The 105,551-nt window shown below is 48.1% G+C and overlaps 3 protein-coding genes across 3 annotated transcripts; all 3 read left to right on the top strand.

The window, feature by feature from the left end:
- Positions 1–13,236: 13,236 nt before the first annotated feature.
- Positions 13,237–36,804, top strand: LOC125940860 (uncharacterized). Its single transcript, XM_049657485.1, has 10 exons — positions 13,237–13,334; positions 19,749–19,896; positions 26,353–26,450; positions 27,486–27,575; positions 29,081–29,176; positions 29,716–29,975; positions 33,936–34,159; positions 35,162–35,301; positions 35,425–35,547; positions 36,700–36,804. Exons 2-10 carry the CDS (start codon positions 19,755–19,757, stop codon positions 36,802–36,804), a joined length of 1,278 nt encoding a protein of 425 aa, XP_049513442.1. The 5' UTR covers positions 13,237–13,334; positions 19,749–19,754.
- Positions 36,805–37,504: 700 nt separating this feature from the next.
- LOC119430900 (coiled-coil and C2 domain-containing protein 2A-like) lies at positions 37,505–75,841 on the top strand. Its single transcript, XM_049657105.1, has 24 exons — positions 37,505–37,592; positions 38,424–38,564; positions 39,150–39,312; positions 39,809–39,932; positions 40,367–40,421; positions 41,589–41,681; positions 41,747–41,831; positions 43,070–43,224; positions 44,225–44,360; positions 44,814–44,897; positions 47,271–47,444; positions 54,260–54,355; positions 57,524–57,615; positions 58,668–58,867; positions 60,346–60,487; positions 60,778–60,949; positions 61,880–62,044; positions 64,788–65,018; positions 67,459–67,548; positions 68,383–68,652; positions 71,397–71,519; positions 71,694–71,854; positions 73,131–73,206; positions 75,573–75,841. Exons 2-24 carry the CDS (start codon positions 38,452–38,454, stop codon positions 75,759–75,761), a joined length of 3,189 nt encoding a protein of 1,062 aa, XP_049513062.1. The 5' UTR covers positions 37,505–37,592; positions 38,424–38,451; the 3' UTR covers positions 75,762–75,841.
- A 12,378-nt stretch (positions 75,842–88,219) lies between these two features.
- Positions 88,220–103,770, top strand: LOC119430899 (putative uncharacterized protein DDB_G0290521). The gene is made up of 4 exons (XM_037698363.2): positions 88,220–88,612; positions 91,827–92,115; positions 97,761–97,967; positions 103,429–103,770. Exons 1-4 carry the CDS (start codon positions 88,241–88,243, stop codon positions 103,683–103,685), a joined length of 1,125 nt encoding a protein of 374 aa, XP_037554291.2. The 5' UTR covers positions 88,220–88,240; the 3' UTR covers positions 103,686–103,770.
- Positions 103,771–105,551: the final 1,781 nt, after the last annotated feature.

Here is a 105,551-nt window from a genome sequence, read left to right as displayed (position 1 = left end):
GCGTTGACGCCGCTATCACTTGCAATGCCATGCAACTCTTGGAATGCGTGGAAAGGGGCACTCGTAAAGGTCACCTGTTACAATACGCCCCCGTCACATGTGTTGTGTTGCATGTCGACGTTTGTCTGAATTAGGTGACGCGGGTAGTTTTATTGTTTCTTAACCTGTGCAGTCAAAAGTAGTGAGTTGCGACCGTCAGATACTTGTTTACTTTAGTTGTTTTCGTGCAACAGCGCTGGCCGACGGGCTTGGCGTCCGACGAAAGGACGAGCACTCTACGCAATCTACGCCCAAAGTGTTCGTCGGCCTCCAAAGAAAGTATGTTCTGTGCAGCGATGCGATTTCGACACCCGTACGGCTGATCTTTTCCGGCATCGCTTTTCGCGCTGAAAACTCGGAACGCCCATGAAGTCGATTGACGGGTCATTTGAATATACAGCTCTAATGGCAGGCCTCCGAAAACAAATTTTGCGCCTATAAGAACAAAATGACGTCACTTCTGTTTTTGACGGATATGACGTCAAATTATTTTTTCTTCCGCCGGAAGTGTTCCCTCCTCACACAGATGGCGCTAAGCCCCATGAACCGCCGGTAAGCAACCATGTTTTGAACGTATGGGCTTCTATGGAAGCTTCGCTACCAGGTATATCTACCTTGACGCATGTAGGAAGGCATTCTCGAGCGATCATTTTCGGAGATACCTTCCCTTTCGCGACATTTCGCGTGACTAGCGCTGGACGCGTGGGCGCCTACGAGCGACAGCGCTCCTGGCATGCCACAAACGCTGGCAGGCCAAGTTTGGTACAGTGCCAAGAATGCTGTCGCTCATAGGCGCCGACGCGTCCAGCGCTAGTCCTGGCATGCCAAGGTTGGCACAGAGCCAAGAACGCTGCTGCTTGCCGACGCCGAATGCGTTGGAGGCTAGCCGCTCGATATCAATCGGCCAGCTTCGCTGTGTCTCGAGCTTTGCGCGGCCTAGTGCAAGTGTTTGCCTTTATTTAGATGCGAAGCAGCTTATGGCGGGGGCTTTGTCCGTCCCGCGGCGTCCCACAGCGCATGCGCGTCCCCTCTCCCTTTTCTCTCTAGGAATCCTCTAGTGTACGGAGCGGCGCCCGCGTGCCACACCCCCACAGCGCATGCGCGTCCCCTCTCCTCTCCTACGCTCCCCCTTTCTCTCCTCTAGGAATCCGGAGCGGCGCGCACGACAGGGGGTGCGACAGCTGCATACTCCGCTGTGGGCGCCACGGTAGTTCCGCGGTATGAAAAGGACGGAGCGCGCGCGCCTCATTCTCCTGTGCAGCGCCGCGATGAGCGCTCGGGCCGCTGCCGCGAAACCATCTCCCCGCTGCTTCGCATCCACACGTGCTTCCCTTTAGCGGTAGATGGAGTAATTTTTTTTCTTCTGGCTCGGCGCGCCGCGGAGAGAAGAGAGGCAGGGAGCTAGCGAGGAGGAGTTCCTCCGGGTTGCCATGGCTACCACGGCTACGCACCACAAATTACGGCTGGTTTAAACAGCTTCGCTGTTAAAAACGCGCGTAATAAACTCGTGTTATGGTAACAAATCAACCCAATAATTTTTGTTTAGGCTCTCCAATATTTAAAAAAATCACCAGCCCTTCCCCTGCTCCCCCAGGAACGACATGGGAGACCCTAATACGGTCCCCGGAAGAAAAGCTACAAAAAGGAATTATTGCCTGGGCAGAAGAGGTCGCCGGAGACAAGCGGCTGTCCTACAAAGCCCTGAAATTTCTCATAATAAAGTTGTTTCCTCCTCCTGTCGAAAAAATGGGGGTTAGCGAAGCTTGTCGTGTGACCTGACCTACCCTATTCCTTCCCTTCTACTTTTCCTTCCGTTGCGTTGTACGATTCTCTGCTCGTCGCTGTTGTAGCTTGCGTTCGATGTCTCGAGTTTGCTTCGCGGCGTGGTTAGCAGCCTTCGCGTGCCATTGCCGCGTTGTCCGTCACGTAAGACAATGAATGGCTCATACTCGGGCCCGTAAACGCGGTCTCCCCGTTACGACGACAGAAGAGAAGCGAAATCCTACGGTGAAGTGAGTACGAACTTTATTGAGGTCCTGAGGAGAACGAATTAAAGCGGGGCCGGAGGCCCCGCCAATCAATCCGGTGGCTCCACCCAGGTCGGGGCCGCAGTAGCGCACCCAGGATCTCTGCCAGGGGGGGTATGACAGTTTGCCAATACCATCTAAACAGCACTAATTTCGATTTCTTCACGGGAAATTGTTAAAAGAAAAATTCGCTTTTTGCGATTGTGCACACGATTGCGCGTCTTACATCTTAGTTGCAGTACTCAAATGCGTAAGGGGTTAAACAAAGGGGGGAGGGGGGGGGTTAAGTCGGCCCCGCAGGGGGGGGGGGTTCCAACCCCCGAATCCCCCCCCCCCCCCCCCCCCTGTTGGTGCGCCACTGCGGGGCCGGTAGACAGAGTCCTTCGGCGACGGCCCGGGCCCTCTGGACAGCCTTGAGCTGAGTCATGAGCTCTGTGCTTCTGAGCGCTGAGTTCCAGGAGGACTGGTCAGGAAAGTCCGTGCCCGCGTTGGCAGGGCACAGCCAGAGCATGTGTTCGAAGTTGTATTCGTGGCCGCAGTGTGGGCATGCAGTAGGAAGGTCAGGATTGATACTGCTTAGTGTTGTTGATGTGATGTATGTCCTAGCCTGCAACTGTCTGTAAGTGACGGCCTGTGCATTTTTGAGGTTTTGGTGAGGAGGAGGAAAAATTCTTCGTGCTAACCTATGATTTGAAGTGATTGCGTGGTATGACACGAGTGGGTCTTTGTAGTCTAGATCCCTCCAGGCTGGGTTGAAGCGAGGGCGCGGACCGCAGACGCGGAATGTGAGTTCTCGCGCCAGTTGGTGTGCCCGCTCGTTCGGATTACAGTCAGGAGGTCCGGAAATGTTGCCCGTGTGGGCCGGGAACCATGTGATGTGTGGGGATGTGAGGTTGTCTCCTCCTGTTTCTTGGAAGATTTTGTTGACAACCGTAGCTGCTTTCCTAGAGACAAGGGCCGCCGAGAAGCTTCTGATGGCTGTTCTTGAGTCCGAGTAAATGATGGAGGCTTCTTTGCAGTTTCGAAGGGCCACCGCGATGGCCATTTCTTCTGCTTCGTGAGTGAAGTTGGTAACCACCGTGGCTGCGTTTACGAGTGAGCCATGGGCGCCCACCACAGAGACCGCGTATGCGCCTCGATTCCAATATCTGGCCGCGTCAACGAAGAGGACTTGCGTTTCGTTACGATTAATGTTGTCAAGGATTGCCTTCGCTCTCGCTTTCTCCGCCCTTCGTTGTGGGTCGGGTGTATGTTTCTTGGGGATTGGATCAACGGTTATTGACCTCTTGGCATTTGTGCGTAGTTGCGACCTCTCTGGTGGCATGAAGAGGGGCTGTATGTCTGCTTTGAAATGATGAGCGGCAACGGAGCCAGCTGTGGAAGAAGAAGACGAACGCGGGAGCAGTGGCACGAGCGCGTACCCGAGGGGCGCCAATCAGCCAGCTGCGAAAGAACACGACGCCGCTCGAGCCAATGTTGATGACGATAGTTTTCCGCCTACACCGACCCCGACAGAAATGAGCCAATAAAGCTTCCCTTAAAATGACAAGCATCTAAGAAACAAACCCTTTTGATTCTGCGGATAGTACCAGTAAATGGCACGAGAAATGGGACCCATCTTACTGTTTTCATAACCTGCTCAAGAAGATCATTGCTTCGGTAACTACGCATACAAAGCATGCAAAATTAGTCCGCAAGCATTCTCCGCTTAGATTTTAAGGTGCTCTATTCACAGAACTACTACTACTAAGTGGTTCATTTGAGAAAGGAAAGGTTGGCGCTATCTTCTGCAGCCCTTGAGGGAGCACGGCTCAGCGCCAATTCGCAGAACTGCAATGACTGGGGGGGTAAGTGGTTCTTGAGGGAAGGGAAAGGTTGGCGCTATCTTCTGCAGCCCTTGAGGGAGCACGGCTCAGTGCAATTACTGGTGTTTACCACTCTCTCTCTCTCTCTCGAGTCTGTTGGAAGCGTGGTATCCGAGATCTTCGGTGCGCCAGTCTCGGATTGCATGGTTCAACTCTTCGGTGTTTTGCCCGGCGTCCACTGGGCGCCGCGGCTGCAGCGCTCGTGCTGTTGCCATGGTTGCAAACGGCAGCGTCCCTCAACACGCCTTCGATTATGTGTCAGTCCCGGTTTCATGCCCAGAAATACTTCGAAAGGCGTTCATGAATGTAAGTACTAACTTTTTATTTCTGCTTGAAAGCAGCAGTAAACCGCGGATATTTTCGAACGGGCTTTTATCCCGATATATTAATTTGGTAAGGCTGCGGACACAGCAGTATGCGCTTTTAGGTGAGAAGACCTCGGTGGAATGGTTTGTATGTTTATAGTACGTGATTCCATGTACTCTACATGCTCGTAATTTATTGATAACTCTGTGGCTTAAGCTGCAATTCTGCTTACTTAAAAAAAAAAAGAAAAGAAGATGTGTCTGAAATGCTCTGTGGAAGTCGATTGCATATTTGGATGGAGTTGTGTTCCATTTTAACAGACAAATTGTAGTGCTTGATAATCACGGATATGTGGCTTGTATGTACCCTTAAATATTTGATAAGATAAGTCTAAATCCGATTGTACTATTAAGAAAAGACGCACAGTATTATCGTATGCGATATAATAACGTACGACTTGTACCAACAATCACATGAAAACAAATTTTGAACCGCTTCCAACGTCGTATTTAATTATGTATCCTGCTACGACTTCCGACATGGCATGCGAATATGGTGGCTAGTGCGAATATGAATATAAATGCGAATGGCTGTACCGCCTATTAGATCGTGTTGGAACCTGTCGGAAACTATAGTGGGTGGGATTGTTAGCACGATTCGTACGTCAGATATCTTCGAGAGAATATAACGGGTGTTTTATTTTTTATTCGAAACTATACACAAATATAAAAAATCGCCCGTGGCAAATAGAACAATTCTACTACTTGAGCCGGATTAATCGAAGAGGCAGACATTACTTACGCGAGATATCGAAATGTATACTCGACTAATTAAGACATCTTTATTAAGCTTCTAATGAATTAATTTACGCCACACATTGCGATTTACGAATTGTAGCCGGTGTGTTCGCAGTATCCACGTGGAAAGAATTCTCAGGATTACACCAGCTTCGAAATTTACGTTCCTGAAGTGTGCGTTGGATTGTATTCGCGTTCCAGAATTGTTGTTGCGCTTCAATGCGAAAAAACGTTATTTTCAATTAAATAAAGTATGTATTTATATTTTTGTTTATTTATTTTTAAAGTGAAACAGTGCAGCTTTTACCGCAATTTTGACTGCATATTTCGACACCGCGGTGCCTTCCTCAGAATTAATTCGAAGCGTATAGGCTTTGCAAGCTCACCGGCTATAACAATTCGTAAATTGTGTGTGCCGTAAAGTAAATTTATGAAAAACGTAATTAGTGATTTTTAGTTAGTCGTTTATGCATTTCCATTGATCGTGTAAGTTACGTCCACTTCTTCGAGCAATCCAGTTCACGGAATAGACTTGTACTATACAGTGCTTTTTTTAATTTTTTTAGACCATACAAATTTTTTAGAAAAAAGTAATGAGCGCATCGAACGTCGCGTTTTCGCAGACGATAAAATTGCAGAGCAATATGAAAAACTTCCGATACAGCTTTCTGTGTCATTAATACGTGCTACATAAAATAGTTTTTCCGAGCGACTGGCCGTTCGGGGCACTTTGCGTGTATTCGCGGGCAACTTTATCGCTCGGAAAAACACTTTTATGTAGCACGTATTGAGCAACAGAAAGCTGTATCGGGAGTTTCTCATGTTGCTGTAAATTTTATCATTGACACTTTCATCTAATTATATAGAGAAGTTGATTACTTAGCTAAGACTAACTATCTAAATAGGCGGAATGCAAGAAAAAAATATCTGAGAATCTCCGAGCGACGGCAAACTACGTTATCTTGGTTCTGTCTAGCTACATATAGCATTTGCATATTTTTAACGTTTGGCCCATGTTAAGTGAAACACCCTGTATAAGCAACAAGAATTCTTAAGTGGTTTGCACATCCTACATTGTAGAACTTCATCTTACGGAGGGAAATAATCGCTAAAGCTTAAAAGGCACAAAGCAAGGCAAAGTCAGAACAAGAAATGGAAGCATGGTAGCCATGGCCTCCGAGAGTTGCGCGCCAGCAGGCGCGCTCTCATCTCTGAGGCCATGGCCAAGCACTGAACGTTGCGCTCGAGCTCCCCCAAACGGAGTTCTAAAACATTACGTGGAAGTGACGTGTGTGACGTAGCCCTCGATACAACTGCTTCCGGAACTCTTGAACAGCAGGAAGAGGCGTGCGACAGCGACAGCGCGATAAGGAACGCCGGCAATGGCGTTGCCGTCCTCGCACCCCGAAGGTACACGAAATGAAACTGACGGAAAACCGACGGCGTCTGTCAGTGAAATGATTGTACAGACTGAGCTTGACGCTTACTGTGCGGTCCAAGTAGTTGTACAATCGGCAAGATGGCAGAAGTCAGCCGCCAGCAACCGCAAGAAAGCTTCACGTTCAGATGTGTGAAACGCTCCTCAACACGACAGATACAACTTGTGCTAAATATTTCTGCGCTATAACCTGCTATCAAACGATTCACATAAGGTTATACGCTCCTTTTTGAAAGTAGTCTTGTGGCTTTAATGAAGAGATAAATATTTGCAGTTTGCACAAATAATTTAGAAAAAGCTAAAGCGAAACCCTGCGCCACATGTGTGGCTCAAGACGAAAGAGTCCTGCATCTAGACCCCGCGTCAGACTGGCTCCATCTACACTGCGCGGCCACGGCCGTTGTGCTGACATTCCCTAAACATATCCATTAAAACAAACAGCATGCATTCGAAGTGATTGCAAGGTTTAGAACTGCACTGAAGGCGTCTCTCAACGCTGGCGTGGTATAGTCGATATAGCATGGCAGAGGCGTTTCGGGTGTCCCACCGTGAATGTGTACGACATGTGACCGAACGAAAGCCGTCGGCGTTGGTTAGAGTCCAACGAAAGGACTACACGAATTTAGCTCGTCGTTCAAGACGGCGTGGACTGCGCACGCTGTACGTGCTCAGCAGGAAGGCTTGTGTGGGCGCACAACACTGATGTGTCATCGTCGCTGTTGCAGCCGGGCGCACTGCGCGATACAGTGGTCTTCGCGTGCCTCCCGGTGCCTAATTTTAAGAAAACCGTAAAGCTAAATTTTGAACACCCGGTGTAGTACTGGGCTTATTAAAAAGTGCTGTTATCTGATTTTATTGCGTTGGTATTCGTTGGGTATTTCATGCAATTTTTGTGGGCTATGTTTGTATCTATGTTTTTTTTAACAATTTACCGCCTTACCTGTGTCACTGGGGAGTGCGTGGACGAGTGTGTAGTGTATCGGTCTGCTGTGCTGAGGAACAGGTATCGAAACCAACAGTCGGACCAACTTGGGTCACTGAGTGTATGTGGCAATGTGTACATATTGTCGCGAGAGGAGGAGAAGGAGGAAAAAACTTTATTAAAAATGTCACAGTTTCGCCCTAAGGGCGAAGCAATGAATGCGATAGCAACACAGCAATGACATACGAAGTAAGGTGAGCGGCTTTGGTAGCAATATGAATTGTAGTAAACATGAGCTGATTAAGTAAGCAGGCGTGCTGCGGCGTAAGTAGACCGACATGAAGAGAGACTCGATGACCACGAGAAGGCGAGTGTGAAACGGTGGTGTTGATGAGAAGCGCTTCCCGTGGGCAGCGCGTGCGAAGGGACACACCTGTAGCGCTGCACTGCCGATCCGGGCAGCATTGCATGTGTAGCGTGCGTTGGAAAATGTGGCCCGACTATTACTAACTGAATGAACAAGCGTGGTGTGAGCGCGCACAAACAAACATGAATAGATCACACTGAATGACTGCAGACAACGACCGTCAAAACTCTGGCAGCAAGCGCGTACGCCGCAGCGGCGAAGGTACGTGCGGTCTATCGCTTCAACGGAAACTGAGCGGCGAATACACGGCGCAAAAGGTCAGAGCCGTGTGGAGATAAGAGACGGTGCGAGCGAGCGACGAGCGCGGTCGTTGGCAAAGTGGAAGTGCGCCCCCCCCCCCCCCCCCCCCGCTCCCTCCGGCGCTGGCTTCCCACTTCCTTGCTTGCGCGTGGGAGATTGAGTGCGTTCGCTCTCCGTGATAGCGCGCGTCCCCGCGCGCTTCCGCCCGGGCATACGGCACGCGGCGAAGATTTTACCTATAGGGAACCTCACGGCGACGGCGACGCCGACGGCAGAAATCCGGTTGAAGTGTCCATATAATTGCTATCGCAATAAAAATTTCAGACGGTAGATCTGAAGGCCTTGGCCTCTAGGTGGCCTCGGTTGAGGCGACCTGCAGAGCCCAGGTGGTGAGATTTTCTTGGACGGTCTTCTGACCTTAAGAGGGCCTCCCAGGCTTCCTCCGAGGGAGCTGGCAGTAGTTTTTTCGGAGGGGGCTTGGCAGAGCATCCCCATAAGATATGATTTTGGGTGGCCAGCTGGTTCCGGCCACAATTTAGGCAAATTGGGTCCACCTGTCCGCACGTAATATATGCCGAGGAAAGGCGAGGTAAGTCCACTGGCAGCGAATGGCGCACCTTGTTTTGTCTCCCAAACTTTGGCTCATACCCACTCAGGGGCGGATCCAGGTTTTTTCTGAGGGGGGGGGGGGGGGGGTCAGCTTCTGTCAATAATGATGATGATGATTATGATAGTAGCCTTTCTTATTTACCGAAATTTACCGTTTTTCCTCACGATAAACCCGCGTTTTATACGGCTAAAGCAACACCTGTAGCCCTCCGTGGTGGCTCAGTCAGCTCAGGCGTTGAGCACGAGATCGCGGGATCAAACCCGGCCGCGGCGCGGCCGCATTTCGATGGAGGCGAAATGCAAAAACGCCCGTGTTCTTGCGTTGTAGTGCAGGTTAGAGAACCCCAGGTGGTCAAAATTAATCCGGAGCCTTCCACTACGGCGTGCCTCATAATCAGAACTGGTTTTGGCACGTAAAACCCCAGAAAGAGGGAGAAGACCTGCAGCGAAGCCAGGTATCGGTTTCTCCGAGCTTATAGGAAAAGGACGTTACCCAATACAGTCATGTGCTTGGCGGCTGCGCCTGATAATACAGGGTGTTCAAAAGTAAGCTTTATTGTTTTGTTAAAGTTAGGCATTGGGAGGCACGCAAAGACCACCTGTGCAAATAAGTTATGTGGCTAGGGGGACACAAAGTGAGATTATAATTATCGCTGTGAGCAGCCCAATTAACTAAAATTGAACAATTATTTTTGTTGACTGCAGTAAGTGGGTATGTTTGTATTGAAAACTTAGAGACAGTTGAGTTTCTACACAGTATCAGTTGGAAGAATTATTCTAGCGTGTCCGTGCTCCGAGATATCAGACTCCAAATTTCAATTGTCGTACTGCGCAGAATAATCAAGAATAAAGATGCGACAATTCTGATGAATTCCCGTGAATGATCATGAAGCTTACTGACAACTTCTGTGGAGGGATGGCGGTGCCATCTTCTCTCTTGAGTCGTGGGGGTGTGTTGACTAGAGGAACGTTCTTGAATACGGGCGTAACGCTCCGCTCCAACGCAGCAACCACTACGCTGGTTGTTTACGATATGCGAATCACCGCGTATGAAGACTCACGACGCCACCTACAAGAATAACGATGTGGCGTAGTAGGCGAGAGCGTGAGCCAGCGTCTTCATGTTTTGTTTCCCACGCGACGTCATCCTTTTACACAAGGCGCGCATCTGCTCCCGTTTCTCTAACCACGCGACGCCATCCTAGGCCCGCGCGCTGGCGTTGGCCGCTGACGTCACGCTCCCCCACTTCGCAGCCGCGGCTCGAGGCTTCGCCCCGCTCCGCGAGAACGACCACTCAGATAAACGGATCCGGCGGGCTTGAGCCTCCTATGCTTAATATACGACAATAAAGCTGCGAAGTTACAATGAAAAACTTGTAGCGTACGAACGGTACTGTGCTCGTACTGGATATTGTCAACGTGTAACAGTGATCACAATGAGTGCTACAGTTAAAAAAAGTTGCCTATGCGTAGTTCTTAGTTTAGCTGTTAGTTGTTATTATTTATATATGAACACTTCAGCAAGAGATCTCTTTCATTAAGCAGGTTGGTCGCGGAACCCATGACAGCCAATGAGGCAACCGTTGACACCCCAAGGGGAAACTAAGTTAATCAGGCGCGAAGGCGCTCGAGGAGACCTCGGCGTGTTTGGCAAAAGGGACGTCCCCTCGTTCATTCGACGCCACCGACGGGACGAGTAAGGCACGGCAGGCACCAGGAGGTCCAAGGTGTTCATGAGAAAAAGTAACTACGGCAACTTTGCGACACCACACTCCTACGGAATACAACTAAGCTTGTGAACGAGCTAGCTTTACTTCTACATGGCTGATACCACTGGTAGTCGCGAAAAATACTTTTGAAGAATGCTGGTGGCCACATTTTTTTTGTTTTTTTGCTACAGGGCCATCCCCCTGTCAGCGAGGGGGCGATGCAGAAATCTGAGGGGGGGGGGGGGGGGGGTCAGGACATCCGGACATCCCCCCTGGATCCGCGCCTGTACCCACTACGGGGGATTGGCCAAGAAGCAGGCGGTTTCAACTAGCAGTCGTTAGAAAAATACTATTGAGACTTTTGAGATAAACAATTTTGTCATAAAGAAGAGAAATAATAGGAATAATTCATTATTCTAGAAATTCAGCAAGGTACTCCTTTTGCATCTCTAATGTAATTGTAAACTTCAAGAAAAGCATCCCTGCGGCTGTGTCCCAGTGAAGTCGCCCCAAAGGAAAGAAGAATGCTTGGCGAGGTTAATAATAGGCCAAGTTTTCTGAAGCGCCAACAACCACCGACGTCGTTCACCTCGTCTAGCTTCTACATCCAACCAGTGCGAAAATGGGCGCCCGATCTAATGATTATGATTATGGGAAGGATATGTAAAAGACGCGTGGCAATATTCCTTCCCCTGAAAATGCTAAAACACGATTGAGTCAGGTCACAAAAACGACAAGTGGAGAAGAAAAAAAGTTACAGTGACGTTACATGCAAGCGTATGGAGGCCGCGAACACGCACAGCGAGTACCGCGGCATCGAAGCAAGCCTCCTTGCGTCGAAGCACAAACGGAAAGGGCGCGAAGGCTGCGATTCTCTTCTCCACCTCCAGGCGCTTTCCTCCTCCGGCGCTCGCTTCCCTCGAGGCGACGAACATAATTTCTCCGATTTGATGGACGGGGCGGGGCATCTTCGCGTAAAAAATAAAGCAAAAGAAGCACATAGGTAGCGTCAACACGGGAGTACAGAGAAGGCAAGTCATCGTCAGTAATACCTAGGGGGCTTCACCATCTGAATTACGTGCACGATTTCGGGCACAGGCTTACGGCAGGAGCGCCGTGAAGAGTCTGCTGGGATCATTCTGTAGTTGACATTGTTTAGGCGTCGCGAAACTACGTAAGGACCAAAGTAGCTGCGTAGGAGTTTTCCGGAGCGGCCGCGTTGATGTATGGGTCTCCACACCCAGACAGGATCACAAGGGATGTATACACGACCACTCTGTGAAAGGTTGTAACGGTGGTCATCATAGTTTTGCTTACACGGATATACGCAGTCGCGCAATCTGACGAGATTCTTCTGCATGTTTGGCAAAGTATCCCGCATCTGGAAGGGCAGTTGTGTCTAGCAATAACATTGCGCCCAACGTGGTGGTTACTTCGCATCCGCACAGTAAGCGAAAAGGGCTGAATCCGGTGGTTTCCCGAAGCGCAGTATTATAAGCGAATGCTGTGTATGGAAGCACATTGTCCCAGTTCTTGTGGTCATCGGCGACGTATACATGGACAGCATGTCAACAGCAATTGTCTTGTTTTAGCGCTCGGTTTGGCCATTGGTTTGCGGATGGTACGCAGTAGCTTTTCACTGTGCTGCTTAGCTGTGCTACTTAGCTGCATGACTTCGTGCAGAAGCTGTGCCGTAAAGGCTGTGCCGCGATCCGTGATGACTATATACGGCTGGAGCATGCCATGACCGAGAATGATGTTATGAATGAATAATAGCGCAATATCGGAGGCGGTGGCTCGCTGAACTGGCTTGGTTTCGCAGTGCCGGGTAAGATAGTCGATGGCGGCCACAATCTATCGGTCCGCAGCAGATGACGTTGGAAATGAACCGAGTAAGTATATACCGACCTGCTAAAAAGGAACCTTTGGGGAATTCACAGGCGTGTGAAAACCGGCTGGTCGCATAGGCGGGATATTGCAGCGTTGGCAATCACGGCACGTCTTCACATAGTGCTTTACAGTCTTCGGTAATTTAGTCCACTTGTACTTCCGGCGAATTCTGCTTAATGTGCGTGTAAAGCCCAAGTGTCCAGAAGAAGGTCTGTCGTTACAGGCGCGTTGGATATCCTCACCTCCCCTGAGGGGACAACAAGGAGGTAGCTGGTGTCATTTGGCTCGAAATTGTAATTATTATTATTATTATTATTATTATTATTATTATTATTATTATTATTATTATTATTATTATTATTATTATTATTATTATTATTATTATTATTATTATTGCCGCAGGGTCTATACGCAACCTTGATATTTCACGTGTCGTTTAGAAATTGGAAGTATTTGGTATTTGATGCGATATTCTTTCTTTTTTCTCGAATAATCTATCCGATCAAAAAATTCAACTATTAAAACACCTCTAGTTTACAGGTGTTTAAAGAGAATATCTCCTCGCCAGTAGCGCACCCAGGATCTCTGCCAGGGGGGGGTTGACAGTTTGCCAATACCATCTAAACAGCACTAATTTCGATTTCTTCACGGGAAATTGTTAAAAAATGCGCTTTTTGAGACTGTGCAGGCGATTGCGCGTTTTACATCTTAGTTGCAGTACTCAAATGCGTAAGGAAAGAAAAGGGGTTAAACAAAAGCGGGGGTTAAGTCGGCCTCAGGGGGGGGTTCCAACCCCTGAATCCCCCCCCGTCGGTGCGCCACTGCTCCTCGCTCAGCATACGCCCCCCCCCCCCCCCCCCCCCCTTTCCTCACCTTCCCCTCCACTTCTGGTGGACTTGTCATTTTGCTATCCTAGAACTGGTACCTGTTTTACACTATGACCGTTCAGCCCTTCTGACGGGTTGCTTTTGCCAATTTCTTTTGGGCAGGGCGTTGCAGGAGAGACTGAGGAGGCGCAGAAGGGCGTTCGCGTCCAGGGACATCGGAAATGACGAACCCAGAGAGGTACGTTATAAGGAAGGGAGCGGCCATTCAATGCCCCGCTAAAACGAAGCCATGCTCACGTGCCCTTTATACTCGGGTCTTTTTGCGTAGTAAAAAAAAAAAAAAGTAGTAAAAGTTGGATGGTTGAGCTGTTTGAATATGTGTATTTCTGGCTACCCCTGCTTACAAGTGCAACGCGCGCAGTGGCCCCGTAACTTTAGACAGAAACTGTCCGCCTTCATGGAGGAAGGAAGGAAACTATAAAAGGAAACATGACATCACGCAGACGATTTCGTAAGCTAACTCTCCATGAAGCCGCGTGCTTTCTTTGTCTTTATCGTGCCTCCAAAAGTGGGACCAACACGTTACCTCTGAGTCTCGGAGGCGCTCGGCGGACCCATGACCTCAGAGACTGCTAGCGGTGGCAGGTATCGTTCCGGCGATAGAGCTAACATAACCAACTCTGGAGGAAAAGATCCCCATAGCGCCCACATATTGAAATCGGGCACCGCAATGGCGCTGTGATGGTGCTACCCTATGCAGGCGCGCAGGCGCAGACGACGAGATGCGATTCAGACGAGGCACGCTATCAACGAGATCCCTATAGTAGGGTGTACTAGAACTATTATTCCACTACACTCTACCTATAGCATCCGTCAGTATGGTAGCGCCATCTACTTAAGACGCCTGCAAACGCAGCCTTTTAGAAACCGTAAATTTTGCATCGAAATGTTCTAAATAGCCATTTGATCTTTCTGAATATATATATATATATATATATATATATATATATATATATATATATATATATATATATACGGAATGAATTTCAAACGTTGTCCGTGCCTACGTGCTTCGTGTAAGTGCTTGCTTTTGCGTAGTATTTTGAATATTTTTAGGGCTACAAAATTGAGTCGTAGCAACCTGGCGGCGCCTTCGCGGTTCCCGCTTTTTTTCGCCCAGCTTTTCCTCTAGAGTTAGTGTACTAACTCTATGGCTCCGGCCGTCCCATTCGCACGGAGAGAGCGCAAGCAACGTAAGTTCAGTGGTGGGCGTGGCCAGCTTCTTCTCCGAACCGCGGCGCTCGCAACCGACGCTTTTTCGTACGTCGAGGAGGCTTTCGGGCATAGAGTTTCATACAATTACTAGAGGGAGCTGTGGGGCGCTAGTGTCCACGGAAGCTGCAAGCGGGGCAGTTCATGGATTTGTCTAAACTTCGTCCTTCTGGCTTTAAAATGGCTTCGTGACTTTGCAAAGCGATCATTTTTTAAAGAAATCACCGCGTTACAAATAATTAAGTACACATTACTAAAATTGTCCGACGGCAGGATTCGAGCTAACACGGGACCTCTAGCCCGGAAGCCCGATATTGAAACCATTACGCCATGGAAGCATGGACAAGAGGAAATACTGCAATTAGCAGCGATTATGCGTGCTTGCAGAGTTTTATAACCTTCTGTATATAAAAAAAAGTAAATTGCTTTGATATCTAGGTAAATTTAGGCCCAGATAAAGCGTATGATAAACAAAACCACAGGAGTGTCTGAATCCACAAGCACGAAGATAAGACAAATCCATGTACTGCCCAACATCACCATGGCGACTGAACCATCGAAGCGCCAGATTACCCTCTAGCGATTATTGTAGGAAACTCTGTGCTTTCGGGTGCTCCGGCACAGTTGCTGCGGCTTGGATGAGGCGACAAAAAAAAAAAAAATAAAAAAATGTTTTGCGCTGGTAAATAAGAGTTCTTACTGATTTGGAAATGACGGCTGAAGGTACGCAAAACAAAGTGCGTGCCGGCGCCTATTTATTCTCAAATTCCCGTTTATTCTTTTATTTCTGCACACACACTACCACTAGCTACGTTCATGTGGGCATGCAGAAGTGGAATATGTCTGCAAAAGAGTTCGTCGTGTGCCGGAAACGCACCATACGTCAAATTTTGAGGTTATTTGTATGTTGATCATTTTCTGAGCTGGTTTTAAAAGCAGTGAACGAGTCATCTGCTTGTGTCGTCCCTTGCTTTCGTCTGTGCATTTCGCCGTCGTGATAGGGCGTGAAGTAAGCGAGACGTAACATGATCCGCCCAAAGAGACATGTCGCAATCGTTCGAGTGCTTAGATGTTAAAAAAACAAGAACTTCATAATGGGGTTTTAGGTGCCAAAACCACGATCTGATTATGAGGCACGCCGTAGTGGAGGACTCCGGAATAATTTGGAGCACCTGGGGTTCTTTAACGTGCACCTAAATCTAAGTACAGCGGTGAGCACTGTTAGGGTGAACACGCGAGCGCGTGGCCGACGGCACTGTCAGCGCCCCGTTACGGTCATCACTGGAAACATTGCGCATGCGCATCACGCCTTCCGCGAAATAATTGTTCCACCGCGCGCATGACGTCATGAATGCACTTGTTCGTCGTCTGCTAGTCGCATTTTTGTTTTCTAAGCCCATGCATCCTGCATTTTAAGATTTCTTTAAACATCTGTGCTTGAACAGAACAAGACAAAAAAACTTGTATATCTATGGGGGCGTGTCTATTCGTTCCCTTCAAAGTTGTTGTGCATGCAACGCCGTATATAAAACAACCAAACATCTTTCGCAGCCGTTCATTCTGTCGCCAGATCGTATTATGGCTAGGGTTCCCGATGATGAACGGCGCTCAATTGTCGATCTTTCCCTGAAAGGTTATTCCCAGCGGTATATTGGCGCTTTAGATAATAGGCCCCTGAAGACTGTGAACAGGATAATTCAAGCCTACAAGTATGAAGGTCGCATTCAGGATGCACCCCGCGCGCCCCGCCCTAAAGCTACCACAGACGATGAAGACGCCCTCATAGTTGCAGCTGCTGTTCGTAACCCTTTCTTGCCAGCCCCAGCAATACGCGAGGACTTGGACGTTTCGGACACCACTGTTCGACGTCGCCTGCGTACTGCGGGCCTTCGCAGTCGCGTCGCAGCGCAGAAGCCACTACTAACGGCGGCAAACAAGGACGCACGACGGCAGTTCGCTGAGCTGCACGAAGCATGGACATCAGAAGAGTGGGGTCGCGTCATCTTTTCGGATGAGTCGACGTTTTCGACGCGACAAGACCAAAGATTGCGTGTTTGGAGACTACCAGGCACACGGTGAGGCAAACTTCCTGCTTTGAAAAGCAATTGTTTTAGTTACCGTCACAATGCCACGCAGGAACGACCCGGACAACGTGCAAGGTGTTTCTGCCAGTGGGAGATCGAGTGTGAACGTGTGGGGTGCTGTTTCAAGATATTGTTTAGGGCCCCTGCAACGTATACGTGGACACTTATCGTCGGAACAATACTGCAACATTTTGAACAATGTGCTGTTGCCATATGCGAGCAGTTTATTCCCAGACGGTGATTACCTGTTCCAACAGGACCGGTCACCGATACACACGGCGCGGGCTGTCAAGGAGTTCCAGGCGGAGCAGCACATGCAGCTACTGGAATTGCCTCCGAAAGGAGCGGACCTGAATGTGATAGAAAACGTGTGGGGCCGTCTGAAAGCTTCTTTGGCAAGGAAGCCCCTTTATTCCGCGACTTCGGACCAGTTGTGGGCGCAAGCCAGCAACGAGTGGGAAAGGCTGAAAGCCGATCGGGAATATGTTCGATCACTTTACGACTCGTTACCGTCCAGAATAGCTGCAGTCGTGGCTGTAAGTGGTCACATGACTCGCTATTAGATTTGCTCATGTTTTTATATTTGTTTTCATGGTCTTGTTTAACTTGAATTGCAAAAGTGCAATTTTCTTGAATAAAAAGTTTAATAATTATCCCTCTTACACTCACTTTTTTCCTTCACGCGCCAATCTTCAGTCCAGATGGACCTTGAAATGCAGAAGGTATCAGCTCAGCGAACAAAAAATGCGGCTAGCAGACGACGAACAAGCGTATCGATGACGTGATGCGCGCGGTGGAAAGAGTGTTTCGCAAAGCACATGCTGCGCATGTGCAATGTTTCCAACGATGGCTGTTACGCGGCGCTGATAGTGCCGTCGGCCACGCGCTCGCGTGTTCACCCTAACAGTGCTCACCGCTGTACATGGGTGTTTTCGCATTTCGCCCCCATTGAAATGCGGCCGCCGTGGCCGGGATTCGATCCCGCGACCTCGTGCTTAGCAGCCCAACACTATTGCCGCTAAGCAACCACGGCGGGTATGCTTAGATTTAGGTGCTTGATAGAGGACCACAGGTGGTTAAAACTAATCCGGAGTCCTGCACTACGGCGTGCCTCACAATCATATCGTCTTTCTGGCACGTACACCACAGAATTTATTTATTTAAGTTTTGTGAGCCGGGATTCGATCGCCACAGTAATGCTTCGTCGTGCTAAGTAGACAACTGTAATGGCTTTGACATTTGATTATGAAATGTTGAACCATGTTTACTGATAAGAACCAGTGTTGTGTGTATTGACATGCATCAGCTAACAAGCGAAAGCATTCAAAAATAATCTAGGAAACATATTGTGCTTATCTATGTACTTAGTGTTGGCTTTGTTTGCAAATGGAAAAAGAAAAGCTTACTCGACAGATTAAGTATGCCAGTCCAAAGGCAAATAATTATTCAAGGTGTAGTGTCACTGAAATGTGCAAACACACAAGGAACCTTTCATCTAAGACGCGGCAAACTTTAAAATTCTTTTGCGGATTAAAGGAAACATGCGTGTTATGCTGCGTGCCGCAGTCGCAAGGTTCGCGAGAAATTGTGCGCGGAGCGTGAAATGATAAATCATGTAATTATTTACTCGTTATTAGTGCATGTACCTGTCACCCAAGCAGGCATTACCATAGCTATAAACAGTAATGACTAAAATGTTAATAGCACTGAACAGAAAAATACTAGTCGCTTTTCCGCTTACGTGTCTGCTTACGGCACGTGTATATTATTAATTTTTTTTTCAAAATATATTTATTGATGAATACCTTAAAAGCAGCCAGGAACGCATTGGCTAAAGGGGCAACTTCGGTCACTTCGGTTACATCAACGTGAAACAAGCGTTATCAAAAAAATTAAAAGAATCAACGCAACAAAATTATTATTCGCGCATGTGCACCGCAAAAGCACGCAACGTCAATACAACCAATGCAGGAAAGTACAATGGCAGTGAAAACTAAAGACATAAATAATTACGCTGAGGAAGACGCTATGGTAATCAGTGCACGAAGATCATTGCACTGCAGAGTTGGCGTACAGAAGCGCAAATACCCATAGCAGTTGCTGATTTACTGTAATGCAAAGTGCAAAAAAAAAAAATCACGCGCCATTTCACTGCTGTGAATGTGGATTATCAGTGAGGCAGTTTAGCCCATGACATAGAGGTGACACAGAATTTAGATCAAAAGTGTGAGCAAATTTTATTTCTCTTGAGCGGTGACGGCGGTCATCCCGAAGGAAGACACACGCACACACTTTTATTTTGATCGGCGGTCTTGATCGGCGGCATACATTGGATGGATGGATGGATGGATGCTATGAGCGTCTCCTCTGAAACGGGGTGGTGGGTTGTGCCACCAAACTCTTGTTATCATTTTGCCTAATGTCCTATCTATATTAAAAAAAATACAGATACAAAGAATTACCAGCTTAAAACATTTTGAACCATTACTGGGAACTCAAGTTTTTGTACGTCTGCGTTGTTTGTAGTCTCCCTACTTTTCTGCCACCAAACCTCCAATCGCCAGTTACTAATCTCTATTGCGGACACGTTTACTTTCCCCGTGCTATCCCTAAACCCAAGGGCTTCAAGGAGGCCAGAGGAGCCTAAACTAGTAGCTGGGTAGATATCTTCATCATCATCATCAGCCTATATTTATGTCCACTGTAGGACGACTGCAGTGGAGATAAAGCGCTAGATGCATGACAGAAGACGAACAGGGGGGGGGCTAGGGGAGAAGTGAGGAAGAGGAAGAAGTGAGATTAAATGGCGGACGACACCCGTCCCACTGAGATTGTCTTTTCTATAGCCGTTCTAGTTAGGAACGCTACATTTTGGCGCAGTCGACAGGATATGCTTTTGTAACTTGGGTGGTTTCTGTAACGTAGGCTTTTGTCTTCGTTGCAACGTACGAATGCGGCAGCCACACAACTTCATAGGTCTAACGTCTATAGATCTAACGTTTATAGACAGAAAGTATCTATAAACACTGACGGCCGCACGTTGCTGTCGCATTCGTTGCCTTTCCGGAAGGGCACGAGCTGAGTGCGGCGGCGGAAAACACTAAAACCTAACGTCAGATGATCACTTGCTGGGCCGACTTTCTTCGAATTCAATTTCGTCATGTGATGCTCCGTCCTAGTTTCTTGCATTCATCCGTGGTACCACGTCACCTATGAAACGCTCCTAGCTTTTCCTTCCATGTCCTGACCAACAGTATGCTCTAACCGTCGCGCGATCGGCTTGGTTGCTTTCGTAGAGCGTCATGCAGTACGACAACGAGGCCTTCACGGACGATGACAAAAGCGAGGATCGTCCGGCCGCGTCCCCATCGGTGTCTCCGTCATCGGCGAGACCATCGCCTCGTCTTCTGCCACCGCTTCGGGAACGGGTCGCCGAAACCTCAGGTGCTGGGGAGGACTTACCCATTTTTCAAGTTTCCACTTGTTTCTCTAGCTAAACGTTTTAAAACGTTTTTAAACTAATTAAACTAAAAAAAGAGATTCAACTTTGGCCACCCTGCTTATCGGTGTCGAAGCCGTCGGGTCTCGCTAATTTCGACTAGTTTTGAGCGCTCAACTAGCCTCGAACCAGGAGCAACTTAATTTAAGGCCAGACCACACGCACGCTTGCCAAGCGCGCGCTCACTCCTGGGGCCGTATTCTGAAACGTTCGCCTAGGCGAAATTTCTTTTTTCGCTTTCAGGCGTACGCTGATTGGCTGTTTTAGCAAAATTGGATGAGCTGATTGGGTGGTTGAACCGACGTCATTAAATTTTGCTCAACCAGCCAATCAGCGCGCACGCTGATTTCGCCTAGGCGAAATTTCGCCTAGGCGAACGTTTCAGAATACGGCCCCTGGTTAGACGCTTTGGCAGACTTCGCTTCGTATTAAGCTATTCATAGCGCTTCAAAATGCGCAAGTTGGATGTGGCTACTGCCCGTCGGTCAAGCTGGTGCAGGACAAAGCCGGTCCGCACCGCGTAGCACGGCCAGACTGAAGCATGAGTGCGAGCGTGCACTCAAGCCCTGTCGTGCACAAAGTAAACGTAGGTAGCTGCGGTCTGCTCCGTAGCGTAGACAGCGCGACCACCGCGGGGTGCCGCGACGAGTCTGCTGGCTGAGCGCACTGCAGCTCGCTGAGGACAATCTCGTGTGACGCGTCGTAGGCGCCAAAATCGGAAGTAGTGGCGTCTACGTCAACACGTAGAATCAAATTGGAACTGCGCGCCACGGTGACGTTCAGTAGGCGGCACGTTGTGGGCACACCTCGTTCCGCTGTAGCCTTCGCAGTGGAAATCATTGAAGAAGGAGCAGGAGCACCGCGAACGGTATGCTTGATTGCCAATAACTCCGCTTCTGCTGAACGCATTGAAAAACTTCTTGCGACAAAGTATTTCTGAAATAGTCTATTTTAATTTCAAATGCATTTCTGGACTTCGATAAAAATGGTTCACGGCTTCTTTAAAGAAGAGAAGACACGTAAGATAGATAGATAGATAGATAGATAGATAGATAGATAGATAGATAGATAGATAGATAGATAGATAGATAGATAGATAGATAGATAGATAGATAGATAGATAGATATGTCGGAGCTAACACGAGAAAGATCCAGCCCTGACAGCGTTGAGTTTTCGAACTGGTATTTTTATTCTCGCTCTGCGCCTGCCGCGCGTTCCAATGCCAACTTCGTCTTCCTTGACGGGCGCTGCATGCTGAGGCGCTACAGGGCTCCCCCCCCGTAGAGCGTGAGCCACAGGAGTCGCCCAGTGAACGTGCTTGGATGTGGAAGTCCAGACTTGAGATGGAAGCTCCGCGGACGCGAGAGCGGCAATGTATGCAGGTTTTAGTCGATCGGCAGCCACGACGTCTTCACGGCCGTTGATGTCCAGCGTGAACGTTTTAGGTGTACGATGGAGGACGCGAAATGGGCCATCATAGGCCGGTGTGAGTGGTGGCCGTATTTGGTCACGCCGAACGAAAACGTGACTGCAGTCATGCAGATCCTGGCTGACGAAGACAGATTGGGGGTGTCGGTCGGCAGGAATTACAGGAGCAACGTCGTGAAACGTGGTGCGCAGCTCTCGAATGTACGTAGCGGCATCATGAGTGGAAGGGGGCGACGACGGCTCAAAGAATTCACCTGGAAGACGCAGAGACACGCCATAGACTAGTTCAGCTGACGAGCAGCCGAGATCCGTCTTCAATGCTGATCGGATGCCCAGAAGCACGAAGGGGAGGTGATCAAGCCAACGTTCTCTTGGCTGGTGAGCAGTGAGGGCAGCTTTCAGTTGTCGATGAAGCCGTTCGACCATGCCATTGGCTGAAGGATGGTAGGCAGTCGTGTGGATGTGTCGAATGCCCAAGATATTGGCAAGTGCGGTGAAAAGGGCCGATTGAAATTGACGACCGCGATCAGTGGTGACGACAGAAGGGCATCCAAAGCGTGATACCCAGCCGTTTGTGAAAGCCTTGGCCACAGTCGGTGCTGTAATGTCGGAAACGGGAAACGCTTCCGGCCATCTGGTGAAGCGATCCACACATGTCAGTAGGTAACAGGCCCCTTGTGATGGTGGAAGAGGGCCGACGATGTCGAGATGGACGTGGGAAAACCTTGCGTCGGGAGGCCGATGGTGCAGTGACCGTGTGACGGTGAATTTTAACACGCTGGCACTGAAGGCAGGTTCGCGCCCAGCGTCGGACGTCAGCATTGATACTTGGCCAAAGGAAACGAGATGTGACTAGCTTCTGGGTCGCACGAATACCCGGATGGCTCATGTTGTGCAATTGATCAAAAATTGCACGATGAAACGCTTTAGGCACGAAGGGCCGAGGAACACCAGTAGACGTTTCGCACGTTATTAATGAGGTAGAAAATGGAAGTAGGCACTCCGTGAAAGATAGAGACGTGGATGAAGAGCGAAGACTATGTAGCTCAGGATCGTTGCTCTGGGCAGCTGCTAGCTCTTCCATGTCTAGTGGTGGCTGGGTCGACAAGGCATCGATGCGTGAGAGTGCATCAGCGGCGGCATTTTCCGACCCGTGTACGTGTCTGAGATCCACGGTGAATTCGGAGATAAAGCATAGTTGACGGATCTCCCTTGCAGTGTAATTGCTGTGATTGCGATGGAAGGCAAACGTCAGGGGCTTGTGGTCTGTAACGACGTAAAAGTCCCGGCCCTCCAGTAAATGGCGGAAATGCTTGATGGCGAGGTACACAGCAAGGAGTTCTCGGGCAAATGTACTGTATTTTACTTCCGTTGGTTTGAGTTTTTGCGAGAAGAATCCAAGGGGCTGCCAACCTGATGCGTGCTGCTCGAGAACAGCGCCAACTGCTACACTCGATGCATCGGTGATGAGACGAATTGGGGCATCAGGAACGGGATGTATGAGCATGGTGGCGTCTGCCAGAGCCTTTTTGGCAGTGGCGAAGGCAGATGCGGCGTCGTCGGTCCATTCCAGTGGCGCAGCCGGGTCTTTTTTTATAGCTAATAGGTCGGTTAAGGGCTTTAGGAAAGTGGCACACTTAGGAAGAAAGCGGCGATGGAAGTTTAGTAGGCCCAGGAATTCTCGGAGTCGTTTCATTGATGTCGGGGGTGGAAAGTCTTGGATAGCCTTCACTTTGCTGGCGAGCGGTTGTATACCCTGTGGAGTGACAAGGTGGCCTAAGAACTCGATTGTAGCGACGCCGAAGACGCACTTATTGGGATTTATGACGAGGCCGTAATCGTCCAGACGGTGAAACAGGGTGCGCAGGTGGTATTCATGCTCAGGGCCCGATGAGCTTGCTACCAGGAGGTCATCAAGGTAGGCAAATACGAAATCGAGACCTCGCGTGACCTCGTTGATAGTGCGCTGAAAAGTCTGTGCTGCGTTGCGCAGTCCAAAAGGCATCCTTACATATTCGAACAAGCCAAATGGGGTGATGATGGCCGTCTTCGGAATGTCAGCGGGTTCTACAGGAATCTGATGGTAAGCCTTCACTAAGTCAATCTTAGAGAAGATCGTGCACCCAGCCAAATTTGATGTGAAATCCTGTATGTGAGGAAGTGGGTAGCGGTCTGGTAAGGTGTGGGCATTGAGAGCGCGGTAATCCCCACATGGTCTCCAGTCGCCAGGATCTTTCTTCGGGACCATGTGGAGTGGCGATGCCCAGTTGCTGGAGGAAGGCCGCACAATGCCAAGTTCAAGCATGTGCTCAAACTCACGGCGGGCGATGGTGAGGCGTTCTCCAGAAAGTCGACGAGGCCGTGTAAAAACGGGAGGTCCAGTGGTCACAATGTGGTGAGTGACGGAATGCTTCACCGGTGACTCTCTGGTGTGCGGCTTCGTGAGGTTGGGGAAGCCAGCGAGAATTTTTGCATACGGCGAAGCAGGTGTGAGAGCTCGAAGGCTCGTTGACGAGGAAGTGCAGGGTATACCGTTGATGGATAGGCGCGTGTTGAGATCGATGAGGCGATGAGCATGCATGTCCACAGCAAGGTTGAAAAAACTGAGGAAGTCAGCTCCAAGAACAGCTTGCGAGACGTCAGCGAGGATGAAAATCCAGCGGAACGTACGGCGTAGTCCAAAGTCAAGTGTAAGAGAGCGTTGGCCGTATGTGGGAATGGCGGAGTTGTTGATCGCTTGGAGTGGGCAGGTCTGTTCGTTGCGACGGCGATCTGCACAGGAGGCCGGTATGACGCTAACCTGGGCTCCTGTGTCGACGAGGAAGCAAGCGCCAGTGATCTTATCGGAAACATAGAAAAGGCGGCATGACGTTCTACCAGGACCACTCGCCGCTGTCAGTGGCCGGTCGTCGCATTTCCCGACCAGGAGCACGGGCGAGTGCACTTGCGTGCAGAGGCCCCAAATCGGCGGTGGTACCAGCACATGGTCGAGGACGAGTCGTCCCGTGGCGCGTCGGTTGTCTGAAGTCCCGGAGAGCGTGGAGACGTCGAGAAGCGACTGTGGAACTGGAACCTGGATGCCGATCGGCGATGCGCAGGTACGCAGTCATCGAGACGTCTGACAATGGCGTCCAAACGGTTGTCGATGCTCGCGAGCGCGGGGTCTGCAGCGGTGGCCGGTGGCGACGTGGTCATGGCGTTGAGGCTATGTGCCCGCGAGTAGTCTGCCACTCGATCAGCCATTTCAGCGAGCGTGTCTACTGGGACATCTCCTGCAGCGACGAGGACCGGGACCATGCTCTGCGGTAAGCGCTGAAGGAACAACTCACGCAAAAGCTTCTCCTCTTGAGAGGCGGAGGTCCCGCCAATGAGCTGGCGCATGTGTCGCAGGAGCTGGGATGGGCGACGCTCACCGAGCTCTGTGGCCGTGATGAGCTGTTGGAGTCTGCTGTGTTCAGACTCGGACTTGCGGGAAATGATAGCTTCCTTCAACGTGTCGTAGGGATGGCTCGGGTGCGGCTAAGCGAAAATATCTGTGAAGTCTTCGGCTACGTCCGGAGGTAAGGAGGACACCAGATGCCAGTACCTGGTCTGTTGGCTGGTGATTTGCCGTAGACGGAAGTACGCCTCGACCTGCAGTAACCATGTGCAGGGGTTGTTTGGCCAAAATGGTGGCAGGTTGACGTGTTGGATCGCAGCCACCGCAGCACTGTTAGGTCTGGCGTCTTCTTGGGCGTCAGGACCGGTAGGCTGGGTGGAAGAGCCGGCGGGATCCATGCGGGATGGTTGGGGTTGCGTGTTCATTATCGGGTCACCATTAACTGTCGGAGCTAACACGAGAAAGATCCAGCCCTGACAGCGTTGAGTTTTCGAACTGGTATTTTTATTCTCGCTCTGCGCCTGCCGCGCGTTCCAATGCCAACTTCGTCTTCCTTGACGGGCGCCGCATGCTGAGGCGCTACAGATAGATAGATAGATAGATAGATAGATAGATAGATAGATAGATAGATAGATAGATAGATAGATAGATAGATAAAAGACAGGGAGATTATTGTTTGGGGTGAAGATAAGCCCTAAAGGGTGCAAAATTTTCTTGTTGATTAGGTTCCCGGGGGTTATTTAATTCTTGTATCTACGATGTCGACGTAGCAGCTCGCCCACCTCGCTTTTTTGATCAAGTTCTTCGATAATTTTAGCTTGGCCCAAACACCCTCTGCCGTTTAAGGAATGCGGAACTCCTGAAGACACAGACGTCACGATTATGATGTTGATTTCTAATGACCTCCTCTTTGGGACAGGGTGGCGACAGTCACCTAAACTGGAGCTATGTGATAGGGTCAGCAGCAGCAGCGCTGGTGGTGCCATTTTGAGACGTTTAATTCATCGAGAACGCATAAAGCATGACCTCCAAGATTCGGCCCAATCTTGGAGGCCATTCATAAAGCTATTACTGCGATACTGTATGGCGGGCGGGTCGTGTCGGAAGACGAGCTTAGCAATCCCGATCCGACCGCGTTTACATGCATCTTGGTATCTGCGCGCGTCGGGCGAGTTGCAAGCGAGTTGACACAACTAGCCTCGACACTCGCTCGACCCGAAACGCTAACGTTTACATAAACCCAACGAACGGATTTCTGCTCGACAGACTGACTCGTCTCGACTTTATCGGGTTAATGTAAGCCTAGCTTTAGCTGATGACGTAAATGTGTCGGCAATAACCTAATAATTAATGTGCAGTGGCCTTTTTTTCTTTGGCGAAAACAGCATGAAACACAAAAGACTGTCTCAATGTTTCATGGTTCAGCGGACCACGAGCAAAGCACTGCAAGACGCCCGTACCGGCGCTGTTGCCGTAGTTCACGTCTCCGGTGTTCCGTAATTCCGTGAACAGCAATGCACGCATGGACAAGCCAGTACACTCTGTTATAAAGCGTGATGTGTTCCAAGCTTTTTGTTTTGTTGCGCTTTCCAGATGCAGATCTCAGCTCCGGGAGCCAGACTCCAAGTTCCGTCGCCAGTTCGAAGGTCAACGCTGCGGACAGAGACCGCAGGCGTCGAAGGCCATCCGAGGTTGGTGCGCAATGCCCCACAACTTCGCTTGACCGCTCAGGCAACGTTTTTAACGCGAGAGCGTTAAGGGAGCCGTGTCGCAAAAAAATCCGGTGTCGGCGCCGACCGTCGTTTGGCGAAAAATCGGTCCGAACCACAACCACGCAGGCCCTCCGTAAACACTAAATACTTCTTTTACCACCAAAATTGCTCACAATTTTGTCTTACATTCTTTAGAAAGTTATTACTCTGCATTTTGAGAACGACAGCCCACAAATGCCACGAAACAAAACACCGACAGTGCATGCCTTTTATGTTAAATCTTCTCAGACTGAAATATTAAAAGTGCGAAACAATAACAGAAGGTCGTCCCATGCAAGAGGCCGCGTTTCTACTAGAAAGCGCGCCTTCGTGCATAGCGTTCTGCGCCAGCGTTTCTAGGCAAACATTGCGGTTACATAAGCTGCAGTTGCCGGGAAGCGTGAGACAGGGATCTTTGAATGCTATCATTGAATGCTTTCGGTAACATCAGACTTAAATACCATACAGATCTACGCAAGACATCTCAGGATTCCATCTAGGGCGCACACCTCGACCACGTGAATAGTCTGGAATTTATAGAGGCGAGGAAAGTAGCTACATCTCTTTATCCAACATATATCAATGGATGGGTGACTCACACAATCTTCTTTTCGTTGTGAAATGTAAAACGCCCCCACGATTACCCTCGGTGTTTTATTACAATGTTTGAAAAGAATGGCTGTGTTGTCTAAGCAGGGTGTGCTTGTGTTTTGTCATCTTGCTGTCCTTTTGTTTGTGTATGCGCTGTAAGTCATGAGTGCACGAGCACTCGTTACAATGCACAGCCAAATGTGTGCAAGGGCGTCCTTTTAAAGTACACGTGCGTTCACTTAATCTTGCATTAACACATCTGCCGGTTTGTCCGACGTACAACGTGTCTTTTTCCAGGTTTGTTTAGCGCGAAATTTCACGATGAATCAATTCCAACTGGGCCGGCTCGCAGTGATGCTTCTAAATTGGATTTCGCACGTGCAGACTCGCAGGCCCTGGGAGGGTCAGTCGAGAGCGACGCCTTCAAGGTTGGTGCCGCCGACGCCGCTTCCTCGCAAGGGGCGAATTCAACAGGTGAGAGGGGCTATTGATACGTACAAGCCGCCGCGTTTATCGATGGGGGCAGCATTGCGCAGGTGTCACGATTCCATCTGCGCTGCTGTTTCCTTGAACGAATAGGACTAACGGTAGCCTGCAACTGTTTACGATTTCATCTTTGCTATTGTTTGTTACAGCTGGATTCACACGAAGTATACCGAATCGCTTATTGTGTCGAAATTTCCTTGCTCGGAATCCATTGCATAGAATTTGATGAGGCTTGTGGCGTTTTAAAAATAGAAACAGTTTGACTATACCGACTGCAGGGGGCAGATTTGTGATTTATACCATCAGCCACTCGGCAAGAAATTGTTCGAAATCGCAAAGCCCAGGAAAACCGAAGCGTGAGTCGGCAACCTGGTAACTCAGTAATTAAATATAAAATATATGACAATTTCGCAAACTGCACCTATTTGAGACATATAAAGCGGACAAATTTAATGTATGATATAGTTCTTGGAAATATATCACTAATTCGTAGTAGGGCTTTTCCAACGCTACCGTTGAGATGAAGAAAAGGAAAACGAGAAGGAAATAAATTGAGTTTAGCATTGTAATACCGGTGGGCTGCCCTCTAGCGGGAAAATATGTATACCGTATATAGGGAATGAAAGATGATAGAAGGATACCTGGTATGAAATAAAAGGAAATAGAGAGAAAATGTCCGCGCACAACGCGATGCAGCGCAGGAACAGAACAGCACAATCTGTATGCCCTCAGAAACCGCAGCAACGCGTTTGAAGCCTTCTGTGCTGAGGGTGGTCTGGGCCTGTGCTCCAGGATACACCCCTCCAATAAGGGGCTATCGTCCAGTCTGTCTAGCGCAGTCGAGCGTTGGTATGTAATATATTCCAGTGAGTGGTTTATCCTCCCGAGACCCGAACACAACTGTGTGATGCAACCGCTCTTCAAAGTAACTTTTCTTGTCCTCTGTTATGAATTCGAAAACAATTCTTAGAATTGAAATACCACGGTTAGATGCCAAAAACCGCGTCTTCATGTACGTGAACATCTCCTCATATCCTCATGTTTGCTGTGGTAAAAACTGCATTTCATTGCTTAGACGCAGAGATGGAAATGGAGCTATGTGTAATACATAGCAATGTTGCTGCCGCGTCCGTAATTTTCACGTAGTCTCAGTGACTTCGAAACACACCTTAAATTTGCTTTCGGCCGTCTGGGACGACACAGATATCTAGATCAATTGAGTGTCAAATTCCTCGAAAGCGGATGAAAAGACTTAGGAGTAAACCACTTCTTTCCAGTTACACATGCACCGTACTTAATGAATATTTTGCGTAATCAGTTCCGAATGAATTTATAAGAAATGTAAAAGTCAATGTGCAATGCATTGTGCAAGAGGTCTTAGGAGGCTATTGCACAGCCGAATGCGTACGTAAATAACGTCGACACAGAGACGCAACGTTGCACAGGCCACCAGAGTATCAGTATCTTAAGTTCTGTGCATTTCGTTCTCGCAGGCTGATGTTGAGGAAGAAGTGATCGAGAAAGCCCTGAGGAAGCGCCGAGAGGCGCTCGCGAGATGGAAAACCAGCGCCACGTCTGCTCTTCGCCAGGTAAGTCACACGCTTAAGCATGTCGCAGTGTTAAAGTTTTGAAAAAGTATACCAACATGACATTTCCGACTTTTTCATTTTTTTTCACGTTAAATGAAGGTCCTGGACCTGGAAACCTCAGATAAAATACTGGGAAGCTTCAGAGCGCCCCAAATAATTCACTATACCACTTTTTTTTTTTCTACGAACCAGTTTCGGTTTTTTTTCTTTCTCAGGGAATGTATATGTGTCGTGACGTCATGAAACAGAAAATGGTCACGTGGCAGCAGGGCGCCGCGACGTTTTGGCACTCGCTCCGGCTCGCTAAGGTGGTCTACCCCGATGCTACGTTGGGCAGACAGACGCAGTACGATGGGCGAACAGTAGCGTCGTAGCAGACGACCGACTTATACGTCTGATCCCGGTATTCCATAAACGGTTACTGACGATCGAGCTGAGGCTATCTAACGGGAGCGAGTGTCTCTGGTGCCGAGACACGTGACGATCACACGACGGGACGCAGTACGAGACACACGACGTTCTTTTTTTCTTGTCGTCAGTCCGCAGAGTTAGCCGAGAAGACGCTGGTCGAAGAGGCGACGGAGTTTCTCACCCGGAAATGGACCAAGGAAGTGCCTCCCGGCAGCGCCGAGCAGAAGGATAAGGAAGTCGAGGAAGCTCGCCGGTCTTCCGCCGTCGACGGCGGAGAAATCGCGTCCGAAGGCGCAACACCTGACGTCAACGAGCCTGCGGCCGAAGCGGAAGAAGACGGCAAGTGTAATAATAACGAAATATTTGAGCGCAGCGTTACCATTCTACTGTTACAGTTACCACTTCGCCCGACTGCGCATGCGCAGGGCACTGCTATTTTTTCAGACGCCGATGAACCTGAGGTAATTACAGGGAGTAACCACAATCCTCAAAATTGTAGACCCTATTATCCTGTAAAGCGTGCACCACCATTTATTAAAAAGTAGTAGGTGAAGCGCACTTTCAAGGAAACAAGAAACATAGGAGAGTTTAGTAGAAATATTTACTCGTGTCATGTTGTCTTATTGATCGTAGAGTAATACTGTAATCATTTACTTTGTGCGTGCTGTTTTGAAAGGCAGAAAGAGAGAAAGCGTTGAGCTAGGAAAGGCAGGGAGCTTAACAGGAAGAGATGCTTCTTGTTTGCTACCCTACAATGGAGAAAGGTCAGCGGAGGGGGAGATGAAAGGAATAGCAAGAAAAAAGAAAAAAAGGTAAACACGCAAGTAAATAGTAGAGGAGGAGACAGGGGGGGGGGGGGGCTACTTTTGAGGTGATGTCAATAGATTTGCGACCCACTGAGGGTCTAATAGATAGATTACTCGAATGTAGGAACTTCAATAGTACCCTGTCTGACTTCTTATGTGACTATGGCAAATTAGCGATGTGTTACAGTCAGACGCAAACAAAAGATGGACAAGAACGAGGACTCGTCGTCGTCTGTGTTTCTTGTGTGTGTCTGTCCTCCACTTTGCGATAAGTTACCAGAGCCAGAATGCAAGACCAACTAACCCAACGGCGAGTCCTAATGTGACGACTGTATAGGCTGTATAGGCTGGCAACTCGGTCGCCCGTGAACGCATTGGCCCGCCTTAACGACCAGCTGCTTTGAAGCAGAAGGATGGAAACGTTTACAGTATGATCAAGTTCTTTTCCCCACTGTGATGAGGTACGGTAAAACTATCTAAAGTATGTAGCGGTACCTGTGTTAACGCTTCGCTGAAGTACAGTAGTAAATTGTGATATTTTACGTCGCACAGCTACAATAAGTTAACAAGAAACTTCCGGTAGAGACGTTTTTATTTGCCATGTTTTCATTGTTTGCAATTACTGAGTTGAAAAAAAAGTCACAGGCCTGCGCGGCATACGCAGCACAGTCACAGCGTAAGCTGGTAGAGCGGCTCAAGAGTAGCTCCAATTTGGGCACCACGCACAACAGGGTCTTCGCGGCAGTCTGTTCGCCTCGTTTTGACGAGAACGATCTGAACTGTCCGCCCGGCGTCGACGGCGAGCTGAGGCTTGTAATGCTCTCTGCACAGCAGTCTGCTGAGCCTGATCAAGCCTTACAACTGCAGCTTGACGTAATAGTTCAGCGGAAATCCGCTAGGTGGAGATAAGTAATTAAAGGGAAACTGAGACATCCACCTGCAGCTTACATGTCGGGCGCGCCGCGTTTGCAGGCACCTTAATTAGAGGGCGCCACCACACTGGCGGAGGCTCGAGTCGTCTCCCCCTGCGTGCTTGTATTAAGGGTATTTCCGCGGCTCGATAGCAAGCACTTGCGTGGCTCAGTGGTAGAGCATCCGGCTCCCACGCAGCGGGCACGGGTTCAATCCCGGCGGGAATCGGGTACTTTTTCGCGTTTCCAGCGATAGCGGTTAAGCGGCGAGAGCCACCGGCGGCGGCATCATTGCGACCCGAAACGGCTATTGGAATGAGCCCATAACAGCTTACGCTGTAAAAAGTTGCAGTGGCTTAGCTCGGCTATGCCAGGATATACGTAGCGTTAGCAAAGGTTCAGCTGATTATTCTTAGCTTTCCTGGTTGTCTAGATTGTCAAGGATTAGCTTGATTGTCATGCTTAGTGCTGCTTCAATGACACACACGCGGTATACGTATTATGTGGCACATGTATATAGCCTTCTTCTGTTCATTCCTCCTACGCTCAACCGCTAATTGCCAGGCAACTACTTCGGGATCCGATGAGTCAAGCTTCTCCGTTCTTCTGCGCTGTTGAGCAGCATTTGCGCTCTCCTTCTCCATGGCTATACCACACTGGCAAACGCCAGTCAGAAGCGCAGCGGCTCCAGCGCAGTGTCAGACGGCGACTGCACAGCGAGCGCGCGCCGGCGCCAGTGCGTCTACCACGGCTACGACGTCACTCCTCTGGAATGCGCAGAACGGCGGCGGTGAGTCGCGCGCGGCGGCGGCGGAGTGCGCGAGAGGTGCCGGCTCCGGTGGCTCCGGTGCGCAAGCCGTGGGACATCACTGATCCTTGCGCATGCGCAGCACGGCTCTTGATGTGCCGCGCGAAATTTAGGGGGGGGGGGAAATGCTTTTGCAGCTAACGCTACAAAAGCATTCCCCCCCGCCCCCCCTAATTTTATTTGCTCCTATGGTGAGTCCTTGCCTGTCTTATTCCAATTCACCGCAGTGCAACATACCTGTAAAAGTGTTAATCGACATGATTGTGCCTGACATGAGATTATTTGGCATAATGTTGTCTGATGTAGAGATGGCGACATTCGTGTGACACAATCTATTTGAACACTGATGAGCCTGAAGTAACTATGGGGACCGACTACAATACTAACAGAAATTGTAGCCCCAGTTTATCCTGTAAAGCGTGCTCCGCCTTTGATTTTAAAGCATTAGGTGAAGCGCACTAGCAAGAAAAGAAATGAGTCCGCTGGGTGTTGACAAAATGGACGCTGATCTGGCGCCCGCCTGTCGTACGTTAATTTATTGAGCTTTTTCCTTTGTGCTTTAAAACTTGCCTTCTTTCTGTAACAGATCTCTTTTCAATTATGTGCTCGCCCAGAACGCGCACTGTCTCGTGATTGGGGCTGCTTGCATAACGATGGGATTAAACGTTGCTATGCTATGAGATCGCGGGGAGAGGCCTTCGTCCTGCAGTGGGCGTAAATATAGGTTGGTGATGATGTGATAAACTCTAAAATACCTTAGAAGATTTATGCAAATCTGAACAACTCGCACGTCAGCGACAGTGAAGCTGCAGAAGGCAGTTCTCACATCCTTCGGAAACTCTAAGGGTCTATTTTGCCACTGGTCGAAATCTACGCAGGTCTTTGCAAACGCCGGTATATCCGGTACTAAATCCGGTACTATATCCGGTTCTATATCCGGTACAATTGTTTCGCTATACCCGAGCCTTGTCACGTGCTTCACTATATCCGGGCTTCTTGCGGAGACCTGCGTTTTTCTTTAAATCATAAATAAGAATAATAATAAAAAAGATTGGGTACAGCACGAACATGCTCAAGAGATGCTAAAATTGATCTAAGCCAGAAAGCATGGACGGAACACCCCCAAAGTGCTTAATTTATATCATTAAATATTTTTATAGGCTTAAGGCCCGAAAGCTTTACAGAGATGAGTGGTAGGATTCATATATACAAGACGAATTCCTGGTTATACAATGTTAGCTAACGATTCGTGAATACAAACAATGTCTTGCATGGAGCTCTTGGTTATACACGGAATTCTTGGTCATTTAATGTTAGCTAATGATTCACGAAAATGAACAGTGACTTGCATGGCAGGGATTCAATTCGGAAGGCGATTCCGGCAAGGAATCGGACGGGAAGGCAATTCCAGTCCTTCAAGTTCCGATCAGCTATGTAAGAATGCAAACCTATGATTACTATTGTTTTCTTGTTTTTATGTCAGTGGTTTGTATATCGCCATACTTCAATATCTAGTATTTTGGCACGCAGTGTTCTTATTCCAGGAATCAATTCTTCGTTACTTTAGCCATGTTTGCATTGTGTGTCACAGTGTATTGTGCTACTGTTCAACAAAGTTGTACAAACGTTTTCACATTCTCTCCTCCGTCCCCTTCCTACTATAATGATCGTGGAGTGAATGCGTGAATATGTAATAAATCAAAATTTAAATAATTATTTTCTGAGAAACAAACTAACAAACTAACTAAACTAAACTAATGTGTGATTGTATGTTGCTCCCGTTTTTTTTTTTCGTTGCTTCTGCTAATTTCCACTCGCCGCAGTTGCGTAATCTTTCAGGCACGCCACGATCTTACTGACAGCGACGCAGTACTCAGAGCCTTGACTGACGTTGAATGCATATTCGATCTTTCGTGTCCCGCCTTAGAGGAGAACCTTCTGACGTCTGACGACTACGTTCCCGACGAGCAGCTCGCATGCAAGATTGTGAAGGCGGAGTACAACCCCAGGGTCGACACCAACCTGCACTTCCCTTCATCCTCGAAAGGTTCGTATTCGATGTAGAGGGATAGGCGAGCGAACGTAAATTTACAATGTTTAAACAATCTGGCAAAGCGTTCCTCATGCAGAGAAATAATTGTGAATCACCCAAAAAAATTTGCATCGTGCTTGAAACTCTCGGCAAGGAATTTCGCACTCGGAAGGAAAACATAAAACTAAAACAGGAATTGAGAACAAGTAGTGGCGTCTGCATGAATGCGACAGCAGTGTCTCTCGTCGCATTCACGTGACCGCGGCTGATGGGAGAGGAAGACGCAAAGCCTGGAAGGGCCACTAAAGAGAAACGATTTATCATTCTAGAATGAAAATAAAGAAGCTTTTTTTCAAAACTCTACTTTCGTGAATTTCTCGGTAAGAGGTTGAATAATGATCACATTTCCGTTTTCAATTTTCGCGCCGGAACCCTCGTGCCTTTACGTCAGAGTTACGTCACGGATTTCAAAGTATTTGCTCGTACTGGCTTATTGTGGCTCAGTAGAAGGTCTTGAAAGATGCCAAGTTCAGCCTCTGGCTCTGTTAGAATACAACACAGTATATGTTTACCTCGACGAAAAATTAACTACGCCTCGGCTGACGCCATAAAAATCTATGACGTCACGGCGATCTGGTGCTGGAGCTTCAAGGCGCCGTCGCCACCCGCTCTTCCTTCTAGCGCCTTTTCTGGTTTACCAAACCTCTTATCACCGCAAGAGTAGCTTTTTTTTCGGTATTGTAGTTGGGTAATTCACTAATACGGCTGAATGAAGTTTTCTCTTTAGTGTCGCTTTAACGCGCCAGCCGGAAGATTACTTGAGGTCGGTCAGTTCGCCTATTGGCTAATTCATATAAACGGCTATAGCGTGTCACATCAAGGAGGAGAGAGAGAAAGCGAGACACCAGGATTGAATTGTGACGACGCGCTATAGAAAATGCGATGTGTTAGCGTCGCGTTCATGTAAATGAAACGAGACTGCAAGTGCGAGCGAAATATTTTTTTTTTCCATTGCAGTGCCTTTTTCCGCAAAATTGGGAGCAGCAGGTGGAAACGAAGACGACTCGGGTGATCGCACCAGGCCGGGTTCGCCGATAAGGAATAACTTACGTCGCTTCGCGATAAACCAGATGGAACACCGGTTGATCAACCAAGGCGTGAGTTGAGAGCTCCGGTGCTGTAGGTACCGCCTCTGATTGACTGCTCTGTCAATAAATTCGTAGCAATCGGCGCTTCGTTTATTCATTGATAACGTAAACCTTTTCTTTTGTGTATTTTAGGAACTGCAATGGTTCAACAGCGAAGGGACTGTTGACACGTCGCCGATTACGGTTAGTGATAAGCCATTCCGCCTTCGGAGTTGCGATGAAGACACGAGGGCTTTCAAGCCGAAATACAGAAAGGCGAGTTCTCTTTATTTTTTTTTTGTTATTCACGGTTCCAAAGTATTATGCACGACGTTGTAGTGACGATCTGTGCAGGTATTGATAAATTTCTTTATGAGGATTTTCCTATCCAGACGCACGTGAAACGTAAAATGCTCCTACAGGCAACTGCTGAGCCAATCTGAATGAAGTTGGTTGCGTTTAGGAGAGGAAATTCAAATTAAGTAAGTCTTCAAGGCAGATTTCTAATTTATGCCCTCGATTTGAATTGAAACAGCAAGTCTACAACTTTTTTAACTCGTTCTGCACCAAAAGCGGGTATCGCAATTCTATTCACGATCTTCGTCATCACGACATTTTATGCCTACCACACAGCGAATTCCTCTCCTCGCGACCTCAAACCACGCCTGTCAGTTGCCTGTTGGGCCAATTGACTCCAGCATATATGGCTGCAAATTTCCTAATATAATTACATTATCTATTTCTCTGCCTTCCTCGACTGCGCTTCCCTTCTCTTGGCAGTGATAAGGAAGTTTTAGAATTGGCGACCCAAGTGGCTTGGGGACCCAAGAAAATTGCGGGCCTGCAAGTGCGCATGCGCTGAACCCAAGCCAGTATTGTGATCTTGCAGTTGCATTGACCCAAGATCCAAAAATCTAATACTATTGCATAGGTCCCCAAGCCGTCTTGGGTCTTAAAACACCGTACTGAATTCGTAATACTAACACAGTGATTACGTTTATGACATTTTATGTTTGCCATTTTTGCTCAAAAATGCGTTCTGTTCGTATTCACTTGCAAGAAAAACTTTTCTTCTTTTATTCTTTCCAGCACCTTTTTATTTTCCCCACTGCGACGTCCCGAGCGCTCGATCCAACGCTATCTGCGTTTGACCCAATTCTCAAACTCTGCTGCTCCTCTAAACCCAAGAGCATGCCTACCCACCGCGGCTTGGGGACCCACAGTCTTGGCTCCCCAATTCTAAGACTCTCTATTATCTAACTTTAATAGATCACCGGTTATCTGCCCCACGCACTGCATCCTTTACCCAACTCCGTTTCTTCAGCTTAGCCTCGGCTAAACCATCAGCTGCCCCCCGTTTGCTCTATAATCCGTCCCTTCTTGGTCTTTAGTATTCCTCTTTAATGCCCCTCACCGTCCTCTGCACAGGCGATGCACTGCGTTCCATACCGGTGCGACTCCGAGCCGGAGCTCGAACTGGAGCTGGACGTGTCCTCGCTGAGGTTTCAGCACCACCCTCTGTTCAGCGCCTGAACACGTGCTGGCTGCCAAGCTGACCGGCCTGTACGAGGCGTACGCCGCGCTCGCCCTGTCCGGGGACCAGGCGCCCCCGCCGTGCAAAGAGAAGGCGAGTTCACGACGACGACGATGCTTATACTGCTCACGGCTGTTCATCCACTGGACGGCTTCAGTAAAAACTTACGTTTGCAAAAAACGAAATGGCAGCGATAACGGAGTTTTAGAATTGGCGATCCAAGCGGCTTGGGGACCCAAGAAATTTGCGGGCCGCAAGTGCGCATGCGCTGAACCCAAGCCAGTCGTGGGTTCAGCGCATGCGCACTTGCGCCGACCGTGCCATTGTACGGTGGCTCAGAGGCTATTGCGTTTCGCTGCTCAGGGCGACGCCATGGGTTCGATTACTGGTGCATTCTAGAGTGGAGACGGAAGAAGAAAAAAAGAAAAGAAAGAGCCCGCGGTGTGCTGATATTTCAGTGAGCGTTGAGGAACATGGGTGGCCAAGATTATTTCGGATCTTCGAGGCTGGGTCCTTCGAGGACTGGCTCCGGCCACTGGCTTAACGTTAAAAGACACTAATTCACTATGGAGCTTCGCACGTGAAGCTTTGATAGTGAGTCATCTTAACCAGATCTCAGTTCCCATAACTTGCTTTCGCAAACAGCCCTCGAGTCACTACCTAAATATATTGTTTTCTCTCTCTCGTTGTTTCAGATGGATTCGCTCCGAGAGGACTTGGACAAGCTCAACGAGGAGGCCAGCGAAAAAGACTTTTCTCAAATAAGGCGTACAATTTTGGACGTAATGTAAGATCGCTTGCTTTACAGCTTTCGATAAAGTTTTCTGTAACGGTGGTGGGACATGAGGGATGTCGCGGATAAGTAGGATCTCGCGAGACACAGCAGTGTGTTGGTTAAAATATGTGCGCTGACTTTTTTTTTCGGTTCTTATACGGCTGGATCGCCGATCATCTGATCTGTGCAGTGGGGGACGGACCATCGGTTACGAAGATACTGCTTATCCAAAAAATATGCCGCTCTGGTCAGTCACACAGCACATTGTTGTGTGTTTCTATAGAAAAAACAATGCCGGCAAGGAGAGTTCCTTCGATGAAAACACGTTGTCAACTCAGCTAAATTGTTCAAAACGTTACTACCGCATTTTGTAACCATAATTATTGAACACGTGTCTCCTATTAATCTGGCATAGATTACTACAAATGAAATTGGTCACTCTTCGCGCTTTGTTAGCTCGGTCTGCGGGAAGCGACTTGTCAACGCGCTGGCCGCATAAATATTAGCTAAACTGAGTAAATTCAAGGAGAATCCGCGCAGCACATTCTTGCAGCTACGGCACTGCCACCGAAGTACAACGAAGCCACTCATAATACATCGCCGAGAAATTGTATCGTCAACAATTACTGCCTATTGCGACTCCAGTACAGCGCAGACGATAAAAAAAGTCCCTATTTGTCAGAAATAGTAAGCGTGTTTTAAACAGCTGTCGCATGCTGACTGAATCTATGAAGCATTACCTGTGCCTGTTTACAGGCGAAATTCCGCCTATGCACATAAACCGTTCTAACGAGAAAAGTTTAATGCGACTCGTTCTTTTTTCTGTTTTTTTTTTTTGCCCAGAGAACAACGTCAGAAAGCCGATGCTCAGATGGACTCCTTGAAAACAGTCGTGGAGAAAATGAAACATGTCTGGGAAGACATGGAGCGGCTGCGGAGGACGCAGGGGTACACCAGCACCACTGTGAACTTGAAGTTTCGCAGGTAATCGCTTGCTCAAACTTGGCTTTATCGCCCTCCGTGGCTTGCGCCTGAAGCAGTACAACGGAGGTATAGAAAGGAAACTGTGCAGATTTGATAGTAGGTACGCTGGAGATGCTTGTGAGATCCCTTTCTAAGTTCGCAAGCGTACAAGATGATCGTAAAAGTAAGGGAAACAAATATTTAGTTATTAGAAATGTATACACCAGAACAAACTCTTGTGGGCCATCAGGTGCGTTAGGTTTACAGCGGACGCCTCTCCAAACTAAGAGTTTGCATCTATATTTGCTGAAGTTGTTATACAACGTGTTTTGAGAACCACTCGCATAATTATGAAGTATAGTAGTCAGCTAGCTGCTTAGGCAAGGTTGCTTCGCAAGTCCGCTTTGCGAAAGAACAAAAAAGCATATCGTAATGCTCTTCGATTATATTGTTGCTTCGTAGTTCTTTGCAATTGTCGTTTTCTTTTCTTTTTTTTTTGACATTGACATATTTTTGTACGTAATGCTACCGGACAACGAAAATGGCATTTGAGCTTGTTTACCGCTACTGTTGCATCAGCACATTTTTTTTCTCTTGCTTTCTTAGAAGGTACAGCGACAGAGAGGTGGAATATATAACACCTCAGGAGGGACCAACCGAAGAGGAACTGTTTTCTGAAGAGGTAGAACTAAGGAAGTTGCTCCAACAACTACAGTGGATGGAATATGAGAAGAAGCTGCACCTCTGGCATCAACAGAAACGCCTCAAGGTAGGGGCGGGGTCGGTAACATAAATTGGGATTAATGGTAGTTGCGACAGCCAGCAGCCGTATTACCGACCCGACCGCCTACAGATCGAATGGGTTTGAAGTACTCGTGATTTACACTTTAGGTAGCTCGGAAGCACATGCGTGTGCTTGCCTCTTTTGCTTGCATGCTTCCCACCTAGAGTTCTTCCCGCTTTAGATGCACCGCATGGACATGTAAAGGGCTTCCCACTTTATGTACGCGTGGGGAGCACATGAGGGTAGCGCATATTCGTCAAAACCATTAGATCCGTTACCCATCGGACAACGCATCGTTGACAGGGCCGCTACAGCTGTTGTAACGCGATAGAGTCTGTTGAGAACTTGTGCGAACTTGCCGAAAACTTGTTGTGCGCGTTTTGTTGGGTATCGAATAGTCGTGCAAGTGATCGGGACGCTTCTCTATATACGCACGTGTGTTTCGCTCTTTACGTACATTCGCCCCTCGATACACTCGCAGCAGAGGGAAGGCGTCGACGGTGAAGAATTGGAAGCGGACAAGCCGGACCCTCCGGCTGACGTCGTCGAATCAGAAATCGCCGAACTCGTTCGTCAGAGGGTCGAGAAGCAACGAGAGGTGACAGGTACGTCTGAGCTGTCCGCCGATTAATCGGCGCTGTCAGGTCGGAGTGAACAAGCGCTCTTTTTGTTGAAAGCTGTAACTGCACGGCGCATTCTTGATCGTGAGTTACTCTCGCGGGCGTTCGCGTAGAGAAGTTTAATCGCCGAACTGGCGTGTTTTTCACGCTGCCAGCGACAGTTACTGCTTTAGAAGCTTTAATATGGCGAATTACACTTTTTTTATTTGGAGGAGCTTGATTACGAAGTGTACGAACGAGGAGTTTCTTGTTACTAACAGCTCCCAGAAAGTTGCTTACTCACGGTAAGTTCATTACACTATGCTCCCAGCTGTCGTATCTCGCATGAATGCCTCTGATATGTTGGACGGGAAATGTCATTACTCGCGTTCATTTCTCTTCCTTTCTATTTTTTCTTTCGTGGGGCATGACTTGGTTAGGATGCGTGGCATACCTGACTCGAGGCAAAACCACACCTGTTCACCAGTGCCCCAGGTAAGTTACGCACCACCTATTATTTTGCATCCAAAAATACTCTTTGATGTAATGACTAAACACTGTGCAAAGTATTGTATTATACTACATCCCTCTGGTAAATGTTCGTAACGTCATGGCAGGGAAGTCGGCCCATAATTTCAATGAAGGACGGCTTCACCAAAAACTTCCGCAAGTTTTGCTGTACTTCCAATTTTCGATTATTCTCCCCAAAATAGTTTTCTGTCGTACTCTAAACTTCATCAGGACGATGTGTAGCGCGAACATTGACAGGGACACAAGAGCGTAGGAACAACACACTTGCAAAGCGCTTACTTTGAGAGTAAGCGATTTGCTTGTGTAGCTTCCTCAATCTTTTTGCCTTGGGTCTGTGTTGCGCTGCGCATAAATCTAAGTATGTCTGACCGACTATCTCGCATTGCCAGGCTTGTTTTGTGGAAGTTCACAAAATGCACAAAGTTTCACGAGCGACAAAGCGTCATCCACCTGACAGTAATACGAAGTTACGAAGGAAACCGTTCCGGTAAGCTCAGTTAGCACAGCGACTGCATTGGAACGGCAGTAGTGCTGGGTTCCTCTCCCAAGACCAGAGTTAAATTTGCTTCAACAGCAAAGTATTATTTTTTAAGTACGCGTATAAGGTTTCCTTTGCATATTTCTTGCTAGTCTCGTATGCATGACTACTTTCTCTTTCTGTCCTACTACACATTCGCAGCGGAGTTTTCGTGTTAAGTGAGGATTTTTGTGGATTCATGGAGCATTTATTCTTGATCTGATTATTGATTTTTGATCTGATATTTTGATCTTTTGATATCTATCCTTTATCTGATAATATTCATTTCAAATGAAATGAAGTAGATTTACAAGAAGTACTGCAATTAAGTTTTCAATCAGCTATTGACAGGTTTTCTTTTGTTTGGCAACACTTACCTGCTCTTTTGTGTTTTGTGATTGGTCTCTTCTGTATTCACTATTACCCACTATTTTTATGTTACCACTCCCTTCCGTAGCGTCCCCTGGCGGTAGAGCTGTTGAAATAAATAAATAAAAGTAAATTTCAGGCACACATGACGCAAGCCGTGTCTCAATGACTGCGTGTTGTCGCATCTTCCGGCAGAAATTGCCGATGTTTGTTTGTTTGTGTTGTTTTGTTTTTGTTTTTGGCAGCGAAGAACAGCAGCGGAGACAAGACGTGGCGAAAACCAGCGTTCACATCAGAATCATGTTCAACGAGAAGGAGGTCTGCAAGACGGACACGAGGTACGTTATGCGTCATCGTACTGCGCGTAAAAGCAACGTGATTCAATCCATGCCATGCATTTCAGACCACTCGGCGAGGAGTTCATGGTGGTTTGGGGTCAGATATTTGCGTTGCGAATCCTACAGTTCCCGAGGACAATCAGCCTTGAGGTGAGACGTCGCACACCACTAATTTCAGCCGCAGAACGCACTTCATAGGAATCGATGCAGAAGAAGTATTCAATGAAGATTTTTGTATTAAACCGTAGTAATAGTTACACGATTTCCTTAAATATGCACTAAATTACAGAGTCTTAGTACTCCTAAGAGCACGTGTAAAGATACCTCTGTGGCTTAAACGATGCTTCGCCTTCGCCGCCAGGGCTTCGAGTGGCGCTGGCTAACACTCCCAAGACTAGATTATAAATACACGCATTCACATGGGTGTACTAATGCATTTACAGAGCATCGTACGCGTGCCGCTGAAGTCTTGGGTTCCGCTCCCACCCGGCGGCGAAAGTTGTCACCCGGTCTTATTTTCGGTTTCTCTTCATTAACGACATAAAGTTTACCGGAAACTTAACCTCTGTCTACAGTCGCTTCTACAGTTTATTAAATAAACAGTTTACTGGCTCCATATGGTTTTGTTACTGAAAATCGAGCACCTCGGTTTCCCCGATAGTTCTCGCTTGTTAGGTCAAACCATTAACTTGGTGCGGCGAGCACTTCCGCGGGCAAAGATGGCGTACTCACAATTGCGGTTAAGGTTTATGTAATGATAACAATGGCACCTTTATTTTTCATCATGAAGATGAGGGATGCTGGGAGAAAAAGCTGAGAAGCAGCTTGACTAGCTTGATCCAGCCTCCAGGCTCCCGAGTATACACTTTGGCGTTTGTACAGCCTACCGAAGTGCACATAATCAAGATCAAAAGGTGACACGTACACCAAAGTAAATAAACAGCATTATCAAGAGAATTAAATGGCCAAAAAATATAAATAGCATTTTAAGCAGCAATGCAAAGCATTTTCATAGGAAAGAAACACTAAAGAATACACTCAAACACCTTACATTACGAAAAGAAAGACACTAATAAGTACAGAATACAGTGTTTAACTTCCACAGTTAAACAAAGTAACGTGTTTCAGAATAACTTCTTCTTGGGCGAGTTGATGTTTACTTAACATGATACTTAGCGCTCGTCTTTCCTTTCCTCTTACCTGTTATCTTTTATTTTGAGTTTTTGCACTACTAAGTATCATGTTAAGAGTGAACATGTGTCACATTTATGAAGAAACGGAACAATTATGCTTAAATTGCATCAGATACTTTTTAGCAGTGCTAAAATAGCACTGCTAATAGCAATGTCATTCTGTCTTTTCCCGCACCCAATACATACACTTGCTAGGTGTACGAGACCAGGGGTGTGCTGTCTCAGAAGCTGGCCGACGTGCCCGTGCCAGGTCCCGGACGCCGAACAGACCACGACGAACACTCACCTCTCAGCCGTGGACTTTGCCAGCGAGAAGACCGTGTCCTCATCGCACGCTGGCGTCGGCTGTGGTCGGTGTCGCATGGTCAATCACTTGGTCGCAATTGTTAGCCTAGCAGTGTTACCTTCCCTAGATAAAGCTTTATCTAGGGAGATATATAAAGATAAAGCTTTATCTCTGGAGCTCCTATGTGAAACGTGGCAAAGGACAGACGGTTTTGATGGGCATCTTCTGCGCCGAGTTATAAGAGTATCAGGATATCGGAGTACCTATCCAACGATAAATGTGGAGGTAGTTGACTTGCCCGAGGCGTTAGGTTTTAGTGACCGTAGGGGATATACGAGCGCATCTGCGGTGAAGGCTACAGTAAGAGAAGGCTGGTAGGGGTCACAGAAAAAGAGAAAACATGTTGTGAAGCTAACTTCACATTTTGATCAATGTAGCCTGTCAGCGAATGAACTGTTTAAAAAAATTAGATCACCAGAAAGTTTACAAGAACAAGCTTGGTGGCACCTGCCACTAGCCCGTTTCAGTGTTTAAGGTCGTGGTCGTCGTAATCGTCGCCATCATCATTTAAGCTTCACGCATTTATGTGTCCGGTATTCCGTAAACCGTAACACGTTTACGCTTCCGTAAACTGTGGTATGTTTACGGGCAATCTAAAGCTACATGGAAAGGCAGGTGTGCAAACTCGGACGCAAGTAGAATTAAAAGGACAACACGATTTATACTGTCACTTGAGAGGATGGCTTCACCCAAGGAGGGAGTAATAGGGGAAGACGTGTGTCTCTGTACACGTCTCGTTTTTTTTATTAGCTATTGCTGCCAAGCGGCATAACTTCAGTATGAAATATAAGTTTTTACTCTGTCGTTACGTGCCAACAAGCCTAACCTGTGCGCGTCGGCTTGACCCAGTTATCGCATAACCCTAACGAGTTAATGTAGAAAGGAGAGGAAGAAAGAGAACACTTCCTATACCTTTTCTCTCCTCCTTGCAGGGCATCACACCAGACTCATTTCTCCTTAACCTCCTCCCCCATTCTACCCTCTCCTTTTCTTGCTTCCCCAAGGCGTCCGCCTCGATGTGGGTCGCGGAGGTCCCCTCTGGCTGAGCCTCAGCGGCGAGCTCACCTGCAGCCTTGCGTGGACGGACAGCGCCGCCGGCCGAAACGTCGTCATCCGCACCGGCACCGCCCTGAACGCTCGGTACGTGTGCGAGAGAGAGAGAGACCTATCGAACCAATGGCTGCCGCAAGTCATTCCAGTCACAGTATTCAGTCAAAGTATTATAATGTCTAGTTAACATTAAGGGAAAAAAAGTAATGGAGCTGGACAGGCCATGTAATGCGTAGGGTAGATATCCAGTGGACCATTAGAGTTACAGAATGGGTACCAAGGGGGAAGGGAAGCGCAGTCGAGGACGGCAGAAAATTAGGTGGGGTGATGAAATGAGGAAATTTGCAGGCGAAAGTTGCAATCAGCTAGCGCAAGACCGGGGTAGATAGCAGGGAGAGGCCTTCGTCCTGCAGTGGACATAAAAAAAGAAAGGATAGGCTGCTGCTGCTGCTGCTGCTGATGATGATGATAATGATTACGCGAAGTGCAGTTAGATTTGTCTCCTTTGTTTGCCACCACCAATGCAGCGCCCGCGTCACGCAGAGGAGGGCTGGGAAAGGAAGGCTCGGCACCATCCTCAACCGGTCCAAACTGAGAGCCCTGGCGCAGGAGCCGCAGGGCAGCGGGGTAAGCCGAGCTTTTTTAATGCGTTATCATTAAGAGTGTCAAAGTGAAAAAAAAAAGTGTAACATGTGAAGTGCGGGAAGCTGGTCACGTAGTACAGGTGGAGAGGGGATAGGAGAGCTTAGAAGAGTGTATGGATCAACTGACGGGGTGGTCTTCTCAGGTGGTCTACTCAGGACCACCATCAGTTGCACATCGCTCATGGAAGAGGCAGGACATGTGTCCAGTGAGCTCGGGCACACCACTTCGCACTGTGGTGAACGCGGTTTAAATCACGGATCCGGGACCTCGAGAAAGTGCGACGTAATGCTATACGGCATTTCTCTCGCATTTACCGCTAAATCGCCGCAGTTTTTTTATTATGGACATTGCAAGCGCATTCCGTCGCCGTCCAACGGCGATAAAATCGCCGCCGCGCGCCGTATCCTGTATGTGCGAGTGAAAGCGCGCGAGCGCGCGTCACTGAGAGCGAATGCACGGCGGAGAGCAAACGCGACTCCTTCCGTCGTGCGAAAGGCCGTGGGGGGATGGGAGGGAAAGGGAGGGGAGGCGACGGTTAGGCTGCGGCACCAAATGAGTATCTTGCGACCGGGCACAAGGGGAACTGGAATCTCGCAGGCGAAAAGAGGAAAGCGGGAAGGCAGCGCGGGAGGGAGGGGGTGCGGCTACTGCTCTGCGAGCAACTGCGTACTTGTGCTTTGCGCGGCGGTGGGCGGTCGCGCGCACCGTATCTTGAAAGCGATCTGCAACACGGCACCTACCTTTGTAGGCACTGTGCCTTTCGCCGCTCAGTTTCCGTTGAAGCGATAGACCGCACGAACCTTCACTCGCAGCTGCTGGCGCGCTTGCTCGCGTCAGCGTTTTGACAGCTCTTGTGTGCGGTCATCGAGTGTGATCTATTCATGTTTGCTTGTGCGCGCTGACGCCATGCTTGGTAATTCTGTTAGTAAGCGAATGGGTCCAAGTTTATGCAGCCGATAAAACTACTATCCTTACTCCGTATAGCTCTCTACTAGTAAATTTGCTATCGCAATTGATACTTCGCCTTTCGGGCGAAGCTGCGACTTTTTTTTTTCTCACTCCATGTCTTTTGTACACCGGCCTTGTATGCTTCTCGTTCTCGTCCCACGTCCTTTTAGCGCTAGTTAAATATGTCTTAGTTCTGGAATACACACTAATTAGTTCAAGGTTATTCTCTAATTGGACGTAGTATGTTGCTGCTGTAGATAACAATTAAAAAGCCACATTGTGAGTGATGTTGCGTATCAGTAACAAAAATGAGTTTAGGCTCTCTACTGACACCTATAGTAGAGTGCTTCGTTTTCTTACATCATTTTTCTTTTGTCTATAAAGAGTGCGCAAAGAGCCAGTGGGCGAATACTGGTAACAAGTATATTTTCTTCGGTGTATAGTTTTTCACATTTATTCTGTTACGGTCCGCCGAATTCCAGACTGGTTCTTGGCGTATGGCTTGTCATGTATGGACCACGGACTTAAGGTCCGTTCTCACGCCTCCAGGACAGCTATTTTTAAGCGTTCATTTTTTTTCTCGAGGAATGTAAGTGAGTGAAATAAGTTGCCAGCAGATGTGGTTGGCCAGAGGGCTGCTGACTCATTTTATGATGGTTCGAGCCCCCCAGAATAATGTCAATAATGGCGCTGCTGGTAATGTTGAAATAAAATAAAATGTAATGTAATAAAATAAAATGTGATAACATAAAATAAAATAAATGTAATGTCTAGCAACCAGTCGACAAAAAGTGTGAGCTCATAAATGTAGAGGCTGTGAGGCTCTGTATAGACATTCTCTAAACTTTAAAGAAAAGAAGAAAAAAATGCCTACAGACTTCGTGTAGGCTGTCTAGAAGGACGTCGTACGATGTTATATTGGGCTCTTGACGGGTCTGCAAACCTAGCAAACATTTTTTTTTACTGTGCTAAGAAATGACCACAGATAGAGCATGAAACTTGAACTTGTTTCGTGCTCTATCTGTGGTCGTTTGTTAGCGCAGTAAAAAAAATGTTTTCTAATATACACCAACTCACCCAACAACAACTTCTTCTAAACTAGGTAAATCTAGTGTTGAGGCCGTTCCGGCCACACACGATTTATTTAATCAGTACAGCTCTGGAATGCATCACTTTGCGTAGGTTGCCTAGACGGACGTCATACGATGTTATATTGGGCCCCTCGACGGGAATGTAAATCTAATGTCGAGGCCGTTCAGGTTTATTTAAGCAGTCCAGGTCTGGACTAGATGGTCTGGATAGACCTTCCTCGTTACGTTCTTTGCCTGTTCTACTCTCCTCATCGTCGATATCGACAATCCTTTACCTCTTTCTATTCTTAATGTGTCCTCCGTCTCCCCACGCTAGATGCTTCCAGCAAGAGACAAAGGCAGCGGCGGCCTGGAGTTCTGCGACAAGGCCGAGCTGGAGAGGAACCCGCGGTTCTCGCTGCTTCTGCTGCGGAATTCTGGTGTCGCGGAGTTCCGGGACTTCGCCATGGTGCCGCTCATGACCAACGAGTACACCATCTCGCTCATGGAGGTGAGGGAGCTCCGGCTGTTGCGCATGCGACAAGGGTGTCGGAGGGTGTAGGGGTATACGGAGGACAATGCCGCTCCTCGGTAAAATTAACGGCTTCGAATAATGCGCGCGACTTTCCTATTGATGATTTCAAGCACGCATCGCCGAAACACAAGAAGATACGGACAGGATGGGCGCGCAACCGCGGATGTTACTTTAAAACAAAAATCACAGCATATCCACGGGGTGAATGATGATGAGTGGGCGAAGCTCCGGAGGGAATCATCGGATCTCCCGCTTAAGGGGACGCTAGCACAAACGCGTTAGAAACGTGCAGTACTCTCTAGTAAGGGGGAGCGGCCACAGCGTCTTACGCAGCCATTTACACATACCGGAACGTGCACCGCGTTTGCCGACGCCATCATATGACTGCTGAGAGAGTATACCCCCCGTATTCATAAACGCTCCTCGACTTGAACTTGACTTGCCACCGCCTTGGGCAGCGCGTTCGAAACGCGTTGAAGGTAAGGCGGAGAGGCCACAGCGTCTTACACCAGCTTCTTACACGTGCCGTAACGCGCTAGCACAAACGCATTAGAAACGCGCTAGAAACGCGGCCTTTCGTTAATGTTGGGTATTTATTGCCATCGTGGTGCGTGTGTCTATGTGCGCTTCGTGGCGTAGTGGTTAGCGCCGCGCGTTCGGAAGCGAGGGGTCCCTGGTTCGATTCCGCGCTACGGACACAACTTTCGGATTTATTTTTTTTAAGAACGCCGGAAGCGTTCTCCGGAAGCCGGAAGCTGGCTTCCGGAACCGGAAGCGGAACCGGAAGCGGAAGTCGGCTTCCGGTTATACTATATATATATATATATATGTATATATGGGTATACATACATATACGGACACACAAAGCCATCTATTGAGCAATTCATAAAACTAGACGTGGCTACCTACTACGATGGGGACGAACGGGTGCCGCTATAAGGAGCTTCGCCCCTAAAATAGTTTTAGTAGCGCGTACGCTAGCGTTAGTTTGTAATGGTTGGTTTAAAGTTAGCGCTGGTGCTGTCGTCTTCTGCTTCCGCCTTTCGTCGCACTGTTAGGCCAATCGAGCGTTCGTGTAGACTCGCTCAACCTTCAATTATTGTAGACAAAACTTTGGGTCCCTTGGACGTATAGGATCGAAAGTCCTAAGTGCGCGCGCGCAGAACGCAAAGAGGGGTTGTATGGGTTGCGTACGCACGCTAACGGATTAGCATTGTGGGTTTTGCGCACCTTGCGTAGCCAGCTTAATAACACGGTAGCGCAGGTCGCACGCTTTGACCCGAATTCGCCTTTCCCATTTTTGCTGTTCATCGCGACGGCACGCAACAAATAGACGTAAAAAATAGGCTTCCGCTTGTCTTTCGCCGCGAGGACCAATTATGGTTATCCCGTCGACACTGTGGGTATCGCTTGCTGTATCCCGTCCGCAGCATGCAGCAAGACAGAGTCTTCGGTTCACCAATGCGAGTGCCGTGCTGCCGGTCAGACAACTACTATTGAGGGGCGCGGGCCTCGTCATTTATGTAGCCTCACGACAACGGTGTGCATGCGCCAAAAAGATAGTGAGTGCAGGAAAAAAAAAAGAGTAGGGATGAGATTGCTATTACCAAATTCGTTACAGGCATATAGGTTGCGGTACAAGTTAGAGATAGAGAAGTTTTGAGGAAGAGAAAAAAGATTAAGGAGATGTATACAAAAATGCTAGAATGAAAAGCATGTACAACATACGTGATTGACTCATGCAGGCTAGATGACTATTTGTCATTGCCCGTTTCAAAGGGGATGCCAATAAGTTATCATCATCATCACCATCATCATCATCACCATCATCATCATCATCATCATCATCATCAGGACTAAATTTACACTATTTGCCACAGGCGATTTAAAAAAAATTCTCTATGGTTAAAAAAAAACACCGCATACTTAAGGACCAAGCATTACACGATAAAGCCGACATCCTTCACCGTCTATGAATGTAGCTTGAAATTTAGGACTGCTCTAAACTTGAATCCAGTGCATTCGTCAATTTTTGTTTGTGCGTCTGAATTACGAATAAATTCAGTCATTCTTGGCGAGCCTGTGGTCTGTATAATTTTGCTGACTCACGGGTGTGCATTTCTGCGAAAAAGCTTTTTTTATTTGAGTTATGTATAGTTATTTATTAATTGTTAATCAATTTGCTGAACTATACACAACTGCTAAACTTGTATACAGGATATGCGATAAGTTTCCTTCGCTTAGACCAAAATTTTGAGGTATAAAATAGCGCAGTATGTACGATACTTTGGGAATTACAGGGTTAAAGAGAGAAATTTCAATGATGCTTACAGCTGATTTAAGAAACATTGTGCAGATTCAATACCCATGTTGGAACCTAAGTGAAGGGGTAAACTAAATTTTATATAACTAAATACGATGCGTACAATTGTCCCTCTCCTACGCAACGTGTAATCTAATGGAATGTCTATGCTCATGCACTGCACCGTTCACGAGCTATGGCAAAATGCAAACAGTTCAGGCGGTTGCAGATTTGTGAGACATCAGCGCAGAGATATCATGAGTACGGATAACAGTATATGATGCTTGTGGAGGTAAGAATGATGACCACAGGTGTATGCACAAAGTACGCAACGCATATAAACACATTTAAGGTTTCTGTACTTCCTCTGTCATATTGGCACATGACCAGTGGCGTAGCCAGAAATTTTGTTTGGGGGGGGGGGAGGGGGGGGGGGGGGGGCTCACGTTCCAGCATGGCCTCCTCATTGAATTTGTCGAGGGATCAAATACATGAACAATAACTGCATTGCCATTGCCAATGCAATTGTGTATACAATGATGCTGCAAACGAATTACTGTCAAGTAAAATATGTATTTTTTCGTAAAAGAATATATTCGTATGTCCAAAAAATTGTGGCAGAAATAATTGGTATCAATGTTTCCGCGTTTCACACGAAGTTTAGATAGAACGAAGTTCAGTTCGAAACCAGCAAAGCCGTGCACGCAGCTGATATGAAAAACGTAAAGGCCACCGCTTCGCCGTTGAAGCGTATTGATGCGCTTGCAGTTCGGCTTTGTCACATTCGAAAATTGCCCGGTTACAGGCGCCTAGCAAAACCATGGTCGGCTGTTCAGCCGTTGGCTGCTCAAATTCAAGCGTTAAAGGTAAACTCATGTAACTACTGCCTTGCTGCATCCCTTGCTTAGTCAGCTGTGTACAAGCATCAGCATGGCTGCCGCTTCCAAAACTGAACCATCAGTGAACAAAAAGAAAATGAACGTACAGTGCCACTTATCAGGTGGCGATGAGCTGTGTAAGGGCCGACACGGAATGATTCCCCAAGATATTTCTTGCTCTAATCTTGACTCAAACAACAATAACTATTTCAGTACTCGCATGCACATATAGATGTATTATGAAACATGGTTTTACGGCGCAAACTTAAACGGGACACAGCGAGATACATACATAATACTCGTAAAAAACTAGCCCACCTTAGTTCCTTGAACACCACTAGAGGTAATGCGCAGCCGTAATATGTCGGCGATACGGCCCTTTCCCCATATTGATGACAAAAATGCGAAAACTTCTAACTACGTACCACTCGAAATGAACCTCGAATTTCGACCAAGAAATGCCGTTGACAGCGCGCAGTTTTCAAACATTTTCAGCACTTCATTTTCTAATTATGCTAACTGCGCCATTACTGACGATATCGGTTGCAGCGACGATCACAGGGCAGTATTTACTGCAGGCTACTATAGGCATCGCCTCAGCACCCGATTTTCTAAGTAATGCTTCTGTACGCTTGATAAATTATTGGATAAAGATAGCTTTTTCATCTTTCTGACTGACCCGCAGGCAGAGCAGTAAGCGACCCAAGCAGCGGTAAATGTCGCAGAGCTAAACCTCGCAAAAAAAAAAAAAAAAGGCTGCTGAAACGAGAACCAGAGTTCGTTTATGAATAAAAGCGTATTCTTGCCTTTCTTGGCTCGTCATCATCGCGCCCAGAGTGAACTGAAACCTTGAAATCAACTGCGTGGATGGTACGACATTGCTGGTCGACGAAGCGGACGGAAAGCTTCGCACGATTGACAGTTGAAACCTCGTAGAAAAACACGTGCGCCGGGCATGCCGCCGATGCCGCCGCACCGTCCATCGAACCGGAAGCTGCTAGCAGACGGCGCGCCCCACAATTCCCTGCGATTGCTCGTTTTACGGGTCACCTATTGTGATCATGATGCTAACTGTTAAAATAAACGGCAAAACGTTCTGCGGTTTTAAAAGCTAATGAATGCAGTCATACGTTTTCATAATTACGAGTTTATGGACCTGATGGAATAGAGCTTTATACTTGATTGATTTTTTCTGCTTCGCTATCTAAATGACAAACTTCACTCGGCGGGGAAGTTTAGCGAAGCGGTCAATGACTTCGGACACGTTCATGCCGACGTCTCTGTGGGCGTATAGAAGCGCCAGCCTATCCATGCGTTCCTCAGACATTGTAGAGCGCAAGTAGTTCTTTAGTAATCTCATGTTAAAAAATATTCGCTCTCCGCTGGCAGTGGAAGGGTGACTAGAATCTGCAGCAGTTTGTACACAATTACATAGAACCTGCAGTCGGGATGAGAGAGGGCATCTATTACGGTGCTAAAACCTAAAAACACTCCTTCGATGTCGTTGGCATCCTTGTTTAGGTACCTTGCACAAACAGTAAGCTGTTCGATTCCAGCAATATCCGTCGTTTCGTCAGCAATTATGGAGAAGCAGCCTGCAGCGTTTACTTTTGCATCTAGGCTTTCTTTGATAACTTCACCACAAATTTGTATAATTTGGTTTTGTACATCTGGGCTTAAATATGAGGCATTACTGGGGAAACTTTCCAATTGGTTCTTCAGATATGTATCTCCACAATCAGCTCGCATGCGAAGAAGCGCGTTGAAAATGCCAGTATTTTCAGCGGGGACTTTGCTTAAATCCATAGGACCACTGTCCCTATGGCCACGGAGAGCCAGACCTTGTCGCCTGCAAAAATGAACTGCCTCAATAATAGGCCGTTAACTTTCTTTTGTTTTCTCTTATTTTACATTCCCACACATAGGGCGCGCTTGCTGAAAATGTTTGGAGAAAATTATCAGCTGCCAGCTGACAGTCACGGTGATATTTAGTATTTTCGTCTGTGTGGAAGATTGCGAGCGCGTGCCTCCATTTCTGGAATGGCTTGGACACGAAGGCTCCAGTGCGCGCATGTTGGCCCAAGTTAATGAGAACTTTAAAGCGATAAAGTTCCAGAATTGAAAATTTAAAGCACGCCTTTGGAAATGTCGGTGCACCATTCGCGTCAAAAGATTATAAGAACTTTATACCTATAAAGTTATGAAATTGAAATCCATGCGCTCCGTAGATTCCGCGGCCGCTGCGAGATGCCGCAACGCGCCCGCTCGCTATCGAAAAGCCCTTGAAAGTTTGTGCTCGGATGGGGCTCCTTGCGTTATCTAACTCCAGGTGCAAAGGCGTTGCCGCGAAATCTATCCCTAGTTGGCAATGTTGGTGCCGAAATGTCTTTTCGAGCGTGAAAAAGACATTGTAGACAAAATCCAAAATGGTTACCGGCGCCGGTGGTTGTTTTGGTCGGCGGTGCATGCCTGCACGAAAAAATTTCGGGGGGGGGGGGGGAGGGGCTGAAGCCCCATCAGCCCCCCCCCCCCCCCCCCCCCCCTGGCTACGCGCCTGCACATGACCACTGTAGAGGATTGGTCAGGAATCTCAACACATATAAGACTTTTATACCTCTTCTGTCAGAGCGGCACACAACAATTCCGGAGGATTGGTCGAGCATCAGCGCGCGCACCCATGGTACATATCCAATGGCCCGAGAAAGGGCCATTGGATATGTGAGAATTGTAGAAAAGTCAACGCCGTCGTTAAATATGATGCGCAACTTCATTAAAAGGTTTGTGTGCTGTACAGATACCCAAAAGCCGATATCATATGTACAAGTTTCATTTTGTGTTTACTGTTTGATTACGCAGAACGGAGGTGGGCTCACTGGCACTGCATCGTCGGTCGTGGAGTGTACCTTGCGTGTCTGCCAGCCGAGGAACCAAAAAACCGACGACCCACACCAAAATGCGGGGGGGGGGGGGGAGTTGGCAAAGAAAGCTTAGTTCAAAAAAATGAAGTCAATTCCACGAAGTGAAATCTGTCGAAAAGCAGCGCTGTGGGCGTTCTGCTTCTGCGATTGTCGCATATGTTTCTTTTCGCTGCGGTAGTCTTCGTTTTAGAGCGAAGGAACGACCACATCGTCGCTGTTTCGACAGATCGCGTCCCATCCCACCCAACGCGTTAGGAACGCCGTCGCCCGTGGACGCGTCCCACCCGCCGCAACGCGCTAAGAACGCCGTCGCCCGTCGACGCCGACACGTCCCATCCCCCGCAAGTAGCGCCGCTCGGGCCAGCCAAGCGGCCGCGAATGCGCAGCTTCGCTGTGGTCGCCTCCTCCCTGCAGCGAGTGCCCTCTCATTGTTCCCTCCTGCCCCAGCGTGCCTCTCCTCCTCCCCTGGTAACGTGACCTGCCCTCCCCCGGCGCGCCTCTCATCCTCTCCTGTTCACGTGATCCCTCCAGCTCTGCTCCTGCGTGACGGCGGCCGTCAACGCTCGACTAGGAACAGCTCCGCTGTCAAAATAAGTCTGCATTGCCTTACGAAACAAGCAGATAATATTTGCTTGACCTCAAGTATTTGGCGTCACGTTCCTATTTTTTCTGTTTTCATTTTGTTTCTCGCAGAAAATCTACGCGAGGGAAACCCGCAAGGCAAGCCTCACAGGCCACCACGATCCAATCGAAGCTCGGCAGGCACGGATGTCGCACGCCATCAAGGAGGTGAGTCTCTCCCACGGTTTAGAACAGACACTATTATGCACTTGTTGCTTAACATCAGCCAACGTGGAACTGCGTAGCATTGCCCGTCTATTCAGTGCGAAGAAGCAGTCTCAATGCCGGTCATTGCATACAGCGCGACTCAATTTCGACGCGATTGCTTTGCGGCCCTTACAGCATCGAAGTAAATCCCTTAAAGGGGACTTGTCCATCACGGCAAATACATAAAATTACGAGCCGTTCGCTCGCTCTTCGGTTTCATCGCACTACGCCGTGCCTTTGTTTGCTGCGAAAGTCACTGCGGCTAAGCGTCAGACATGATTCACACAGCCGTCTTCCGCCCCAACTCGTCAAGGCTCCGGCGTCCGCCACGAAAGAGCGTTTTCTCGCCAGTTTATCCTGAAAAAAAATCCTAGGTGTCCTTAGCTATCGCCTAAAAGACGCGAAGGTGAAAGCCTTGTAAAGCCTACTGTAATCCACCTTAATCATCCTTAATCCACCTTCATGCATCTTAATCCTCCTTCATTCACCTAAATCGCCCTTAATCCACCCTAGTCCTCCTTGATCGACATCAATGCCCATAATACATCTTAATCCCAATTACTAATCAATAATTAATTAACTTTGCTAATTATAATCATCTCTCATACATTGCTGGACAAGCTTTGGTTCGCTTCTGGCCTTCCTTGAGTCACGTGACCTTCTGTACCTCACAACGCGACCTTGCAACATAGAGATCGCCTTAATATCTGGATGCCGGTTACATTGGGAGCATGGGCCAACGTCGACTTTTAAATGCGAAGCATTTCTTGGCAAACATTTGCCACTTTCACAGTATCTATCTATCTAGCCGCCTACATCTTGGCGCTCTCATGGTCGTTTCGTTAACTTGGTAGGTACCAAAATTGGCATATTATGGCAACAGTGTATGGCGAGCATAAATGATAGATCATGACATAAATGTCGTGACATTTTTGCTGGCATGACTCAGAAAAAATGACAATGACTCGGCGACAATGATTAGCATTGAAAAAGCACTGGAATAGGTTCGGACTGTGGCACTAAGTGAAGGAAACACTAAATGATGATGGTAGAAGTCATAGTCATGATCAGACTCAGCAAAAATGACAATGACTCAGCGAAAAAAAAGATTAACACTTAGAAACCACTGGAATTTGTTCATACGTGGGGACTAAGTGAAGGAAACACTAAACGAAGATGGGAGAAGTCATAGTCATGAGCATGACTCAACTCAGCAAAAATCAATGACTCAGCGAAAATAATTAACACTCAAAACCTCTGAAATGGGTTCGGATGTGGGCAATAAGTGAAGGAAACACTGAAGGATAACAGTAGAAGTTATATTCATGAGCATGACTCAGCACAAATGACAATGACTCAGCGAAAGATGATGAACACTCAAAACCTCTGAAATGGGTTCGGATGTGGGCAATAAGTGAAGGAAACACTGAAGGATAACAGTAGAAGTCATAGTCATGAGCATGACAGCAAAAATGACAAATGACTCGGCGAAAAAACATTAACACTCAAAAACCACTGAAATGGATTCGGACGTGGGCACTAAGTGAAGGAAACACTGAAGGATGATGGTAGAAGTTATAGTCATGAGCATGACTCAGCAAAAAGGACAATGACTCAGCGAAAAAAGATTAACAGTCAAAAATCACTGAAATGGCTTCGGACGTGGGTACTAAGTGAAGGAAACACTAAAGGATGGTGGTAGAAGTCATAGTCATCAGCATGACTCAGCAAAAAGACTGACTCAGCGAAGAAAGATTGACACTAAAACATCCCTAAAATGATTTTAGACGTGGGCACTAAGTGATGGAAACATTAAAATTTGACGGCAGAAATAATAGTCATAAGCATGACTCAGCAAAAATGACAAAGACTCAGCGAAAAAAGAATAACACTCAAAAACCACTGACATGGGTTCAGACATAAATGATAGGTCATGACATGCGTGTCATGTAGGTAATAAAACAGCCACCTACGTCTTTGTACTCTCATGGTCGTTTCGTTAACTTTGTCGGCTCCCCGCACACTGCTTCGCATAAAATCGATTGCCACAGGGCGTGGGATCTGCCTGCTTTTTTTTATTGCGATAGCAATTATATGGACACTCCAGGCGAATTTTCGCCATCGACATTACAAGCGACTTTATAAACGTTTAGGTGAAAGTACATGCCGTATATGCAAGTTAGGCTGTCACACTATCCAACCCCCAAAGTTGCTCAAGCCAGTTCTTATGTTATTCACTAAGTCGTTCCTCAAAACTTTGAGAATGGCAGACGACAAAGAAATCTCGTGAAACATAACGTTCACAGCGCATGTCTTTTATCTTAAATCTTCTCTAAATATAAAACGCCGAAAGTGCAAAACAATGTCAGTGCTCCAACGTCAAAGTGATATCATTTTACTAGCGCGGCTCTTTGCTGGCGTTGTAGAAGGCGTCCGTGCGATGTCATTACAGGCCCTTCACAGCGTTTTAAATCTTTTAAGAGTGCCAGAAATTTTGGCACACTCGCGTGTGTCGCAACCGCGTGTAATTACAGAACACCGTCCGTGGAGTTGAAGCGCAACGCTCAACCTTGTTTTTGCAGTCAGTGCTTCAACGTTCAGGCGAAACTGCCATTTTTTTTTCAGGAGGAACCGGCGAGGAAATGCTCTCCCTGACGAAAACCGGTGCCGTGACGTGACAAGGCAAATGATGGCTGTACGAATAAGGCCTTAGCGATTGCCTACATTAGTGTACTTTTTTTATTTTTTAACGAATAGTGAAACGGAGTAACCTGAAGCTTGGCACTTCAACGCATTTCATTTAGGCACCATTGTAGGTGATCAAAACATGGCGGCCATGACGTTTCTTCCTGCACCTAGAGTACGCAAAAGCATAACCTTCGAGATTAGTGTCCGTAATCCTGAGGAATTTGTCGTTGAGGGGTACAATGAGGACACGACCTATTAAGCCTATACTTGTTAGAAACCGGGAGGCCGGACTTACGTTCGTCTGGACACCGCGTATAGCGAACTATGCGGCCTACGTGGAAATTAGAGCAGGCTTGTTCAAGGTGAAACTCACACGTGTGGTGGTCCTGGAACTTTTTGACAAAAACTGAACATCTTTCCTTTTTTTTTACCCTTCTGCAGATGCGAGAGCAGGTCTTGAGACAAGTGTACGAGTCGCAGTCACACAGGGTTTTGGAAGACGTCGTGATCGAGGAGAAAATGCCGTTCATTGGGTGAGCTTCGAAGTTACTGCTTGTCCGTTGTATTCGTTAGGGTCTAGCTTTTCAGAACGCAGTTCTAAGGCGCTCGTTCCTGCGTTGAGCGTCGGCGTGCCTCGGCGGCGTAACTGAGCGAACGAACACAGCGAAGGATGAAAGAGCGAACAAGGAACGCAGCGGGAGATAGCGGGGGAAAGACGGCGATAGCGAAGAGAGCGTGAGGCGGAAAGTGGAGGAAGCCATCTTGGAGCACCACCAGACGGCGCTCACGGCCGCGCATGCGCGGCAGTAGCGGCGTATAGAGCTGCGCTCAAATTTCGCATTAGGGAGTATCGTAATTGCTAGTGACTTTTTTTTATTTTTTCCTCTTAAAATGGGTGGGATTTATAAGCGTCCAATGCGTACGGGTAGCGATGGAGAGATAAATGAGAAGCAGGACGTTCAGAGACACTACGACCGCATCGTTTAGAGAGCAAACGCGCGTAGCTTTTATTTAAGTCGATATTAAGAAAAACAGGGGTAGTTAGATCATGTAAGGTGCAGAGCAGATAACCGGGATGTCTCTTAAGAGTAAAAGAACGGGCGTCAAGTGAAGAAAAACACTGTCGTAGACTGCAGATAATTGTGTGATGAAAGGAGGAAATATGCGGCCATAGGATGCATGTCAGCTGAGGCAAGACAGGCGTAACTGGATATATGTTGGTAGGGGCTTTCCTGTTGCGGTGGACCAGTGCGTAACACGCTAACATGCTATCGCCGATTCCGACCATTCTATACGAAAAGAAAATACTTGAAAGAAATCTCGATCAATAATTGTTGAACAAGGCACTGTCGCAGGAGCCAACGTTTCGATAAGGGCACTTGTCTTATCGTCAAGGAGCGGCGGTCGAAGACGAGTCGTCCTATCGACCACATGCGTTTGAATTACGGACGGGAGACGGGGCCTTCGTCAGGCGTTGCAAAACGCCTGCAGCCTAGCTCCCTCGGTTGGCAGTGTATTCTGCGAACCGAAATAAAGTTTAATATTCGTATAAATATTAAATTACGGTTATAATAATGCATTACAGTTCCCTGGGCTTCGGCCTTCTGAAGCTGGCCAAGCGGCGGCGTCCCCTGCGTCCGAGTCGCCGAGAGCGCCGTCGCGTGACGGGCCAGAGCGCGGCGGCCGCCGACGCCGAGATCCTGGTCACCGTGCTCAGGGCGTCCAACGTGCCCGTGCGAAGGGACCCCGACGCCTCCTCCGTGCACAGGGTGCCGAGGGCAACCGGTGAGCTCATAGAAGGCACAGAAAGAGAACATTTTCAAGCGATAGCTTTAAGGGCCCCGTTGCGCAGAAAGCAGCGCGTCGGCGGCGTTGACCGTGAGCGAAAATTCTCTACCAATCACAGCGCGGCGCGCGGCACGTTTCTACAAATCAGAGGTGCGCACGATGCGTGTGCTGCTCGGTTCCTTGCAACACGACTCAGATGGCGCACGCCTCCGCGCGTTCGCGGCAGCATCGGCGCCGGCCGTGCTGGGGAAAGAAAAAAAAAACAATAACCAGAAAGCTCGCCTTCGTGCATAGCGTTCGCCGCAAGTGTTTCCCAGTAAAGATTACGGTTGCATAAGCTGAAGGTTGCCGGGAAGCGTGAGCAGCAGTCAGGGACCCTTTAATGCTATCGCGTTCTACTCTTAAAGGCTAAGCTTAAGCGTCTCCCAAGTTGAAAAAAAAAGGAGCAAGGTTGGCAGGAGGAGCTTTGTCTCTGGCCTGGTACTCTGTGTAGCGGAAAAATGAGAAGAAAGGCAGGTGCACGCTTGGACTAGGCGGCACTGCATTACTGTAACTACCGTGCTTACTCATGTAAGGCCTGCAACTTTTATTGTGTCGGCATACAGTTCTAAACGCTCGAAACTGTGTTTGCCGTATCCGTCTGGTCGTCGTCCTTTCTATCGCGCCTATTGCCAACAGCTCTTCCTCCTCAGCTTCAAACACACTGCATGGTGAAGAAAAGCGCAAAAAAAAAAAGAAAAACTGCACACTACCATCACCCCAAAGCTCACCAAGGGCATGGCGAAGTTTGAAAGGTGACCATGCCTAGAGAAATACGGATATGGCACGTCGGTGCAGACGCTTGCCAGGAAAAGCGTTTCTTCTGCAGCGACGTGCAGTGATCTGACGCGCTTTTCGTCACGTGGCATTTCCGTCTACCGTGATAACACACGGTTTTGATGTTGCCTGGTTTGTGCGTTGAAATCTCATACTGAATCTGATACTGATACATACTGATAATACTGATACTGATATGTACTGAATCTGATACTGAAATCTGATACTGATACACACTGAATTACGTGTGATTTTCAAGATTAAGAAACAATAACAAAATATGATGCAACAAAATGTGCGTATAAATTTCACATATAAACAACTTCCCTTAGGTTGTAATAAGAACTTCACAGTTATTTGTTAATTAGCTTTTTACAAGCTTGGGCTGTTAGTCGCAAAGTATGTTCGCGTTGCCTAGCAACTTCTCTGCATAAACGTCACGTTCACTACGCTCATAGACTTTTTGTAAAAATTATGTAAAGCCTAAAAAATAAAAAATAAAGAAAAACCCTGTATATGAAAATTTAGCTTGGTTTGGTATTCTCCATTAGGGTTCTTGTATGTGAGTCGTCCACAGAACTGCGTATGACTGTCACAGTCAGTTCTCGCAGCAAGATGCCAATCGGTATTATCGCTCGCCTGAACCGCTGACTGCGCAGCCTATTCGGGCATCTTGGACGACGTGGTGGAGTACCAGGTGCGCCCTTTCGTCGAGGTGATGTTCCAGCAACGCACGGCGCGAACTTTTGTCGCCGATGGACCGCACCCCACATGGAACCAGGAACTGCGGCTTCCCATCACGTGAGTTCTCCGCGCACAAAGATTAATCAATCAATCAAGTCGGTGAGCCAATCAACCAATATGTCAATCAGTGAACAAGTCCATCGGTCAATCGCTGAAGCAGCCTGTGAATAATTTAATCAGTAAGTCAATCAATCAATGAACGAACCAGTTAGTTGGTCATTAATAAGCGAATCAATTCATAAGTGAGTCAGTCAATCAAATAAACAGCCGGTCGGTCAGTCAGCGAGGGTATCGACAAATCAGTCAGGCGATTGGTCAGTTCTTTCTTTCCTTCTCACATTTGCTAGTCCCGAAGAGGGAGTGGTGAAGGACGTGATCTACCTGAACCTGTTCGACGAAGTGGTGCTCGACCTCCTGGAGGACGACCGTGAGCGCCACAGTACCGTGTACCAGCGGCTGGAGAGGCGCTGGCTTGGCAGCCTCAAGATACCCTTCTCCACGCTCTACATCAACGCCAAGGTGAGCGGGTGTACTTGCGTGTTGCGCGTAACATCGAATGGCGCCGCAGTGGCTCGCGAACGACAGACAAGGCTGACCGCCGTGTCTTGCATGCATCTGGAAGGCACTTTGTGCGGATCCTGTAGCCGTGGCCGAGAAGCCGCTGGAATTCGTTAATTGGCAGTGACGTCCGGCAATAGATACGCCGGCGGTGAGAGCTACACGTATGCCTAAGTGGCTTTCCCTGACACAGAGGAGCACTGAAGTAAAACTTTTAATCAGTTTAGACTTTTTTGTTAATTCCCCTGTAAGTGTTTGATTGCTAGAAAAGAAAATGAAGGCCAAAGCTCAATTTGCTTTAAATTTCGCAATGAAACTCTAGCTCCTGTATGTCATTGTGACGTCATGGATTTCAAAGTATTTTTTTTTCTTTTTCGGATTTGGGCCGTTGTGGTTTGGTAAAGGTTCTCGAAATTGAGTCGGGAACTGAATGCTGAAACTTCAAACCGACGTCGCCAATTGTCTTTAGATCGTGCGTCTTTCCCGACCTACCAATACAATCAATCAATCCAGAAATCAGTCAGTCGATCACTCAATCAGTGAGTCAATGAATGAACGAACGTATCAATCAATCAATCAATCAATAATAATAATAATAATAATAATAATAATAATAATAATAATAATAATAATAATAATAATAATAATAATAATTATTATTATTATTATTATTATTATTACATCTTAGGTTAATTACAGCATATAAAATATACACTCACCGATTAGAGTGGCCTTTTCGGTATTGCTGAAGGGTAATTTATTCATCATCATCATCATCATCCTATATTTTATGTCCACTGCAGGACGAATTTATTAATACAGCTCAACTGATTGTTCTCTTTAAAGTGTCTCCTTAACGCGAGCCATGTGGTAATTGCTGCTGCCTTCCAGATCGAAGGCACGTTCAGGGTCGACGTTCCCGTGGTGCTGCTGGGCTACGCGCACGAGGTGAAGCCGTGGTCCCCGGCCCAGGACGCGCCTGCCTCGAGTACCTACGTGTCCTTCTACATGACGGTGGAGCCGGGGTTGCAGTCGCCGGAGGTGCTCAGGGCGCGGGTGAGTGTGCGTCGTGATCGTGCGGAAGTGTCGCCGAATGACTTTGGCGGCCGTGAGACCAAACTCCATGATTATGTGAAGGTGACGGTCGCTGGCTCGATTATGGCATGGGGCGTGCTCTTCCTTTTTTTTTTTTTGCGCTGTGAATTACGTCTCTACGTCTACATGTGCCACCGCGGGAATTTAGGAATTTATATAGAATGATAGATAATACACACACGCATATATATATATATATATATATATATATATATATATATATATATAATGTGTGTGTGTGTGTGTGTGTGTGGTGTGTGTGTGTGTGTGTGTGTGTGTGTGTGTGTGTGTGTGTGTGTGTGTGTGGAAGTGGTGTCAGGTGTCAGTTTACCATAAATGGGAATCTGTCAACTAAGCTTGCTTCGCGCCCTGAAAGATATATTATTCATCAATTTCCACCAACCCATTACCTCTACACCATTGCCTCGTGCGAGCCCAACTTAGACCAATCGAACTCGCTCCATTCCCCAAAAGTGTGCAGTACGGCGGCTTCGCCTCAACTTGTCTATGTCTACAGCGGTGCACCCTTTACAGGGGTATAGTGCAATGGTAATTTTCGACTATATTGGCGCTAATTACGCCCGCATGTTAGTACATTATCTGCAAGTAATTATAGCCTCCTATCACGTTGAGACCTACATTTTGGAATCTTTATTTTTTCTTTTTTTCCGGCTCGCTACAACGCTCTGGAGATTCGAAAGGGTCGTTTTTTTAAATGCGAAGCATTTCTTGCCGGCGGCTCTGTCCGTCCGTCCTGCGTCCCACACCCCCACAGCGCATGCGCGTCCCCTCTCTCTCCTCTCCTACGCTCCCCCCTTTCTCTCCTCTAGGAATCCTCTACGGAGCGGCTCCCGCGTGCCACACCCCCACAGCGCATGCGCGTCCCTCCCCCTCTTTATCCTCTCCTACGCTCCCCCCTTTGTCTCCTCTAGGAATCCGGAGCGGCGCGCACGACAGGTGGTGCGACAGCTGCATACTCCGCTGGGGGCGCCACGGTAGTTCGGCGGTATGCAAATGACGGAGCGCGCGCGCCTCATTCTCTCTCCTGTGCAGCGCCGCGATGAGTGCTCGGGCCGCTGCCGCGAAACCATCTCCCGCTCAAGCTAACCATCTCCCCGCTGCTTCGCATCCACACATGGTTCCCTTTAGCGGGAGATGGAGTAATTTTTTTTCTTCTCTTGAAGTGTTTAGAATCATGACATCCCAGATACGCCAACCCCGCGTTTAGTCAGCTTAGAGAAAAAGCAAATGCACGAAAATATATTCTATACTTTCCATCTTTCATTTCCCCTTACCCATCCCCCAGTGCATGGTAGCAAACCAGAATCTCTTCGGTTTAACCTCCCCGCATTTTCCTCTCCATTTATCTATCTATCTCTCTGTATCATCATCAACAACAATAGCCTATATGTATGTGCACTGCAGGACAAATGCATCTCCCTGCGATCTCCAATTACCTCTGTCTTCCGCTAGCTGATTACAACTTGCACCTGAAAATTCGCTAACTTCATAACCCCACCTAGTTTTTTGCCGTCCTCGACTGCGCTTCCCTTCTCTTGGTATCCATTCTGTAACTCTTATGGTCCACCGGTTATCCATCCTACGCATCGCATGGCCTGCCCAGCTCTATTTTTTTTCTTAATGTCAACTAGGATAGCGGCTGTTCCCGTTTGCTCTCTGATCCACACCGCTCTCTTCCTCTCTCTTAACGTTAGGTGTAACATTTTTCGTTCCATCGCTCTTTGTTCGGTCCTTAACTTGTTCTCGAGCTTCTTTGCTAAACTCCAAGTTTCTGCCCCATATGTTAGTACCGGTAGAATGCAATTTGATTGTATATTTTTCTTTTCAGCGACAGTGGTAAGCTCCCAGTCAGGATTTGGCAATACCTGCCGTATGCACTCCAACCCAATTTTATTCTTCTGTAAATTTCTTTCTCGTGATCAGGGTCCCCTGTGAATAATTGACCTAGATAAGCGTACTCCTTTACAGAATCTAGATGCTGACTGGCGATCCTGAATTCTTGTTCCCTTGCCAGGCTATTGAACATTACCTTCGTTTTCTGCATATGAATCTTCAACCCCACTCTTACAGTTTCTCGGTTAAGGTCCTCAATCATTTGTTGTAATTCGTCCCCATTGTTGCTGAACAGGACAATGTCATCTGCAAACCGAAGGTTGCCGAGATATTCGACGTTGATCCTCACTCCTAAACATTCCCAGTCAAAGAGTTTGAATACTTCTTCCAAGCATGCAGTGAATAGCATTGGCGAGATTGTGTCTCCTTGCCTGACCCCTTTCTTGATAGGTAACTTTCTACTTTTCTTGTGGAGAACCAATGTACCTGTGGAATCTTTGTAGATATTTCCCAAGATATTCACGTATGCCTCCTGAACACCTTGATTCCGCAATGCCTCCATGACTGCTGGTATCTCTACTGAATCAAATGCCTTTTCATAATCTATGAAAGCCATATAGTCTCTCTGTATAGTCAGCTATGGAAGGTAAAAATTGTGGTCCACCCGAATGTAGCGTCACGCTACATTCGGGTGGACCACAATTTCTTTCCCTTTCATGTTACTTCTTCCACCTTGAGGGATGCCGCATAACTGGTTTGCCGTAGTCAGCTATGTAGACCTTGCCTTCAAAACACGGCAGGATTTGCCGATATGCCCTATCCTTTTTTTTCTTCTTCTTCGCTCTCTTAGTGCGACAGCAGCGAGCCCCCGCAGCTGGTGCAGCAAGCCGAGGAGTGGCAGAGCTCGTTCGAGTCCCGCTACCCTCGTCGCTTCGTCAAGGCGCTCGCCATGGACGCCTCGGGCAAGTGGGTCTTCGTGCCGCGCTTCCTGCGACCCCTGGCGCCGCCCCAGCAACTTCTGGACGCGGCCAGGCGCCCCAGCTTCGTCGAGGAAGCCTCGGCTACGGCGAGAGACATCATGGTGAGTCCTGGGGTGTTATTCTAGTCTATGCTTCAGGTCAAATTCCGCCATTTTGGTCGAATTCTCGAGTGGCGGCACTTTTGAGCCAATCAGAGAAGCCGTAGCAGCCCTGCGAGCCAATCGGAGCTAACAAAATGGCGAAGTCGACAAATGCGGGAATTCGGCAATGTCCGGAATAGCATCCCTGATCAAGTGAGGGTGACGAGTGTGTAATGTGGCGGAGAGAATGGCAACACGGTTTTACGAGGTTAAAGCAGTACTGACACTTATTTCCGAAGTTGCAGAATTTACTCCACGTTTCTTGTACATAGAAAGATGACACTTGGAAAGTATTTGGGAGGCACTCACAAAATATTTTAATATGACACTATGGCTGGTTTCTGAAGGCCATACCTCGTGTCGTTGGCATTATTGTGACGTCATGACACATAAAAACATTTGCTGACGTCATGTATCACTAAGGCTAAAAAAACAAAAACAAAAAAAAAACTTCGGCACGCGTGTCTCTTTTGGTTACGCTCGTGCGTGGGAGCCTCATCGATCACATGAATGGAGTGGATCGATGTGTTATGACGTCACGACGCATTCACCTCGTGGGTACCGAAACCGATACTGGTTCGTGTAAACAAGTATTGTAGTAACAATTTATGGTTCTCTGGCGCATGCCAGTATTTTTTAATTTTATTTTTATGTTTATAGGGCTTGCATCGCCATTTAACATCAAAAAATGACAAGTCGTAAATGTCATGACAATACTCCTTGAAAGTGAAAAAGCATTGCTCGCTCGACGAGTCGCCATTTAAAACCGTCTGGATCAAGACTTACGGGAAGTATAGGTATGTGTTTCGCTTTCACAGCTGGCTGGTTCTTCGTTGTTTGCAAAAAAAAAATAAACGAAAACAGTGGGATTGTATTGTCACGAACAATGGCAAATACAAAGACGTTGTAGTGGGGCTGGATCAGAGGCTCTTCTGTCGGACTGAAACCTGCTGGAACCTATGCTCTCTGTGCAGTCTTGACTAGGCAAGCGCTAGCCGTTTACCGGTAATTAAATAATCCCCGTAACATTATTATAGAAGGTGATCTGCGTTCTGTTAATTTATTTATTTATTTATTGTACCCTCAAGGCTTTACATCAATGTAGAATGGAGAGGCATAAAAAGAACACTTACGTACACATTAGATAAGGAACACTTTACATAAAACAGAAAAATCAACAACGAAAAATAAAGAAGATAAAAGATCATGGCATGCTGTCATAAGGTCCAAGAAATGATGAAGGTGGTGACACACAGGTCATTGCGCTATGCACGGATACACGCGCAAAAGAAAAAAAAATTACAAAGGCAGAAAGAACAAATGTACAAAAATAAAACGACATCAAAAGTACATGTTAAATTCTTCAAGGAATCTGTGAGGGTTAGTAATAACCGGGAAGGTGATTCCAGTCACGGCAAGCTTTTAGTAGATTTTTTTTGAATGGGAATATATTACCGCGTTTTCTCGAGGAACATGAACTTTGCAATGGGGATCAAGTCGTGTAGATATGAAAGGAGCAGGCTGTATCCTGCACAATTTAAGCGCGCGATTGTGATAACAGATATCTCGGAAAAGGCCGAGGCGAGATAATTTCCTGCGCATGACAAGGCAAGGGAGATTAAGGCTATTTTTCATGGTAGTTACGTTGGATGTTCGATGATAGTTCGACACTGTGAAACGCGCTGAGCGATTTTGAACTGCTTCGAGCCTTTCGAAGCAGTTCGAAGATTTCGAAGCAGTTTACCTTTCGTTTGATATAAGTTTTTTTTTTTGGATGCGAAGAGGAACCTTTTCCTATAGGCCCACACTAATTTCCCGATTTGGGTACGTGTGAAAAGCCGAATTCGTCTCATCAAGAGAACCGCGGCCCAAGCGATTTGAATGAAATTTTCTGCATTTAACAGAAAAAGCTCAATTCTAGCGACTATGTGAATCAAAGTTCTGGCTTAAGCCTCAGTAATTTAATAAATAAGTTGCTGGATATTGGTAAACGTTAAAAAGATCTAAGCAGAATGTTTACAACCCTGTGACTCTCGGCCAGAAAGATATAGTAATGCTTTGTAAACTGCATCATTTAAGTCGATTGAAACGCACACATGTGACGTACAAGCGTAGAGCTCTTCATGTCGTGATATTGCGTTGCTAATTGATGAATCAGAGTGTCGCAATCTTGATGCTTTCTATTTTTGTGTATTCTGCGAATTTGTTTTTAAAAAGACCATTCATGGCCTAGTTAGAAAAGGTATAATCCCAACAGCCAACAGATTTACATTTGTTCTTCGTAATGCAACATAACATCACAAAGATCACTTCGGTAGATGCCCAGCAAAATCATATCTGTGTTGCCGTGTATTAAGCAGGACATTGTGTATGTGCAATCGGCAGTGTTTTTTTATTACAGGCGCTGGCTGCTCGCTTCGTGTCCTTGATACCGACGCTGTCAGATAGCGTGCTGTTTCCAGGGCTTTGTGACATTTGGAGCACCTGCGACGTGAGTACACTACTTATTCAAAAGCATTTGAAGAACAAAGTGGGCCTCAGTTATCTTCACGGTGGAATCTCGTTGATACGGTCTTCACGGGAACGGGGAAAATAAAGCGTATCCGTAAATCGTATAATGGAACGTATTATCCAACGAAATCCTATTATCGGGGAAAGAAAAGAAACGTATTATCCCGGAAAGACGTATTATGCAGAATAGTGTTGACGAGATTCCACTGTATAATCGTTTGCTGGTTGCCGCTTCGCCGTTGCCCGAGCCGGGAGCAGGTGAAGCCAGCAGAAGTGCGGTTTCGTGCAGCGGCTTGTCCCGGAAGCAGGGTGTATGCTGCACTTACTAGTGCGTGCAGTCAGATAGTGTAGTGGTCGTGACACAATTTTTCTTCGTGGCTTTCCGCGTTTTATGGGTCGTCGTTGTCTCTACATGTCCGGTAAGAGCTTTTACGGTAATCTGAATCTGTGTAAGATATTTTTTTTCCTTACCTAAAACGTTTTCTCAATCACCAGTGCTTTCGAGCGTGCGCCATTCAAGATTGCGACGCGTTCGGCGCTGCGGTGGAAAATTCTGCACTTCTTCCCAAAAGACTTCTTCGAAGGCCTGTTTCGATAGTTACGGCAGGACGGGCAGGTATTTCAAGGCAAGAAAATCAGAAATGCCGACTGCCGTGCACGCGAAGCACCAACTTCCGGGACAAGGCTGGCTTCATTAGAGGGCGCTCGATGCGCTATCCTGGTCGAGATTGTGCGCTATATTCTAGATTAGATTGTAGATTGGCAAGGGCTCTGGAATCTGCGTGCCCAATACTTTGCACGCTATCTTCCGCAGCAATTCCTGCGCGTGCTGACGGGTGACGAAGAGGAGCACGCCCTGTTGCTCTGCAACTACTTCTTGCACCTGGGCACCGAGGCGTACCTGTTGCTGGGCAGCGGCATACCCGAGGGCCAGACAGCGTACGTGCTCACCCTCGAGCAGCGCGCCGGTAGGAACCGCGACGGCGACGTGCGCATCTGGAACGCCGTCACGGGACGTTCGTACAGCGCCACCGACAGCTACGGGCCGCTGCAGACCGTCGGGTGCCTCGTCGGCACCGACAACGTGAGTGCTGCTCGTACAAAAAAAAGAAAAAAAAAAAATAAAGTGAGGATCTCGATAAAGAAACCTTAAAGAAAAGCTTGTCAGTAAACGTGCTGAACTTGGCCGAATACCGGGTATCCCGAGACGTAAACTTGAGTGGCCTGGTTGGTGGCGCCACCTGGTTGTGCGCAGTTTAACCAGAGAGGATACACAGACGTTTTATTGCTTCAACCAACTATATTATATGTAGCTGCTGGTGTGAACTGCCAACACCCGCCATGGTTGCTTAGTGGAAATGGTGTTGGACTGCTAAGCACGAGGTCGTGGGATCGAATCCCGGCCACGGCGGCCGCATTTCGATGGGGGCGAATTGCGAGAGCACCCGTGTACTTAGGTTTAGGTGCACGTTAAAGAACCCCAGGTGGTCGAAATTATTGCGGAGTCCTTCACTACGGCGTGCCTCATAATCAGATTGTGGTTTTGGCACGCAAAACCCCATAATTTTATTTCTAGACTGTCAACAACGGCGTAATCGTTAACATGCAGCCTTTTTTTTTCTTCGGCAAGAGCAACCACTTAACAGGAAAAAGTGACCAACGTGCTTTGGTTGCACTAAGTGTCGCAAGATGTGACCATTGTTCTTGCTGCCGTCAACGTCTCCGGGTACACGTTATTCTACGAACGTTAATGTTAACGCGTTTACGAATAAGCTGAAACTCCCCAGTTTTAGCTCGTCTGTAAATTGTATTGCCATTTACGGAATGCCGGAATGCCGGATATAGGTATGAGTTGATTATGATGACCACTAATGGCATCTATTTTGAATCGGGGCGGTAAGAAATAGTCAGCTAGCCTGTGTGAGCCGCTTACGTGCTACCATAACGTAATCTAACATTCTGCATATCTCTGCTCTTTAGCTTGTGAAGTTACCTATGCCTGCGGCAAACTTGTTCCCCATCTCGCAGAAGCGATCGTGGTGCCATCTGGTGACGTTGATATCAGCCGGAGCGTACTGAACTATTATTTCAATATAATTCAGAATAACTTCTTCTTGGGCGAGTTACTTAACATGATCTTTGTAGCGCCATAACTCGAAAAATAATAGATAACAGTGAGAGGCGAGAGGAAATGAAAGACGAGCGCTACGCCTACAACTTTTTGTTCCGAAGCAGGGCATCCCATATATACACAAACATACACATGCGCAAACGCATAGAAACACACAAAGAGCGCCAGTCAGCCGAAGCTAGTGTTGTCACTTTCAGATGCTTACCAATCTCAATTCCGAATCATAAAGCCTAACAGTAGTTTGACTCACGCAGGCTAGACCAGTGATTTGGATATGATAGGCCTCTAACAGGTCACGTGCGGTTTTTTTCTTGCTTCTGCCTAGGATCCTGACATAAAAAACAGTGGTTCACAGGGACAAGACCTGCAATGTGCAGACAAATGCGCACTCGCATCATTCTTTAAAATTTAAGATCATGTCATTATTTCAATGGCGGGCTATGTTCTACTCAGTAACTTGTGTAAAGACGTCGGCAAAAGCATGATCATGAATGTATTGTTTTATTTTGTGTTTGTCCTTGAATGACAACAATAGGAAACGGAGAATGTTTCCTAGCTACACTGCGTAGTTGAATAAACCGCCACAAGTCGTCGCTACTAGCGCTTCGGCACTACGTGTTCAGAAAGGCCAGAACTCCATGTTTTGTGAAGTTTTAGCTTGGCCTTTTAGCCTGCCATGTTTCAACGCTATTCTCCTGAACGGTCGAAGTACAGCGTCGCCACGTGACACCACCAGCGTTGTCTGTACGCGCTTTATTCACGGTACTTTGCTAAAACGGCAATGCGTAACCGTAAATGGGTCAAAGAGCTGCTCAATGAGAACATATCTTCTGTATCCTCTCTGTTTAACGCGTATTAAAATTCGGAAATAGAGTATGGGCCCGAGATCAGCCAAATACACGAAGAACGGAGAAAGGAATTCGCTCGGCATCCGTCCAACCGATTTCAACGACGTTTGTTGAATATAAAGGAGTGTCGTCATTTCATGGTACGTCAGCGCCATCTGTGTCTGCTTCTACAGCGAAGCTGTTTATGGCTAGGTTTCCGTGCATTTTTCGTGTGCGTGTGCACAAATGTGGGCCGATCCTGGTCATAGTGCAGAAAGGGTCCAATCGCAATGGCACATTCCCCTGTGGACTCGGGGACCGTGTAACGCGCCCTTGATCACCCTTGTCACACCTGCGACCCAAAGAGGTCCCAGGAGCAACGGTATAACAACGGAAAATTACGATAGGATCTTAGCCCAAAAGGCCGGCCCATGTCTACGTTCGCACGGCGCCCTTTCATTGTCGGCGTTCCAACCGCTTGCGTGCCTAGTTTCCTGCCGCTCTCCCGGGGCGGCTGCACCGTCGCGCGTGTATATAAGACAAGGTGCCGTTATCCATTTTGAATTTCACTTTCTTCTCTCGTCGTAATGGGGAGGCCGCGTGCCGTGCGCAGCTTCCCGGCGACGATTGCATTCTCGTCTCTGCTACTGGCGTCGCTCTTCGTAGGCGCGTTGCTCCTCGGGATTCCGGACGATACGCCGCCTCCCAATTCTGTGTAACCTCCCTGTCGTGTGCGAAACAGAATCGCTGGTCATCCACCTTCACAGAGTGGATCGGCTCATGATTTTTAATCTATTGCTTGGCGCACGATAGCCGAAGTTACTTACGCGCAACAAAATCGCGCAATACCGTCCCGTTGTATCTTTCCAGATCTGGGCCAACGTGCAGAAGCACGAGCACCCTTCGAGGCTTTCTTACAACTTGAGCAAGTCGAGTCACTGGAAGCCGTTCTTCGCCAAGGGAAAAGGGCCGCCGACTCTCGACTCCGTTCAGGTGCGTTGTAGCACATGATGAGTCCCAAGCATTATATGCTTTCATTCTGAGAACCATGCACGTGCGTTTGATTAGATATTTTCAACGAGCCCATTTCTAATTTCGCGTTGGAAAAGTGTTCCTATTTTAATATACGCCTGTAGCGAAATGCTTCTTTCCTCCATCGTGTCGCAGCCGAGCGAGCTCTCGTACGAGCCGACGGACCACTCGTACGTGACCCGGCTGCAGCAGAAGATCGAGTATGCGCTGAAGGAGAGCGTGATGAAGTGGCGCAAGCGGTTCCGCACCTCCTGGAACCGCTACGCGAGCCAGGTGCTCCGCAAGATACTGCCCAGGCAAGCGCCGCGCCACATCGGCATCTGTAGTGTTCCAGTTGGTAACCATGCGCGGAGAACAACGCCGGACTAAAATACCAATGTCTCTTTATAACCGAGTCGTTCAAACCAAATCTATCCGTAAGTCTTTACAGCCGGTTGGCAACTGTGTGGGGTAAATATATGTGGTGTCACACAGGCTCTATATATAGGCTGTCCCAACTATCACGCACCAAGATTTAAAAATATGCAAGTGCCACGTAGGTGGACAGAACCAAGGTAACGTTGTTTCCGTCGCTTGGAGATGCTCAGATTATCTTTTGCATTCCGCTTAATTAGATAATTAGTCTTAATTAATTAACCAACTTCTCAAATAATACAATTGGATGAAAAGTATCAATTATAAAATTGTCGAGCAATATGAAAAACGCCCGATACAGATTTCTGTTGCTCAGTACGTGCTACACAAAAGTGATTTTCCGAGCGTGAAATGAAACATTAAAATGAAGCTAACGTGTTCAAGACTAAGAAGGAGCGTTAGACTGCGGTCCTCCCTCACAACCCTAGCTGGGTTGCTTATAGAGACATAAAACCCTACTAACCAGTCAATGTAATCGCATGCCGGAATTTTTTCCTAATTGCATCGCTCCTCTGACCCTTTGTATACCTTCGAGGGCGTTTTCCTTCCCGTGGAACACATATTGGGACGATGTAGAGCTCCACGTGCTTTGCTTTTAACCACAGCTATGGTATAATCAACCCGCCCTTGATCTACAACTCAGACGGCTGTCGTTATATTTGTTAGCGTTACGGACCTACCAGTTTCAGCTCCAGTGCTCATTTAGAGCTTCCTAGCTTGCTTTCAAGTATGTTATCTTCAGCTCGAAGTTCCACTTCCGTACGTCAGCACTAATACATTACAATAATCAAATGCTTCTCTTTGTCAAGGATAAGCTTGTAAAATCAGTTAATGCATTGTTGCTACCATGTGAGAATGGGCCAGCCGTACCATTAAGCTACGGATATTGTTCTATAGGTAGTATCTCTTCCTTTTGCCTCCTCTTCCAAGTAGAACAAGAACAGATTTGGTTTCTATTTCTGTATTTATTTTATCACACCCAAGTACGTTTCCAGGTCGCAGTCCTTGGACCCTGTCCTGTGATTGTACAAACCCGATTTCAAGGAAGAGCCTTTCGGTTTTTTTTTTCGGAAGCACACGCTCCCATCTACAACAGAAGCACGAGACGTTTCCACCGCAGAGTCCGCCTGTTCAACTTTCGCACAACCTTTTCTGCAGGCTCGAGTCCATGGCGTCGACATCGACCAGCACCGACGACATCCAGGAACTCTCCGAGATACTCACTTCTTACAAGGTGATTTTTGTTTCCTGCTATTTAGCCCGCTCTGAGTCTGGAAAATCTGTGGCAGTTCAAAAAAAAAGAAAAGAAAGAAGAAGAAAAGAGTTGGGCTTTAGTGACTGATGGAGGCAAACTCTCTTATTCGATTTCATTCATCAACGCGTAAAGTGCAAATATTTTGAAAACTTCTGGCAGAAATAATTTCACAGTGACTGTCGACGTTAATGCGATTAGCATTGAAGCAATGAAGCGATACACCGTAATGCCACCGCCGAAACACGTCGTGTATGAGGAGATTAATGCAGCCGCGCTACTCTGTCGCGCGTTCCCCTGGACACGTTTCGCCATCTGGTGGCGCCGCCGGGAAGTCCGCGCGCGGGGCGTTCCCGAATATCTATTCAGATAAGATTGACTGAACATTGAAGGGCGCCATTGAAGGGCGGCACATATACCTCGTGGCACACAGCCAGTACCCCGAGTTTACCTTGAAAGAGGTAAAACAAACATCGCAAACTGGGTTGAGCTCGCAAAGGATGCTGATCCATATGTTATAGAGAACGTTACGCCGATTCCAAGCGCTGGTGAGAATTGATGCTATACTCGAGGCATTCTGAAGGTAACTGGGCATTCAGCATCGTTTGAGGTTCTGCAAGGTGTTACCAGATGGATGAATATGACTGTGTAAGGGTGATCAATTTGGTATACGACTTTTTTTTTTCTCACGCCGAAAAGAGTTGCGCTCACTAACGCTAATTTGTCGGTCAAAATTAAACCGCACTACCTGGACCGACGTATGAAGAAACCTGAGGCTTTATCCCCATAACGCTTCGCACTAATCCTTCAAAAGAAAGAAAAAAAAAATCAGAGCCCCACCACTACTGCGAAGATGGAAGCCAACGAAGCTGTGACTAAGGTGGGTCTGCTACAGTGAATTTATATATTATCATTATTGACTATATTGAGCCTCTTCGGCATGTTCGTGAAAGAGCAAGGACGCCGGCGTCTTGTTTTTGCCCGGCACGATGGCCAAGCAGTCCGTTTGCTGCGCCAAGTCCGCCCCATCGTCATAGACTAGTGTATGAGCCACAGCGTTCATAGTCGCGACACACTGCACGGCATCGTCAGGATCCTGCAAGATGTGGTTAAAATGAGCGTCCGTCCCATAGCGAGTCAAAAGGGCAACTGCTGATAACAGCGCTAGCGCGATCTCTACGTCACGAGACAAAGGGGGACAACGATTGGTGGGACGTGCCGCCGCCGAGTATCGCGACACTTGTGAAAGAGGCATCGGCAGTGGCGAGGGGTATAACAATGAGCCATCCATCACCCGTTTTGACACCTGTGCTAAGGCACAGCTGGCGGGAAAACTGCCACGCACATGGAGCCAAACCGCCATGCACATGGAGCCGAACATTTTCAAGGGAAGCTTGTATTGCCTTACTGGTGTCGGCGTCCGTGTTGGTGTTGGCATACGAAAAAGCACAAGCCGCGCGAAAATAAAAATTGCTCGTCAGACTGGGGAATTAATCGAACCACCGACCTTCGGGTTGCGAGACCACGACCCTAACCGATTCAGCCACTGCCGGTTCATCATACGCGCCCTTTAAAGCGGGGTTTTATGTGCGTAAAGAAGTAGACGCGGCGCTAGGCGCGCGCCCGTACAACGTGCATGCTCTTCAGTGCACGCTCGGCAAACGAACATGTCTCACATAGAGGTGGCCTTACCTACAAAGGGTTTGGAAATTATGAATGGAGGAGGGAAAGGGTGTGATTGCGTGTTCGCTCGCCTCGCGTCCTCCGTGTACTGCTAGTTCAGGCCCCGCAGTCAGATGGGGAGGCCGCGTTTGGTTCGTTCTGCCGAACTCGCTGCTTACAGCAAGCCTGCCCCCACTGTGCAGTGGCGAAACTGCCAAGGGTCAACGCTTTGGGACTGTGTATGAAACAGCTACACCAACCCAACCGACAACGTCAGCCTGCAACCTCAACAATAGACAACCGTTTCTCATTCACCAACAATCATGTCTCTTTAATGTGTCTCAAACGCTCAAAAAACTAACCAACCCCTCCCCTAGGGTTTTACAGGCTTCGCGTGCCCCTCCCCGGTAGGGGAGTGGTTTTATTTTTATTGTTCTACGCGGTCTTGTTATACGTGTCGTTGGATGTCATGCCACGTGCTCGGCACGCGCTCGTGCTCGGTACGGCATCCAACAGCACGAGCGCAACCCGAGGGGCGCCAACGAGCCAGCTGCGGAAGACGACGACGCTCGAGATGATGCTGATGATGATAGTTTTTTTCTACACGCGGACGCGATCTGGGGAACCTAGCCCTTAACAGCTTCGCTGTAATAAATAGTAATATCGTAATGCTTCTCGTTTTTCAGATGAGTGGTTTCCCGCTGTCGATGAGCTTCACCGATGTGGAGACAGTCATAGAGACCGTGCTGTCCACCGGAGTTCACCTGACAGAGGCCAGAAACGTGGAGTTTGCCTTGGCCGTCCACATCCATCCCTACCCGTCCGGTGTGCTCGCCGTCTGGGTGTACATTGCGGCGCTTACGAGAAAGGCTTGAGCGCTCGGAATGTCGTAGTAATCGCGGTATATATGTGTTAAGCATTGGCGCTTGTCAATGAACAGAGTAAATAAATAAATGCAAATAAAGAAATAAAGAAATATTGTGCCAGCGTCTCTATATGTGTGTGTGTGTGTGTGTGTGTATGTACGTATGTGCGTGCGTGCGTGCGTGCGTGCGTGTGCATCCGTGAGCAAAAGTATACGGACCAGGGGTTGCGTGATAATGCTGACTTTAAATGCGAAGCATTTCTTGGCAAACATTTGCCACTTTGACAGTATCTATCTATCTATCTATCTATCTATCTATCTATCTATCTATCTATCTATCTATCTATCTATCTATCTATCTATCTATCTATCTATCTATCTATCTATCTATCTATCTATCTATTAGCCGCCTACGTCTTGGTGCTCTCATGGTCGTTCGATAACTTGATATTTACCAAAATTGGCATAATATGACAAGAGTGTATGGCGAACATAAACGGTAGGACATGACATGAATGTCATTACATGCGTGTCATGTAGGTCATAAAACAGCCGCCTAAAAGACAATGACCCAGCGAAAAAACATTAACACTCAAAAACCACTGAAATGGGTTCAGACGTGGGTACTAAGTGACGGCAAAAGTAAAGGTTGGTGCTAGAAGTCATAGTCATGAGCATGACTCAGCAAAAATGAGAATGGCTCAGCGAAAAAAGATTAACACTCAAAAACCCCTCAAATGGATTCTGACGTGAATAGTAAGTGAAGGAAACACTAAAGGATAATGGTAGAAGTCATAGTCATGAGCATGACTCAGCAAAAATGACAATGACTCATCAAAAAAAGATTAACACTCATGAACCACTCAAATTGGGTTCTGACGTGGGTACTAAAGGGTGGTGGTAGAAGGCATAGTCATGAGCATGACTCAACAAAAATGACTTACTAAGCGAAAAAGATTAACACCCAGAAACCGATGAAATGGGTTCGGACGTGGGTACTAAGTGAAGGCAAAAGTAAGGATGGTGCTAGAAGTAATAGTCATGAGCATGACTCAGCAAAAATGACAATGACTCCGCAAAAAAAAACACTCGTGAACCACTCAAACTGGGTTCCGACGTGGGTACTAAGTGAAGGCAAAAGTAAAGGATGGTGCTAGAAGTAATAGTCATGAGCATGACTCAGCAAAAATGACAATGACTCCGCAAAAAATAACACTCATGAACCACTCAAACTGGGTTCTGACGTGGGTACTAAGTGAAGGAAACACTATAGGATGGTGGTAGAAGTCATAGTCATGAGCATGATTCAGCAAAAGTGACAATGACTCAGCGAAAAAAGATTGGCACTCAGAAACCACTGAAATGGGTTCTGACGCGGGTAAAACATGTTATGGAGGTCATGAAAATGCCGCCTACGTCTTGGTGCTCTCATAGTCGTCAATTCCAGTTTATCATTGTTAATTACGAAGAAATTAAGTTTTTTCGGCGACCCTGTGGTCCGTATACTTTGCTCACGGGTGTACGTATGTGTGTGTGTGTGTGTGCGTGCGTGCGCACGCACGTGTGTAGTGAAACGAAGTGGTGGCTTATGCCACCGAGACCCCTATTTTCACCTTCTGCACTTATTATCGGCCCTTATAACCCTCGTTTCTTGTTAACACACAATTGAAACTGATAAACATTCAGTGTTTCCGTATCCTCATTTTGCGCACGCATAACCACCCCTTATAATTCACGTGCTGACGTCATCTTACGCGGTGAATAATAGGGCTTGCGTAGATTGGCTATCCCAGAAAAAAGATATGTGCCTATAACCATTACAAGGTCAGTGAATCCAGGTCCAATCACTTAGGAAAGCTGTGGTTCGGAGCATACATCCCTACCCCTGATATTGCACATGCTGACGTCAACTTACACGACGAATAAACGGACATGCGCAGATCGGTTTTCGTAGAAAGAAATGAAAAAATAAATAAATAAAATAAACTAAAAGACGGTAAGCCTATAACCCCATGAAATGGGGGTATAAGCTTACCGTTTGAAATGTCCGCGCAGACATGTTCCCTCATTTCTCTGAAAAGCGTTGGTTCGGCGCATAAACGTGACTACCCGTGCTAAGGCACGTGCTGACGCTGATTTACACGACGAATAAACCGATTCGCGCAGATTGACAATCGCGGGAAAAACGGTAAGCCTATAGCCCAATGAAATGTCCGCGCAGCCATGTTCCCTGATTTCTGTGGAAAGCATTGGTTCGGCGCATCAACGTGACTGCCCGTGCTAATGCACGTGCTGACGCTGATTTACACGACGAATAAACAAATTCGCGCAGATTGACAATCGCGGGAAAAACGGTAAGCCTATAGCCCAATGAAATGTCCGCGCAGCCATGTTCCCTGATTTCTGTGGAAAGCATTGGTTCGGCGCATCAACGTGACTGCCCGTGCTAATGCACGTGCTGACGCTGATTTACACGACGAATAAACAGATTCGCGCAGATTGACAATCGCGGGAAAAACGGTAAGCCTATAGCCCAATGAAATGTCCGCGCAGCCATGTTCCCTGATTTCTGTGGAAAGCATTGGTTCGGCGCATCAACGTGACTGCCCGTGCTAATGCACGTGCTGACGCTGATTTACACGACGAATAAACCGATTCGCGCAGATTGACAATCGCGGGAAAAACGGTAAGCCTATAGCCCAATGAAATGTCCGCGCAGCCATGTTCCCTGATTTCTGTGGAAAGCATTGGTTCGGCGCATCAACGTGACTGCCCGTGCTAATGCACGTGCTGACGCTGATTTACACGACGAATAAACAAATTCGCGCAGATTGACAATCGCGGGAAAAACGGTAAGCCTATAGCCCAATGAAATGTCCGCGCAGCCATGTTCCCTGATTTCTGTGGAAAGCATTGGTTCGGCGCATCAACGTGACTGCCCGTGCTAATGCACGTGCTGACGCTGATTTACACGACGAATAAACAAATTCGCGCAGATTGACAATCGCGGGAAAAACGGTAAGCCTATAGCCCAATGAAATGTCCGCGCAGCCATGTTCCCTGATTTCTGTGGAAAGCATTGGTTCGGCGCATCAACGTGACTGCCCGTGCTAATGCACGTGCTGACGCTGATTTACACGACGAATAAACAAATTCGCGCAGATTGACAATCGCGGGAAAAACGGTAAGCCTATAGCCCAATGAAATGTCCGCGCAGCCATGTTCCCTGATTTCTCTGGAAAGCATTGGTTCGGCGCATCAACGTGACTGCCCGTGCTAATGCACGTGCTGACGCTGATTTACACGACGAATAAACAAATTCGCGCAGATTGACAATCGCGGGAAAAACGGTAAGCCTATAGCCCAATGAAATGTCCGCGCAGCCATGTTCCCTGATTTCTGTGGAAAGCATTGGTTCGGCGCATCAACGTGACTGCCCGTGCTAATGCACGTGCTGACGCTGATTTACACGACGAATAAACAAATTCGCGCAGATTGACAATCGCGGGAAAAACGGTAAGCCTATAGCCCAATGAAATGTCCGCGCAGCCATGTTCCCTTTATTTCTGTGGAAAGCATTGGTTCGGCGCATCAACGTGACTGCCCGTGCTAATGCACGTGCTGACGCTGATTTACACGACGAATAAACTGATTCGCGCAGATTGACAATCGCGGGAAAAACGGTAAGCCTATAGCCCAATGAAATGTCCGCGCAGCCATGTTCCCTGATTTCTGTGGAAAGCATTGGTTCGGCGCATCAACGTGACTGCCCGTGCTAATGCACGTGCTGACGCTGATTTACACGACGAATAAACAAATTCGCGCAGATTGACAATCGCGGGAAAAACGGTAAGCCTATAGCCCAATGAAATGTCCGCGCAGCCATGTTCCCTGATTTCTGTGGAAAGCATTGGTTCGGCGCATCAACGTGACTGCCCGTGCTAATGCACGTGCTGACGCTGATTTACACGACGAATAAACAAATTCGCGCAGATTGACAATCGCGGGAAAAACGGTAAGCCTATAGCCCAATGAAATGTCCGCGCAGCCATGTTCCCTGATTTCTGTGGAAAGCATTGGTTCGGCGCATCAACGTGACTGCCCGTGCTAATGCACGTGCTGACGCTGATTTACACGACGAATAAACAGATTCGCGCAGATTGACAATCGCGGGAAAAACGGTAAGCCTATAGCCCAATGAAATGTCCGCGCAGCCATGTTCCCTGATTTCTGTGGAAAGCATTGGTTCGGCGCATCAACGTGACTGCCCGTGCTAATGCACGTGCTGACGCTGATTTACACGACGAATAAACAAATTCGCGCAGATTGACAATCGCGGGAAAAACGGTAAGCCTATAGCCCAATGAAATGTCCGCGCAGCCATGTTCCCTGATTTCTGTGGAAAGCATTGGTTCGGCGCATAAACGTGACTGCCCGTGCTAATGCACGTGCTGACGCTGATTTACACGACGAATAAACCAATTCGCGCAGATTGACAATCGCGGGAAAAACGGTAAGCCTATAGCCCAATGAAATGTCCGCGCAGCCATGTTCCCTGATTTCTCTGGAAAGCATTGGTTCGGCGCATCAACGTGACTGCCCGTGCTAATGCACGTGCTGACGCTGATTTACACGACGAATAAACAAATTCGCGCAGATTGACAATCGCGGGAAAAACGGTAAGCCTATAGCCCAATGAAATGTCCGCGCAGCCATGTTCCCTGATTTCTGTGGAAAGCATTGGTTCGGCGCATCAACGTGACTGCCCGTGCTAATGCACGTGCTGACGCTGATTTACACGACGAATAAACAAATTCGCGCAGATTGACAATCGCGGGAAAAACGGTAAGCCTATAGCCCAATGAAATGTCCGCGCAGCCATGTTCCCTGATTTCTCTGGAAAGCATTGGTTCGGCGCATCAACGTGACTGCCCGTGCTAATGCACGTGCTGACGCTGATTTACACGACGAATAAACAAATTCGCGCAGATTGACAATCGCGGGAAAAACGGTAAGCCTATAGCCCAATGAAATGTCCGCGCAGCCATGTTCCCTGATTTCTGTGGAAAGCATTGGTTCGGCGCATCAACGTGACTGCCCGTGCTAATGCACGTGCTGACGCTGATTTACACGACGAATAAACAAATTCGCGCAGATTGACAATCGCGGGAAAAACGGTAAGCCTATAGCCCAATGAAATGTCCGCGCAGCCATGTTCCCTGATTTCTGTGGAAAGCATTGGTTCGGCGCATCAACGTGACTGCCCGTGCTAATGCACGTGCTGACGCTGATTTACACGACGAATAAACAAATTCGCGCAGATTGACAATCGCGGGAAAAACGGTAAGCCTATAGCCCAATGAAATGTCCGCGCAGCCATGTTCCCTGATTTCTCTGGAAAGCATTGGTTCGGCGCATCAACGTGACTGCCCGTGCTAATGCACGTGCTGACGCTGATTTACACGACGAATAAACAAATTCGCGCAGATTGACAATCGCGGGAAAAACGGTAAGCCTATAGCCCAATGAAATGTCCGCGCAGCCATGTTCCCTGATTTCTCTGGAAAGCATTGGTTCGGCGCATCAACGTGACTGCCCGTGCTAATGCACGTGCTGACGCTGATTTACACGACGAATAAACAAATTCGCGCAGATTGACAATCGCGGGAAAAACGGTAAGCCTATAGCCCAATGAAATGTCCGCGCAGCCATGTTCCCTGATTTCTCTGGAAAGCATTGGTTCGGCGCATCAACGTGACTGCCCGTGCTAATGCACGTGCTGACGCTGATTTACACGACGAATAAACAAATTCGCGCAGATTGACAATCGCGGGAAAAACGGTAAGCCTATAGCCCAATGAAATGTCCGCGCAGCCATGTTCCCTGATTTCTCTGGAAAGCATTGGTTCGGCGCATCAACGTGACTGCCCGTGCTAATGCACGTGCTGACGCTGATTTACACGACGAATAAACAAATTCGCGCAGATTGACAATCGCGGGAAAAACGGTAAGCCTATAGCCCAATGAAATGTCCGCGCAGCCATGTTCCCTCATTTCTCTGGAAAGCATTGGTTCGGCGCATCAACGTGACTGCCCGTGCTAATGCACGTGCTGACGCTGATTTACACGACGAATAAACAATTCGCGCAGATTGACAATCGCGGGAAAAACGGTAAGCCTATAGCCCAATGAAATGTCCGCGCAGCCATGTTCCCTGATTTCTCTGGAAAGCATTGGTTCGGCGCATCAACGTGACTGCCCGTGCTAATGCACGTGCTGACGCTGATTTACACGACGAATAAACAGATTCGCGCAGATTGACAATCGCGGGAAAAACGGTAAGCCTATAGCCCAATGAAATGTCCGCGCAGCCATGTTCCCTGATTTCTGTGGAAAGCATTGGTTCGGCGCATCAACGTGACTGCCCGTGCTAATGCACGTGCTGACGCTGATTTACACGACGAATAAACAAATTCGCGCAGATTGACAATCGCGGGAAAAACGGTAAGCCTATAGCCCAATGAAATGTCCGCGCAGCCATGTTCCCTGATTTCTGTGGAAAGCATTGGTTCGGCGCATCAACGTGACTGCCCGTGCTAATGCACGTGCTGACGCTGATTTACACGACGAATAAACAAATTCGCGCAGATTGACAATCGCGGGAAAAACGGTAAGCCTATAGCCCAATGAAATGTCCGCGCAGCCATGTTCCCTGATTTCTGTGGAAAGCATTGGTTCGGCGCATCAACGTGACTGCCCGTGCTAATGCACGTGCTGACGCTGATTTACACGACGAATAAACCGATTCGCGCAGATTGACAATCGCGGGAAAAACGGTAAGCCTATAGCCCAATGAAATGTCCGCGCAGCCATGTTCCCTGATTTCTCTGGAAAGCATTGGTTCGGCGCATCAACGTGACTGCCCGTGCTAATGCACGTGCTGACGCTGATTTACACGACGAATAAACAAATTCGCGCAGATTGACAATCGCGGGAAAAACGGTAAGCCTATAGCCCAATGAAATGTCCGCGCAGCCATGTTCCCTGATTTCTCTGGAAAGCATTGGTTCGGCGCATCAACGTGACTGCCCGTGCTAATGCACGTGCTGACGCTGATTTACACGACGAATAAACAAATTCGCGCAGATTGACAATCGCGGGAAAAACGGTAAGCCTATAGCCCAATGAAATGTCCGCGCAGCCATGTTCCCTGATTTCTCTGGAAAGCATTGGTTCGGCGCATCAACGTGACTGCCCGTGCTAATGCACGTGCTGACGCTGATTTACACGACGAATAAACAGATTCGCGCAGATTGACAATCGCGGGAAAAACGGTAAGCCTATAGCCCAATGAAATGTCCGCGCAGCCATGTTCCCTGATTTCTGCTGGAAAGCATTGGTTCGGCGCATCAACGTGACTGCCCGTGCTAATGCACGTGCTGACGCTGATTTACACGACGAATAAACAAATTCGCGCAGATTGACAATCGCGGGAAAAACGGTAAGCCTATAGCCCAATGAAATGTCCGCGCAGCCATGTTCCCTGATTTCTCTGGAAAGCATTGGTTCGGCGCATCAACGTGACTGCCCGTGCTAATGCACGTGCTGACGCTGATTTACACGACGAATAAACAAATTCGCGCAGATTGACAATCGCGGGAAAAACGGTAAGCCTATAGCCCAATGAAATGTCCGCGCAGCCATGTTCCCTGATTTCTCTGGAAAGCATTGGTTCGGCGCATCAACGTGACTGCCCGTGCTAATGCACGTGCTGACGCTGATTTACACGACGAATAAACAAATTCGCGCAGATTGACAATCGCGGGAAAAACGGTAAGCCTATAGCCCAATGAAATGTCCGCGCAGCCATGTTCCCTGATTTCTGTGGAAAGCATTGGTTCGGCGCATCAACGTGACTGCCCGTGCTAATGCACGTGCTGACGCTGATTTACACGACGAATAAACAAATTCGCGCAGATTGACAATCGCGGGAAAAACGGTAAGCCTATAGCCCAATGAAATGTCCGCGCAGCCATGTTCCCTGATTTCTCTGGAAAGCATTGGTTCGGCGCATCAACGTGACTGCCCGTGCTAATGCACGTGCTGACGCTGATTTACACGACGAATAAACAAATTCGCGCAGATTGACAATCGCGGGAAAAACGGTAAGCCTATAGCCCAATGAAATGTCCGCGCAGCCATGTTCCCTGATTTCTGTGGAAAGCATTGGTTCGGCGCATCAACGTGACTGCCCGTGCTAATGCACGTGCTGACGCTGATTTACACGACGAATAAACAAATTCGCGCAGATTGACAATCGCGGGAAAAACGGTAAGCCTATAGCCCAATGAAATGTCCGCGCAGCCATGTTCCCTGATTTCTGTGGAAAGCATTGGTTCGGCGCATCAACGTGACTGCCCGTGCTAATGCACGTGCTGACGCTGATTTACACGACGAATAAACAAATTCGCGCAGATTGACAATCGCGGGAAAAACGGTAAGCCTATAGCCCAATGAAATGTCCGCGCAGCCATGTTCCCTGATTTCTGTGGAAAGCATTGGTTCGGCGCATCAACGTGACTGCCCGTGCTAATGCACGTGCTGACGCTGATTTACACGACGAATAAACAAATTCGCGCAGATTGACAATCGCGGGAAAAACGGTAAGCCTATAGCCCAATGAAATGTCCGCGCAGCCATGTTCCCTGATTTCTGTGGAAAGCATTGGTTCGGCGCATCAACGTGACTGCCCGTGCTAATGCACGTGCTGACGCTGATTTACACGACGAATAAACCGATTCGCGCAGATTGACAATCGCGGGAAAAACGGTAAGCCTATAGCCCAATGAAATGTCCGCGCAGCCATGTTCCCTGATTTCTCTGGAAAGCATTGGTTCGGCGCATCAACGTGACTGCCCGTGCTAATGCACGTGCTGACGCTGATTTACACGACGAATAAACCGATTCGCGCAGATTGACAATCGCGGGAAAAACGGTAAGCCTATAGCCCAATGAAATGTCCGCGCAGCCATGTTCCCTGATTTCTGTGGAAAGCATTGGTTCGGCGCATCAACGTGACTGCCCGTGCTAATGCACGTGCTGACGCTGATTTACACGACGAATAAACCGATTCGCGCAGATTGACAATCGCGGGAAAAACGGTAAGCCTATAGCCCAATGAAATGTCCGCGCAGCCATGTTCCCTCATTTCTCTGGAAAGCATTGGTTCGGCGCATCAACGTGACTGCCCGTGCTAATGCACGTGCTGACGCTGATTTACACGACGAATAAACAAATTCGCGCAGATTGACAATCGCGGGAAAAACGGTAAGCCTATAGCCCAATGAAATGTCCGCGCAGCCATGTTCCCTCATTTCTCTGGAAAGCATTGGTTCGGCGCATCAACGTGACTGCCCGTGCTAATGCACGTGCTGACGCTGATTTACACGACGAATAAACCGATTCGCGCAGATTGACAATCGCGGGAAAAACGGTAAGCCTATAGCCCAATGAAATGTCCGCGCAGCCATGTTCCCTCATTTCTCTGGAAAGCATTGGTTCGGCGCATAAACGTGACTGCCCGTGGTAATGCACGTGCTGACGCTGATTTGCACGATGAATAAACCGATTTGCGCAAACTGACAAACGCGGGAAAGACGGCAAGCCCCAATGAAATGTCCTCGCAGCCAAGTTCCCTCATTTCAGAGGGCGTGGCCTACGTAGACACCGTGGAATACAGAGAACGCAAAGGGATGCATCCGTAGTAGCGGTAAACGCGGACGGAGAACCCTTCGCGAGCGGCACTGTGAGAACGGACAACGCCGAAGTTGTGGAGGAAGCCGCCATAGCATTAGCGGTGGCCTCCACCAAAGCGAGAGTTATGATAAGCGACTCAAAAATTGCAGTTCATAATTTCGCGAAAGGATGCATCTCGCCAGAGGCGCTCAAAATTCTAAACACTAACAGCGACCGTCATCGCGAGCCGATCCAAATTATTTGGGCACCCGCGCACTCCTCTCTCCCCGGCAACGAGGCGGCTCACAACGTAGCTCGAGGACTTACTCGCCGAGCAAGTGAGCCGGCCCAGCCGGGAACGAGAGGAGACCGCATGGTCAGCTACAAAGAAATAACCGATTACTATCGGCTGGGAAGGGCACGGGACCCACCATCTCATCCCGCGCTAACCAGGAAACAGGCGGTGGCCTGGCGCCTCCTGCAAACAAACATGTATCCAAACCCGGTGGCCTGCAGCAGATATTATACAGGGCAATACAACGATCAATGCAAATTATGTAAAGGTAGGGCGGATCTGCCACATATTCTATGGGCATGTTCGAAGGCGGCTCCTTTCGGGGGTCGCAAAATTCAAAACCGGCAGTAGTGGGAGACCCTGCTGCTCAGCTCAGACCAGCAAGACCAGGTCTGGGCCGTCCAGCTAGCCGAGGCAGCCGTTGAGACCCAGGGAATCTCGGCTGTCTGCTAGGCGGAGGGAGGCTGTGTCCGCCCTCGTGAATTGCTGGCACCAATAAAAATTGAAAGTCTCTCTCTCTCTCTCTCTCTCTCTGGAAAGCATTGGTTCGGCGCATAAACGTGACTGCCCGTGCAAATGACCCGCCGCGGTGGCTCAGCCAGCTAAGGCGTTGCGCTGCTGAGCACGAGATCGCGGTATTGAATCCCGGCCACGGCGGCCGCATTTCGATGAAGGTGAAATGCAGAAACACCCGTGTGCTTGCGTTGTAGTGCACGCTAAAGAACCCCAGGTGGTAAAAATTAATCCGGAGCCCTCCACTACGGCGTGCCTCATAATCAGAACTGGTTTTGGCACGTAAAACCCCAGAAAGAAGACAGAAGAAGATGCCCGTGCTAATGCACGTGCTGACGCCGATTTACACGACGAATAAACCGATTCGCGCAGATTTACAATCCCGGGAAAAATGGTAAGCCTGTAGCCCAATGAAATGTCCTCGCAGACATGTTCACCCATTTCTCTGGAAAGTGTTGGTTCGGCGCATAACGTGACTGCCCGTGCTAATGCACGTGCTGACACTGATTTACACGGCGAATAAACCGATTCGCGCAGTCTGACAATCGCGGTAAAAGCGGTAAGCCTATAGCCCAATCAAATGTCCGCACATGCATGGAGGCACGTGCATCGAAGTCCTAAATCGAAAATACATACAGATATATGACCATGCAGACATGCATTATCGTGTAATGCAATATTCTATTGAATACGCTTTATTTGCAATGTTGCAAAATCGTTAAAAGCTTCAATGACGAAATTTAAGCAAATCCGCGCAGTAGCTATCATTCCTATGCTGATCTAGTAGTTTTTGTATAGGAAACTTTGCATGAAGCGCACTCGCTTACATTGCCTATGTTGGAGTGCGCAATTCACAGACTCAGCTGGCACACGGCATTAAAAAAATAAACCAACCCTTCGCCTACCGGAAAATGGAGGTAAGCGAAGCTTGTCCTCGCTGCACCTAAACTATAGCCATGATGCGACGGCTGCGACGGAGAGTACGACGTCACTGACAGTATGCCCGCAGTGCACCGTTGTCGTTCGTGTCTGATGTCCTCGAGTTTGCTCGGCGGCGTGGTTAGCAGCATCCGCCCGCCATTGCCGCTTGCGATTCTTCAAAATGAAATTGCTTCAAAATTAAATCTGTCCGTCACGTAAGACAACGAATGCCTGATACCCTTTTAAGCAATGGCTCATACCCCCATAAACGCGGCGTCCCCATTACGACGACAGAAGAGAAGTGAAACTCTACGCTGGAATGATGAGCGGCAACGGAGCCAGCTGTGGAAGAAGAGGACGTCGCTCGAGCCATTGCTTATGATGATAGTTTCGACGAAGAGACACTGACGTTCAGGCTAGACATAAACAATCTTCGTTTGTAAAATGGAGAACTCTCAAACGAAGGGCGCGGTGGAGAGCCGCACTGACTAGCTCTGATCTTCAGGACCAACTTTGGGCCATCCAGCAAGCCCAGGAAGCTACCGAGAGACAGGGTCTCTCTGCTGCCCCCGGCGCGGCCTAGACCCAGGCCATCAATTTGCAGGATACTTATTAAAGTTATCTCACACACGCACAACTCTCAAATACTAGTGACGCCATCTGTTGGTGAAGAGCCATACCACTGCGCCTATACTAAGGCCTCTGAGATCCGGTGGCGTGACGAATGATGAGACTGCGGACGACGGCGAATGAGGACGACGGTGCAGTAATGACAAACGCACTTTGTTAGAAATTACCTCCTTGGAAATTAGCCCCGTAATACCAGATATAATTGATATCTTATAAGCTTGAGAAGCGCTGCGGCAGGGTTCCTTAAAGGTACAGGGCAGTAACGTAGAGCTTCGTAGAACACGGATGGCAAAAACGTAAGCAGGCACGCGGGAAAAAGAAGAAGAAGAAGACCAGAGAGGGCGAGAAGGCGCGACCACCATTGTCCTTGAGGATCAAGTGCGTCCATCCTGAAGATGAAACCACAGCGAAATGAGGTCACAACGTCCAAGGAGAACGTGGACGTGGTGGGGACCGACACGGGGACGGCCAGCATGCCGATGGACTCGGAAGCGATGCGGGCAACCGCGGGTTCCACACCTCCACTGCACTTTCGGGGCTCGCCGTTGCGCAAGGGCAAGCCGTCCAAGGACAAGAAGGTGCGCACTCATTCCAAGGGCGACAAGCTGTGTTCCGTGCTGTCCAAGGCGCGGTCGCGCTCCAAGAGGAGGTCGTCCAAAGTGAGCGGCTCCAGGAGCGTGGAAAGTAAGAAGGCCAGCACCCCTGCACCGTCTCTTCCTGTTCCTCCTCCTTCGCCTTCTCCGCCTAAGTCGAGGAAGCCGGAAGCGGTAAGACAAAGATATAGGCAAAGCACGTCCTCCGAGATCTCGCAGCGCACGGTGTTAGCGCCCCGCCGGATTTCTGAGGCCACGGAAAGAGTGAGCTACGTTTTATCTGCAAGAGAATCGAGGGAACCAAGGAGCGGGATTTCTTTTAAAAGAGAATCGCTTTCTTTTGCTCTGACATCCGTTTCCGCGGTCGGTGGTGGGACTTTCGTCGCTGATACAAAAAGACGCTGATGCAAAGGGTGCGTGCTCTCGCGCAGCAAAGTTGCAGGGCGCGTGTTCTCCGTCGAACGCCAACAGTAAGTATATGCGAAATTACAATAAATTGATTCGAACATAGTTCTCACAACCCTACAAGTTCTAGATACGGCATTTTCAGCTGGCAGAATAAATATTACGTCATATTTCGTGAAATAGCCGGGGCTGTTGCGGAGCTTGCGAAAATTGGTCATCGGTGACAAAGCAAAGGTAGAAATAAAAAAAAAACTTCGAGCATTAGAAAGACACAGGACGTAGAAAAGGAACACAAACCGTGTTACTTTTCTGCATCCTGTGTTTTACAGCGTAAGCTGTTATGGGCTCATTCCAATAGCTGTTTCTGGTCGCGATGATGCCGCCGCCGCTCCGTAACCGCTATCGCCGGAAATGCGAAGAAAAGTACCTGCTCTCCACCGGGGTCGAACTCAGGCCCGCTGCGTGGGAGTCGGATACTTTCCCACTGAGCCACGCAAGCGCTTGCTATCCGCGTCAGAAAAAGGCCCTATTGACCCTTTTCGCGGAGCAGTTTGTTTCAGAGAAACGAGATGGCGCTCACGGCGGCGCGCCATACGTCTCCTCAGCGACCGCGCACGAATGCGAAACCATTCCCGCTTCTACCTTGCTTCTGTGTGATCAGCTGTCGGAAATGCAACCGAGTTTTCGCTAACACACTGTGCTCCAATCATGCTAGATTGAATCATGCGGATTGAAGACGTGTGCAGTAGTTGGCTGCAAAAATAGTGACTGGCCCGTTAAGGAATGGAATGAATCTGTGTGGCCAAGTTCGCGGACCGCTGCTGCAACTGTCCGAACGTGTTACCGGCACTTCGAGATGTACGGCTTTCCTCGAGGATACAGAAATTTGCTCATCCTCCAGCCTTGTATCGCTAATTACTTTCAAAGAAAGGGCTCCATCTCCAGAACGTCGGCAAGAGTGAGTACCACTCGTTAAACAATGACAAAGGGAGTAGCGCCGCTTCCTGTCATTGTAAGTTTCACGCACGTTATCTATACACATCTGTCCCAAATGGCAGCAAAACTTACGGCCACTCTATCGCCGACGTATCAAGAATAAGTGAATGGGCGCACACTTGAAAATATGCGAACTGTATACGCACAATAAATGACGGACTACACCGATGGCGCACGAATGGTCGAAGCTGAATGTTTCATGACGGTCCACAAGAGTAAGCGAGTTACTAGCTGTAATATATATTTGCTACAAGGTAATACAATGTACAAAACAGCTATACGTTTCAAGCCTTGTGAGCAGCAAGAACAAATCTATCGGAACTGAGCACACCCGCGAGCGATTAGGCAGAAAATAATCAGATAGTGGCCGCCCCCAAGGAACTTCACTAGTCAGAAACTGACAAGCGACTGCTTCAAAATACTTGCCGAATAAAGAACAAAGAGCAAAACACACTAACCCTGACTGAATTCATGAGCGCAATGTTTGGATAGCTTGGAATACATATTTAGCCCCGCTTTTAGAACAAGCACCATAACGCTGCTTGCGCCGTTTGAACATAGCTTAATCAGCTCCGAAAGCGCTTTTGCATGTTCTCTGAAGCTGTGATCAAAGCTTCGTGTCGTCCACCAAATCACATTCTACGATATCTCCGAAAACAGGTTGTCTAACCCGCGCCGGCGTCGTACACTTCTATTGTAAACAAGGAGGCAACGGAGGCAGCTTAGGCAAGCAATGGACGCGTCACCACGTGATCAAACATGGCAGCGCCCACGGGATCACCGCGAAAAGGGTCAATAAACGTGCCCTAGGCAGGCGCGCAGGCGCAGACGACCCGAGCCTCCGCCAATATGGTGGCGCCATCTAGTTAACGTGCCTGCAACCGCGGCGTGCGACGAGATGCGATTCGGACGAGGCGCGCAATCAACACTATCCCGATGTTAGATGTGCGCCACGCATTCTCGGTACCTCTTCGGTACACGTTATGGCGTCTCCTCGCAAGGTACGAACCGCTGCTGAAGAAGCAAATCGTAGAGCTACGTGCGCGGCTACAACCAGGCTTGATCGGGCTCAGCAGACTGCTGTGCAGCGATCATTACAAGCCGCAGCTCGCCGTCGACGCCGGCCGGACAGTTTAAATCGTTCTCGTCAAAATCGAGGCGAAGACACTTTGCCGCGAAGACCTTGTTTTGCGTAGTGCCGAAATTGGAGCTACTCTTGCGCCGCTCAACCAGCTTACGCTGTGACTGTGCGGCGTGTGCCGCGCAGGCCTGCGACTTTTTTCTAGCGCTCTAAGTTTTCTGAGTTCTAGCTTCTTTGCCTCGGTAACAGCCTGCGTCTTTGCCTTCCGTCCGGCCGCCGTCCCGGCGTCCTTTCCCGTGCCCGGCGCCGGCATCCATGGTGGCCGCGCCGACGTAACGCTAGCGCTCTAAGTTTTCTAATAATGCATCACCAACTATTTCAACCCTATTCCAATGTAGAACCCAGCTGCGTTGTTGACGTGCGGTCAGCCAGGCTTGTTCCTTCTCAATTTTGTAACACGTAACACGTTGTTTCATCATTTGTACTTTGTACTTTCTTAATTTTTTAACTTTGTGTTTTCTTGATAACGTGAACCGACTTTTAACATTCCTGTATGCGTTCACATTACTATCGTATACAGGTATGTGCTTATGACTGCTATAATGTTCGCATTTTTTTTTTTTTTGGAGGGCAGGCCTTATTCCCGTGTGAACGACACATTTAGCCTTGTTCTTCGTGGTGTGTTTCTTTTGTAAATCAACCAAAATAAACTTGACAAATTCAACTCTGGTCATAGTGACCTCTAGTTGGCCTGCGGTGGCCTGACATTCAGGCCTACATTCTTCCCACTTTCAGAGTCACTTGGGGGTGCGTCTTCCGCTCTATAGGCACGTCCATTGTTTATCCTGCATTTTGTTTACTACACTTACCGGCTCACTGTACCGCTTCATTAAACCCTCAACGCAGCTTCCGGCCGGCCAGATGCCGACGTCCTCGGCGACTCCGAGCGAGTCCCTCGTGTCGTTTTCGAAGGACGCGAGCAACGACGACCTGCAACTGCCGCTGCTGCCAACGCGACCTGCGAGCTCGAGCCAGAAGAAAGCGCCGAGCGTGCCCCCGGAAGTGACGAGCTCGCAGAGTGCCCCTAAGGAAGCCGCGATGCAGACGCCATCGAAGCAGGCGGAGGACGAGACATCCAGCGGCACACAGGCCACGAAGCCGTTCCAGATGTCCAGGACGTCCTCTGTGACCACAAGTTCGTTCCAATTCTCTAATGCATTACGCAGTAATGTACGTATGTACGTATGTATGCATGCATGTACGTATGTATGCAAGTACGTACGTATGTATGTATGTATGTATGTATGTATGTATGTATGTATGTATGTATGTATGTATGTATGTATGTATGTATGTATGTATGTATGTATGTATGTATGTATGTATGTATGTATGTATGTATGTATGTATGTATGTATGTATGTATGTATGTATGTATGTATGTATGTATGTATGTATGTATGTATGTATGTATGTATGTATGTATGTATGTATGTATGTATGTATGTATGTATGTATGTAAATATGCGCGCGTGCACGTGCTCTCGATTTGTAAGCTCATCGTCGTCGTGAGACGAGACGCACGCTCCAGTCATCTCGAAGCGCAAGTTGGCGTTGGCACGTGAAAGGTACGCATGTGTCTGGTCGCCTAATGGGTAAAGCATATCAGGCTGTTGTACAGGCTGAGTCACACAATTGGTCACGTTATTTCTCTTAATTCTAGAGGGCCCGAAACAAGGCATGACCGGAACATGCGTGCTTACCGCGAAGTGTCTGGCATGAGGCAAAGCACGCTCTGCATTTTAAAATGCAGCGTTATGCACTGTCGACTACCTAAACACGCCTATATTATACAGGGCCGAAACTAGACGGAAAACGAGTATGGCAATACAATGGTAAGTTACATTATTTGGAACTGAGTCAAGGTTAGGCGAAAATATTCAGAGCCCTTCCCAACACTGTGAAGATGGAAGCCAGCGAAACTGTGACTATGGTGAATCTGCTATAGTGAATATTGCTATAGTCAATTTAGACTCAAGCGAAGCTTGTATTGCCTCACAAGTGCCGGTGCCGTTGTAGGTGTGATCGCAAAAAACCCGTCTCGCGCAAGAGAAGGAAAACGGCGGGAAAGGCACGTGGTGAAACACGTGAGGCGCGCACCCGTAACACGTGACGAGAACACCCAATCAGTAACGTGCGCGCGTCGGGGGAAGGGCGAGGGAGGGGAAAGGGCCTCACGCGCGTTGCGTCGGGTCTCCTTGCCGTGCTCCCTCAAGAGCTGCAGGAGATAGCGCCAACCTTTCCTTTTCTCATAACGAACCACTTAGTAGTAGTCTTTTTCAGTGCACGCTCGGCAAACGGATAGGAAGGCCGCGCGTTGTTCGGTCGGCAGCGGAACAGGCCGCTTTCGACGAGAAACTCGGTCAACGTCACCGGGAGCAGGCTCGCGCTCACCGTGCGGATCCTGCGTTCAAGGACAGCCCAAGCCCATGCTCGGTTACAGCGGCAGGTAGCGGATCCCGCGTTAAAAGCCCGTCTTGGTCTTACCGAAGGACAGCTAACCCCGAGGCCAGGGAACGCGACGCCCCATTTTTAGGGTATGACAAGCTTCGCGTGATTGAAACCGCGTTCACCACGTTGCAAATTGTTGTTCAAGAGCTTACTCGACACGCGTTTTGCCTCTTGAAGGAGCGACGCGCAACTGGCGCGTGCGTCATTACGCGTGCGTTGCACTAACGGCGACGGCTATCAATCCGTCCACTAACTTGGGTAGCGCCACTCAAAGCCATGGATCAACGCGACGCTTGTTGCTAGCAGTCACGCGGTACTGCCGTGCTACTGCTTTGAATTGGCCGCTGCGCTTTTAAGGCGAAAGCCTTATATGTCTCATCGTTCCGTCGACCTTCAACGTCGACCTTGAGCGAAACACATGTCGTCGACACGAACTCGTACACGATGACTACTCGGTTTAGTAATTTACTTACTACACCGACCCGACATCGCGTCTTACCTATATGCAAACGCTCACGCAACAATTCTGATGGTGCGCGGGTCACCGTCGTCACCGTGTTAACTAAGATGGAGTTAATTCAGGCGCTCGAACTCACCACCTTCTGTGGGAGTCGATCCCTCGAGCTTATTTGGGAGTCGAATCCACCACTTTTGGCGTTAAGGCGAATTAAGGTACAGTTAATACTAATTGAGTCACCGCGAATTAGGTCACCGTCGTCACCGTGTTAACAAGGATTAAGATGGTTCTCCACAAGAAAAGTTAATCAGGAAAGGGGTCAGACACAATCTCTCCAATGCGCTCTTAGAAGAAGATCAAGCTCGACTGGGAAGGCTTAGGAGTGAGGACCTTCTGTGGGAGTCGATCCAATGGAGACTCAAAAAATGATTGAGACCTTAATCGAGAAAGTAAGAATTGGTTGAAGATGAATATGCAGAAGACAAAGATATTTGGGAGTCGAATCCTGTAAAGGAGTACCACTTCACAGGGGACCTTGGCAGAAGAATAAAATGGGTTGGAGTTAAGGCGAAGGTTAATTATTGCAAGCTAACATATGGGGCAGAAACAGTTACAAAGATAATATAAGGACCGCACAAAGAGCGGGAAGAAAATCTTAGCTAAGAGACAGGAAGAGAGTGTGTGGATCAGAGAACAACGGGGATGCGTCGGAAGAAATAGACTGGGCAGGCCATGTAATGTGTAGGATCACTCGAACCCACGACCATTAGGTGTAATTTAGGCGAGGTTAATTAAGGCACAGTTAATTAAGGTAGCGTCATTTAAGGCACTCGAACCAGCGACCTTTGGCTGGGAAAAAGTAATAAGAAGTAACAACGCATTCGAATGAGAATGTCAAGTAATTTAATGAATGTCTCTTAAGCGCGCAGGCTTTCGCCTTCACCCTCGTTGGTGTATGCTAAAGTGTCTGTCAATTTTTTCTCCCAACTGATTGCGCTCTTCGCCTTTAAACAGATTTGCCACGTACGGCTGATGCCGGTAACGCAAACCCCATGTGGCTGAGTACTGAAGTGAACGCACTTCATCCTCGACAAAACTGGCTGCCCGATTCGTGCAATGGGCGGCATGCCGCTGCCACCACTGAAGACGAAAGTGATTGGGTATTCTAGGTCACTCTAACTGCGCCATAATATTTCGCCGGATGTGGTGCACGACTGAGAATGCGCGGCTCCACAGCATGACCTTCGAGATTGTATGCCGCCCGAGTCAGCGCGCGGAAAACATCTCGGAGGCGACATGCTGGGACTTAACGTCATATCCGCTAACAACCCGGCGTTCACGTCGTCTGTTCGGGCGCTTCTTAAGGGCTGTTAATAAGTAAATTAGACAATTGGCAGCCATAGAAGATTTGCCAAGTCTGCGTCAGTTGTATGCGTATACTAACTTATAACCAATTAAGCCAAAGTAAAATTTTGTTGCAGTTTGACTTTAAAAGTGAGCAGCCATGAAAAAACGAAAACAGACAAGGTGAATCGTTTCACTCTGTCTGTCTTGTCGCGCAAAACCTGTCCCTTGTTTTTCCATGTTTTTTCACCAACTAGCTCCCATCGCAGGGTCACTAGCCCTTCAAGGCGTCGCAAGCAAAACTTACAGGTTGTTTACGATACAAAAATTAACGTTTTCAGACAGGTACTAAACTGGTGCACGAGGTAACAAAGTGCCTTGTGCGGACGACGAAACGCCCTTTCCTGTTCTTTTTTTAATGCGAAAGCATTATATGGCTCATAAAGCGGAAAATCCGGTGGCGTGGCCGGAGATGGTACAAAAAGTTACGTTGTCGCGGAGACAGACCGCGCCGGTGGCCGGTCTATATATATAGGCGTTTTCACGAGGGCGCTTCCGATGGTCTGGCGTCGAGAATCTGTGTCAGTGTTGCCTGTTTGGTCTGGACTGTGAGCTTGCCTTGCGCTTCTGTTGCGGAGTGGTAGCTTTCCTTCGAGGTTTCCGTTAAGTTTTGTCGCGAATGACTATACGCTCGCAAATAATGGCATATACTCATCAAAAGTCTACAGACCAGCACTGTGCAGTTTATGGGTGCACAAACAACCAGCGGAAAAGAACGATTTTGGGGACTATAGTGTGTCCACAACACAGCACTCCGCGAGATCACCGCCGATGCGGTATGTTCACGCTGCACCGGTTTCCTGCATCACCTGAGTACTTAGTATTTCAGTCTAATATGAACCAATGCACACATAAGTTAAATAACGCATTTTCGGAAACCCTTTTTGGCACATTTCCCAATAGGTTGCGAAAATTGTCAGCTCTTCGATGCAATATTTTCTCGTTTGTAGTGGCAGACGCCCTACATTTGTATATTCTTTCAAACACGACTTCATTCCAGTGCCTAATACGGGGGTCACACGGCGCAATATTGATCGTGATCGAGCCCATGGATCAAATTTCTCGGTCGTGATCGGCTTCTTTGCTCAATCTGCGGAAGAGAGCCAATCGTGGTCGAATATTCCGATCCGGATAGGGCTTGATTGCTATCAAAAGTGGCCGTGTGACATCAGTCTAAGACAAATTGAAGCATTCTGCGAGACAACTAGTCGGAAAATACACTTCGCAACGATCTGGAAAAATCGTGTCCTATGGAAGATGTATGCAGCCCCTGTGTCCACCGAAACATTGTCTCGGCGTTCACACGCGTCCTGCGCGGCCCTGCACATAAAGGTAATTTCGAAATCTGGTACCTGGGTTGTATCATTTGCGCTGGCATCTGTGATCACTGTCGCGCGTCGGTTCGCTGCAGGTGCCGCGCTGCGCAAGCGCCACGCTTCTGCTTTGACAATTGGTTATAAGCACCCTGCGCTGCACCAGATTCAATAAATTTTGCATGACTGAGCTGTTTAGTTGCCTCGTAAGCGCATGGAGTAACCACCACATATCTGCCAACCGCTGACGCGCGTCAGTGGGCCGCCGGCGCCTGGTTCTAACCATTGCCCGACAGCTACGTACGCGCCTGCTTTCGCTAAATGAGGTAACCCTCAACCGCGAAACGTAATGGTGATCAGACTCGGTCGACGACTACAGTCACATGTGCCCAGATATAACAATGAAAAATACCGCTGATTAGCACGCCAGGTCTCGACGAAGCAGACACGGCTGCCGCCGCTACCGAGGACGAAACGCCACATCCACTGGTTGGGCTTGCTGTTACCACTGCACTTCACACTGAGTGCTCACGCGAGTACGTGAAACACGTAACAAGTCAAATGGAACAAGACAAACGAAGCGTAAGAAAACAATCGAAATAATGCTCGGCGAAGATCACACAACCGAAGTGCGGCCACCCTGCTCTCGCAAGGCTCACAGCCCAGAATGGCGGCATAACATGTTCTGACGCTAGACGTCGCTCGTGTCGGGCAATGGCGCTACTCAAACGTTGGTTTGTAAAAAAAAGTCTATAGCGTCATGCGTCGCGGCGCTGCAGTCGTTGCGGTGATTTCGGCGAGTTCTGTCGTCCGCTCCGATGGCCCACTCCCAAAGTTTGATTAAGGCGGAAAAGAGTGGAATAAAGTGGATTGAAGTGGATTAAGGTAGATTACGGTGTATTAAAGTGGATTAAGGTTGGTACAAATTAGCGCAAGGTGGATTAAGGTCGATTAGGGTAGATTTTTAATTTAAGGTAATACCTTAGAGAAGTCATTATGCTCTCGCATTCAAATCACGTACAGATAATTAAGTGTCCTAATTTTTTTTTGGTCAGTGACGAGAGATCTTGCCCTTGTGCGCTCAAACTTTACACTTGCAATCATCGCTCTCTACGCTTAGAACTGGAACGCGCTCCAGGAACTATCTGCACGCAGGGCCCAGTCCGGATGGAAGCAGCGTCTCGCCGCAAGTGAAGGCGAGGGAGGTGCCGGACCAGTACGCGATAGGGCCACTCCTGGACGTCTTGGTGGACGACCTGAGGGAAGTGACGCGAGACATCGGCAGGCGCTGCTCCTCGCAGGCGGGCACTCTCGAGGAGACGTCGGTGCCGAGGCTCCCTTTCAGCTCCACCACCGGGAGTGGTAACCGAGTTTCAACTTCCCGATAGGACTCATAGGCTTGACCCGCATAGACGATAGGCTTGACATAGGCTTAGCAGCTAGGTGCATAAATTTACAAAAAAAAAAAAAAATAGGCACAGCTTCACACTAAGTAGTGCGAAGACTGGGCAAACAGCGAAGCTGGTGGCACTTCCCTAGCTTTAACTTTGCTTTCCTTTGCTTAACATGGTTTGGCTTGGCTGGTTATTAGCTTTAACTTTACTTAACTTGGTTTGGCTTGGCTGGTTCTTAGCTTTGTCTTTGCTTTCCTTTGCTTAACTTGGTTTGAATTGGCTGGTTCTTAGCTTTGTCTTTGCTTTCCTTTGCTTAACTTGGTTTGGCTTAGCTGGTACTTAACCAAACTCAGCCGACCCCGAGTATCAGGATGATACTCGCAGTCTTCTAAAGGCCACTATATAGTCCGACGTAGCGTTGACGTGTGAGCGCGCTCGGCACGGGGACGCCACGCCAGCGAAAGCGCAGTACTCTATAGTTGCCGACGAACGCCGGATACGTCGGCTACGCCTCGCGCTGTGGCGAGGGCAACCTGGAAGAGGGTGGTAACCTCGCCAAGCGATGACGTCACGCGCGTTGCTTAGCAACGCCGTGCACCAGCTGTGCGAGGCGTTACTAGGCAACGCGCGGTGGCGTCATTGCCAGGCGCAGTTTTCTGCTAACGCTCCACGGCCTAAGTAAAGCTTGAACAGCTTCGCTGTTAAAATGTAGGTCGTGTTGGAATGTGTGTAAGGGGAAGCTATCGCGACGCGGTTAATTAAATGCTTCACACCTAAATGCGATGCGTACGGTTGGCTTTAATTTCATGGAACGTGTGATATCATGCAACATTTATGTTTTTGTACTACGTATGGTTTAATTTGATGGAACGTGTATAATATCATGCAATGTTTATGTTTATGCGCTACGTATGCTAAACTGAGAGGCAGGCGAGCAAACACGAGCCCAACATACGCCGTGCATTCGTACGTCCGTATTTGCCACGCCCGCCTTTCGACAACATAAATATCCTACCAAATTGCTCAACATTCAGCCGTTTTATGAACTACAGCAATGACAAGCTGGGCTGAAATACAAGCAGGAGTTCATGCGGAGGTACATTGTGGGACGTCGACACAAAGATGTCGCAGTGAGGAAGGCGTGACGTCTGACGCTTGTCGAGGGATGGCACGCACGTAATCGCCGCTCTGCTTCCGATTGATTCCAGCATATTCGTTGGATCTCGTCGGCGTTCTCCCTCGTAACCGAGCGAACGAACACAGCGAATGATGAAAGCGAACGCGGAGCGCAGCAACAGATGAAAGACGGCGATAGCGAAGGGAGCGCGAGAAGGAAGGCGCAGGAGGATGGTGCAGCGGAACCATGAGGCGGAAAGCGGAGGAGGAGGGTATGGCGAAAGCGTGACAAGAAAAGCGTAGTGCCGCGCAAGACCGGCTTTGCGGCGACGATGGCTACGAGATGGCGCCGGAGTAGCGCGCGTCGTCTGTATGGAAACAAAGCGCTGCATGAGCGGAGGTCTGTCTGCGGCGGCGGCTGTGAATCGCGCCCGCGCGTCACGCACGCGCCGTCTCTCGCGATCTCCCGATTAGCGAGGCATTCGCGCCGCACTTCGCTCCGTTTGCAACGTGCTGCACGAGACAGATTGTCCGCGCCATCCAATATATCGCAGAATGAAAACGCGCATACGCCTGCGCTCAAATTTCGCATTAAGTAGTGTCGTAATAGTCGGTGCGTTATTCTTTTATGGCCAATAAAAAATTTCCTCGTGTAAGCTTTGCGCGGCGTCTTTTGGGCGTCATGTACCGGACTCGTGAGATTGCATGCAGCACTGCGAAACAAATGCAGCTATCGGCCAGTGTATGCTTCGTTGCGCGCCGACAGTGCACGCTCGCGCCGGCCGCGCGAATTCCAACGGATTTCATAATAGCTTACGCTGTCTTTGACAATCAGTCCTTTTGGTTTACCGGAATTTTGATTTTTCTCTCCCCTACGGCGAGGCGGAAGTGGAAGATGACGACTACGGCCGTCGCCGTCCTTGTCAGCGTAACGGAAAAAAGGGGCGGAATAAGCAAGCTCAGTTTAGATCTCTTCACTGCTGTGGCAGAAAAAGAAATAAAAAAGACTCAGCGGCGCCGAGTCGATGACTGCACGAAGTCGCCCCATTGCAATGTACCCCTCCAAATACCTATAGCTACCCCAGTCACTCTACCGAAGGGATATTTACACAAGCATACGCTCAAGTTATGTATTCGCTTGAGCGCCACTGTGCACTGTGGTCACTTCGTGCCCCTGCAAGTGAGGAAATTAATCCCAAGCTTTATCTATCTTTTTTCCGAGGCTTCGAGCGCGATATTACAAGCAGCCTTGATTACACATAAACCTAAGCCTAGCTCATAACCAGGCTTCCGTGTTTATCAGTATATATCGATAAACACTGACAATTAATCCCCGAGGCCGATTGATCTGAATCGGTGAAAAATGAAAAGCCCCGCACTTCCTTGCCTTTGAGTTCCTTCAAATTCAGCGCCCCGTTCCCTTATCTTATCGTTACCAGCATGGCGGTTTCCAAATATTTAGGCCAGGCATACGTTTCCTGCATCGAGGAACGAAAGACGACAAGGGAGTACCCAGGACAAGCTCGAGCTTGTCCTGCTCAAAAGTAGAGCAAACGAAGAAGAGGCGATTCCCCTCCTCGCCCTTGGACGTTTTCAAGGGCCCCAGTAGACACCGATTTCCCTGCGGCATTCGAATTGCCGGAGATAAATCGACCGCAGACGCCGAAAAACACTGAATCAAAGGGGGAAAGTTGGCTGAGGTTTAACTATTGTAAACCTAGTTATCACGAGCAAAAGGTCTGTTTGGCTTGGTTTTGCAAAGACTATGTACACAGTGTTTCATGAATGCGCGCTTCTGCGCTTGGAAAGCTTCTCTATAACGAGCTAATCTGGTTTCCCTTTGCTCCGGTGTTTCAGCAGCCAACTTTGCCTTTGCTTGAAATTTCGAATCCTGCCGTCTAGCTATATCTACTGGAAGACTGGATTCAGTCTGTCGCTTGCGCTGAAGCACACGCACAGACGGCCCAGCCGGCGCGCCATCCATTGCGAGACTTTAGCGACCAAGCGCCGGCGAAGCAGCCGTTAAACCCTCGCCTAGTCACGTGGTACCGCAGCGGCGAGGCTCCGAGCGAGCGCTTGCAGCTGCGACGCCTTTCCGCAGTGGATCACGTGGCGTGACGTCACACCGGCCACATTTGCGCCAGGGGGGTGAATCTTCCTATACCTCTCATTGGTTCTCCTATAGCAGACGCTCAGTCGACGCTAGCGCCAAGGCGCACTTCAGTTAGACCCTAGCGGATGGATGACGGTACTATGGTGGCGAAAAAAAAAAAAGAAAAGCGGCGCGATTTTTTTACCCTCCCCCTTTCGCTATGGCACTTTTTTTCTTCCTTTTTTATGATAACGTTGTTCCGCTCGTTTCTCCTTCCCCCCCCCCCCTCTTGACTTTCCTATCCCTCTCCCACGCCTCGCCTCACCTTCCCCTCATGCCTCGCGCAATGCTCTTTTTTTTTTTATTTCTATAGCTGTCCGCGGCGCGCTTTGTTTGTTTATTTATTTTTTTTTTGTCGCGGGCGTTATCAGACGCACCGCCGGTCCGAAGTGCGCGCTCCGCGCTCCTCTGCTGTCCGGCCGTGCCATTCGTGCAATTCATGTTGCGTGCTTGTGCGCAGTGGCTTCTTTTTGCGTTTTCATGCACACAGTCGCTTTCATTATTACAATCAAGCAAGCATGTGCCCGGGTTGTATTAAAAAATAATTCCACTTACAACACAACTGTTCTTTGGATTCACTTTATTGTGTTCGTTTGAGAAAACCAGAATTGGAGCAGACAGTGCAACACACTATAGAATGGAACAAAACGCGGATGGTGTTTCATGTACGCACATGTAAAAAACATTTATTGTAACTGCTCTAATGGCCAATGCGTAGAATAGGTTCTCACGGCCTGCTCCTCGCTCGGTCCATAAAATCCACCTCCGTGAAGTGCGCCGAGCATATTCTGCGGTTGTTGACCTTGTCTCTTGGCAAACCCATTAGGTCCATCCTTTAAAAAAAATTATGGGGTTTTACGTGCCAAAACCAGTTCTGATTATGAGGCACGCCGTAGTGAGGGACTCCGGAAATTTGGACCACCTGGGGTTCTTTAACGTGCACCTAAATCTAAGTACACGGGTGTTTTCGCATTTCGCCCCCATCGAAATGCGGCCGCCGTGGCCGGGATTCGATCCCGCGACCTCGTGCTCAGCAGCCCAACACCATAGCCACTGAGCAACCACGGCGGGTATAGGTCCATCCTTCCAGCGTAGGTTAAAAACGCTTCCATCGTGATGAACAGTGAAGATCATAAATTATAACATCGCAGTTGGAACATACAAAACTGAGCTCGTTTAATCGCGTCGCGGCAGAGTACTAGTTGTGATATGTTAACCTGAATTCTCAGAAACGCATTTTTAAACGATGGTGGCCAATTAGCTAGAAATAAGTGCAAAACTCACATCTACACACGCGTTTCTTGCGATACGCACAGGTGGTACTATATTTATAAGGAGCTTTATGTTCGCTGCTTGTTGGCATAAGGATTTACTGCATCGTTGTGTTTTCAAATCAGCTAGCTGCTGCCTCACCACCGGACAGCATGCATGTACGACTGGGCATTATCACTATTACAAATAAAAACCGGGAAGTAAACTGCACAGTGCTCACCTGTTCTCTTTAAGGATGCGGTAGAATTTCACGTCGCATGGCTCACTTCGTGTTGATGTGTTCGCACACCATTGAACCACACACGAACAGCAACAGCTGCGAGACATTGCGGGGAAAAGCCGACATACGTGCAACGGTGGGGTACCACACGGACCACACTGCTAGCGCGGAAGGCGAAAACCGCAAAAACTGACCGCATAATGCCAGAAAAAAAAAAAAAAAACTGCCGTTTTGGCCGTTATCGGCACGCCCGACGACGAGCGCGGGCCGCGCCAGCCGCGCCGCCGATAGTTGAAGGCGAGAGAGAAACGACAAAGTTGAGAGAAGGTTGACAAGAAAAAAAAAAAAGGAAAATCGATTTTGGTTTCGCATCCATCTCGTGGATGGCGCTGCAATTCGCGTGGACAAAAAACCTGCGGAGTTTCCGAGGCCTGCTTGCGCTTCGGCGGCTCAACGTCGTTGCGACGCGATGAATGACCTTGAGAGACATGGCTTAGTAGAACTTTCGCTCTAAAAAAAGAAAAAAAAAAAAAAACACCGATAACTAACCCTCGAAACTGCAGAAAAATAAATACCGAAAACATGGAACCCTATTCATGACTAGCGTGGTAAACTGGCTTCTTTTGCATTTACCACTATTCGCTCTAGAACTTGTGTTCCGATCTCCAGCCCAGACAACACCTGCTGCAGCGCGGACCTCCGGCCGGCCGAGCACTCCCGATAGAGGCTTGGATTTTTGCTCGTTCACGGTGGGCACAGCGGCGAGCTCCATGCTATTCATCGTGGTCCCTGTACTTCTTCAAGGGCCTACGCTCGCGCGGGTACAACTGCAGCGGGCAAAACTGCAGCGACTCGAGCGCTTCATACGCTCCACACAACTGACGATGCCGTCCGGCAACGTGTTTCCACCTTTGAGACAGAAATAATTTTTTTAATTAATAAAGCGAAACTCATTCACGTCACACTAGCTCATTGAGTATAGGCATCGAGATATCGCTGAGTTCAATCGTGTTGCCAAGCAATGCACGATGAAACTTTGGCTCAGGACCAACTACGATACGCCCTCAAACGCAAGCGAAACAAGGAAATCGAACTAGCAATGATTGCTGGGAGTGCAATAATAAAAACTGGCGCCAAAATACGCGCATTTCAGGTATCATTGGAATCTGTGTTAACGCGAAGGATTTGCCGCACAACGCATGCGATGAAGTGCTATAATCAGATCAAATCACGTTTATTTTTTCCCATAAAGAAATGGAGGGAGGCCTGAACAAAAAGTGAAAGCTAATTCACTTGGCAAAGGTTCAGGCCGCCGTTTACGTGACACACAGAAGTGGTGACCAGGGGCAAAAGTACATATAGTAATACAATTCAATTGCAATTATTATACAAGTGTGATACAAATACTGGTATGAGTAAAATGATGAGATGCAATAGAGAATACCACGCATATAACAATGTAAATCATTGTAATTTGAGACAATTACACAAATTATACACAATGTAAATACAAGGTGTCCTACAGTTGCATAACAAAAAACGCGTAACTTTCTTGTCTTTACATTTTCTATTTCAATCTCGTTCTCATGCAGATAATTCAGGAGAGCAGGGAGAGAATGTCGAAGCATCTGTGTACCATCAGATGCTCGGGAATTCGGCACGCTCCAAATATCTATGACGCGTAGGGTAAATGCGTGTCTTCAATGTTAAGTGAGCAATAGAGTCTAACATCTTGTCAGGGGTGATATTTTGTGTGTATTTTATTGCCAGCGTATATGCATAAAGACTGGGAATGGAGATAAGGTTAAAGCGCTTGAAAAGGGGTTTAGTACGTGCGCACAAAGGCTTACTAGCTATGTGTCGAAGTGCTTTTTTTTTTTTAGCGTACGCAGGCGGTTTATGTTTGTTGAGTTGTTTTACCTCAAACAAGCTTGCAATAATTCAAGTGAGAGGCAAACAGCGCATAGCAGATAAACAATTTTAGATTAGAAGGTAGAAAAAAATGGAATTTTGCCAATGGTGGTGACAGCTTTTGATATCCGAGTAATTATGTAATTGATGTGGGCATCCCAGGACATGTATTTATGAAAGTATACTCCAAGTGTTTTAGCTGAGTCAACCACCTACACAGCAGAAGTTAAAGAACACGATTTCCTGTTAACGCGGCTGTCGATTGTCTTGGAGTGAAAAGGGCGGCTTTGTTTTTGTTAACATTTATTTCTAATGACTTCAGAATACTCCATGTGCTCAAATTTTCAAGGCATTCATTTATGTCCCGTTGAACCAATTTGCAATCAATATCACAAAATAGAAGTGTTGTGTCATCTGCGTTCATGATATATGTTGGTTTTCGGTTTATGCAAGTAATACCATTGCTACGAAAATTAAACAACAATGACCCAAGAATACTTATCGCTTTAAGTGCAGATAAAGTATCATCTATAGTGCAACGCCTTTGCATGCGGTATGGCAGATAGGAAGTTGTGAGTGTTAAAGGCAGGCCTGGAATTCCGTAAAGTTCCAGTTTACTTAGCAACGTTGTGTGGTGTAAACAGTCGAATGCCTTTGAAAAATCGATGTACAAGCCAGATGATCAGCTTGTTTTTTTTCAAAGGCTCTTAGTATAACTTCTTTTTTGAGCTAAAGGCGCTTGTTCAGTGGATCTTCCCTTGCGAAAGCCATATTGAACGGTGTTTATTAGATTGATTTTACAGCGAAGTTTGACATTTGGCCATGCACATGGGCGTCCGGACGGGGGAGCACCCTCCCACCCCTGTAATTTTGGTTACACT

Source organism: Dermacentor silvarum, chromosome 10 (genome assembly GCF_013339745.2).
Source record: "Dermacentor silvarum isolate Dsil-2018 chromosome 10, BIME_Dsil_1.4, whole genome shotgun sequence".
Lineage (NCBI taxonomy): Eukaryota > Metazoa > Arthropoda > Arachnida > Ixodida > Ixodidae > Dermacentor > Dermacentor silvarum.
This window is presented reverse-complemented; position numbering and strand designations above follow the sequence as displayed.

Bases quoted from the DNA above. Each gene is read 5' to 3' on its own strand.
- LOC119430900 (XM_049657105.1), top strand. From the start codon at position 38,452: ATGGACTCCTTGAAAACAGTCGTGGAGAAAATGAAACATGTCTGGGAA. The intron at 47,445-54,259 runs GTGAGGGAGCTC...TGTTTCTCGCAG, and splicing joins ACACCATCTCGCTCATGGAG to AAAATCTACGCGAGGGAAAC. The intron at 71,855-73,130 runs GCAAGCGCCGCG...CCTTTTCTGCAG, and splicing joins CTCCGCAAGATACTGCCCAG to GCTCGAGTCCATGGCGTCGA.
- LOC119430899 (XM_037698363.2), top strand. From the start codon at position 88,241: ATGAAACCACAGCGAAATGAGGTCACAACGTCCAAGGAGAACGTGGAC. The intron at 88,613-91,826 runs GTAAGACAAAGA...CCCTCAACGCAG, and splicing joins AGTCGAGGAAGCCGGAAGCG to CTTCCGGCCGGCCAGATGCC. The intron at 97,968-103,428 runs GTAACCGAGTTT...TCCGATCTCCAG, and splicing joins CAGCTCCACCACCGGGAGTG to CCCAGACAACACCTGCTGCA.
- LOC125940860 (XM_049657485.1), top strand. From the start codon at position 19,755: ATGCAGTACGACAACGAGGCCTTCACGGACGATGACAAAAGCGAGGAT. The intron at 27,576-29,080 runs GTGAGAGGGGCT...TCGTTCTCGCAG, and splicing joins GCAAGGGGCGAATTCAACAG to GCTGATGTTGAGGAAGAAGT. The intron at 35,302-35,424 runs GTGAGTTGAGAG...TGTGTATTTTAG, and splicing joins ACCGGTTGATCAACCAAGGC to GAACTGCAATGGTTCAACAG.